Source organism: Cannabis sativa, chromosome 1, assembly GCF_029168945.1.
Source record: "Cannabis sativa cultivar Pink pepper isolate KNU-18-1 chromosome 1, ASM2916894v1, whole genome shotgun sequence".
Lineage (NCBI taxonomy): Eukaryota > Viridiplantae > Streptophyta > Magnoliopsida > Rosales > Cannabaceae > Cannabis > Cannabis sativa.
This window is the reverse complement of record NC_083601.1, coordinates 42,371,431-42,505,521: the sequence shown is the minus strand read 5'-3', so window position 1 is coordinate 42,505,521 and position 134,091 is coordinate 42,371,431. Positions and strand designations below refer to the sequence as shown.

General features: G+C 33.2%; 17 protein-coding genes, 2 long non-coding RNA genes and 1 pseudogene across 22 annotated transcripts; 10 read left to right on the top strand and 10 right to left on the bottom strand.

The window, feature by feature from the left end:
• Positions 1 to 9,685: 9,685 nt before the first annotated feature.
• LOC115707097 (trimethyltridecatetraene synthase) lies at positions 9,686 to 12,839 on the top strand. The gene is made up of 2 exons (XM_030634943.2): positions 9,686 to 10,687; positions 11,890 to 12,839. Exons 1-2 carry the CDS (start codon positions 9,749 to 9,751, stop codon positions 12,523 to 12,525), a joined length of 1,575 nt encoding a protein of 524 aa, XP_030490803.2. The 5' UTR covers positions 9,686 to 9,748; the 3' UTR covers positions 12,526 to 12,839.
• Positions 12,840 to 14,854: 2,015 nt separating this feature from the next.
• LOC115707098 (putative receptor-like protein kinase At1g72540) lies at positions 14,855 to 17,616 on the bottom strand. Its single transcript, XM_030634944.2, has 5 exons — positions 16,686 to 17,616; positions 16,437 to 16,572; positions 16,196 to 16,332; positions 15,909 to 16,032; positions 14,855 to 15,786 (listed from the first exon to the last, which is right to left on the bottom strand). The coding sequence occupies exons 1-5, from the start codon at positions 17,076 to 17,078 to the stop codon at positions 15,182 to 15,184; spliced, it is 1,395 nt and encodes a 464-aa protein (XP_030490804.2). The 5' UTR covers positions 17,079 to 17,616; the 3' UTR covers positions 14,855 to 15,181.
• A 4,010-nt stretch (positions 17,617 to 21,626) lies between these two features.
• LOC115707096 (exportin-T) lies at positions 21,627 to 29,577 on the bottom strand. The gene is made up of 15 exons (XM_030634942.2): positions 27,409 to 29,577; positions 27,193 to 27,282; positions 27,010 to 27,099; positions 26,797 to 26,901; positions 26,342 to 26,401; positions 25,880 to 25,942; positions 25,691 to 25,786; positions 24,780 to 24,944; positions 24,257 to 24,430; positions 24,079 to 24,144; positions 23,899 to 23,997; positions 23,384 to 23,530; positions 22,183 to 22,360; positions 22,052 to 22,103; positions 21,627 to 21,942 (listed from the first exon to the last, which is right to left on the bottom strand). Exons 1-13 carry the CDS (start codon positions 29,128 to 29,130, stop codon positions 22,271 to 22,273), a joined length of 2,967 nt encoding a protein of 988 aa, XP_030490802.2. The 5' UTR covers positions 29,131 to 29,577; the 3' UTR covers positions 21,627 to 21,942; positions 22,052 to 22,103; positions 22,183 to 22,270.
• Positions 29,578 to 33,098: 3,521 nt separating this feature from the next.
• Positions 33,099 to 36,056, bottom strand: LOC133029281 (uncharacterized). Its single transcript, XR_009683434.1, has 3 exons — positions 33,972 to 36,056; positions 33,765 to 33,874; positions 33,099 to 33,517 (listed from the first exon to the last, which is right to left on the bottom strand). It is a non-coding gene; the product is annotated as an uncharacterized LOC133029281 (long non-coding RNA).
• A 6,547-nt stretch (positions 36,057 to 42,603) lies between these two features.
• Positions 42,604 to 44,027, bottom strand: LOC115704539 (ethylene-response factor C3-like). Its single transcript, XM_061109984.1, has one exon. It carries the CDS (start codon positions 44,025 to 44,027, stop codon positions 43,329 to 43,331), a length of 699 nt encoding a protein of 232 aa, XP_060965967.1. The 3' UTR covers positions 42,604 to 43,328.
• A 3,918-nt stretch (positions 44,028 to 47,945) lies between these two features.
• LOC115707094 (uncharacterized) lies at positions 47,946 to 49,535 on the top strand. Its single transcript, XM_030634937.2, has 4 exons — positions 47,946 to 48,728; positions 48,805 to 48,894; positions 48,975 to 49,042; positions 49,131 to 49,535. Exons 1-4 carry the CDS (start codon positions 48,012 to 48,014, stop codon positions 49,246 to 49,248), a joined length of 993 nt encoding a protein of 330 aa, XP_030490797.2. The 5' UTR covers positions 47,946 to 48,011; the 3' UTR covers positions 49,249 to 49,535.
• A 1,101-nt stretch (positions 49,536 to 50,636) lies between these two features.
• LOC115707095 (COMPASS-like H3K4 histone methylase component WDR5B) lies at positions 50,637 to 53,614 on the top strand. Of its 3 annotated transcripts, none has more exons than XM_030634938.2 (3): positions 50,637 to 50,840; positions 51,416 to 52,109; positions 53,046 to 53,614. In XM_030634938.2, the coding sequence occupies exons 2-3, from the start codon at positions 51,453 to 51,455 to the stop codon at positions 53,334 to 53,336; spliced, it is 948 nt and encodes a 315-aa protein (XP_030490798.1). In that variant the 5' UTR covers positions 50,637 to 50,840; positions 51,416 to 51,452; the 3' UTR covers positions 53,337 to 53,614. The 3 variants fall into 3 exon arrangements, with proteins under 3 accessions (XP_030490798.1, XP_030490800.1, XP_030490799.1); XM_030634940.2 differs by having other exon boundaries at positions 50,667 to 50,840; positions 51,425 to 52,109; XM_030634939.2 differs by having other exon boundaries at positions 50,667 to 50,840; positions 51,411 to 52,109.
• A 13,051-nt stretch (positions 53,615 to 66,665) lies between these two features.
• On the top strand, positions 66,666 to 67,480 carry LOC133038057 (uncharacterized). The gene is made up of 2 exons (XR_009688015.1): positions 66,666 to 66,903; positions 66,999 to 67,480. It is a non-coding gene; the product is annotated as an uncharacterized LOC133038057 (long non-coding RNA).
• A 9,580-nt stretch (positions 67,481 to 77,060) lies between these two features.
• On the top strand, positions 77,061 to 80,663 carry LOC115704538 (putative disease resistance protein At1g50180). Its single transcript, XM_030631739.2, has one exon. The coding sequence runs from the start codon at positions 77,061 to 77,063 to the stop codon at positions 80,661 to 80,663; it is 3,603 nt and encodes a 1,200-aa protein (XP_030487599.2).
• A 2,692-nt stretch (positions 80,664 to 83,355) lies between these two features.
• Positions 83,356 to 85,365, top strand: LOC115704537 (uncharacterized). Its single transcript, XM_030631738.2, has one exon. It carries the CDS (start codon positions 83,356 to 83,358, stop codon positions 85,363 to 85,365), a length of 2,010 nt encoding a protein of 669 aa, XP_030487598.2.
• Positions 85,366 to 85,620: 255 nt separating this feature from the next.
• Positions 85,621 to 87,890, top strand: LOC115707092 (COMPASS-like H3K4 histone methylase component WDR5B; annotated as a pseudogene).
• Positions 87,891 to 88,948: 1,058 nt separating this feature from the next.
• On the bottom strand, positions 88,949 to 92,983 carry LOC115704536 (probable disease resistance RPP8-like protein 2). The gene has a single exon (XM_030631737.2). The coding sequence runs from the start codon at positions 92,981 to 92,983 to the stop codon at positions 88,949 to 88,951; it is 4,035 nt and encodes a 1,344-aa protein (XP_030487597.2).
• Positions 92,984 to 93,591: 608 nt separating this feature from the next.
• On the bottom strand, positions 93,592 to 96,196 carry LOC115707090 (uncharacterized). The gene is made up of 2 exons (XM_030634934.2): positions 96,000 to 96,196; positions 93,592 to 95,860 (listed from the first exon to the last, which is right to left on the bottom strand). Exons 1-2 carry the CDS (start codon positions 96,010 to 96,012, stop codon positions 93,783 to 93,785), a joined length of 2,091 nt encoding a protein of 696 aa, XP_030490794.2. The 5' UTR covers positions 96,013 to 96,196; the 3' UTR covers positions 93,592 to 93,782.
• On the top strand, positions 96,123 to 100,972 carry LOC115704535 (probable disease resistance RPP8-like protein 2). The gene has a single exon (XM_030631736.2). The coding sequence runs from the start codon at positions 97,115 to 97,117 to the stop codon at positions 100,679 to 100,681; it is 3,567 nt and encodes a 1,188-aa protein (XP_030487596.2). The 5' UTR covers positions 96,123 to 97,114; the 3' UTR covers positions 100,682 to 100,972.
• A 276-nt stretch (positions 100,973 to 101,248) lies between these two features.
• LOC115707088 (uncharacterized) lies at positions 101,249 to 106,811 on the top strand. Of its 2 annotated transcripts, none has more exons than XR_009688011.1 (2): positions 101,249 to 104,450; positions 104,507 to 106,811. XR_009688011.1 is itself a non-coding variant. In XM_030634931.2 (2 exons), the coding sequence occupies exon 2, from the start codon at positions 101,963 to 101,965 to the stop codon at positions 104,069 to 104,071; it is 2,109 nt and encodes a 702-aa protein (XP_030490791.2). In that variant the 5' UTR covers positions 101,249 to 101,831; positions 101,933 to 101,962; the 3' UTR covers positions 104,072 to 106,811. The 2 variants fall into 2 exon arrangements, 1 of the variants encoding a protein (XP_030490791.2); XM_030634931.2 differs by having other exon boundaries at positions 101,249 to 101,831; positions 101,933 to 106,811.
• On the bottom strand, positions 104,525 to 106,666 carry LOC115707091 (uncharacterized). The gene has a single exon (XM_030634936.2). It carries the CDS (start codon positions 106,664 to 106,666, stop codon positions 104,594 to 104,596), a length of 2,073 nt encoding a protein of 690 aa, XP_030490796.2. The 3' UTR covers positions 104,525 to 104,593.
• A 2,008-nt stretch (positions 106,812 to 108,819) lies between the features above and the next one.
• LOC115704534 (disease resistance protein RPM1) lies at positions 108,820 to 112,557 on the bottom strand. The gene has a single exon (XM_030631735.2). It carries the CDS (start codon positions 112,555 to 112,557, stop codon positions 108,820 to 108,822), a length of 3,738 nt encoding a protein of 1,245 aa, XP_030487595.2.
• Positions 112,558 to 115,818: 3,261 nt separating this feature from the next.
• On the bottom strand, positions 115,819 to 117,156 carry LOC115708243 (germin-like protein subfamily 3 member 1). Its single transcript, XM_030636463.2, has one exon. It carries the CDS (start codon positions 116,700 to 116,702, stop codon positions 116,064 to 116,066), a length of 639 nt encoding a protein of 212 aa, XP_030492323.1. The 5' UTR covers positions 116,703 to 117,156; the 3' UTR covers positions 115,819 to 116,063.
• A 3,339-nt stretch (positions 117,157 to 120,495) lies between these two features.
• On the top strand, positions 120,496 to 122,802 carry LOC115704837 (growth-regulating factor 5). Its single transcript, XM_030632048.2, has 4 exons — positions 120,496 to 121,231; positions 121,409 to 121,901; positions 122,025 to 122,389; positions 122,487 to 122,802. The coding sequence occupies exons 1-4, from the start codon at positions 121,036 to 121,038 to the stop codon at positions 122,492 to 122,494; spliced, it is 1,062 nt and encodes a 353-aa protein (XP_030487908.2). The 5' UTR covers positions 120,496 to 121,035; the 3' UTR covers positions 122,495 to 122,802.
• A 9,434-nt stretch (positions 122,803 to 132,236) lies between these two features.
• Positions 132,237 to 133,869, bottom strand: LOC115707086 (leucine-rich repeat extensin-like protein 3). The gene has a single exon (XM_030634926.2). It carries the CDS (start codon positions 133,270 to 133,272, stop codon positions 132,721 to 132,723), a length of 552 nt encoding a protein of 183 aa, XP_030490786.2. The 5' UTR covers positions 133,273 to 133,869; the 3' UTR covers positions 132,237 to 132,720.
• Positions 133,870 to 134,091: the final 222 nt, after the last annotated feature.

Sequence of the window (134,091 nt, the reverse complement as noted above, 5' to 3'; positions counted from 1 at the left end):
CATTATTTGAGCTTGTTAACAGCTGATGCTTGTGTTTCAAGCTCTTGAAATATGAAAAATAATATTTGTGGAATAAGTTTGATTATTGGATAGTTTAAAGCTTTAATTTTTTTTGTGTGCTAATTGGAGCATGAAGATAACTACTATATTTTATGTGAGCATTATACTCTTTTTGGGCTTAGAAACTATGCATAACAAATTTAATTGAGTGAGATTGATATTGTATTTTGGGTGTTGAGTTTGGTACTTTTTCGGAGCTCAAAATCTGGTTTATTGGATTTTTAATTTAGGAGCCGCAACCCAATACGTTTAGCAATGCCAAAATTTTATGAAACTTGCTTTGGCCATAATTTTGACTCCGAACTCTATTTTAGACATTTTTATACAGTTATTTATTTTAACTAATAAATGTTGAAATCCAATAGTGTGATACAATTATAATCACTGATATGTTTTTCTTGTACACCTGATTAATTAAGTACCACAAAATTAACACTGGGGTCCCAATTCAGGACCGATCGAGACCGAGGCCTGAAACTTGGGCCAGAGCTGACTCCGAGTCCAAATGTAGGGTCCGTGGTCAAGGCTTGGTTTTAAGTCCGTGTTGAGGGCTGGGTCTAAAATATTGATGAAATAAAATGCAAGCATATCATAAATCAAAAAATATATATAACTTATGGCGACTAAAAAACCTCCCAACTATCATTCTACATTCATTTTACCTTCTAAGTTTATTAGAATTACTATAATTTAAATATTTTACTAATAATTTATGAAAATATTGTTGAAGCTGCGATATATATATATATATATATATATATTAGTAGTTAGCTCATTAATTGTGAAAATAAATATGAAAAAAAAATAAAAATGAATTTGAGCTCGAATATTAAAACGGGCTAGAATGAGTAAAGTACTACATGAACTTGAGCACGGCTCGAAAACACTAGGCCTACGAATTGTGCCAAGCTTACTCTTTAGAATGTTAGCACAGCATGAAAGGACTTATATTTTTTTATAGTACGGTACGACATGATTCATATTTTAAAAATTACAGTATAATATGAATTGGGATATTATGGCATGCACAAATTTATATCACTAACCTAAAGTGAACAAAATATAAGTATTTAGAGCACGTACATTAAATGTTCTATTATATTCTTTAAAGTACATCAATAAATTTTTTTTTATATATAATATATTAAATTTTTGTATTATATTATACACCAGTTATTTTATTTTTATTATTTAAATATTATTATTTTTAATAATATCAAACTATTGTTATATCTAGAGACATAGAAATATAAAAATATGTGATAAATAATTAAAAGGGAATCACTTCATATATTATTTTTTTAAATTTATAATTTGAGTTGTTCCAGTAATTTTTATGTGAGTTGTTATATGAATTTTGATTGTAATTTAAATTACTCTGCAAGTTATTATTAAAGTTTACATATAAAATTCTATAAAAATGTAAAAAAATAAAAAAAAAATAAAGTATAAAAAAAAATATCATAATTAAATATACTTAATATTCTATGGTATATAAAAAAAATGTGTAAAATAAAGCACTTATTTTTTTTTTCACTTTTTTTTCACTCTATAAAAGAATACGTGTACGTGAGTGCTTTTAGCTCTATATCCAATCTAATTAAAAAGAGTGGTCCCTTTGCAGCAATAATTGAATATAATTTTGACCAATTGACCAAGGTGTAATTTGATTATTTAATTGAAGGAAAATAGTACTATTGTACTTTTAATACATTTTATATAATTTAATATAATAATTTTTATAAAATATTATTAATTAACTGTGAACTTATATTAGTTAAATACTAATAAAATTTATTAGTACTTTATAATAATATTATTTCATAGGGGTGTTCATTGGATCACATTCAATGAATTTGTATCCATCCGATCCAATCCAATTATTTATTGGATATCGGATTTTTCCATTCGATCCAATCTAATTGAATTGAGTCATCTGATCCGATCCGATTGAATAGATGTATTGGATTGGATCGGTTTCATCCATTAGATGTTTTAATTGGTTTTTTATTAGATTAGAATGTATCCATCCAATGGATCAAATGGATGAATCCAATCCATTTTAGCCACTATATATTTAATTAGGCTGATTTCATCAAAAAAATATATATATGAAAAAATATAATTTAAAACCTATTAATCCAACATAGATAATAAAATAATATATAAAATATTAGATAAAATAATTAAATATATAAAATTATAAATATTAATTATGAGTGGATGGACATTGGATGATATTAGATTGGATCAGTTCGGTTATTCATTAGATCGAATGTCTCATCCAACATCCGATCCGATCCAATTAGATTTTTAAAATTTACATCCGATCTGATCCAATTATAATTGAATATTCGATTCTATTTGATCGACTGGAATTGGATCGGATGACTTTCTGCACCCCTTAATTATTTCGATAAGTTTGATAAGATAAATCATTTGCATGATATATTTTAATCAATAATATAGCTAGTTGTTTGCAAATAATAATAATAATAATAATAATAATAATAATAATAATAATAATATAGCTTGTTGTTGTGTAAAAAAATCATTATTAAAGTATGTAGAAATAATTTTTAAGAGTTTTAGGTTATTATATTTACACAACAAAAGATTACGAAAATAATTTTATAGTTTTAATCATAATTTTTTAATAATAAAAACTTTCTTTCACATTCTTTTATGTTACATATTAATATAATTTTTATTTTATTTTTTTTTTTAAAAAAAGTATCTCTTATTTTATTTTTACACTACATAGATAATTTGATTTAAGAGGTCTTTCCAAAAGGCATGAATGTAAATATAAAATATTTTCGGGATATAAGCTTCGCGGACCTTATTTTTCTTTATTTTAATATTTAAAATATATTTCATTTTATATATGTACCTTTTTTTAAATGTGATAAGGAATAAAATAAAATATTAATTAAAATATATATTTTATATAAAATATTAATAATTACGATACTTTTATATATATATATATTAAATAAAATAAATTTCTATTTATAATTAATTATTTATTTTGATGTTAAGTATTAATACAACAAAATTGTGGCTTTTGTCCTTACAAAAAAAAAGGGGCTTTTGTAACGTTTTTTTCTCTCTTTTGACTTTATTCATATTCAATGGCGAGCTAGCTTAAAAAGTAATGGGGACTAATACAATGAATAAAATAAATACACAGTCAGAAATAAAATAAATTACTTTTGTTAAATTATGTGCAACTCCATTAGTATATTGTTTAGCATAAACTCAAATCAGATGACAAAATATTTTGAATATCAAAAGAAATATCATTCCCTATAAAAATATAGGGTCAAAAATAAAATGAGATACGTTTACTATAAATTATGTGCAACCATATTGGCATACTATTTAACGAAAAACAAATACACATTAAATAGATATTCGAACAACATCTTACAATCTTCAACTAACCACCACAATAAAAGGACATTCGACCCTACTCTCCTGTAGACGGTTGGTGTCGAAGTGCTTGCACCACTAAAAGATAGTCCATCTTGACAACTATTCTTTGTGGTAGCCTCTACTTAATCCAACTCAAAGCTTCCTTAAACCTAATGGTACTTTTCAAAACTTTTAATCTAACAACTCCATGCTTACATCCTGTCTGAACCTCAACTAACTTCCCCAAAGAATCTTTGATAATGAAAGTAAAATTGTCTCTCCAATCTAGCAAATAACACAATATTAATATTTACTTTGAAGGTTTCTTCAACTAGTAGCGTTCACTTCTCAAGACCATTCTTCACCCGACACAAAGGAGTTTATAGAGATAACATGTCGATCTTGAGCTTTTATCCATTGGTCAAGAGTAATTGTTACTATCATTATAACTTGCTGACAAGGTGGTATTCTAAAACGAAATTTGAAATAGGGCTTTTGTCTTTTATAAAAATTTAAAATAAATATTGTTTAAATGTTGACACAATATTAATTTCAACTTTTTTATTCCCATATAATAATTTTTTATTTTCATTTAAAAGTTATAATATTCTTATAAGTTATTTTTTGAACTATTTGATTTATTTATTATTATCATGATAGTTTTTTTTATCACCAATATACATTCCAACTTATTAATTATATTACAACTCTTTTATGCAATTGAACTAAGATTTATATATATCATATTTTATTTTTATATATATATATAATATATATAAATTTTAATTTTTAGGGCCTCTAAAATTGTGGCTGCCCCATCCTCTTCCGGTAAATTGTGACCCCTAAATTGCTCAACAAAGCATAACCATCTTAGCTCTTCTATCTTAATAAACTGTTGGAAAATTTTTTGTATCAAGCTGAAATTTTTGAGATTTATGCTTGCAAATGTTTCCTTTTAGAATTTTTCAAAACCTTTACAGTGTCCTAACTAACTACATCTTAACTTAACATGGAAAAAAAGTTAGAAATATGCTCATTCGTGAATCACGATTGTCTTTATTAATACCCTTAATTTTTGGAACCATGCTATAATTAATTTATTAATAATCAAATCAGTTTTGTTCCAAATTTGTGGTTGTTGTGGTATATATAGATAAAATAACATGACCTTCTGAATGGTTCTTGAAACTCCTATAATTATAATATGTTTTCAGTATGTTAAGAATAATAAATAAATAAATAAAAAACTAATGTATGTGTATAGTGAAAGCAACAAATTATATATATAATCCATGATTAATTATTTCTTGCTTCGTTGAATAGTAGTCTTCAAAATTATTTGTTTTTTTAAAAACAATAATTTAAAAGAATGCAAGTGGTAAATAAATATTTAAAATAGATACACTCATACTATGTAATTTAAAAGATTTTATTGTATAAGACTTGATTTGCGATATTAATTTGTAGAATTTGTATTACATTTATAATTACATAAAATATGTGAGTGAATTGTGGGATTTTATAAAGTGTATGAATATCTTTAAAAAAAATATATTTTCTGAATATATAAAGAATTATAAACATTAGCACTCTCTAAATCAGTGTTTCAATAGACCTTTTATCTATTTTAGTATCTAGGAGAGAATTTTAGTTCAAATTTTTTATTATCATATATATTATAACTATAGTAAATTTTATAGTTATTTAGTATTTAATAGTAGTACTAGTAAGTAGTACGATATAACTTTCTTCTATTAAGGAAGGAGAAAATAAAATTTGGGGGCAAAATGTATGAGAATTAATTTAGGGTGGATAAAATAGAATAACTATATATAATTTTCTTTTTCCATAGTAATTGTATATTAAAATAACATAAAATAAAAAAAAAAAATTGGGGGCCTGTGTTACAATGTGGCTCCGTCAGTTCCTTCCACATCTATCACAAATATGAACTGTAATGTATATGACATTGTTAAAAGTCTTACAAACTACAGAAATTAATTAAAATTAAAATAAAATCAGTATAATCTATCTATTAATTAGAGGGCGGTTTTCAATCACTAGTGTTCTGCTTAGCAAGATGTCTAATAAAAAAAAGTAATCATACTCAGACCCCATTAACGTACGATCCACACGTTCAATTATTAAAATTGAGCATTGCTATTAAGTACTAGTGGTGTCTAGCACCTTCTCGGATATGTCACGTTGCGATTGGCTAGTGATACTCCTTAAAATTTATTATATTAAATTATAGAGGACCCGATACTTAGTTGGACCAATAACGATACTACCACATAGGAAGATGTTAGAGAACACCGATACCCTTTACCATTTAATTGGACACATACTTAAAGTATCTCTCAATGATAGAGTTGCTTTATTATTGAAGTGGAGCTAGCATTTATGTATGGTATTGGTAATAATGGTGCTTCTTCCTTTGAAAAAGATAGTGTCTTAGTCTCCGGCTGCTTACGTTTACTCAAGTCAAGTCAATTCAATCTTCAAAAAATAAATAAATAAAAATGACCTCGTCATACTTCTTGGTTTGTGGAATTTTCATTTTTCTTTCCTTGGACTTTCCAAGAAACTTAGAAGAAAGTGCACGGATTAGTATGCACTGTAATAAGTAAATTAAGGAGCAAGCTAAATTAAAATTGGTACCTAAAATTCTGTGTTATTAAATCAGAAATTGGATGGAAAAGTATCATTTCAATCTTCATGGTTAGATTTGAAATGAGAGTTTCATGGAATTGTAGAACTTCTATTTTAGGAAAAAACGATCTAAGCGACAATCCACTTCCATGAAGAAAAAGAAAAAGTGGGTCCATGAAATTGACTATTCAGGGAAAGTACAATAGTATCAGTAAATTAATTAAGTGTACTTGGAGAATAAATGCTGGCAGTAAAGATACATATTCTTAATAGTTACAATATTTTAATTCAAAATAATATTAAGTTACATATTTTTTATTTAATAAAATTTTTAACTTTTTTTTAGAAAAAAATTTAAAAACTTTCTTTCCACATGTTTTAAAAAAAAAAAAGAATTATTTTTAAAAAGTGCGTAAATATCTCACTATATCACTATTGTGTACTTTATTTGTGCTCGCCAAGCAGCCAAGCAGTCTTGCTTGATGAGCCGAATCCTGTGTAATAAATTTATCTACACTTATTTTTCTTATAATTTTTAACACTCATAATTTACAAAAGTAAAATAAATAAAATAAAATAAATACATATTCACATAAAAATAACAATAGACGATAGGTTATTTTCTTTTTTTTTTTGTTTAAAAAAACCATGAATTCATCGTAAAAAGCTAAACTAAAATATATTTGATTTTTATTTGTTAAAAGTATATACTAATTATAAGAAAATTAACGTTTAACGTTTGTAGTTGATTTTATACTTGTTATAAAGTTTAGTAACCACTAGTAAAGTAGTAAGGATATATAGGTTGAATGTGTCTGTGTAATAATAGGATGCACATTTTCATTACGGGGATAGATCTTGTGGGGATCTGCCCTTAATAGGACTGAGATACTCCATCTAAATGGAGAACGGGAGGAGGACGAGAATTATATTTTGTCCTCTATTGTTAAACAAGACAGTGACGGAGATTACACTCCTCGACCTGACAGGGATGGGATTACATTCCCCGCCCTAATAGGACCAGTTTAGTACGTATTTAATTTTATATTTCTAATATTATTTTATAATTTATAATTTATGTTTACATTTTTATAGTATATTAGTATTAGTATTTATTTTATAACTTTTAAGTTGTGTTTTGGTAATAATTAGTAATTGAATAATAATAATTGTGTAATATTTAAATTTTTATCTGTCTAAACGAGTCCTTAAAGTAAGAAAATAAAATAATACAATTGAGAGAATTAAGTAATTAAAAAAAATTGAGAAAAACATATTGCATATGGTATAACATCAATATGAGATAATGATGATAGAACTTTAATACTATTTTGTTCAATTGATAAAATTCTTTTTTATTTTTTATTTTTTTTTTAGGGTTTGAAGATACCCAATTTTAACTACCTAATAAATTTTAGTAAGGTAATTAAGTGTGTTTATTAAAAAAAAATAATTAATTTTATAATATAATTTAATTTTTTAAGTTTGTTTATTTTAATCATTTCACAAAAGGATAAAAATGTATTTAAATATTTGAAGTGCACTTAATAATACTAAGAGTGTGAATATATATAACTCTCCTTTATAAATATATAATTAATTTGAGATGTGCTCATTGACCAACTAATTAAAATATTCAATTAATTTACAAGTGCTTTACAGTTAAATCATTTATAATAATAATAATAATAATAATAATAATAATAATAATAATAGTTTATACAAGTTTTTAAGCGTTTATAATATTAATAAAATAAACTAATTAATATATATAGTTTTCTAATATATCACATATGCTTTATATATAAGAAAGATGGTATAATATTCCGTCTTGGAAACCAATAATTTGATCACCTTGCAATGTAAGAAAAAGTCTCAAATTGTGATAGTGAAACTTTTTATAATGAAAGGATATTAACAATATACTATTATAAGATTATGAACTCCTCATAAACTCTTCTAGCAGTTATAAAATAATTTATATATTTGTTATTTTTTATAATTAATTATAATTAATTAATAAAAAAAATATAAGATGCCACTTGAACTTTTTTGGACTTTTTTTTAATGTGTTAATGTTTTAAATTTGTAGTTCATTAAGTCAGTAATTTGTTTTTTAATTAACTGAATATTTAATTATACAGTATCACATATTAATAGAGTAAAAAATAAAATTAAAATAATGATTATAAACTAAATAAATGAGAAAATTGGAAAAATAGAGAATTGGGAAAGAAAAAAAAACTCATATAATGCGATGTCATCATGTTTAGCAATAAGATTATGGATAGATAGATAGAAATAATGTATTGTATATTATTTATTAAATTATATTATATATATCATATTAAAATAGTATATTAAATTTTAATTAAAATTAAAAGTTAGATATTTATATGTTCATATAAATAATTAATATTAAATTTTTATTTCATCATATGATAAAAATATAAAATATTATACATCAGTTTAATATAATACTATATGATACAATTTTACCTTAATAAATAGAACATAAAATCTTTAAATACATAGACATATATATATTATATTACTATTTGTATAATTAAGTATGGAATCCTACAATTAAATATATTAATTTTTTATAAAATATTACTAATTATATTTGAGATGCTACCTCCTAACAATGCTTTTTTATATAATAAACTAAAATATAATTTATTAAAAAATAAAAAATATTATTTTTTATAATATGGACAAATATTTTGATTATTTGTTTAAAAAAAATAAAAAGTTGAAACAAGTTGATGATTTGCTCGAGGTGCTTATCTATAAACAATTTTGTCCTTAAATACATAATTAAAACAATTTAGAACACTTTCAACAATTTTGCTACTCTGTTTTTTAAAATACTTAATTAAAAATCGAATTTTTTTTTATTTTACCTCACACAAATTTATATTATACCATACATTAGTTGTTTTATAATTTCTCTAAACTATTTAAAAAATATATATAGTACACATAAACAATAAATCATTATGTATTAAATAATATTCATTTATTTTTTGCACTTATCATTAAACAAAATACATTATAAAAATTATATAAAAAAAATTATAGTTAACTCTTAACTACATTTAGTTAAGCATTATTCATAAGTTAAATTTTTAAGTTATTTTAGCTTATCTATTAAATGTGCATTTTTGACTTTTTTTTTATAACTTTTATAACTATTTTACATTAACTATTATTATGAGTGTTCTTAGATAAATTTACAGCAAAATTAATTAAAAATATAATTAAGATTAAATAATTATTAGGCTGTGTGAAAAAAACACAAAAGTGGGGGCTCTCATTAATCTACCCAACCAAACCACACTAGTACCTTTGGCTTCTAGCATATTTTCCAATTTCCATCAAGTGTCTACACACTAATCTTTTTTTATTTTTTTTAACAACACACTAATCTTATTGGCCATCAAAAATTACAAAAGCAAGTTCTTTCTTACCATTACTGTCCCCGAAACTACGATATATTAAAAAGAAAAAAGAAAAAGAAAAGTCAGTAAGATGACAAATTTCCACTTACTTTACTAAATAAATGTCCACAATCTAATAAATAATAATAAAAAAAAGTCTATAAATATCCCCAAATATGACTCTTTCACTACATCTGATCTTACCCACAACCAACATGAAAGACCTAACTTGGGTTTCCTACACGGCCATTTGGCTCGCCACGGTGGCACTCATCCTCCTCTCCAAACGTCTCCGCCGCCGTAAACTAAACTTACCACCCGGCCCAAAACCCTGGCCCATAATCGGAAACCTCAACTTAATAGGCCCATTACCACACCGCTCCATTCACGAGATCTCCAAGAAGTACGGCCCAATCATGCAACTCCAATTTGGGTCACACCCAGTGGTAGTTGGTTCCTCAGTCGAGATGGCCAAAGTAATCCTCAAAACCCATGACGTAATCTTCGCCGGGCGTCCCAAAACAGCGGCCGGAAAGTACACAACTTACAACTACTCCGACATCACATGGTCCCCTTACGGGCCATACTGGAGACAGGCCCGAAAAATGTGTCTGATGGAGCTGTTCAGTGTTCGAAGACTAGACTCGTACGAGTACATAAGGAAGGAAGAAATGAATTCCTTGCTTAAGGGCCTGAACGAGTCCGCAGAGAAGCCGATCACCCTAAAAGAGCACCTATCTAATGTGAGCCTTAACGTGATTAGCCGAATGGTGCTTGGGAAAAAGTACACGGACGAGTCTGAAAACGCCATCGTTTCACCTGAGGAATTCAAAAAAATGCTTGATGAGCTTTTCTTGCTTAGTGGAGTACTTAACATCGGTGATTCGATACCTTGGATCGATTTCTTGGACCTTCAGGGGTACATCAAGAGAATGAAGGCCCTGAGTAAAAAGTTTGATAGGTTTTTGGAACATGTGCTGGATGAACATAACGAACGAAGAAAGGGTGTCAAGGATTACGTAGCCCAAGATATGGTCGATGTGCTTTTACAGCTCGCTGAAGATCCAAATCTTGAGGTTAAGCTTGAAAGACATGGCGTCAAGGCTTTTACCCAGGTAACCACTTTTCTTTAAATATCACTTTCGATTTCTTCACTTATTTCTATGTAAATTTTTATACAGATTTTGTTTGTTATTTAAGTTACTAGTTTAATTGTTATAAGAGTTTTAAGTCAAATTCCCTAAAAATACAAAAAAAAATTTAAAAGAATTTTAAAAAACTCTTATATAATTATAATATATTCTCAAATATTTTAATTTAATAAATAAAATTATATAAACTTAATATTTAATTACACTAATAAAATCGCGTGAAGGTTGTTAAGCATATATTGTGCTAACATTTCACTTTATATTTTTATATGCTGACTACAAGATTAATTATTTGGGTCAATCGAGTGTCTTGAGAGATAGGGGAGCTGACTAATTGTTTATTTATATTATTATTATCATTAATTTTTAATATTCAGTTAAAAAAATTAAGTTTTGAAAGAAAATTAATTATCTTTTAATATTTTAAAAATAAATATTAAAAGATCAATGAAGAGCTGCCACGTAGATTCCTGATAAAACTTGTACAAAATATTATTATTGCATATTAATGATGCCAAACTAAAACTATGTTCCAATTGAGAAAAAAAAAAGTCTTATTTTAATTTATACTGCATAAATACCATTTATTTTTTGAAAAGCATTCTTATTCAGTATTAGGGGTGCCTAACATCTCATGTTAAACCAATAATAATATTAACACATAAATAACTGTTAGGACCCCTACTAACTTTTAGTATTTCTCTTTTTTAAACGACACCCAATATTTATTTTATTAAACTAAACTCTGAAAATGAGCATCAACACTAAGCTAGTGTTAATTGGGCACTTATAAGCTAGTGTCAATCAATGTCAGTTAATTGGTACGTAAGCTAGTGTTTTTGGGCAATTGTGAAGGGTAAGTGATTCAGGATCCCTGTCAAATAATTCTAATGGTAAGAGGATGGATGGTAAATTAAATTAAATTTTTATTTTTGACATAACTCTTCTTTAAAAAACAGTATAGGACTGTTGTTTCTAATTAGTTGAAGGTCATATCATATGTCTGTTTGTTTGATATGTAAGCTTGAATACCCCCACGACATTTAATGTGACATTCAAAGGAGATTTCAGTATCAAATTATTAAAGAGAAAGTGATTTAGAGCCACAAAAATAAAATAAGTTACTAAAGATGAACTTCTACTTTGTGCATTAAAAATGTATGCAGGATCTAATAGCGGGTGGAACAGAGAGCTCGACAGTGACAGTGGAATGGGCAATCTCAGAGATGTTAAAGAAGCCAGATATTTTCGAAAAAGCAACCGAAGAATTAGACAGAGTGATTGGAAGAGAGAGATGGGTTGAAGAGAAAGACATAGATAAGCTACCCTACATTAATTCCATCGTTAAAGAGACCATGAGATTGCACCCTGTGGCTCCCATGTTGGTCCCAAGATTTACCAGAGAGGATTGTCAAGTGGCGGGCTATGACATTCCCAAGGATACTAGAGTCCTAGTCAATGTGTTTACCATAGGGAGGGACCCTAGCTTATGGGATCAACCAGAGGAGTTTATGCCCGAAAGGTTTCTTGATAAGTCGATTGATGTGAAAGGCCATGATTTTGAGCTCCTTCCATTCGGTGCTGGCAGGCGTATGTGCCCTGGTTACAGTCTTGGTCTAAAGGTGATTCAGTCCAGTTTGGCTAATCTCTTGCACGGTTTCACATGGACCTTACCACCCAACATGAAGAAAGAGGATTTGGACATGACTGAAATTTTTGGGCTTTCAACACCCAAGAAGTTTCCTCTTGTTGTAATTTCTAAGCCTCGACTTTCACCTCATCTTTATGGTCATGGCCTGTAATAAGGTTCATTAATAATAATGGGCTTAGTTGGTTTAGGCTGATTTAAGTTAAGAATGAATAAGTCTTTGTGTTTGGGATTAAGTTCAAAAAAAAAAAGAAAAAGAGTTACCATTCCATTAGAAAAGAAAGAAAAAAAGTGTGCATCGTATATTTTGATATTATGATCATCGAGGCCAGTAGTGTATACTATATCAGAATAAGTTCAATAGTATTGAGAGTTGTTTGTTTGATGCACTTAATAAGTAAATTGTATGTTTAAGGTTTTGTCCAACCTTAAAAGAGATATTACTTAAACAAGAGATATCACGTATCAGTATAGATTGTTTATTTAGATAACTTGCTTTCAATAGTTTTCACAATAGAACTTGTCTTAATAAAACTAATTGTTCGGTAAGTTCACTAATAAATAAATAAAACAATGAAATCAATTAATTTATTCTTTAATTCTATTTGATGAATAAAAATTGTTAAGAAAAATAAAATAAAATAAAATAATAATTAATTTTTAGAGAGAATAATAATAAAAACAACTCATTTATTTTATTTCTTAATGCAATTAACTAAGTTCTCTTCTTTCTATTCAATTGATAAGTTGAGCTATGAAGATTATAATTTTGTTAAGGCTTATAAGCTCAATTTATATGAAAATTTTCTATATTCCTATGGTAAGTTTAATCACAAAGATAGCATTAAGCATAACAACTAATAAAATTATACAAACAACCTATGTATTTTTGTCCTAAATCAAGTTGCATCCATAACAATCAAAGCATATACAAATTTCACATTCAAGAATTTTAATTTAAATTCATGGACAAGAATTATAGATGACTAATAAATAATTACAATCAAAACAAATTATATGGAATTGAACTAAAAGAAGAAGAAGAAATTGACTAATTACATTAATCCATAAAATAAACCAACAAATTGTATGCCTATTAATTTATTATATTGTTGGCGCTAGGTTTATTTATATGATTTTTTAGAGTAATTTAGAGTGTGTTTTAGTATTTTTATTCCATAAAATCAAAAAAATTATAAAAATATATTTAAAATTCCGTGAAATTGTATTTTTGTAATTTTTTTTATTATTTTTGTGTATTTGTGAAATAAACCCTATAATTATCGGAGGCCCAATTGGGTCATTAAGATATATAAGCCCAATAATCATTTGAAAATTGAATTAGTGTATTTGTATTTGGCCGATTATGATTTATGATGATTAATATTTGTTCTTTTTCTGCTTCAGTTGACCATTCTGAGATTGCAAACATAATAGAGGAAGCTGACGTACGCGATATTTTAATGAACACTAGGAAGAAAATCTAATCCATCAAAGTACGGAAAAACACATCGCATTTTTGAATGATCAATACTTATTATAGTTCTTAACTATTAATTTATATATATGAATTATGTTTACTTTTGTCTCTTATTGTCTAAATACGCCAATCAAGTTTATTATTAATTTCATTTTATTATTTTCTGAGGAATGATATAAATAACACCCAAAATTGTGCATTATCATGTACTTTTCTCAAAAATAAAAATAAAATGAGATTGCCTTGTACTTGCCGCAACAAATATGTATTTATTTATTTTTATAAGACCTGGACAAATATGTATAAGGTTCAATTTTAGGCACTGAGTGGGGTTTGGTACAAGTTCGGAAATGAAGCAGGAGGTTGGCCCATAACCATTTAAGACTACAATTTTCTACTATGGATTTTCAAGAATTGGAGTGGACTCTATCTCTAATATTGGGTTGTTCAGACTTTGAATGGACCATTCCTCAGTTAATCTTTGGAATATTGACTTAGAAAAATCCAGATAAGGACCAACTTAATAAATTCATCTTTAATGCGGATAGCTAGCCTAGCAAACCACAATATTTTAAGCGAAACATTCCTCATCATGATTTAGGACTACTAACGATCTTTATATGGAATATACAATAAGCTCATCCACAACTTTCTTTTTTTTTTTTTTGAAAGATTCTTCTTCTTATTAGTTTAGATTAAAATAAAAAAATAAAGACCCTTTTTAATTAATTAATACCAACTAATTTCTAACAATAATTTGACTACTAATATTTTACAAATTTATTGATCGTATGCATAATTCACGAAAATCCAGTTTGAACCAATGAAAGGGTGTGTACATATTTTTCTACATACACACATATGGGAATGCATAGAATTATTTGAAACGATGTGGACTTTTGAACCGAGAAAATGACAGAAATTAATGACAGAAGAAGAATATATCCATTAAAATTTAAGTATAATAATTTGGTACAAGGATATATATATATATATATACTAATTAACAACATACACACTTGGCTGTATAATTATATCTATATATTTCGGTTACAAGGGTAGGTATAGGCTTAATGAAGCTATACGCTACAATAATACGTACGTCCTAACTGAGATACTGACCAATATTATCATCTCAAATCTTACTGAACAACAAAATTTAAAAGAAAAAATAAATAAATTAAAAAACTACTCTAATGTACACAACATGATACAACAAACACACAAGTAGTATAGCTATATGTATTTTTTTTTTTTTGTATGTGTGTGTAATTAATTCTTTAATTATGTAATAATCTAATATAATCTTAATTATTTTAACTTCTGATCATCACCTAGCTAGTACTTGTCCTTTTGGGGAGTAAAGACTAGTTCCAAGAGTTTTATACAAAGTAGTATCAGAATATACTGCGTTGGATCTTGATGACCTAATCCTGTATTTATGCCTATAACCTTTTCGGCCACGACGTCGACTCTGGCTCTTTTCCTCTCTTTGGTAACTATTATTATCTCCATTATTATTACTTCTACTACTCATAAGTACCACATCTTCATCATCATGATCAACTTTTTCCTCTCTTAATTCAGTGGGAACAACATAAACAAAAGGTACTGAAATGTCACGAGTCAAGCCCAAAAGTGGCTCCAACGATTTGACCACACTACTCATTGTGGGTCGAGATTTGGGGTTGTGGCTCAAACATTGATGAGCCAAAGCAGCTGCTTTCCTAGCCCCTTCGATCGAGTACTGACCCTCGAGCCTTGGGTCCATTATTCGGTCCACTTTATGGGCATCTTTTAAAAAAGGCTTAGCCCAATCAACAAGGTTCTGTTCCCTACTCAGTCTTCGGCTCTTGTCCAAGCATCGCCTACCTGTTAATAGTTCCAACAGAACCACTCCATAACTAAATACATCGCTCATAGCTGTCACATGACCTGAAATTTTGTCACCAATATACACCCATTATTAATTTATGAATCATGAGATCGATAATAATAATAATAATAATAATGTGTATAGTACTATAATAAAAATCATCAATTATTGATTTTATTACCTGTCATTATGTACTCCGGAGCAGCATAGCCTTCGGTGCCCATTACGCGCGTTGAAATGTGCGTTTCATCTCCTTGTGGACCATCTATGGCTAAGCCAAAATCAGAAAGCTTAGCAGTAAAATCCTGTAATAAAATAATAATAAAAGTAAATTATTTATTTGTATACATCAATTATATACATAAAAAAGAATTTATTTATTATTAATATATATATATATATATGTTTGGTACATGATAAGACAAGGATAAGAGAAAAAATAAGACAAAAGTAAAATAAGTTACGTACAGAATCTAGTAAGATATTTGAAGCTTTGAAATCTCGATATATGACTGGCTTTTCTTCCTCGTGTAGGAAACTCAGGCCTTTCGCAGCTCCAATTGCAATTTTTATTCTCGTTAACCACGGTAAGGCTCCAGAGTAACCTATAAATATAAATAATACGTACGTATATATGTGTGAGAATATTATATAAAAAAAAAAGGTAAATAAAAATACGAAAGAGAGAAAAAGGAAAAAGATTTTTCACCTTTGAAAATATGGTTCTCTAAGCTTCCCCGAGGCATGAATTCATAGACAATAAGCCTATGTTCATCTTCGCAACAATAACCGATCAAGTTTACAAGATGAGGGTGCTTTAATTGCCCAAGAAAAATTACTTCCGCCTGCCCCAAAACAAAAACAAAACATCTATATATATAAGCAATTTTGAATCACATAAAATAAACAATTGAATTGAATATTTTGGTGCATGATTTTATTACTAATTAGTAATTACCAGCCACTCCCGATGGCCTTGTTTGCCATCCAAATCGAGAACTTTAACCGCTACAGATTGAGCTTTCAAACCAGGCCTGACCTTATCATCAATGAACCCTTTATACACTTGTCCAAAACCACCTTCGCCAAGAAAGTTAGTCTTAGAGAAGTTGTATGTGATGTTCTTGAGCTCTTTATGTGTAAAAATATGAATATTTGACCCAAAAAGTGTACTCGATAGATCACTCATGAGAGATACCATAGATGAGTTACTTAAATCGGAAAGTGACAATCTCTGAGAACTTGTATCTTTTGAAGAAGCTGGAAATCTGGTCTCTGTTGGGACTGTAACCTTCTGAGGCTTCATACATGAAGGCAAAAGCGACTTGATTATGATCTTCTTAAGAATCATATTTTGTTTTCTTAATCTTAATTATCTATGCTTTGAACTATGATTATGTATGTAGTGTGTGGCTAGCTAGTTAATTATATAGGGAGCTGATAAAATATGTATATAAAATTAAGGGATTTTGGAATCATGAATAAAATGAGGGTGTGTGGTGTGGGGGGTAGAAATAGGTTTGAGTTTAGAAGACTTGATAATGAAGTCAATGACTCAATGATAAATCTATAAAGCAAACTCTTTGATAATTATATATTAATTAATACATCTATGTGTCTTCACAATTATATATTCTCATACCATTAGTACCTAATATATAATATATAATATATATATATATGGCCAGCTCTACTATTTACAAATATATGCAATTAATAAATTGTAGTAGTTCTGTTGTTTGATCGAATAGATGTAAAAGGAGTACACCAAGTCTAATGTTTGGAAAAGTAGAGAGAAAAAAATTCAATGGTATCCATAGACTTTGATCAATATCGACCCAACATGCTTTATTAACTAAAGTGTTTTGTGTTTTGCAAATTTTGTGTTGATGTCACAAAACTATACTTTCTAGGTAATTTCTTTTGTTGTTCCGACTTTTGGAGACCTTCGACAACAACAACCTAGCCAAGGTGAACTAATATAATACCACAGGCCAGTTTCTAGAATAATAATAATTAATTGATTTTTAACTGTTTATTTTATTATTAAAGTAATAATAATTTCTTGTTTCCTTAACCTATACGTATAAGGTTTAACTTATTCCATTTGGGTTATTGATGGTAATCTCTATGTATTATTAAATTGAAAATCAATATTGTATGTGATTTTTGTAGTTCCTCCAATTAAAATGTATGTATATATCCATGATAAAATTGCATCACACGTGAAAATAATGATCATAATATATAATACGAAAAATTATTCACGATTTAATACACTAATTCACTTATAGGTTAATAATTTTTTAAGCAAGTATAATAATTAAACATTTCCATCAGAAAATAGTTAAACATGGTTAACCTACTCCAATTAATTATTGATGGTAATTTAACTAATAACTATTCATTAATATATAATTAAAAAAGTTCCAAGTTCCAAAAGGAAAAATTATATGTATCTCTCCATCATGAAAATCACGTTACATATAATTAATATATTTATATATATATTAACGATCTAATGTTACATTTAATCTAAGGTTTTGTAACTAGATAATATATTAACCGAAATTTTAAATAAGGTAGAAGTGTTGGATCAATCAATAGAGGAGATCTTATTATATATTAGGGTCGTCTTTAAGCATAAAGAGGTTACTTTTTAAGGTCCCAAAATAAAAATGAAAAGGCTTCATTCTGTTTTTATTTAATTAAACTTAAGTGTACTTTGAACCAAAATTGTCTACAATTGGATTGATTAAGGCATATGACACATTATAAGTGATGTGGGTTCAAATCTTGTGTGGCAGTACCCTTTTGAATTTGTTTTAATGTTTTGCTACAGCCAATCCAATTATATATATACTTAAAGATTTATTTAAATTAATTTTTCATTCTACTTTTTCTTTTGAAAATTTTCACTTTTATTAATTTAAACTCTATTTTTTTTTAACAACTTTTCATTTTGTAAGCTCTTTTCGATATTTTTTTTTTTCCATGGTCCACCCTCCACAATCACACATATTTAGTATTGTGGGAAAAAAAATCATTAATTTAATCATCAAAGTATATTCATAACAACATATATTGTACTTTCTGTAAATATTATTAATTTGATTTGATTGAAAAGTTTGGTTAAAATCTTAAAAATAGTCTTCTGCTTTGGTTTTTTTTTTAATATAGGTAAAAATGAATTTTGTGTTAGGGCTCCAAAGTTTAAATCACTTTATGCCATAATATATTTAGGGCAATCCTGCCTATTACAGCACTAAGTATTAATTCGTCCTTTCTTAAATCTATTTGATCTAATTATAACGGACTGATCATCCAATTATAATTGACCGAAAAATATTAAATATCCAATTGTAATTGGATTGACGCTAATTTTGAATATCCAATTAAATCGGATCAGACGTTAGATGGGAAATCCAAAAATTCAGTTAAACATCCAATATTTTCATTTAATTTAGAATCTTTAGATGAATAATTAAATCTTATGATGTCATACTTAAAATATATACGTATATATGAAAATTAAAATTATATTTACGTGGCATAATCCCAATATTTTAAGTTTGTAAGTAGCATAATTCTAATGTTTAAATTTACGGTTTGAGTTGCTACAATAATTTTAATGTGGGTTGTTATGTAGATTTTGATTGCGATTAAAGTCGATCCATTAGTTACTATATGAGTTTTTATGCATCCGTGAAAATAAAAAAAAATTAAAAAAAAAAAAACAAAACTATTTTAAGGTGTAAAAATAAAAAATTCTATAAATTATTCAAAAAATTTCTAAAATTTACAAAAATATCTTACTTAACTATATCATATATCCATCAACAATAAATAGCTAACAAATAGTATATAATTGAACTTTTTTTAATATATATTTATATTATACGAAATGACTGATCATCGCGGGTCAAGCAGGGAGCTGCAATTTGCAAACACAAAATCAACCTTTCTTACGTGACCAATATTTATTAATTATTTACGGCCAAAGAAAATAAAAATTATGTACGTGACCTTAAATTTTCCAAAGTAAATTATAAATATTAGAAGTCTTTGTTAAATGGATTTCGAGTGACATCTTTTCTGCTGACGACTGTTGAAACTTATAGCATAAAATGAGGTCTATAATTTTAACCTATTATTTCAAATTGTTTCTTTGCCAATTTTTGTTTTTGCTCGGCATTTTTTATATTATTAATTATTTTGTGGAAGTTTTTTCTCGGAATTAATTATTGTTACTTTGTCTGTTATGAATTTGTTTGTTAGCTTTGTCAATATTCTATGGAAATTGTTTTATGGACGAAATGTTCCATGTAATAATGCAACTAAACCAATGTATTATTTATTTTTCTAGGAAAGAAAATGAAAATAAAGTTTAGTAATTGTGACGTTTTATATTTGTTTTTGGGCGACAAATGAGAGTCTGCTATGCCACTAGCTTCGAATTTAAACTAGTTTTTCTTCCAAGGAAATGATGAGTCTACAAACAAATCTATATATTAGTTCATTATATTTAGTAAAAGGAGGCAAGCCGATAAAAGCCTTCACATTTAAGGTAATCATTTCAGGGTTGCACCAACCCATTTTTGTTTTTTATTTCCTTTCAAATGACAAAAAAGTCAGTTGAGAGATTTTCTTTTTTTGATGGAACAGTCAGGAGATTTTTTTATAATGTTAGTATAAATAATAATTGAAGTGAACATTTTCAATTATATAGGTTCGATTAGTAAACTCCAATAGAGAAACTCGATCAAGTGATTATAACTAATGGTGGTGCTGTCATAGTAGAAAACGTTTGTGAGGAGACTAGATCAAGTTGATGTGTGGTCAATTTTTAGCTGCCTCTTTAATGGGAATCGGAGGAAAATAAATTAAAATGTAAATACAGTTTCAGGGCTAAATAAGAGACTACTCATTATCATCATTAAAAAAGATTTATTTGGAAGATTTTACTTGACGATGTCAATTAATAGATTAGTGCGCTTAAATTTTCTTGTCTATTTTTCATTATAGCCAGTTTGTTTAGAATGATTTAGGCCTAAAATGGGCGAAATTTTCACACGTGGTATAGCTTCAATTTGCACAATACTACTAATTAATTTATAATCCTAGAAAGTAACAAAATTTCCCTTTTTTTATTTATATTAAATGTACAATTTTTGAATGAAAAATATAAAACATCACAAAAAGGCAGAAATTATGAATAGAAATGATTTGACATCATGAATTGAATGGTTTGAAATATTAGTGCAGTCTGTTATAGCTTTATAATAAGTTCATTTCGATGCTTTAGAAGTCGTTAAGGTCTTCACGTTAATTGACAAAATTTATATTGCAAACGACTGAAATCTTATTTGATTTTCTAAAAAAAAGATAGCCAAGATACATTGATTTTTGTAATTTGCACCAAACGATACAAAAAAAATCCATTAGTGATGGGTCCAATGAGAAACATATTTGGCTACAGTAGAAATTTCAAAGCACATTTTTTTTTTAGAAATTAATTTCAAAACACATTCTAACTATTAATTTTAATGGTCAGAAAACAAGGACAGAGAAATATTTGGTCATTTCTTTGTGATGCTGAAATTCACCAACCCAATTTCGATTAGATTCCTTAAATTCCTAAAGAGAAAAACCAAAAAAGAAATGTTTATGGCTTACAGCTAAGTTGAAAGTTTAAAAGTATGCTTCACCTGTCTAATAATATAATTATCTGATCGGTCAAAATTAACGTGTCCACTTCATAATCTTCAAATAAAAACAAATAGTGAGTAAAAGCTGCAGAAAAATTCGAGCAAGGATGACTTCTGTTCATACCATTACTATAAATTTTTCTCAACTATTTTCAGTTTAGACAATAAACATATAAGAAGAAGAAAAACAATGATAACAATTGAGGAAAACTTGTATAAGTTACCTGATTTTTATTTTCACAAGGGAACAATAATAATAAAAATTAATAGACTACAGGAGCTTCAAACTGTGAAGCATAATTTATAACTGAATTAGAACAATTCACTCTATAAATCCCAAAAAAGAAAATTAAAAAATAAATTAAAATTAAAGACTCAAAATTATAGAGGGGAAAATGAACAATATTGACAAAATCCATGAGGCTTGAATACAGACCAAGCAGCTCCAATTGGGGGTGATGGTGAAGCAAAATTTTAATAGGCAAAATTTCCTCCTCAAATTTACAACTGCGTGCGTTACAAACAAAAAGGCAGAGAATGAGCAACCGTGCAAAAATATTTATGTAAGGGGAAATAAAATTGATCTCTTTAAATATAATAGGAGTGTTTTTTATACCTCATTCAAAAGACAGCCGAAAGAAAGAAAAAAATATGTACACACAAAATCCCTGCAAGTTTTACTGGAAAATGTTATAAAAGAAGAGTAAGAAGTTTAACAGAGACATTTGCATAATGGTTTATGGTTACCTTTGGCAAACAAAAACGCATTGCCATGATACAGGACAGAATGATGTTATGTGGAGAGCAAGCAATTTCGACCAACAACTTTACGATGCTATCTGAAAACAAGGCTGCCATTCTGGTGAACCCTTAAGTTTTCAATGAAGGACTGATAGAATGATTTCAATGCCTTTATATCACAACCCTGAGAGAAATTAATAAATAGATCAGTATCAGAATCAGAGATGAAATTAAGTGAATATGTGATCTCAATACTTGAAAAAATTAATTAAAAAAGAAACTCTTATCAGTAAGTTGCTACTGATATTTCCCAATAAAGCTTTGGTTGCATTTCACTAAATCATAGTTGAAACTTGAAAGAATTTCTACACTTAAGAGTGGCAAAATAGGTTTCGACACGACACGTAAACACAAACACGAATTTTACAGGATAGGGTCGAAAAAATTAGACGCAAATTGACACGACTTGACACGAAATAAAAACGAATCAAACACAACACGACCTCTTTACACAAATTTGATACGTTTGACATGGTTTTTTCAAAAAACATAATATAAAATAATTAATGAATAATATAATTATATAAAAATAAATACTTAGTGATTCAATGTTAAAGTTAAAAAATATTAAGTTTAATTTTCTTTAAAATGAAATTGAAAATATTTTAAAAAATCTTAATTTGTAATATATATATATATAGAAAAACAATATATACATAAATGTAAATTTTTTAATGGAACCTAAATCTATCATTTTTCTCTACAACTCCAGTTTCAATAATAGCAAAGCGAACACAACGCAATTTTTTACGGATCGAATTAGGGTTGAGAAAATTAGACACGAGTCAAAAAACAGGTCGACATGCCTAACACGAAATATAAAAACGGGTCATATAATATATGATATGAAGTACACAACCCAATGACACGTTTTTCCACCCCTACCTACACACTTACCATAAATGCTTTTTAACCCTAAGGAACACTTCACTAGTCACTACAACATAATGTTTGTGGTTGTCCGAAGAATTTATTTTAATTATCTGGTATGGAAATTTGTAATACACACACACAAATCGGAAGATGAATATCAATAAGGATGATTTAAATATTTCAAAATAACTATGTAAATACCGTGAGTCAATGTTAACTATTCATAGACATCAAAATATAAATGGTTAGCTCAAACGAAAGATTAAAACACAACCTGCAACTTCTGGCAATACTGCTCTGCCATATCCTGTGGGCAATGTGCTGGTGGGAGGCCTTTTGAAACAACATGAACTAGAAAATCATCCCCAAACTTCTCGTACATAACCTTCTGAGCTAATACAATTTCTCCGAACAAAGCAATCTGCATACGGTAGTATTCAAAGTAAAACAACAAGACAAGTCCCCAAAGGCTTGAAAAAGGTTCTAATACAAACACCAAATATAATATATGACACCAGTGCTTAAATTTTTGCACAAATGGTGGTGTTGCCAAATCCAAAAATAAAAATTATTGATTTTCAGAAATTGTTATTAATAATACTCAATTGGACAGTCCCAATAAAGAAATGGCTCTTTTGATATTGTAACATTATAATAGATCTTATTTTCTCAATTATTTTGCCTACAGCTTTTGTTTTTAAAATAGTAATAATAAAAGATATGTGGGGAGAATTATGAGTTGATAATATGGAAAATGAGAAATTAAAAACAGTATTCAATTAAACTTACAGTATTTGCATCACGAAATTCAAAGGACTTTTCAAGCACGCTGTACAAACAACAATGCATTGCAAAGTTTTCTATTATGAAGCTTTGGAAACCAGGTAACTGGAAAAAGAAAAATGTTAGTGCCATTGAGGAATGTCAATTTAATCAACAGAAATAACCCTATCTGAAGTATGAACTTACCATTTCTTCTGTTTGAGGCCTGCCGCACCAATCTTTGATTAATCTAATAAATATCTGAACACATGCCTAAGTCACAGGAAATGCATAAATGAAAGAAATCAGATCCGACCGCCCAATAGGTTCGTCACCCTTTTGTTATTGAAGTAAACAAACAAGAGAGCCAAAGAATGTATCAAACCTTTCTAACAGTGATATCCTTGTGCTTACAAGCAGTAAACAATAGCAACTGCATTATAGGATGTAAGTACTCCCTGCTTTTAGGAGATAAGAAAACAGAAGAAAGGTCGTGTGTGGCTATCACATGAAGAAAAGTATAGAAAGTCCGCTGAAGTTCTTGCAATTCGCGAATTTCCTGCAATAAAAACCAATAAGCCTTAATATTCTTCAACGAAACCCGATTCATTATCACTTTTAACTACACTAAATGGCATAAATACAAGTACATAAATGAACAGAAATACACAAAACTTGCTTCGAACTAAGGTCATACCCACACAACTTTGTAAAAAAATCTTATTTTAAACTTCACGTACACGTTGCTATTGATATATACATATATATAATTAAAAAGAGAGAGAGAGGGAGAGAGAGAGAGAGAGAGAGTTATCAGAAAACAGTAACTATAAGAGGCATGAAATCATCAAACAGTTATTTTATGAAGTGTAACAGATAATCTTTTTACAGAAGTAGCATCTCTATACCTCATTATTAGTTCCAGGCCCTGATGGAAATACATCTCTTGGAATAACACTCAATATCCTACCAGCAATGGCAGGAAATACTTCATCCAAGATGCTATGGACTAATGTGCTGAATTTGCATATAAGTTGGTTCAGCAACACAAGCAAACCAACCATCTCCTTTGGCTGCAGGTCACAATAACGAATTAAACTTACAGAAGTAATGAAGTGCAAGAGCAAGCATAAATGTTGGAATTCAACTCAGTGACCTGTATATGGCAACAAGGATATGTTCCCACATCACAAATAACTGGAATTCAATTTATATCTTCACAGTTTCAACACCATATCGATTCATAGAAAACCAAGCAGAAGTAACCCAAGAGAAAGTGATAAGTATATTTTATTCTAAGTCATATATGAACAAAAATGTAGCAAAAGAAGTCAAGAGTTGATAAAGGTTACTGTCAACCTTCTGGACTGTTTAAATTGTTGTAGACCTCCTAACTTTTCCAAAAAAGGCAATAAAAATATTCGCCTTATGTGAAGTTTTCCTAGTGTATTATTATTAAGTATAGGTACCACTCTTTACAAGGTACATGTACAGGGACATGAAGAATGGACCACTTACACAAACTCAAAACCCAATGACTAAGCAAGTATATTTATGTTTTATTCAGTAACAAATATGATATTTTATTCACCCACTTCTACCATGTTACTAATAACCACTTATATTAGAATTATGATTCTTATTTATCATAGAAAAATTACGTTCACACGATCAAGAATACTTGAGAATTTTAAGAATTTTTTCGACATTTTTTCTTCTGTATTTCTATAGACAAGTTCTGTAGACATTTGCTTACGAGCATAAAAATATCGAACATTCCTAAAAGTGATACTTATATGTAACTGTAACTGTATTGTACCTCACTTTCTGCCAGCAATTGCTCCAATGCCTTTGGAAGGTATGGAAAGACAGAGGCTCCCAATGTTTCCACCATGCGGTGCAAAAATGATGTCACCTGAATAGCATGTAGAGTAACATCAAATAAATAGGTGAGTGAAGTACAAGTTAACTGTTAAAGGACATCCACAATCCTCTTTTCAACTCTTACCTTGCTTCGCAAGGGATCTATCTTTGGAAACGCAATAAGGACTTGGAGGAGAACATCTAATGTCTTGATGACAAAGAAAAAGATAAGCAGACTGTTAGTATAAAGTAAATAATGACAGTTCTACAAGAATTCCCCATAAATACAAGTTTCCATAAATTCTATCATTTCTGAAAAGAAAAGAAATAAACTAATGATCAATCATCAACTGGGTGTAGAAACAAGTGAACCTAGCCAAAGAACTAATCTAAAACAGGATAGAGAATCTTCATTAAGCATTTAATTAACAAAAGCATATATGTTTTCTTTTGCGAGAAAACCATGGCCCCAGGAGCACACTAGATTTATTTTGCCACCGAGTGTGTGTGTATGTTTTGGTGGTGGGGGTTTCAAAAAAAAAAAAACCTAGATTGATTTAATCACAAGAAAATGAATTTGAGTAAACTTCTTAGATTAAACACCAACCTGCTTAAACATGATCCCAATTGCAGGACGGCTGGTAGTGACAAGACGCTCACTGAAACCCTGCATTGCATGTAAAATAAGACAAAAATAGGAAGGCAGTCCAAGTTACTAAAAAAAGAGGATATCGATTTACTTTCACTATGCTATGTGCACCTAAATGAATATCAATGGCTGCCTATGAAAGGTTGAAGAATGACAGCAAGAAAGCAACAGTAATGTCTTAATAAAAGTATAGCTAAGGGGCATCATATATTGCCTAGCAACTCTTGATGCAGCATTCTAATTTAAAATATTAAAACTATTAAATTTAACTATTTAAAGGATACCACACCAAATGTTGTTGGACACCACATAGCAATACTATTTAATAATATACTGGTGAATACACTCCACCAAAACTATCTTAGAGAAGATATCTATTAACCAGAAGAATATTGAATGAGGAAAAAAAAAACCTTGCTGAGAGAATTAATTGCGATGATTATCTGCTGTATGCTTGCAACTTTTACAGGCGTCTCTTCTGGAGTCAATACTTTGGCATTAATAAGCAATGCCTCTACCTGAATCAACCAAAAGGTTGTGTAAATTTAAGTTTAACAAATTTGTGATAACTAGAAGACTCACAAAAATTTATTTTTATAAATTTTTGCACTACAAATAACCATAACCTGATGGCAAAGAGGAGTGAGCAAAGAAGAAAGATAATCTGCTTGTTTTGCTGGTGGCACATCTTCCATACCGATTAATATACCAATAGCCTGTCAATTGATGACTCACAAATTAGTAAATAACCATTAGCATTAAAAACTACAAAAGCATGTACTTAATGCATACATATATAAAATGAATACCTCAAAAATGTGACTGCCATCTTCAGATCCCGTAAGCTCTTTTGATGTGCAATTCAAACTAGTAAAGCGAGCAACTGTATCTTGTAAGCTCTGACAACACCATATGAAAATGTCAAGAGTATAAATAAGTAGGGAAATGAAGAATACAAACCAAGTTTTAACGATAGGACACCAGACAAATGTATGTGAAGCCCAAGGCTAGTTTATTTTAACTACCTGCAAAATTTTCTCTATGTAGGGAACAAGTTTCACTTTCAGCAATTTCACAACCCTCATGAACAGATAGCTAGCCCTACGACTCACGTAGATACTGGGGTGGTGCATACCCCTTTCATCAAGAAAAGCATTCAACACCATGGGAATATATTCTGCATTTTCCTGAACAAACTTCAAATATCTTGTTATTGTTTCCAAATACACAAGAGCCACCAGCCTGTTAGAGTGGCAAGGAAACGTTGTAGACAGCAGCTGGGGCACCAACTCACTCAAGAGTCCACTCCCAGTTCTCATAGCCTCATCACTTAAAGATTCACCAAATGCATAGAGAAGAGAGAGTGCAGCCTCCACCTCTTCTACATTTCTCTCTCGTGGAGATTCAGCAGCACTAGCTAATGAATTTCTGATGAATAAGTGAGTAACATTAGGCGCTACACGACCAACAGTACGAAGCAGAACAAATAAATCTTTTCTAAACTCTACCATCCTATCTTCTTCCTCTTGCCCAGTCTTATCTAATTTATCAAGACTTTCACGGTAGATAGGATTGTATCGTATCTGAGAACGAATTACTTCCAATATCTGACCCACATGAAGCAGCTGTTTCTCTCTCAAAGGAGAAAGACTCTTCATTGTGGCAACATAGCATGAAAGAAACTGAACTATACTAAATGTCGAATCCAATTCGCAATGCTGCATTACATAAAAAACAGAGGGCAAAACTTCATCTAGAAGCTCCATGGAGATACTCTTAGCATCCTCAGAATTCAATCGTTTAAAGCACTCTAAAACCTCCACAGCATACCCTGTAAGAAGTTGAGCTAAGCTAGAAATCAATTCTGAATCCCCATCCTTGTTTACCAACCCAAAAACCCGATTGATGCGGAGATTTTGCAAGAGAGACAGTTTTGTTTGATGATCCATTCGCTTAGAAACAACTGCCAACAAACATCCGGCTGCAGCACAACGAAGTGGCTCTGATAGCCGATCAACCAAAACCAACTCAAACAACAATGGGATAAAAGCATCATTCACAATTAAGCCAATGTCAATCCAAGAGACGTATCTCTTCATAGATTCTAATACGCTAGAACAAAGTACTTCATCCGAATTTCTATACAAAGATATTATATCATACCAAGCTCTAACTATTTGAGATACACAATGCTGCCTCATTTCATCCTTCACCCGCCCTCCAACAGTCATTTCTTCAGGTGTTCGAGGATAGTCCAAGCTAATTAATTCAACATCCAACGCATTCAAAACCCGACAGAACATATCTATTACTGCTGCCCCTTTGCTCAAATGAGGCAAAAAGTCTACAAATAAAGACCACCATATCAATGGATATTCCGAATATATAAGAGTCACCAAAATTTGAGCAAGTTTGTTCTTAATAAATGCAGGACCCTCCAATATCCTAACATTGTGATCATCCAATCCCTCGAAACAGGCAATAGAGAACACAGATTTTCTAATTAAATACCTCTCGTCTGGACTAATCGCTGAATACCCAACTCGAATAACATCGTGAAGGGTCTGTAAACACCAAAACTGTATCTGAACCAAGTTAGAAAAGCACAACTTTTCTATGCAAAGTCTACAGATTGCCGGTTCTTCCTTTATTTTATCACAATATTCCTTTGCCTTTAATTTCAACTCCGAATCAACTGCGCCCGATTCATCAAAAAGTATCAGTATTGCCTTCTCAAGATCAGCCATGAGGCCCCAAAAAAAAAAATCCAACCCAAAATCCCACAAAACTAGAATACCCTTTGTTTTCTACAACTCTTTTTCTCTATTATTTATTGTTTTCGAAGAAATTTAAGATTTTTCTTTTCCCTCTGTATCTGAGATGTCCAGGCGGAGTGTCAAAAGGTTGAACCGAATCGGAAGTGAGCGATAAATTGAGAGAGATGGTTGTGAGAAATGAGGCCTTACCGATTTGGGATCAGATCAAACTGGGACATCTTTATCAATGCCCAGTTATATAGAAAATGTGAATTAGCTTCTTTTGAAACTAGGAACTTGAAGCTAGGGTTTTTGTAGTTTAAGGAGAAACCACTATTAGGGTTTGCTTGGAATTGGAGTCGGTCTAATTTATTATCTAGTACGAGTAGTAATGTAAACGTTATTTGTGATGGTGAAACCCATAGAGTAGACGATAATAATGTGGAAAAACATGTATCACGATTAATTTTGGCTCTTAAAAAAACCAAATAAAGATATCTATATAAAAAAGAATGTACATTAAGAAAAATATATATAATTTTTTTTTATTTAATGATATTTATGTACATTGACCTGATAAAATAATAATAAAAAAATTTATTTTTATTTATGTTCATTAAAAAATCTCCATAAAATAATAATAAAAAAAATAAAAAAAAATTCTCCATCAACTAATTATCGCATTCAAATTTTACTCCCTGAACTTTTATTATTAGTAAAAATTCCCCACAAACTATTCTCCTTAATGAATTTTGCCCTCTCAATCACATGTGGGCAAAAGATTTTCTATGTAGTATTTTTAGAGCTTAAGTGTCAGTCTCACCTCAACACCACACTTATAATTATATGAATTGAAAGAGAAATGCTAAAGGGCACCAGTGGTGCCTAGCACCTTCCTATGTGTCAATATCGATATTGGTACAACTAAGTATCGGGTCCCATATAATTTAATATAATAGGATTTAGGGAGTATCGCTAGCCAATCGCAACGCGACATGTCGCAAAGGTGCTAGGCACCACTGGTGCCTAATAGCAATGCTCGAATTGAAAATACATATTTATTAAATTTATAATATTAAACATTTATTTTTAAAAATAAAATTATAAAAAAATATTAATATTATTTAATATAAACAAAAGGTTCTAGTGTTGATTAAATTTAAAATATTAAAAAATTATATTTAAAAAATAATCAAAGAACAAATATACATACATTAATTATTATAAGAATGATTACGCAATGGTTACATTTATATTGTAACCATGATGGTTACATTTTTGTTGACTTATAATAACAAGTTACTAACACGTAAATTTTTTATTTTAGAATTAAATTAATTATAATTAATAAAATAATTAATTTTTAATTTAAATATTTAATAAGACCCTTTTTAGAAATTAATATTAATAATTTTATTTTTATATTTAAGTCTCCATATTTGATGTAACCATTAAAATCTCCTCTATTGCTATATATACAACTCTAATCTAACAAATAATTAAAAGAGACTGAATAATACAATTTATAAAATATATATTAAATGATTTTTAAATATATATATATATATTAAACTCTAAAATATATTGCTAAGATATAATTTAATTTCGTATTAGTGAGAATTTAGTTTTTGTTAGAGTTTAATATATGTTTTTCTTAAATCATTTAATAAATAATTTTTTAATTTTATTTAGTTAGACGCGTGGCTGGTATGTCACCTAAGCTCCAAAAATGCCACATAAGCTTTCTTTTGGCCACTTGTGACTGAAGGGGCAAAATTTTATAAGGGAAATAGTTTAGGGAGATTTTTAGCAATAGAAAAAATTTGAGGAGGCAAGATTTAAATGTGGTGATAATTGAAGGAGCAAAATTCTATTTCTAATAATTATTGAAGAAAAAAATCATTTTGAATTAAATTTTTTTTTTATAAAAGGTAAATGAAAATTTCTATTGATAGTTAAATCAGACATAATTTATTACATGTAGATATAGTTCATCGTGCATAATCAACAATAATAGACAAATTAAGTCGTTTATAATAAATAAAAAAAAAATACTTATTCTATTTTCAACTAAATAACCCATAAATCGTGTGAAGTATCAAAAGAATGTAAAAAATATATTAGATTTTCATCTTAAATAAACATGTGACAAATTATACTTATTAATAACAATAGTCTTCCAATAAAAATTCAGCAGAGTTATCTTTTTTCTGAAAACACCCCATTTATTCAAATTAAAATAAACGAGAATAATAAAACCAACTTCACTCAAAATAAGAACTATAACTTCTATTGATCCAATAGAAGGGTGACAAATTACCATTATTAATAGCATAAAATAGTAGAATAGATAACCATTCAAAAATAAAACAGGGAATTAAAAACAACAAACAAAATTAATAGGATCACCAAACACATCTATTTTGAATTCAAATTAGCGCATGCATTCTTGAATTCCAATTGAGGACAATGGGGACACTAAAATTGGGTTAATTTTCTTTGGAGCATTGTCTGTATAGCCATCATTATTATATTAATTATGTTTTCTATTTCTATATAAAATAAGCTCACCCCATTTTGTCTAAAGCACTTGTTGCTGTTAACTTGGATTTCGCCCCACTTCTAGATTAGTTTCATACATTACATTGAATAAATATCATATTCATATAATACAATTCAAATCTTTTAAAATCATAATATCAAATAATGATCAGATTCTTTTAAAAAAAATTATTAAATTTTGCGAACCTTATTATATAAAATTACACAAAAACAAAGTTAATAAATAAACTTTTTATCTTAATTTGGGCTCGGACGTGAACCTTAAATCTGAACTTGAATTTAAACCTGGACCTGGAGCGGAGGTTGGGGACTCGACCCTTGATTAGAACCTTGACTCTGGACCTGAACCTTGACCCGGACTCAAACCCAGTCTGAGATCTAAGACCCGTACCCAAACCCTGACTTGAACTTAGAATTGGGGTCTCAACCCCGAATTCAAACCAAACTTAAATCTCGAACCCAAGATTCTGGCCGAGGTCAGGATTAAGATTGGAGTCAAATTTATAGTAAAGATAATATAATTTTATACAATCTATTAAGACAAATTAATATTAAACATAATATTTATATTAAATATATAACTAATATAGTACAATCCAATGTAATATTTATACAATATACTAGATGAGAGTTACGTGGCGAGCCACGTAAATATTAGTTTTATTTAAGTTATAGTGGTTTTTATTTAAGAATTCGGCAACTAATTGTAAATTATTTTTTAAACGATATGTTTTATAAAAATAAACTTGTTAAGAATGTCATAATTGTATATATAAACTTATAATATCTCACTTTTAACATTTACTCTTGGTTTCAGAAAAATTAAAAGGATCAATATATTTGTTTTGAAAAATTTAAAAGAAATATTATGTAACGAAAATAAATAAAAAAATGTCCTTAAAATAGGGGAAGAGAATTATTAGTTAAAGTTTTAACCTATAAATTTTCAATGAATACAAACCCTCAAGTACGATTTCACAAGAGGCAATAATATTGAGTGATAATCAGCCAACCACAACTCAATTGTACTTAAGTCATTACTTTTCATGTAACTACTACTTCAACCAAACTTTAACAAAGTTAAAATATGTGAGAATTGGGTCTTGACGTTTTATTTGTGAAATCACTGGCAACATGAAGTAAGGGGAGAAAAAAAAAAACAGATTTTGCAATGCAAGCAAACCTCTTTGCAAATTTCTTGATGTGAAATGGAAAGTTGGTTGAATAAACCTGTCACAATGAAAAACAGCCACATTAAATACTCACACAACCATCTCACCAAGTAAGAAAATCAAAGTAAGAAAAATCCTAAACTCATATTAAAAACGGGGCCTGCAATTCATAGGAAAAAACTTACTCGAGAGCATCATCACTGCTGATTAATGTGCTCTAACAACTTTAGATGTAAAATAATAATATTAAATAAAGTTTAATATACACGAATAAAGTTTAATATACACGAATACTTAATAATCATATACTCTTCAACAATAATTTATATTAATCATTTTATTTTTCACTTTTTACCATAAAAAAGAATAAATAAATAATGAGTTAATTATCTCCTCTCAAAATTGAATGCCTTAAGGGAAAGGACAAAGATGAAGGCGAAGGTGACAGTGAAAGCCACATTGACGATAGCAACCACAGGAAGAAATTCTCGATCATACCCATAGTAACGTCTCACAAATTCTTCTACACTCTCACCATTGTCCATTTCTTCCTTTACATCACCATACTGCGATACCACCAATCCGTACAAGCTCCACGCTATCGGACACCCCCAGTAGTACCATCTCCACCATATCGGAATCCTCTGTTCAAAAATTCAATGTCAACAGCGGTGATTAATTAGTATAAAATTTGAGTGTTTTCTCTGATATGAGATTACAAACCCAAAAACAAGAATCAACCCAGAACATTAACAACATTAACAACACACTCTACATGGAAAATTAATTGATGAGACTCTGAAATTTTTTTTCGAACAGTTGGCGCCCAACTTTTGATTGAACGTGACAGCCTTGATTTAAGAAACATAACCCAACAAGTAGGAAACTTACATGAAAAATTTTACATCTCCAAAGAGCACCCATTTAGCTTTTTGAAATATTTTACATCTTCAAAGAGCATCCATTTAAGCTTTTTCAAAAAAAAAACATTGGCTTCTTCTCTGACTCAAGGACAGTAACCAACAGATCAACACCAAAAGAATCAATATCATAGGAGAGAAGAGAATTAGAGACATGTGAAAATAAGGATCAACTTACCTTGCCATGGATGTTTCAAGCGGTGATTTCTTGTGACGCTGGTGCCGTTTTCTCGTTGCTAGGCTACAAAAATTCAAAAAGGATGTAGCTACTTTATATAATACTTAATTACTTTCCAAGTTTTTAGGCTATACCTAAATTGTATAATATTTTTTTCATTTTGTCAGTTAACGATTGAAAAAATATCAATAATTTTATTTATTTTATTAGAATAATTTATAAAATAATATAAAATTAATTATGAATATTCTGTTAAAGAAGGGTATATTCTGTTAAAATAAACAGATAAACCAAAAACAATCGTTAAACCAAGAATTGGCGTTAGATAGGCACTTTTAATATATAAAGATAATGGTGAACCAAACAAGCTTCTTACACTGTTATTGTTCTATAATATGACTAGAAATTGAAGAACGACAAGCTCGTGACTCGTGAGTGACAGTTGATGAAGGACAACTTGGATGTAGGGATAACACGAATTGCATAGTTATTTTTAGGCTAAAATTGAAATTTGTATTTGGACAAATTTTTGAAAATGCACATTTTAGTCCATGATTTGTGTAGGGGCCATATGTTTTGCATTTTCAAGATCATAAAATCATTTCCAATTAAATTGAAAACCAAATCACATCGGCCGGCTTCCCCTTCTCTGTTAACAAACTCTGTTTAACGACCAAAGCCAAACGATTATTTTTTTTTCTTTTTTGTCTATTGACTGTTCCATTGTTTTTGTCTTTTAACGTTAATTGCTCATTATTTTTCAGCTATGTTGAAATTTGCCTTACAACTTGAAATTGGCTTAAGCAAAAGTACAAGCTAGCTTGTCCAAGTTATGCACTTATTAATCAATAATTCTTAATCTAAATAAGTAAAAAAACAATATATACGTCTATATTTATCCATTCCCAATTATGGTATCATTTTACGTAACAAGGTACTAAAATTATGAGATTAATACAAATCACCATGAATAATGATTTGATAGTCAAATTCACAAGTACGAGCTAATTATTCATCTCTAGAAGAACTCTTGAACAGAGTTGCCACGAAAGCACAAGCATGAGCATGATTAAGACTTAAGAGCCCAGCGATCCCCATTATGAGCTCCCAATTCTAAGTACCATAACGGATCAAGAGAGAATGAATTAACTATTGAAGATTATAAGATTCTATCTTAAAATTAATTGGTCATAAGTGGAATTGTCCATATTCTTATATATAATTCAATACTCTACCACATATTTTATTTAGGACAATGTGAGAAAATGATGAAAGTGATGGTGAAATTGTTCTAATGGCAATAATAAGCCATGCTAGAGCCATGGGCAGAACAAACCCTGAACTCCATTTCGTTTCATAATATGGAGTGGTCTCTTTCTTCCAATTAACGCTGTATAAAGGAGAAAGCACTACTGCACCAATTACATCAGCTAGTATCATGGCCACTGATCTATGAGATGATGTTGATGCTGATGATGATGAGTTTTGGTATGTATAAGAATTGTAGGCACTAGCCATTGATTATACCACAGAAATTTTCAGACCCTTTTTTTTTCTTAATTTTTGGATTGAATGATTTAAGTTGAAAGCCAAGAATGTGGTGTTGTGGGAGATTTAAGTTGAAAGGAATTAGATGGTTAAGGAATCTAGTAGTTGGAAATTAAGCTGCTTTTTATTAGAATATTAGGAAAACTGAGAGGATAGAGTCATCTGTAGATAAACACTCAAATTGCACACTTAAAACGAACACACAATAAATGAAGTCCTTATTAGTTGTGAATCACTTATTTAATTAATTAGCAAAAATATAAATTGAAACATATAATAGAGGCATATATATATACTGATTTCTCTTCCTTAAAACAAACACATAATAAAAAAAAAAAATTCAGTTAATTTCAACCATATACTCATCTACCCTTCAAAGTTTAAACATTAGTGGCTTCTCAACGGTACTTCAAGACAGGGACTCTACAAAGGAACCAAGTTAATGTTAATTACGTAAAGAAGCACCAATTCACAGAACAATAACAACATATAGATATTTGCAGAGAGATATAATTAATTACAGGGGTCCTATCTACTTAAAAAAAAAAAAATTAAAAAATTTAAGGACCACTAACTTATTAGGATCAATTTTCATGAGTTACCATATGACTGAAATATTATCTAGTTATTATTTTAGGTTCCCTTAACTTGGAGGAAACTTAATAAAATTAATATAATATCCGTCCAAGGCCAAAAAAGACACCATATTTTTTTTTTTTCAATTATAACAAACTTTGTAACTAAAAAAGTAAAAAAATCATGATTAAAAATTATCATTGACTAAAGTTATCACTAAAAATTTACGATTAAATTATAATTTATTAGTGACTAAATGTACTTGTTGTTAGTTAAAATTAAAATAGTGATAATTTAGACTATATGAAATGTAAAAATTGTGCTACATTTGACTCAAAAATGATTTTATGATATATTTACATCAATTTTTATGGTTCAATACACAATTATAAAATTTGATGCAAAATTTAATTTAATTAATATTTTTATTAAAAATATAAAAAGAAATAAATACAACTTTATATATTTTATTATGTATAATAATAGAAAAAATAAATATTAGTCCATAATTTAATATTGTCATCACCAAATATACTGTAAAATAATAAAAATAACATAAAAGCAAATAAATAAAAAATTTTGCATTTACGTTGATGTACAAATTTTGTAATATAACAAATGTTGTGTCAAATTCAGTACAATATTTACTATGTGCTAAATCTACATCATATTTTGGCACACCATTATTATTAAGTGTCGTATATTTAACTTTGAATCACTTATGCATCTCTATTAGATATGTTCTTCACTAAAATTTTAACAAGATACTCACTTAGATATAAAGTATTTAAAACGAATTGAGAAAAGTTGAAGAGAAGATACAAAACAATATTTTTATAAAAATAAATGGTAAAAAAATAAAAAAATCATTATTACTTTTCATAAAGATAAAAATAGTGAAAAAAATTACATACAAACTTAACATATACTCGATAAATACAAAATTTATTATCAATACATTTAGTAACACTTTTTTAATCAGTATTGTAACTTTTTAATTAGAAAAGTAAAAATATTTTCAAAAAACATATTCTATAAACCTCTTCTTCACCTTTCAATTTTTTAAGTGAGAATCAAAATTTTAATAATTTTGAAAAAAAAATTAATTTTAAAATTTTTTTAAATATTTTTTTTTTCTTAATCAATATCTTGGACTCCGACCTCAACTTAGATCTTAGGACTCAGACTTCGGCCTTGACCCCAGTCTCGGACTAGGACCACGGCCCCAGCCCAAACCCGTACTTGAACTCGACTACTTAAAAAAAATGAAAATGAAAGTTATAGAACATACTTTTAATTTCTATTTTTAAAATTAAAAAACAAAAGAGCTAGAACACATTTTTATTTTTTAAAGACATAAAATTTAATTTCTTTTTTGCAATTAAATTAAAAAAATTAAAAAATAAAATGTTACTAATACGAAAATACATTTGGGTAAAAATGAATTCTTATTGAATAGAGAAGAAGGTTACAGAGGTATATATACAAAACTCAAAACAGAGCAGGAAACTAATCAACGACTCAGCCTGTAAGGACTAAACTGCCCTTAACTAAAATAACCACCTAACTAACTTAATAACAGAACAGACTTCAACTGAATATAAAACTAAATCTTGTTACCCCCCCTTCAAGGTGGACTGTATAGGTTCTGTACAGCCATCTTGCTAGTGTGAGTCAAGAGTGTTGAAGCAGGTAAGGGCTTTGTGAAAGCATCAGCAAGTTGGAGAGTGCTTGGAACAGGTATGAGCCTAATGGTGGATTGGTTGATTTTGTCACGAACAAAGTGGCAATCTAACTCGATATGCTTGGTTCGTTCGTGGAATGTCGGGTTGTTGGCAATGTGAATGGCCGACTGATTGTCGCAGTAGATGAAGGCAGGGTTTGGTTGCTGAATGTGTAGGTCGCGAAGAAGGTATTGCAGCCAAGTTACCTCACTGGCTGTAGCAGCAAGTGCCCTGTATTCAGCCTCTGCTGAACTTCGTGATATCGTTGGCTGTTTCTTGGTTTTCCAGGAGATGAGACAATCTCCCAAGAAGATGCAGAACCCTGTCGTGGAACGTCTCGTGATGGGGCAAGATGCCCAATCTGAATCCGAAAAACCTCTGAGATGAAGGGAGGAGTTTGCAGTGTATAAAATACCTTGACCGGGGCTGCCTTTGAGATATCGAATGAGATGTTGGAGAGCTTGTAAGTGAGGAGTTCGTGGAGAGGCCATGAATTGACTTAGAACATTGACAGCATATGTTATATCTGGCCTTGACAGTGTTAAATAAAGCAGTTTGCCTATGAGTTGTCTGTAGGTTGATGGATTGGTCAATGGCTCACCTTGTTGATCATCAAGCTTATTTCTAGGATCCATGGGAGCCTTGGCAGGCTTGCTGCCTATGTAACCACTATCCTCAAGTAACTGTAATGTGTATTTGCGTTGTGAAATAAATAGGCTGTCTTTTGTTCTTGCGATCTCAAAGCCAAGGAAATATCTTAGTTTACCAAGGGCTTTGAGTTTAAATTTGTCATGTAGAGAAGCTTGAATTTGTTGGAGAATGGCAATGTTGGGACCAGTAATGACGATATCGTCCACATAAACAAGTAAAGCTATGAAGTTGTCATCTTTTCCTCTAGTGAATAACGTGTAGTCTGCTTGTGATTGATGAAAGCCTTCTTGAATGAGAGCTTCAGTAAGTTTCTTGTACCACTGCCTGGAAGATTGCCGCAAGCCATATATAGATTTTTGAAGTTTGCATACTAGGTTGGTACCTGTGGAATCAGAAGCAGATAAAGTTAGACCAGGAGGTAAAGTCATGTAGACCTCTTCATTGAGGTCTCCGTTTAGGAAGGCATTATTAATGTCGATTTGAAGCATATGCCATTGCTTGATGGTAGAAATGGCAAGTAACAATTTAAATGTGACCATTTTGGCCACCGGAGAGAAAGTATCGAAGAAATCAAGGCCTTCTTGTTGTGTGTATCCTTGAGCCACTAATCTCGCTTTGAACCTTTCCACAGAGCCGTCACTATTTAATTTTATCTTATAGACCCAACGACATCCAATGGCTCGTTTGTTGGGGGGAAGAGGTACGACAATCCAAGTTTTGTTATTGCGTAAAGCTGCCAATTCAGAGTTCATAGCATCCAACCAATGCTGAAATTGTATGGCTTGTTGGTATGTTTGTGGTTCCTTAAGAGAAGTGACTGCAAGAATAAAAGATTTGTATGATTCAGTTAATTTATGATAAGACATGTATTTATCAAGAGAATGGGGAGTGGTATGTTTATCCTTTAATATCGAGTAACATTCAAAGTCCCTGAGGTAGGCAGGGGGCTTTGTAATTCTGCTAGTTCTTCTAGGTGCTACGGTTGGTGCATTGTTGGGAATTTCTGGTGCTACGGTTGGTTCAGCAGGTTCCATTTCTTGATCTGGTACATCAGAATTCTCTTCCTGTAATGGAATATTATCACTAGGAACGACATTGTTAGCAGGAGGATAATCATTTATGGGAGTATTGGAAACATCAGCAGTAGGTAGGATAGTAGTAATGAAGGGATCAATGTGACTATTGTCCTCATTTAGTTTTGAAAATGGGAAAATATGTTCATGAAATACCACGTTTCTAGACAGAAAAATCTGTTTAGTGTTTATATCATATAATCTATATCCCTTTACACCTTGTGGATAGCCAAGAAAAACACAAGCCTTAGCTCTTGGGGCAAATTTAGTTCTATTTGCAGTAAGAGTAGTAGCAAAGGCAAGACACCCAAATGTTTTAAGATGAGTGTAATCTGGCTCTTTTTGAAACAATAATTCATAAGGTGTTTTATTGTTCAAGTTAAAAGAGGGAACACGATTGACAAGGTAAGTAGCTGTCATAATGCATTCAGACCAATACTTGAGAGGTGTGTGGGCTTGAAAACAAAGAGCACGAGCAACATTCAATAAATGTTGGTGTTTTCTTTCAGCTATAGCGTTTTGCTCAGGTGTTTCAACGCAAGTAAAATCATGCAATATTCCATAATTTGAGAAGAGATCTTTAAAGAAAAGCTCAGGTGCATTATCGGATCTAAATCTTTTGATCTTGCAATTGAATTGAGTCTTTACATAAGCCAAGAACTGAGGAATAACAGTATGAACATCAGACTTATGTTTCAAGAGATATATCCAAGTAAACCTAGATTTGTCATCAACAATAGTAAGAAAGAATCTAAAACCCGAGTGGGATTGAACATGATAGGGTCCCCATATGTCACAATGAATCAAATCAAAAATATTATCAGCAAAAGTAATGTTGTTTTTGAAAGGTAATTTCCTTTGTTTAGCCAAAGGACAAATATAGCAAGGAGTATCTTTATGTAATTTTGAGGAATTACAATTTATTTTGCTATCTAAGAGTTTTAAACACTTATTTGAGGGATGTCCAAGCCTTGAGTGCCAGACATCAGCTTTGACAGCAAGAATAGGAGATGCATGAGGGTGAGAATCCAAAATGTACAGCCCATTGTTGGACTCACCTCTGCCAATCTTCTTCTTGTTGGCAAGATCCTGTATAACAAACTGATTAGAAGTAAATAATATATCAAGATTGCTGTCATCAGTGAGGCAGCTTACTGATATTATATTGTACCTAAACTTGGGCACATATAAAACATTATTCAAGATTAGATCTTTGGAAAGAGCTATAGTGCCACTATGATTAACAGTGAGGCTTTCATTATTAGGTAGAATCAACCTAGTTGGACCAACATAACATATGCTTTGAAAAAGGTTTTTATCATAACATATATGTCGAGTTGCCCCAGAATCGAGTATCCAAGATTCTTTTAGATGAAAATTAGACATACTCGAAAGTACTATACCTGGTTTACCTGTATTATTGCCAGCCTCAGAATTAGTGTTAATTGATTGTTGTCCAGCCAAAAGATTCAATAACTGTTGATATTGGGCTGCTGTCAGTTGAGGCAATATAGCTTGTCCCTCGTTTCCAGTTGCAGGTTCAACAGCAGTCTGAATTTGGTTTGCAGATGCCTCTTTCCCTTTGTCATTTTTGTGAAAACCAGGAGGGTATCCGTGAATTTTATAACACTTCTCAACAGTGTGTCCGAGGATGTTGCAGTGAGTACAAAAAGGTCGGTTTCTTTTAGATTGATTAGACTTGTTCCCTTGAGAGTTGTTCTTGTTGCTGTTGCTTTTGTCTCCTTGGAAGGCAAATGCCATGTTCGAATTCGGATCAGCAGTGGAATCAATGTTCCCTTTCTGATTTTCTTCTTGTGTGACCAAGTGAAATACTCTATTTACTTCAGGCAGGGGGTCCATGATGAGAATGTTGCTTCGAACCTGTGAAAAAGAATCTGACAAACCCATCAAGAATGACATTATGTATTCCATATGATGGTGTTCTTGTAATTTCTTAACACCCCCACATGTACAACCATTGCAGACACAATTTGGTCTGTAATTAGACAATTGTTCCCAAACTGTTTTGAGCTTAGTGAAGTACATGCTCACAGTTTGGTTTTCCTGTTTCAAGTTCATCAGATTTCTTCTTAAGTTGTATATGTGTGGCCCATTTTTCTGGTGAAATCTCACCTTAAGGTCAGTCCAGATAGCAGCTGCAGATTCATCATATAAAAGACTAGAAGAAATTTCTTTAGATACTGAGTTTAGAATCCAAGAAATAACAATGTTATTGTTTCTATACCAAGCATTGTACATAATCGAATTAGAAGATTGAGGCTTAGGAATGGTACCATCCAAGAATCCAATCTTGTTCTTGACAGAAATGGCCAATCGCATGGCTCTACTCCAAGACATATAGTTGTCTTGCCCAGTAAGAGGTTGAGACACGAGTATGTTACCTGGGTTGTCTCCATGGTGCAAATAGTATGGATTCGAAGGATCTTCTAATGGATTCCTTTGCTGCGTATGATTGCTTTGATTGTGCGGTCCAGTAACTTCTTCGATGGTCGCGGAAACACCATCGTTATCAGCTCCTTGGATCTCTGCTTGATTATGAGTTTCCATGGCAGAAACGAAACAGATCAGGAAGAAACACTGATCGAAGAATAGAGGTGAAATTCAGAACAGAATTTCAGGAAAGAAGACAGAACTCTTTGCTGGAGAAGACGACACAGCGAAGAGAAAGACGATTCAAGATCGAGGGGAAGCTTCTCTTCCCCGCTCTGATACCATAATACGAAAATACATTTGGGTAAAAATGAATTCTTATTGAATAGAGAAGAAGGTTACAGAGGTATATATACAAAACTCAAAACAGAGCAGGAAACTAATCAACGACTCAGCCTGTAAGGACTAAACTGCCCTTAACTAAAATAACCACCTAACTAACTTAATAACAGAACAGACTTCAACTGAATATAAAACTAAATCTTGTTAGTTACCAAACACCCCTATATACTATTATTATTATTATTATTATTATTATTATTATTTCCTTATTCAATGAATAATATACGTGTAATGAAGCCAGACTTATTTTGGATTGAGTGATCTTGACTCTTGAGTGTGCTTTTAGGACTCAAGCACCTTTAAGTTTAATTTATTTGAAATTTTTGCACCTAAATTCTCTCCATTATTATATCACTTGCACTTAACTTAATTTTTTAAATTTAAATTTTAAGTGTAAAATTCTTCAAACTAGTAAATTATTAATAAATATAAAGTATTATCTATTTTTCACAATTAACTGTAGACTACACACCTTTATACACATCACATGTACTTATATTAGTATAGTACTTAATATTATTATTATTGAGATAATATTGTCTAATATTCCCTTCATCATCATTGTCTCACATCGATTAAATGAGAATATTGTGCGCACTATATAAGCATAATATTAATTTTGATATGATGGTTAATTAAATTATCTAATACATATTATAACAAAAATATTTTTATTTTTAATATTTAATTCACTTTTTCTCACCTAAAAAAAGGCTCTCTTCACTTTAGTTGGTCACCTTAATTAAGTTGCCTAATAACAATGTTTATGTATATAAATATAAATTGAAAGAAGAAAAGAAAGCATTTATTATCTCCAAACTTATATAATTAAAGACAATCTTAATAAGGTGCTACGTACATTACTATATAGCTAATAATTATCAGCAAACTATGGCGCTAGAGATGATCACGTATACCTATATTAAGCACGAAAAACATCATCATCAGCACTTATAAAACTATATACGTAGCTATACTCTGGATGGATCGTGTCAGGTGTCACAATACTTACTTAGAAGCTCTTCCAAGTATTCTGGTCCCAAATCTTCAAGCACCACCAAATGATTTTCTGTTGATATCTTATTATTCTTATTACTATCATTATTCTCATTCATGGAAGTAGTATTAATGTTGTTGTTGGTGTCTTTTATTTGCACCTTCTTTTGGGACCTTTCAGCAGCAGGGCCATTATTATGTCTGAGCATGGAGTACTTTCTTTTGAGAGCTAAGACCGGAGACCAACCTCGGGTATCAAATCCGTACTCGATATCCTTTAGCGACTGCCCAACCTTGTCCGCTGGAAAATTAAGGACTGCCAGCGACCCACGCGTTGTGAATGCAGCTTGATCATAAGCCAAAGCAGCCTCAGCCGCTGTGCCAAAGGTCCCAAGCCACACTCTTGCGCCATTTCTCGTCGAGTCTCTTATCTCCGCAGCGAATTTTCCCCAAGGCCGCTTTCGGACTCCTCTATAGGACACCTCATCATGATCACGATCTTTATCTTTATTATCTTCTTTGGGCTTGGAAATAATCACGTACGACTCTTTGTCCTCTTTTTTATTATAATTAGTACTACTTTTCTTCTCGCTCAATGGTTGGTTGAACAAGCTATCATGATGTTGATGCCCCGACAGAGATTCGATGGAGTACTTGAATGAAGAGTACTTTTGATCATGAGGATCAGAAGACATATTATTATTATTATCAGCTATGTACTATAGACTATATATAAGGGTGGTATATAGGAGGTTTAGTTATTTTTATTTATCAACTAACATTCATATATAATATATTGCTTATTAAAAATTAACTGTACATGTATTATGTTATTATCCAATACCGAGAGTGAGAGTCACAATAATTAAGATTTTAATATTTTAGAGAAAAAATATATACATATATATCCTTTGTGTTTAAGCGAATATTATTAATAACACGAGAACTCTTGCATGGCCAAAAAACAAACTCACAACTCATCACATGCAACTCACTGACTAAATCAGTCGGTCGACTTTTTTCTTTTACAGACTTACTGAAAACAGTTTCCCTGATCAGAGTCGTCCATTAAGTTCTCCAATAATTAGAAGGAGAAGAAAAATAAAATATGGGGTCGATTTTGTACTTATTATTGATTGGCTAATAATACGAGAACTGCTTGAGATCATAGAAGCTTTAATTACATTTACAATATATACTAGCTAGCTAGCTAGATCTGTGAATCTTGATTTGAGTAATAATATTATCTAATGTTATGTCCACAGATCATTCAGACGGAGACATGCACATTATAATTGCTATATATATCACACACTTTTCAGTTTTCACTATTGATATTACCAATAATTCAATAAAATGACTGTTCTGAGCTCAAAACTCCACGTGAATAGGGAAGGTACTTTTAATCATTTTGAAAGGCGCCCGATCTAAATTAAATGAAGCTGTACATATATGATTGTAGTATCAAATAATTACAGCGCAGAGTGTTCTATTATGGGACATATTGCACGAATTGCTCTTAATTATTTTAAGATGTACAATATCACAAGGGTTGCATCTTTAATATTAATAATTTATATGTCATATACTATCGTGTGTTGTGTGTTGTTTTTATGTTATTTATTAAAGAGAAATATTTTCTAGCACCCTTTTACATGTCATTATCATTATTGGTGCAATTAAGTATTGAGTCTCATATAATTTAATACAATGTATCGCTATCCAATCTCAAGACAATATGTCTAAAGGTGCTTGACATCACGGATGCCCAATAATAATATTATTTGTTAAACCAAAATGTGTAAAACCCAATATCTCTTATAGTACTTGTCACCCCATCTCTAGTCGTAACATTATTTAAATGGGTCGACTACTACACATCATAGTTACTTTTATTTTTTTACTAGCATGCAAGTATAATCTTAGCTAGATTTATAAAAATTAGAACATATAGTTGTCATATATATAACTATTGAGAAAATTTATATGTAAAATTGATATATTTTAAATTTGATTAGATATATAATTATATCTATATCTTGACTACCAATGTAGGAGAAAATTTAAAAAATGTTTTTTTTTTCTTCTGAAATCAGTTATTACAGTAGTTCTTAACAAACAACCGTCATTAACCTATCTCGTGGGTTCTTAATCGCCGAGATAGGGTATCCTAACCGCCGTCATTAACATATCTCACGAGTTCTCAATCGCCGAGATAGGGTACTCTATCTCGGCTAAGATAGATCAACAACTCTATGTCGACGGTCAGATCCTCGACAATTGTTAACTGCCGAGATAGGTCTATGTCGTGAGTTTTTAACCGCCGACATAGGGTAATTTTCTTGTAGTGAAAATTATCAAAAATCTACATCATCTAAAAATCTACTTATTAATTTGATGAGCATAATGTTTTGTAAATTTCCCATTTTATTTGGGAAACTTATAAAAATACTGGAATTTAGGTTAATTTTTACAAAAATACTGTCACACGAATTTTTTTTTCAAAAATACTGTATTTTTATAAAACACCAATAGAACACAAAATAGAACAATTCAAAACAACAGTAGAATAATTAAAAAATACCAGTAGAACAATAGTGAAAACTTAGCACAATATACTGTAGTATGAAATTTATAAAAAAACACAGTAAAAAAATAGAAAATACCGTCTGGCAGTATTTTGCATTAATGGACCTTGGGCCAATGAAGAAATAAAGCCCAAAGCTTAGAATGATATTCCTTTGTATGATATATTGAAACCTTTGTAAGTTTGTAACATTATGGCTTTGGGCCTGATGAAAAAACGGATTCATCTTGGGCCGTCCAATTTTGAAAATTTTATTTTCAATAGAGCAAAATAGTCGTAGCCAGAAATTAGAATATCACACTATTACACACTTTTTATTTTATTTGTGCACGCATCATTACTCGTCTAATTTAATGGTACTTTTCCTCTCAGTGTCAAATGAAATTAAGTAACTAACCTATATTAATATTAATGTATTAGAAAGTTATTAATAGTTTTTTCTAAATATATATATATAAATTGCATAATTTTTTAATAAAAAAAATATGCAATTTAAAGATAAAAGTCAATTTGGAATAAATACACGACAACCATGTATCCTTGAACATTACGCTTTCGTTTTCGTTATCGTTGTTCGTTGAGATTTGGACATGTCTTTAATTTTTGCCTTGGATAAGTAGTCCATATTTTTATGTCAGCAAAGTATATTGTAAAAAGAAAATCCACAATCGATTTTTAGAAATCTTATTCCGTTAAGTTCCACTCCTTTAATTAATATTAGTTATTGGCATACAGTACAGTTGGTTTGTTATAACAACTTGTCATTATATAAACCCTAGATAATTACTCAAAGCTTTTTTTAGCTGGCTTACATTTTCTCAAGACACTCATCAAATCCTTAATTATTTATATATGATCTCTATATAACCTTTCTAATTATTTGTTGTGACTTGCGTTGCGATGCTAATTGTTTCTACGTAGTCATCTATGTGTAGGTTAATAAAATAATAATAAGGTGTTATCCCTTAATTAGCTAATGTTCTTTTTATTAAAGTCCAATTCCATTACATCACAAATCTTGTAACAGCAGTCAAGAAAACCAATAAACAATTATTATATGTATATATATGGTAAAACGTCAGTATCTGTTCTTTCTTGTAAATTTTATTATAAGCAAAAACATTAATTTTACAAACGTGACTGAGGGTAAAGATCTATTAAGAAAGTAAATGAATAATTGGTGATAATCACTATTGGTTGGTTGAAAATATATTAATTATTTCCTACTATATATAGTCTATAGAAATGTGGGTATATACTTGTAGATGTCTTATTCGAGATTCCCTTTTTATACTTTCATGTTTATCTATGCTAAACCGAAAAAAATTATTTTCTTATTACTTTGAAAATCATGATTATTTGGTTGGACATTATTAAGGATACATTATTAGGGAGATTACTTTATATATTGTTTTTTAATTTACGGTTTTTGCTTCGATAATTTTTTTAATAATTTTTATGTGATTTATTATACGAATTTTAGTTATAATTTAAATTGCTCCGTTAATTAGTAGTTATTACTATAAGAATTTTTGTATTAAATTCTATAAATATATATATAAAAAAAAAACTGTTTTGAAATACAAAAATAATTTTTTTTTTTTTATTAATAACTCATTCTAAGATTTTCTAATAAAAACTTAAGACAATGCATTCATTTTGTTCTTTTGAAAAAATTTACAGAGAATTTTAGACTACTATCAATGAATAGTGAATAAAATGGTATGCTTTTCTTTATTTTAAACAAAATTATTACACATTTTATACAAATTAATAAATAAATTACTCAAGGTAATTGGGTGCTCTCATTGTAATAGAATATCATTCCTCATAATTTAGCTAATATATATGACCTTATCCTCATAATTTAGCTAATAGGCAGTCCTCTTATTGAAATCTCTTTCTTCCAAAATAACTATAAATAATAAATATTTACAGCAGATGCCACGTATCTACCGTCAAAAGATATGTGTCGTCCACTAATCACGAGTATAAATATAGATTTAACAATACATTCATTCATATATAAACATATAATAGTGTATATATATATATACCACTATAAGAACAAGGGGAAGCACATAATTTATTTATGGCTAGGTTAAAGTTTTTGAATCTCTTATCCTTATATCTTTCTTCCATATGGGCAATCTACAAACACCTTTTATCTAGTTTACTAAACACAAATGGGGTTCCATTCATAGTCAAACTGATTGAGATTTGCTTAGGACTATACTTCTGGTTCTGTGGTCTATCACCATGTACCGTTGATTTAGATGACCAAACCACCATGCATTTCTGGACCGTTAATCACCGCCGAAACAACAAGCCAGATCTAGTTATGATTCATGGCTATGGTGGCAATTCAATCTGGCAGTTTCTGGGCCAAGTGGGTCCTCTGTCTCGAGACTTCAACTTGTACCTTCCAGACTTGTTATTCTTCGGAAAGTCCTATACCAAACGCTCCGACCGGTCTGAGGTTTTCCAAGCCAAATGTGTTGTTGAAGGTTTGAGAAAACTGGGCTTAAAACGTTTCTCGCTTTACGGTATAAGCTATGGTGGTTACGTGGCTTATCAGATGGCCCAGATGTGTCCTGACGAGGTTGAAAGGGTTGTGATTGTGAGTAGTGGGATTGTTTGGACAGAGGATCAAAAACAAGAGCTTCTCCATAAGAAGCATGGGAGATATGGTTTGGAGATTCTTTTGCCACAAAATCCTTGTGATCTACGGCTGTTAGTGAGTCTATCAGTCTACAAATTTAATCCTCTTAAATGGGTACCCGAGTTTGTTGTTAGAAACTTCGTAAAGGTTACAACTTTTCTTGGTTTTTATTATTTGATACATACCATTATTTTGCTCTGTTTTTTAAATTAACTTTTTTTAGGCAACAATGGTATATCGAAAGGAAAAGATAGAAATGGTAGAAGAATTGCGCACCGGAACACTAGATTCTAATTTTCCAGTCCTGACTCAGGTACATAATTATTAGCTTGGTTAATATTTTTCTTGTTTTATCACACTGAGATTGATTTTGCTATTTGTTTTTGGTTCAAGGAAACGCTAATAATCTGGGGTGACAAAGATCATGTATTCCCTTTAAATTTGGCTTATCAGTTACATAGGTATGGGAAAAAATTTAATGTACTAAATATTTAGTATATAGTAGTCTTTTTTTATTGTATGTATTTGAGTTCCATACTTTGATTGCAGACATTTGGGACCCAAGTCGAAGTTGGAGATTATCAAGGACACAGGTCATGCTGCAAATCTCGATTCACCAGAAATCGTCAATGCACTGACCAAGTCATTCATTTCGACCCTTCTCTAGTCCCTAGCTAGCAACAGTACGTAGGCACTTAATGCTAAATTGCACTAATAGCACGTACGCTATAGGAGCAATGTTATTAGGCCATTCAAGGGATCTAATATTATATCAATGTCAAGCATTATAATTTGTTAAAAGGAGTTTTTATATTATTCATTAAATTAAAATATATAGGATCGATATTAAATTGGGTAAGTTTATCCCCTCTTCTAGTGGTTCACCTTAAAATGCATCTTAACAATGTATTTTCCCTTATAGAAATAACATGATGATATACATAAACTCATTTAGTAGTGTAAATGGATCGGGTCGAATTTCATTTGATTATGATTTTGATTATTAATTAAAAAATTAAAAAAATGAAAATAATTTTATAGAACATTATTTTGAAAAATATTTTCACTTTTTTAATTTTAAAAACAAAAAACTAATTAAAAAAGTATTATCAAACGTATCTTTAATTTTAAAATGAATTTTAAAAATAAATTTTGAATAATAATATTAAATATAATAATATAAATGTGACACGTATACAAAAGTATACACATAATTATTAAATAGATAACACTTTAAATTTATTACTAGTTTATTAATTTTAAGAATTTTACCGTTAAAATTTAAATTTAAAAAATTAAATACAAATGAAGTTAAAATGAAAATTTAACCACCAAAAATACTTAAAATATATACGAGCACATATTTAATTACACATTTTAAAAAAAAAATATTTAATTACACTAATACAAAAAATAGTCACGGATTTCGAACTCACTTTTTAGCATGATTTTTTTGGGGTTTTTTTTTTATTTTTTATTTTTACACTATAAAACGAGTTTTTTTGTATTTTTACCGAATTATACATGAAAACTCATGTTGCAACTAGAACAAAAAAAAAAAATAGTATAATAACCCAGGTAAAAAAAATCACTAAAGAAACTACCTTATAAACTCAAACCGTAAATTTAGAAAAAAAAATTAGGCTAATTAGTAATTTTTCCCCCGAACTTTGACATGTACTAAATCGTCCCCTGAACTTTTTTGGCCGTTAAAAATTCTCCCTGAACTATTGAGATTGTTAAATTTAAGGACTTTTGTCTAATTTTAGTAAAAAAATTTTTAACATAGATGAAAATTCAAAGAGCATGATATAGTACATATCAAAGTTTGAGGGGTATAATTTGATAGATATCAAAGTCTGGACAGCATGGTTTAGTACATAAACACTGAAACAGTAAAATTGAATGAAATTAGACAAAAGTCCTTAAATTTAACAATCTCAATAGTTCGGGAAATTTCTAACAGCCAAAAAAATTTAGGGGCACGATTTAGTTCATGTCAAAGTTGAGAGGAAAAATAACTAATTAGCCCAAAAAAAAAATTAAATAGAGATAATTCCCCTTCGGATTTCCCTTTTTTTCATCTATGTAAAACACTCCCTTTTTTAGCTTTCCCCTTTGCACCTTTTCTCTCCGTCTTTTCGAACTCACTGCTCTTCCTCGACGATTCACTCTCTCCGTCATCAACGTTAGCTGGTGTTTCGATTTCCCGGCGTTCTCCAGCCATTTCTTCCCTTCGCTATTCGGTTTCACATTCAGGTTAGTACTCTCGGTCCCTTTTATGTTGCATTATGGAAATACATTTGAAAATCCTCTCGAAAATACACTAGGATTTCATAATCTTAACTCAATCTCAAAAGCGATTTTTGTGAATTTTGGGTCAAATAAATACGTTAATGTATCATTCCATACTTAATTGAGTACCTAAAGTATATCTTAATCATAATCGATTATCATGGTGTTTGGAATTGATCTTTGAGTTGGCGAATGGTAAATTTTTTTTTTTTGAAATAATTCACTCTTGGATTTATTGAAGAGATGGTAGAGTCTCTTGTAACAACCATAAATTTAGTGCATCAAATTAGGGTTTCATTGATATGCAATACTAATTGCCTTGAGATAGTCGTGAGGTGTTATATATGTTTCTTTTTTAATTGATCTCTGTGTGTTTGCAAATATTCCTTGGTGGGATTTTTCTTTCAGTTGTTAAAATTGGGACATTCAAGATCAAGAATCAAACTCACACAAAAAAACTCACCTCAGCCAAAAAAAAAAAACTCACACACAATCTTTTTTGATGAATTTTTCTCCCAATTGATTTCGTTTTAGCGTAGTTATATTAGGTGTAAATCCTGAACAAGACGCACAAGAATGGCGAGCAGCGGGCAAGAGGCGGCGCCTTACACGCCTTACCGGTACCTGAAGACGCTTCGAGCCCACGAACGCTCCATCTCATGTGTCAAATTCTCAAACGACGGCACCCTCTTAGCCTCCGCCTCCCTTGACAAAACCATTGCTATTTGGTCCTCCTCCGCCCTCACTCTCCTCCACCGCCTCGTCGGCCACTCCGAGGGAATCTCCGACCTTTCCTGGTCCTCCGATTCTCACTACATCTGTTCCGCTTCCGACGACCGCACTCTTCGCATCTGGGACGCACGCTCTGCCAAAGGGGAATGCGTCAAGACCCTCCGTGGCCACTCCGACCTAGTCTTCTGCGTTAACTTCAACCCTCAGTCTAACCTCATCGTCTCTGGCTCCTTCGACGAAACGATTAGGATATGGGAAGTCAAAACTGGTAAGTGCCTTCACTCGATTAAGGCTCACTCTATGCCTGTTACCTCCGTACACTTTAATCGTGATGGTTCGCTCATTGTCTCCGGTAGTCATGATGGGTCCTGCAAGATTTGGGACTCTGCCACTGGTGCTTGCTTGAAGACTCTTATTGATGATAAGGTCCCTGCTGTGTCTTTCGCTAAGTTTTCCCCCAATGGCAAGTTCATACTAGTTGCCACTCTCAATGACACACTGGTAAATCCCTTTCCATTTTGTTCTTGTATATCGCTACAAATGTCTATAAATGATTTGGCCTTTTTTTTGTTTGAGCAAATCGTGCTGTCATTCTTTGATCACTAAATTGCGTATTGTACTATCAATAGCTAAAAAATTTCCAGCTAAAAATTACTATACAATGTTTTAGGACGTCTCAGAGAGTAACAAGTAAATGTTTTATTGTTATGTTTAGTTTGTAAGCTACATTTGCTAATCACTGAATCTTGAAATGAATAATAAGGAGTAACAAGTAACCCATCTAGTTGTTATAAGCTTGTATGCTATAATTACTAATTACCGAATCTTAAAATGAATGATAAGAGTAATAACAAGTAAGCATCTTGTTGTTGTTGCCTACCTGTTTGAGACTCAAATTTCCAAAATAATTCTTTAGTTATTGAGAAAAGGGTTAACAATTTTTTTTGTTTAAGATTGTTTCTATTTAGGATTGATTTCTTTTTTTTGAATTAAGTATATCTTTTAAGCAGTAAAAGCACAAACACAATTATAGTTCAATTGTATTAAGCTTCATTCTATGTAGGATTAGTTAACATGCTCATAGTTGTATATCGGGTGTTGGCAGTTCTATTTTCTGATAACTTGTTTTATTGCTTTTCTGATTTATTATAATTTTATCTTTTGTTGTTTTTTATGTGCTTAGCTACCAAATGATTGCTTGTGGTTTGAAAGAATAGCTCAGGCTAAGAGCTATTTAGAGTGAATTTAGAAAACTTCTGCTGTCGTAAGATTATTTACAGAACTTAACTAAATGTCTATACACTAACTGACTGTTAAAACAACTAACAGAATGAAAACAGTTTGCATAACTAAGTCAGTTGTGTGCTTCATGGTTGAAATGCTTATCATGTTGGGGTCTTGTTAATCTTAACTGGTGATCCCTTTCCCTGTTTGCAGAAGCTGTGGAACTACTCAACTGGTAAGTTTTTGAAAATTTACAGTGGGCATGTGAACAAAACATACTGCATAACATCTACATTTTCCGTGACAAATGGTAAATACATTGTGAGTGGATCAGAGGATAAATGTGTTTACTTATGGGATCTCCAACATAAGAATATGGTTCAAAGACTAGAAGGCCATACTGATACAGTCATCTCTGTTTCATGTCACCCTACTGAGAACAAAATTGCCTCTGCTGGCCTTGAAGGTGATAAAACTGTTAGGATTTGGGTTCAAGATGCCTGAGTGGTATGACATTGTAGAAACCGAGAATTCTTCCTATGAAAGAAACTTGTATTCTCTATGGGCTCTGTATATCAATGTAGTTTGTGTTGTTTTGAAAATGGATAGATGCTCTGAGCTACAGGTTCTTGCAAATCGGTTTCCTACCTGATAAATATAAGATAATTATACATGTAAATGGTCATTCTATTTATGCCTTGAGTTGAATCCCTTTGTCAAAGACAGGGCATCTCTAGCTTTTTCAAGTAAAAAATTTGGATGAATAATTCCATTCAACATAACATATTTTTGCTCAGGTCTGTAGAGTCGATTAATAGGAGATATTTTTATTTATCATTTGTCCCCTTAGAAATTCTTCTAGTTAGATGGCTATTTTAATTATTTATTTAACTTTAATGAGACCTAATATATTTAAGTATATTAATGTGTAATTTTTGTTTTCTTTCCCAGACACTTTTGTACAGTATATTCTTTTTTCGAATGTAGGGTTAGTACTGTTGCAAATAACTTTCGGCTTCGATTATTCGGAAGGAATTTGTGGTTGGATTTGCATTCCCCTATGACTTCTTTAACATATCATTCAATTACTCTCTTGCCGTTTTTCCCTCCAAGTTTTTCGTGAGGTACCATCATTTTTCTTCTTCATTTGTTAAAAAAATAAATACAAAAGTTAATTAAATAAAGATACCTTGGCATGTTTACTTTGTTGTAGTGAGTATCTTAATAGAATCAAATTACCCATATATAAATTATGGGACAGGATTTGGTCCCGTTATGCCAAAACAGGGAATACAATCCGTGATTGTACTGTAGCCGTTGGATTAAATTGGGGCATGATCTAATGGCTGGGGTTAAAGTAGGGGTATTTAGGGGGGGAAAAATGGTAACCGGTTGGTTTTTTGTATTTTAAATTAATTAATTTTTGAAAAACTGACACCGATTGGCGATTGACGTGTGAGGTGTGACGTTTGATGTACGGGTGACAGTTAGCAATTTTGAAAAGTCACTAAATAGTGGGTTCGTGGGGTATTTAGGGCACATTTGGTTCTTCTTCACACTTCTTCAGATTTCGTTCTTCTTCTTCTTCTTCTTCTTCTTCTTCTTCTTCTTCTTCTTCTTCACATTTCCTTGTTCTTCTTCTTCTTCTTCTTCTTCTTCACATTTCCTTCTTCTTCTTCTTCACAGTTCCTTCTTCTTGTTCTTCACATTTTCTTGTAGTGATTAAAATTATTTTCAAATTTGGGGGAGGAAACTGCAGTACGTTCGGAGTTACTGTATTTCGTTTTCTGGTTCTCCGTCTCCGACCTCGGTGTACAAGTAAGTTTCTCCGAATGTACCAACTTTATTCTTCTTTTGCATGTTTGTTCGTTCTTTAGTTTGGGGATGTGAAAAATTGTCTAACATTGTTAAAGAAAGATTTAAACTTTTGTAAAGAGAAGTGTTGTTCTTCAACCGTGTATGTGCATTTTATTTTGTTTTTGTGTTCTATTGTACGAAACTTGTTTGAAGATGTATTGGGAATATTCTATTATCAATTAATCTCCTATATAATCATAGCCCACTACCAGAAGCCCAATTAAAAACCAAAGTCATATTTAGGGTTTCATCCGAAAGCATAGCAAAACTTGTTGGCACTATTTCCCTTGCCCAATCTCCGCTCAATCTCTCTATCGGTAGGAGGAATTCCTTTCGAGTATAGTCTGTTGGATTTAATTTTTTTTGGTTATGGTGTGTAATGAATATATAAAGTACTCTTCTATTGTACTCTGGATATATGCAATAATAGTGAATATATTCAGTTATTGAAGATTGGATTTCGTTCTCTGTTTTCACCATTGTCACTGCCATGATTCTTGAATCATGAACGGTAAGGATTAACAATCCTAATACAGTGAAACAATTTTAAGAAAATAATGTAATGGAAGAAAGAAAAGCAATGTAAACATTGGTATGTATAGTGTTGGTGGAAAATAATTATTTTTGAAAATCAATTTTGATTGGTAATTTGGTAATTTTATTGTGAAAGTGTTTTGGATTCACGTGTATGGTCATTTTGGTGTGTATTTTTTTTACCCAAATATTTTACCGTGGGCTGCCCTATATTGACCGAAAAAAATTTTTTGAAAGTAAGGAAAACAATGGAATGGTTAGTTAGGTAAAGAAACTATGGTATTAAATTTTTTAGTTCAGATTGTTACTTACCAAATGTGATGTTTTTTGTTATCTGTTGTGAGTGATTGTTGTACTTTAATTAGAAGTTGTAGTTTAGATTTGACTATTGTTATGAATTTGTTTTGAAAAATTGGATGGTTTAGACACAAGATTCATGAGTTAATGAGATACAGTATTGATAAAAACTATGGCAGTTTGGATTTTTTGTGTATATGAATTATTGGAGAAGTTATTGAAATTGGTTACGACAGTTAGTAGTGAAGCATTGTTTTGTTAATTCTGATATTAAATGTTTTCCAACTGGTTTTGTACTCTGTTCATTATGAATTAAGAGGTACAAGGTACCCAGATTGGTTAAGTTTGGGGGAATTTTGTCTATTCATGTGTGTGCTTTATGTTCTTGGTTCTCACGGATTGTACCAACTCGTTTGTACCACTTTTTAGTTATGGGAGTTAGTAGTTAAGGTTTGTTTTGTTCATTGTTTTGGTTGTGGAAATCATTTAGTTGAAAAGAGTTTCACATCATTTTAATGTACTTTAATGTGTAACATGGAAGAAGCATGAAATGTGTGTTTGAAATCTGAATTTTTCCAATGCCAAATGGTTAAGTTGATTTGATGTGATTTTGGGTGATTACAATGCACGATTTTCATTGTGTTTTGGTCAATTTTTTTTTTTTATGTAGTGTATTTGTTGAAATATGTAGTCCTTATAGTTTAAATTTGTTTATCTTTAATTTGGTTAGGTTCATCATACATGGCTGGGAAACGCAAAAGGAAAGGGGGAAATGAACCCGTAAAGAAGGATGTCACCCCCGAGCCGAACGATAATGCGGTTGGTTGGAGAAATTTCTTGTAAGTTTTGAATGATGGATAGTTGTTTACTCGTGTGATTGATGGTTAACATTTATTTTATTATATATTTGATTGAAATTATGTCCATATGTAGCAATGCGAACTACAAAGCCCTTCGAGCAAACTCGAGAAGGGATTAACTGAGAAAGAGGTTTGATGTCGACTGTTACTTAATTTTTTTATATCAATTGTCTGTAATTGACGTAGGGTTGTTTGACGTACTTTACGATTCTTTCCATGTACTCTGTAGTTGATGTAAGTTTGCCTCATATTACAGGCTACCGACAAATTAAAAGTGCAATATAAAGGTTTCACCGACGAGGAGAAGTCTGAGTGGAGAAGCTATGACCCTAACCCTAATCCCGCTAAGAAGGCTGTGCAAACAAGGGGAGGAAACCAAAGGCACTCGATGCCAAGGGGAAGAAAGTGGAGGTGGATGAGGAAGAGGGTGCTCCCGATAGTGAAGAAGCATACGTGTACGGCCGATGCTCCTTCAACCGTTTAATGAGGATTTGCAAGAACCTGAACCTGGAGCAGAAAGATGTGATCCAAAATGCTGGATTTGGATCATTCATCAGAGAGGATGCACCATACGTTGACACCCGACTAGTGAGTTGGTTAATCAAACATGTTGACCCAACCACTAGCATACTGGATTTGTATGGGAGGAAAATTCACTTATCCGCCGCGATGTTCCGAGATGTTATGGGGGTGGACGACGGAGGGGATCCTGTAGTCACCGTGGGTGATAGTGACACTCGATATCCGGAGGAGATATTGAACGTTGTCGAGTACACCGTGTCCTTGACAATGTTGGAGAAATCTTTGTTGGAGTGCGTTGAGTGCGGACAGCCTATTTCTCATTAAATTTTCTTTGGTGGTCATAGGGACAGTCCTTGCGCCGAAAACGGGGGTCGATATCACTTCGGGGTACTTGCACTCCCTTAGGGTTACCAGGGACATTCGCCACAAGAACTGGGCGACTGCGGGGTTCGTGTATCCGATGAACTCAATTTTCGCATTCCGAAATAAGGCGACGAAGAATGTATCCGTCGCACCTTATTCCTCCGGTACATTGATTTTGTTATCTTTCAATTATGTAAATGTGTTTATTCGATTTATAATATAATATTGTCATTTATTAGTCGAATGTATTACCAATACATTGTTTGTTTGTGACAAGCTTGGTGTACTTGACTCACGTGGAGTGGAACTTTGGATATGTCGACCGAACAAGTTGCTCCCCGTTGATTTTTGGGGTAGTAAACAATGTAAGTCAGCTTACAAATTTGTGAAAGACAATGGGGGTCCCAATGGCGACAAGGTACATCGAATTTTGGTTACAATGTGGTAAAGTGATTTCGCTGATATTAATTATTTTGGGTTTGAAAAATTAAATTTGTTATGTTTCGTATAACGCTCACTTCGAATCCCGTAATACCGCCCAACTACTACTCGGACTCGGAAGGAAGAAAGAGCGGTGACCACTTTGTCGGCTCTATCAACGAGTTGAAGGAGTACATCTCGAATGAGTTAAAGTCTCGCTGAGATCATTTTCTTTGAAATTTATGGACAAAGGAGAAGGTGTAGGTGGTATTGACCGAGAGTTGGAGGAGGATGCCGCTGCGGAAACGGGAAGAAGGCGGAGTGCGGCCGGGCCGTGGAGGAGTCCCCGTTGAAGTCCCCCGTCCGTTCGAAGACTAATGTTGTTGGTCTATCCGACGAAAATGTGGTGGATTCGTAAGTACGCCTTCACTATTTGTTACAAAATCTCGTTGAAGATGAAGGTGCCGCACATAAGACCTTCGACGATGAGGACTTTGATATACTCGAAGTGGCATCTTTACGGGAATAAAGGCAAAGCCCTCGTCAAATCAAAGAAGTCACACGGTCGGAGAATGTGCCTTTAATTGAGGATGACTTCAACGATAAGGCGTACGAGCAATTCATTGAGTCGGGCAGAACTGTTGTCGGGCCATTCAAGACGAAGGAAGCGATCCCCCGTAACCAATATGGGTTTTACAAGTTTATTTTTAGCAACACGTTAGATCCGGGTAAGTAAATGTTATTTTCGTATTTCTCATTATGATATACTTGTAGAAATTTTTAATAACAGTTACATTGATTACAATTGAATCAGATATGTGCTTGCGAAATTTCGAAAGTTTGAAGTGGATAGGAGGTGCATGGCATCGTTGCGACCGTTGCGAGAAGTTGAGGGATCCGTAAGTGTCAAAGTATTAACTAAATATGTATCATTTATTGTACATGTGTAAATCATATTTCATTTTGTTGCAGATCATTGATCGTTTTTCTATACTAATGAACAAGTACGAACGTGATAGTCGATTACACGACCAACCTCGTGTTTGGTACATGCCCACTCGCATCTCGGTAATTGCTTTCTTTGTACAGACTTATTTTAAATTTTGTAATTCAGTTTGGTTGTAATTTCTGTTACTTGAGAAGATGAACAATGCTTTTGCGGCAAAAAACTCTCGGTTCGTTTAATGTGAAGAGGATTGCGAAAGACCGGAGTGGTCAAAACTGTTTTACGAAGACAACTTCGAAAAATGCGTCAAGGTACTTCATCATATACACATGGTCGTTCTTAATTGTAATTTTGAAAAGTGAGATATGTTAGCGATGCATATTGGTCATTGTAGTGTCGAATATCTATATGGTCTGTAATTTCAATTTATTTTTGACTTTATTGTTCCTCTATTCAATTGTAGATGTTTGTGCCGGTGTTGACTCTAGAAGGTGCACCACATTGGTTTGGTGCCGAAGTAAATATGAAGTCGAAGGTTGTCTCATTTATGGACTCCCTACACACCGCAATGAATGAGAAGTATCGTGTGGAGGCTACGAAAGAAATGGTAAACTTGCAAAGTTTCATTGTTTGATGTGAATAACTCATTCTTCATTGAATCTAACTAATTGTATACCTTTGCAGTTGTCGACGTTGGACCTTTTGTTTGAGGAGAATAGGTCGAAGAATGTGACTTTCGTGGATTTCAGAATTGACAGGAAAGATCGCGGGCTTCCTCAACAAGACAATGACCGAGATTGCGGAGTATACGTCATGAAGTACATGGACGCTGTGGCCAATGAGGAAGAAGTAGTTGATGAGGTATACCACTTTTTAAATATTTCAGAATGTATTACGCAAGTTTGATTGAGATTAACGTTGTGTAATTTAAATTTTATTCGGTGTTTTACTGTGAAGTTGATTAGAGTTAATTACATTTTCTAAGTTTTTGTTTTTGTTTCTGTATTGTGGCACAGTTTCACCCGGTTGAGGCACGTTTGGAAATCGCTGCGAGGATCATAACTGATGAACAAAATGAAATTCGTACCAAAGTGGTTGAAGATCGTAGGGCTGCACAAGGCAGCTCATTTGCATCGTCCTCGGCCCCTTTGCGTAGTCCGTCAAAGTCTCCACGCGATCATCGGTTCAGTACAGCGAAGTCTCGCAATGCAAACATGTTTCCCCCGTCAAGAGCCTCCCCTAGGCTTCAGTCTACCAAGACTAAGATTTCATATGGTGAATAGTGTGTGAAAAACACTTGTGTTATTAATAGGTTGTGTTATTAATAGGTCGTGTTATTAGTGTGTTGTGTAGTTTGGATTTGGGAGCATAGGTTGTGTTATTTGTGTGTTGTTTAGTTTGGATTTCGGAGCATTTGGATTTAGACATCTGTTTTTATTAGTTCACGTTTGGAACTGGTTATTATGTTGACAGACTTGTGTTTATTTTAGTTTTGACAATATATTAAACCATACTTAGCAAATCTTTGTACTCATACCATAACAACTCTTACAATGTACCCATACTTCAAAGTAGTTGACTGTACTTCACAGAAATTATTTAACCAGAAAACAAAGGTGACTTCTTAATTTTCTTTATTTGTTTTTTTGGTGAAGAGGTGACTTCTTCTTAATTATTTGAAGGAAATCATGTTACTTGCCTAATCTTACCAAATCTTTGTAGTCATTAAACTTTAAACCGATTTTTCCTTAAACCGTATTTTCAAAACACATGTACTATGACATTACAAATAACGACAAAGGTCACTTGTTAATTGTTTGATGTTAGTTACCAAATCTTTGTAGTCATTCAACTTTAAACTGAGTTTTGAGAACATTTAAAAAAAAAAGATTGAAACCATACCATATCAACTCCCATTACTCTAACCAAATGTACCATTACTCTAACCAAATGTAAATAAACAATAGCCCCCTTAAATTTGGTTTTTCATAACATAGTAATGAGGAAAAATATGGAATATAGAACATTCTCATTGCGCTACTTCACATAACAAATACGAAGATGTGAATAATATATAATTTTGCAACTTCACATTGAACCCATTGACGAAATTTGCTACAGAAATTAGAAATGTAGAAAACATAAAATTTTGAGAACGTAGTGGGTACTTCATACCAAATGAAATTTTCGTCATCATCCACACGGTTCTATTAAGTTCTACACAATTAAGTTAAACAAGTTTTGAGAACATAAGACATACAAAACATTTGCATTTTGGGACAACCCATATCTTCAACGCAATATAAGTTGGACAATGATGAGAAGGCAAATAAAAATGATAAAAATTAATTTTCTAATAACATTCTCATTGCGTTTCTTATCTTCTTCGAAAATCTTGATTTGGTTTCGCAATCCAGGTGTAGCATCTGTACTTCTCTTACCATGTGATTTATCGATCCAACAAAAGTAATCACATCCTCGACTTTCATCGTTCTCCTGAGTTGAAAATAACCCTATTAGTTTATCATGGCTGCCTAAGTACAGAAAACATAAATGAGAAGTACTTTTGAATCTAAAAAGACAAAACTCTTACATAGTGTGGACATCCGAAGAATCGACGACCAGGATTTGCTCTACTACTAGAAGTCCAAACATAAGCTAGATCACCACAGTAGCAATGGGGGTGTCCCTGAAGTGAATTTCTCCAAGGCGGACCACCCCCATCGAACCCGCATGAGTCTTCTCCACCACCAGCCACCATGTGCGATGTACTATAATTTCTGAGTGAGGTGTACAAATTTTTTTTTTTTTTTCTAACTATGGTGGAGATAATGTGTGTCACTCACAAGTAAAGGGGGCACCTGTTTATATATAGGCTGTTCCAAATGAGTTAGTGGTGGGAAAATGAATTTTTTTAAAAAGTTTTCTAACATTATCAATCTTGGTGCCAAAATAAACCCCAATTTCAAAACCTAATTCGTACAACATAATAGGGCATGGCTGATTGTTTCGTTGGGAAGCGTATCATGTCATGTCTCAACCGGTCCTTTCTTTTAAAATAATATTTTAGTGTTGTGTGAATTGACAAGGTCCATCAAGTGAACAGTGTACGTCCCATATTACATTACTAAATATTTGTTAAATCCATTAAATAATAGAGTAATTAGCGGCTAAACCCTCCCAACTCTTATTTTACTTGCAATTAACCATCTAAATTTAAATTTTGGTGGGAAAACCTACCAAACTCATATTCTGTTTGCATTTTTAAGGTGCCGTCCCATAATCTCTGTTAATTTGTCATTTTGTCTACGTGGCTAGTGACACATCACCACTAATTCCAACGTGGCTGCCAATGTAAATGGTACATATTTACACAAATGTACAATTGATTTAATTAATTTATATTATTTTAAATTTAAAAATAAATTAAAACTAAAAAACATTTCTATTAACTCTTAATAATAATAATAAAACTTAATTTATCTTTCTCTCTCCTCTCTCTCTCTCTCTCTCTCTCTCTCTCTCTCTCTCTCTCTCTCTCTCTCTCTCTCTCTCTCTCTCTCTCTCTCTCTCTCTCTCTCTCTCTCTCTCTCTCTCTCTCTCTCTTCTTTCCTTGTTTCTGTCGACACCAGACCACCATAACCACCATACCCATTACCACCACAATACCACATTCCTCCCAACACCACCATTTTTGCCACCACCCACCACCACTACACCTCTAATCACAAAATAAAACGCAAATAATAATTACAAACTCTTATTTTTTCAACATTAATCGAACGCAGCGCACCAAAACTTAGATCTCAGATTTGAGATCTCCACAACCCCGAACACAGAGAGAAACATGAAAAACTACAGATCTGAGCATAAGCCGCCATGTACGACCTGCACATTCCAGGGAGACTCCAAACGGCAACAAGGAAGAGGAGGAATCAGTGTCGCACTTGCCCAGATTTGTTCATCTCAGAACCAATGTGTGCCCGAATCCGAGTGCCTAGATCACCGAACTCCAACCGCAATGAAACAATAACCCACCCATTGAAGAGCCAAGATCCAAAGTTGGGGAGCCCAATCCCACCGTGTCACACCGCGATCTGAAACCCCGGTGGAGTTATGTCTGAACCCGATTTCTCTTCACAATGGACCCAAATAAACGTCAACCCAGATTTCTCTATCCCAAAAGCTAACTCATGCATTAATTCTTGACTCATAATCAACTCCGAACCAAGAATTGATGCATGAGTCAAGAATTGAGCATGACTGTCTTCCCATCTAGCCACTGTCTTTGAGCATGGCTGCTTGTTGAAGAAGAAGACACGAGAGTGAAAGAGAAAGAGAGACAACTTAAGTTTTTTCTTAGTTTTTTTAATTATTAATTAATTGTTTTTGTTTTAATTTTTTTTATAAGGATTTGATTTTTTTGTAAAGAATAAGAATCTGAAATAATTTTTATTTTTTAAACTTTAGTTTTTATTTTTCAATTTTAGATAATATAAATTAATTAGACCAATCTAAATGCGACACGTGTATATTTGTATACATGTACAATCTATGTTGGCAGCCACGTTAGATTCTAATAGTGATGTGTCACTAGCCACATAAGCAAAATAACAAATTAACAGAATTTGTTAGACGACACCTTAAAAATACAAACAGAATTATAGTTTGGTAGGTTTTCCCACCAAAATTTGAGTTTGGATGGTTAAGTGCAAGTAAAATAAGAGTTGGGATGGTTTAGCCGCCAATTACTCTAAATAATATTAGTAGGGATGCCAATATTAGTAAACATTAAATATTTTAATTTACGTTGATTGAAATTTAATTTTTCACAAATGTTGCTCAAGTTTTGTTGTATTTGTGATAGTTTAATTATTGGTAATAGTCCAAATCGAAAAAACAGTACCGCATCGCACCATTTTCCGCAGTGCGAGTTCTGCGATTTTTAGTTTCGCGGTGCGACTGCGGTTTGAGAAATTGGAAAAACCGCATGTATGGATTGGTTAAAAAAAAAAGGGTTAAAAACTACACTACCGACACTGCAAACACCCGAATATATTATTACCACACTTAAGGATATAAAAATACAAACAAATACATTTATAAAAGTCTTGATTAATATTTCTTTATAATTATTTAGTTTTTTTTAATATTATATAATTATTATATATAAAAAAAAAATAGTGTTGTCTACAGTGAACATCCTGTTACTATCAGTATCTCTGTCATGAAGCCGAAAATTACATGTTGGAATATTTTTTACAAATTTACAATTCTTCACGGGGGGTTCGTTATGGTAACAATGAACATCCTGTTACTATCAGTATCTCTGACACACAGTAAGTACTCAGGTTAGCATTGGTGTAGCAGAGTCACTATCCTCAGGAGGAACTCACTGAACGTCCTCTCGGGCTAGGGTTCTAATGAGCGGCAGTCAACCTTTCGTAGCACTCACACTTATTCTTGGGGTGTTTTCTGGTTAATGCGAGTCACAGTAAGTACTCAGGTTAGCATTGGTGTAGCGGAGTCACTATCCTCAGGAGGAACTCACTGAACGTCCTCTCGGGCTAGGGTTCTAATGAGCGGCGATCAACCTTTCGTAGCACTCACACTCGTTATTCTTGGGGTGTTTTCTGGTTAATGCGACTCACAGTAAGTACTCAGGTTAGCATTGGTGTAGCAGAGTCACTATCCTCAGGAGGAACTCACTGAACGTCCTCTCGGGCTAGGGTTCTAATGAGCGGCAGTCAACCTTTCGTAGCACTCACACTGTTACTGGGGTGTTTTCTGGTTAATGCGACTCACAGTAAGTACTCAGGTTAGCATTGGTGTAGCAGAGTCACTATCCTCAGGATCAACTCACTGAACGTCCTCTCGGGCTAGGGTTCTAATGAGCGGCAGTCAACCTTTCACAGCACGCACACTGCTACAGGCGGTGTTTTTTGGTTAAGGTGACACACAGTATGTAGTCAAGTTAGCTTTGGTGTACCGGAGTCACTATCCTCCTAAAAAACTCACTGAATCCAGTTCGAGCTAGGGTTGTACGACGCGACAGTCAACCATTCGTAGTACTGACGTTGTCACTCGCGGTGTTTACATGCGCGGTGACACAGTATGTAGTGAAGTTTGCTGTTGGGTACCGGAGTCACTCCTCTTCTAACGAACTCACCAAATGAAGTTCGACCTAGGGTTGTACATAGTGACACCGATGCAGTATGGCAGAAGTCGCACTATGAATTTAGGTTGTTTGGGCTGAGTGTGTACTCAGTTCATCATGAAGCGTACCGGATTCACTATTCTCCTGATTTTATTACTAGAGTCACTTCTTGTCTTAAACTACTATTGTATTCATAACATTATACAGTTTTGTTATTAAATATCTATATTTATATAGTATTCAAAAAATTATTGTAATCAATGGCGGTACTATGTTGCTGGGGCCATGGCCCCTCCTCACATTTTGATTTTTAAATGTATATCTATATTAATTGCTTTTTTTTAAATATATATTTCTTGATAGAAAATTGACTATTTCAAAACTCAAAAGCTCATAAATGGGCCAATGATTATTTATGCTTTTATACTAAAACAATTTTGTTTAGAATTGTATCAATATCGTTCTGGTAGACGTGCTATCTATTTCGGCATCTAAAAAAGTTTTGGAAAATTTTACAATACACCACTCCTTTTTAAATGAATATATTGATGCACCATATTTGTTTTAGAATCTAAATAATTTTCTAGTCAAATTTTTTCTTATGGTCGTGTACGTTATTTCTATTTAAGATATCCTATAAAATTTTAAGAAATTTGAAAAAATTTAACACGCCGAAAAATAGGATTCAAAAAGTGTGTTGCACACGTGACTATTTTATTTTATAAGCGTGTGAAATAGATTGTTTGAACACTACTTTCTATATTGTAAATTATTCCGAATTTGTCACAATTTTATAGAATATCTTAATTAACTATAACGTAAACGAATATGAATATGAAAAAAAATTACACTTCAAATTTTTTCTCAATGTCGAAATAGGTAAGGGTGCATTCTTTGCACCCACTTTGAAGGGGGTGCATTGTAGAATCACCCAAAAATTTTTGGTCTTTTTTTTTTTTCATAATCGCATACGATGTACTTATTTAGGACCATATATAAAATTTTCAAAAAATTTTTAATAGTTTACAGTACCGAAAATAAAGCTCAAATAGTTATTTACCACACGTATAAGAAAAAACAGTCGTATATTCAACTAAATATTTAAACCTTATTTTTTACACTATATACTATTCGAAATTTTCTAAAAATTTTCAATAATTGTAATGTACGCAATTATGGAAAAATAGTTGACTAAAAGTTGTCCTGAATGCTAAAACAAATACAACCCCTTAAGGGGTATACTATAAATTTACCCTATGCTCTCAATGTACTAAATTCTTCATATTTGTCCTACAAAAGAACAAAAAATCTTTATCCTTATGCTAAAAAAAATCAACATACTTAGGCCCCTCCTAAGACTAAGTGCTGGTTCCGCCACTGATTGTAATCTTGATTCCAACGATTGATACGTTAATGTAATCTTACAAAAAATATTGCAATATTTACTCCAACGAATAATATTTTAATGAAATATTAAAATCGTATTTAAATAAATATTGAGTTTTCATTATTAGTAAACATCCTAATTTAATTTCTTATTCATTTGGCCACACATGTTTAATTGGACATAATATTAGGATATTTGTTGCTACATGTGATAACAATGGGAGCAACATTTACCTTATTTAAATACATAATTTTTGTTTAGCACAGTGAACCAATTCAATGTTGTCACCGAGCATGCATATTGGTTCCAATTACGTCTTCCAAGGAAAAGTTAGTAGGGGGTTGGGTTTGTTGATACTACGTTTTTCAAGGGATTGAAAAAGTCAAATAAATAGCTTTAGGTTATTTGTAGCCGTACCTAGGGTTATATTATTAATTATTATTTTTAAATTTTTGTCAAGACTACACTCAACAATCACATCCACAAGTACTATATATACCCCTCTACCTCTCCTTACTCCTTCACAATTTCGTAGTGTTTTCTACCCTACAGAACTCACTCCCTATATGTAGACGTGTGTATAATATATTAAAAAAATAAATTATGTATTGTTGTTGCACCAAAGTGAAGATGTGCAAACAGAAGGATTGGTATGCACTGCAACCGTGTGTTGTAGGTGCATCAAGGGAATTTCAGCAATTCAATAAATCATCTCATAACAAATTTTGGTAATAACTCAACTCTTTATGTCTATTTATTTCAATATTATATTATTACAAATTGTTTCTTAAAAATTTTATGTATGTGGTACATGTGTATTCAGGAAATGTTGACGAAGGTTTGGGATGGGTGGACTAGGGTGGCGGGAACTACTTCCAAAACGGCCACCCAAATATGTCATCCTACCGAACCTTAACCTCCCGAGTGCACAAGGCGACCGAGGAATGAGTGTTATAATATTTGACACAACGGTGCGCCAGACTCTTGAAGAAAAGATATGCGGGAGGCGAATGTCAGCGTTTTTTACAGTCTTAGGTCAAATTGCTTCCTCATGTACAACCTACTGATTTGACCGTATATGGATTGATGGGAAAATATTATTAAAATGTTTATTATTTTAAAATACAAAAAAGGTCTTCCTCATTTATTTAAAATTGTTTTTTAGGGTTTTGAAGGATTTGTTGTTTACTTTAAGTGTTGAAATTATTATTTTATTGTAAAAACGTACTTAGCTGAGTTTTACATAGTTATATGTCACATCATATGTACTGTTTGAGATTCTATTAACATTAAGTTTCTTTGATATTAACCCCAGATGAAAATTCAAAATGTATATTTAAATGACACACATTATTTTCATTCATATTGACTTCAAAGGTTTGTATATTTAAATAAGTATTTTTTATTTTATTAAAGAAGGTAATACATCCTACACATGTCAACTGATTATTGGAAATTAGAATTCAAATACAAACTAATAACAACTTTTTCTCTCACAAATTGTACTAATTTCTTACACGTACAAACTGAACCAAACCATAACAAAACCGGTCAATAGGTTGGTTCAAATTACGTCTTCTAAGGAAAATTTATTAGTTGGTTGGGTATGTTGAAGTAACGGTTTTCAATGCATTGACAAAATCGTGTTTGTATTGGTGTCATATCACCCCATCTTTAGCCGTACTAGTTTCTATTAATTATTATTTTTTAATTTTTGAAAAGACTACACAACACAATCACATCCACAAGTACTATATATACCCCTCTACCTGTCCTTACTCCTTCACACCTCAATTTAGTATTGTTCTCTTTCCTAGAGAACTCACTCCCTTCCTGTACACATATGTGTAGGGATAATATATGAAAAAAATAAATTATGTATTGTTGTTGCACCGAAGTGAAGATGTGTAAACAGAAGGATTGGTATGCAATACAACCGTGTGTTGTAGATGCATTAAGGAAATTTCAAAGAATTCAATCAATCATCTCATAATAAATCTTGGTAAAAACTCAACTAATTTTGTATATTTTTTTCAATATTATATTATTACAAATTGATTCTTAGAAATTTTATGTACGCGCTACATGTATATTCGAGTAATGTTGACGAAGGGTTCGGACTGGTGGATTAGGCTGGAGGGAACTACTTGAGACGCCGCCAAATCTCCCACCCAACCGAACCTACCCAACCTCCCGTAGTCCACAAGGCCATCGGGGGATGAGTGTTATCATATTTGATACAGCCGTCGGTGCGCCAAACACTGGACCAAAATCGACACGCGGGGTGGAAAACTAAAGTCTTGAGTCAGATAAAGCATCATGTGATAATAGTACCGATATTATAGTATATCTCAATACAACCTACATTTTTCAAAGGTAAAAAACATCCTAATTAATTTATTTTGGGATACAACTAAGTTATGTACAAATTTCGTTCTATTGTGTATGTCTTTGTAACTGTAAACTTAAATTTTATTTGGAATGGAAATATGTTCACTCAATATGTGCCATTGAGTTTCACTATTTCCAATAAGTTACGAACAACACTTGCAATGTCAGATTTTAAAAAATAATTCCAAAATAAAATAAGTGGATGAGCTAGGGTTTTCAAAGTAGATGGTACACCCTAATGTTGTGACCTTATACGGATTAATGGTACAAAATTAGTGAAATAATGACATATAATTACTATCAAGTAATTAGTAATACCTTTGAAATTATTAATTATTATTTTTAAATATTATTTAATTTGAAATTTGAACTCACTTCACAATTTGGGTTGGATTTTCCAAATGTCTTTTTCCAATGCATTGACAAAGTCATCTTGATTGATAGGGTGTACAGTCTAGTCAAATCAGGTTTTAAATGAAAATATTTAATATTAATTTTACCAACACGGATTCATAACATCTTAATGGTAATGGTAGTTGGGTGTTCACTTTTAATATTGGAAATTTGTAATGTTTAAATAAATATGTGAAAAATTGTAATGTGGTTCCCAAAAATTAATTAGCAAATATATTTGTGACGTATTTCAATGTACGGCAGAAGATGGATCTCCCATATCTCAATAAGTTCAAGTTTGAAAATAACGTACATCAATATCTCTTGCACGTACGTACGTCACACCGTAAATACAGTATGGTGCAATTATGTTTACTCAATATTTGAATTTAATGAGATAATTAGAAGTTGTTGTCAAATGTAAACTATAATTTCGTACATATTTATTCGTAAAATACTTATTTTAATACGATTTCAACCATTTCCTATTTACGAGTTGTACTAAATTTGGACTACTACCCATTCTTAATAGTCCACATTCTTATATTGTTGGGAATTATTTCAAAATTGTCCAAATATTGTAATCTTCTTACCCAAGTATGGACTATTAATTTCCTCTAATTTTAATTTCTGCATACTCACTAAAAAAACCAATTGTTGTCTTATCAATATTTAATTTTCTGTCTACGTCCTACAGTGTACTCACTGACGTTAAATGGAATATTTCATATGCTTTAAATAACGTACGTCAGAGATGTCACAGTGTAACGTCAAATCAAATTCAGTACATGCAGATCTCATGGGATTCCCTGATTTGAGTTAATTAAGATACTATATGCAAACACGAAACCTAGGTATATTACTTAAGGAGATTTAATATTTGTTGGGCTGTAATATACTAATATCACATTTTTGTTATTAAAATTTGGACAAGTGAAATGTTAATAAATTATTGACTACTGAAATGAGTGGATGTCATATCACATTTTTTATTTCACCATTTAAACCATGTACTTATTATTTCAAGATGGTGATGTGACATTTTTTTTTTACTTCAAATCTGGAAATTATTATTTAAATCAAAAAACCGTACGTACTATTCTTTTTAATAGAAAAATGTCACATCACATAGTACTTTTTTTATATTACTTAGATTTTGTTTGGATTTGATTCACTCTATTAACATTGGTTAACTAAATGGGTAAATTGGGATTTTTTAGATTGTCGTAAGTGGATATTACCATTGTCAAAATTTATTAACTATTAAATGGTTTAATTGGGAAAAAAAAAATCCATTATTAAATTACATGAACCGAATTACGTGTACATCAACCCACCAAACCACTATATAAGTAAAGGTTAGGTTTTACAAACTAAGCATTTATTTTGAAACCCCGTTTTACTATTTCCTAAATCAAATGGACCCTTACCAAAACTTCAACCCTTTTGAAACAAGTCCTCCAAAATCCCCACCGCATCCTTTCTCTTCCACAAGACCCGTAGGTACACCGTCACGGAGTCCAAGACTCCGTTCAGCCTCCATGTCAGGATGTCCAAACTGTGCAAGGCTGGAGTCTCGTTCTCCACGAACACGAAAAGCCGACAAGGAAGGCTCATTCACGAGCCACGGAGGCCAAGCAGAGTCGTACAACCGGCGAACACCCGTACCATACAGCCCACTTCATGCAAGAAGCCAAGACTTCAAGACAAAAATTAGAGGGTATCATGGATGACATTCTCGACTACACCGAGGTGTCCATACCCCACTACCCACTTCATGTAAAACAAGAATCACCAATCACTACTCCAAGAGAAACTCCTTCACGACCAAAGTCCCCGTTCGCAGACAATAGCCCTCCGTCTCAACGGAAGTTCCCTCAAGTTATAGAACTTGATTGAACATCCGTTCGGTTTCAATCGTGGTATTTTATATATATGTAGTGTACTTTTGTTACAACTCATCTCATATGGCCGTTCTATCAACTTTTTGTTAGGCCATTTAATGAGATTGAAGAACTTACCTCCATTATATATATAGTTGTGTGTAACTCTACTATATTATTTTAAGTCTATTTTCTTTCCGTTTGCAAGTTGTGATTTCACAATGATTCACTTCACTTTTAATTCCACAATTAATTAATGAGGAAAGTGACATTAATACCGCAAAATAAACCGAAGTACAGATTTCATAACAAATACTGATAGTACATTATCGCATCAAAATATAAAATAACATAACTTGGACACTAACAGAAAGCATCATTTACTGTTTTTTGGAGAAGTATCCACTCCTTCTTTGTCCCCAACTTCTACATCATCTCCATTTCGGTCCTCACCTTTGTCAGTCGAATCTTTCATGTTGTCCTGTTCGGGTGATTTATTTGCACCAGAGCATTCACCCTCATCAAACGGTGAGGAAACGAATTAAGGATAGCCTCTTCATCATTATCATCATCAGAATCCCACATGCAGGGAAACTCATTAACACAACAAAGTTCTCTAACTTGCTGCCCATTGAAGCATTGTCCCGTCTCTCCATGTAGACATAAAGCAGAGAAAGCTTCTATGAAAGATTCATAACGAATTATTTTTATGGACGCATCAGAATTAGTGTTTTTGCTTACAGCGTCTTCGTACCTACTATAGATACCTTCATTTGGTCCATTGAAAATAACCCAGTGTGGACCTGAACTCATACTTGATATATGTAATGCTAATAACTAAATTACAAGTTAATTTCTCTATAAACTTGAAGGCCGGATTGGAAAACGTCTCAAGTGTGTTATATAAGTCGTGGAGAATAACCCTACAAGACGTTTTTTAGTTATTTGTACTCTCGGGATGTACTCCATTGGGCACATCCGATGTGTCAAAAGAGGGGTGGTTAAATTTCCTGAATTACACGCTTAAATACACGTGTAGGCGTACGTAGTATGGTCAAATGTCAACATTATTCATCAATCCCGTTTTCCCGTAAAACCTAATGTACTACGCATCGTTCTAACGTACAACGACGGTTTAATTCATAAGAAGATGTAGGTGAAGGGCCCATTAATATCAGCCCAACATATATAAATGCCCAACATATATAAATGGGAGAAACTACCCATTCTACTAAAAAATGTCATCAATTCATACAAAAAAAAAACATCCTTACTTTTCAATCTTTATTCTCCAGAAATACAAAAATGTACTATTACTTTTATCCTGACGTACGAAGTGGTTTAATTCATTAAAAAAGGTTGGTAAAGGCCCATTCATATAAGCCCAACAATTTTAAATGTTACCACCAACCCATACAACTCAACAAAATATCTAAACCCAAAAATCATACAATAACATTATTTTCCAATTAATTTATTCAAAAGTAAATGTAATTGTACTATTTTACTGTTCAAAAGTACGAAGAGAGTGGAATAGAGTTTCCAATATTTGAAAGGCCCATTAATATCAGCCCAACACACTTAAATGTGATCACCAACCCATATTACTCTACAATCTGAGGCATTCAATCTCATAAAATCTAATTTAAATCGACTCACCACTATCTTTCCCTTACTCTTCATCTCTAATTCTTCGATATCAATAACAATCGAACACTGTAACTCCACTCCAGTACATTAACGTCGAAGGAACAATTGGTTACTTATCAGTAAGTCCTTTTTTTTTTATCTTTCTCGAAAACCATTCCTTACCTATTAACTTTATCATTTAATTTGTTAATTCAAACAGATACAATATGGAGGCCGAGTCTCGGGCGAGAGAACATGAATGAGGAACAAACCTACGAATGGGAAAGCATAACAACGAGCTAAACATCACAAAACCAAGGAATGAGATTCAAATATGTGACGTCCTAGGCAAGAGTCTCGACAACCGGGAAAATGGGAAGCATTCTACGAAATGTATGCGAAACGGATGGGTTTCGGCACAAGAAAAGATGATGTACGACGTTCTCACGGAGTCATCGTAATGCGCAGGTGGGTTTGTTGTTCCGAGGGTTACAAAAGAATCACAATAACGGAAACACAAAGAAAAAAGAGACCTCATGATGTCACTAGAACCGGATGTCAGGCAGCATTACGTATTTTACTCACACAACCATCTAACACTTGGAAATGCAAAGAGTTCAGCACAATACACAATCACGACCTCGCTTCATCAAGTGAGGTACAATTTTTGAGATCATACCGAGTAGTGTCCGATGGCTTGCTTGCCCAAGTTAGGTCGATGAACTCAGTTGGAATTAAAACTGCCAACATAATGTCTCATGTTGCTTTGCAAAGTGGAGGTTACGAGAGAATGCCATGTCAACTTCGAGATGTCTACAACAGGGTTGCTGGTGCCAAGCGAGAAGAAAAGATAGAGACGGACTCGGAAGGAGCGTTGGGATTTCTTGATTGTCTCGCAGAGAGGGATCCAAATTTCTTCGTTGTATATCGGTGGACGAGGAGAATCGATTGGCTAACTTATTTTGGGCGATGGAAACTCACGTGTCGACTATGTGGCTTTTGGGGATGTACTAGGGTTTGATACCACCTACATGACAAATGAGTACAATAAGCCTCTCACCGTTCTCATTGGCGTAAACCACCATTTCAACACATGCATCTTCGGGTTCGCTCTACTCCTCCACGAGAAGCTTCCATCCTATCGTTGGCTACTTCAAAAATTTCTCGAATGCCATGGAGATAAGAAGCCAAATGTTGTAGTTATCGACCAAGATGTGGCCATGAAACAAAGGCCATCATGGAACACATGCCTGATGTGACACACCGTCTATGTGCTTGGCATCTCAATACAAATGCTTCCAAAAAGGTTAAAGATCCGATCTTCTTGAAAATGTTTAAAGATCTAATGTACAACTACTACGAGGAGGAGGATTTCGAAGCAAGATGGTTAGACGTCGTCGAAACCCAACAACTAACGTATAATGAATGGTGCCAAACAACATTCGACACAAGAAAACGATGGGCGAGAAACTTATTTAAGGGGTTCATTCGTTGCGGGAATGAGAACCACACAACGTTGCGAATCGATCAACTCGGCCTAAAAAAATTTTTAGAGAAGAATTATTGCGCGCGAGTTCGTAACAACCATAGATATGACAAGCCTCAAAGCTCGGTACACAACGAGACCGCAAATGACTTCAAAAGCGGATGCACTCGACCTCACCCACCTAATCCTACATGCTTCGACCACGTACTACAACCAATGTGCCGAATTCTACACAAGAACTATGTACCACAAGGTTGCCGAGCGGCTTGATTTAGAGAATAATTATTTTGTCATAAGTGAGGAGCAAGAAGGAGAGTGGCGGTATATACACCATTGGAAAGTTTCAGCATCCGGAAGTCCGATACCGAGTTCATTACTGTGAAGGCCAACGAGCACTACACTGTAGTTGCATGCTATATGAAAGTCAGGGGTACCCTTGTAGACATTTATGGGCTACAATGAAAAGATTAAACATCAGAAGAATACCTAATACTCTTCTCATGAAGCGATGGAGCAAATCCGCGAAGACAAATCTCCACCTACATTTTAACCCCCGCCCAAGAACAACAACACATTTATGAGATGGCTAGGTTTGGATCTCTCGGCTCATTAACTTATAACTTGACTTTCTATGCAAGAAAAACGAGAGGATTCGTACACGCGTGCAAAGGAAGAGATTGAACGGCTAACTCTAATGTTCAAGGAAGAATTTGAGATGAGTTCCAATCCAGAAGGACAGACGCCACAACCTGGAAGATATCGTAACAACCCCAACATTATTAAAGACCCTGAAGTTGTGAGAACAAAGGGTACGGGAAATCCAAGGGAAGGACCGAACGGGGAGCAGATCCCAAGAAACTCAAGACATTGTCGCATTTGTCGCTCATCAGGCCATGATTATCGGCGGTGCCCAAACCGTCAACAGAATACTGGATCTCAGGGGCAACAGTCAGCACACATCAACCAACAAACTGACTCATTCAATGAACACTCCAACGCGTATTTCCCTGAACCGCCTTCCACCACACAAGAATCATACTATGGTCATTCATATATATAACTAGCTATTTTTAACCGTTGATGTTTTAAGGTTTATGACTCTAGTTATTGCTTCAAAAACTCTACATTTATATACTTCATGTTATGTTTGCCGTGTTTAAGGTATTTATCTCAACAAATCTCAAATTTATAATTAATGAACAAATAAATTATTTTACCCAAGAAAATTCAATCTTATAAGGTCAAAAATTTCCATAGTAATTAATTTTTTTTATACACAATAATAAAAATAAAAATAATACACCAACGTAAAACTCAATATATACCAACACATAATTTCATAATTTATAACAAATTATTCTTAACAATGTACTACGAAACAAATATGAATGTACTCTGTACGTGATATTTTGTACTCGGTACGTGATATTTTGTACACTAATTTTACTAAACAGCATGCATAAACAATTAATGTACTCGGTACGTGATATTATGTACTCAACTACAATTCCAAAATTACATACATGATGTAAAATACCAAAATAACCCCACTCCGACAACATGGACCCACTGCCTACAGTATATTTGTACAATTAACTGCCACGAACAGTAAAGCTGTTGTACTTTTTTTTACTTTAACTGACGTGAACAGTAATTAAATTGTACCTTTTTATTTTTTAATTAAATATACAAATTTACAACCGGTTACCAAACCTAGAATAACCGGTTGCCAACTTAAATAAATAATTAAAAATTATAACTATTCTAACGTGGGACCTACCTGCCGTACACGGATTCCAATCCGTGTTTTGCACATTTGGGCACAAAATCGGCTGCCTATAAATTATAATCATGTTATGTAAATTATAATCATGGTTACATAACATGATGGAGTCAGACAATTGATTTTAATACTCTTCCTTTTTATAAATATAATAATCAAAGTGAGGTACAATTCTTATAAGTAGTGTATAAGGGGAGTTAATATAGTGTATACGAGCAGGGATCAATAGGTTTGAAGGATTTTACTACAAAAATATCGGTTTATGTGAATAAGTGTCACTAAGAATTTAGGTAGTTTTGTCGTTAATATTTTTCACTAAAAATTTATCATGTGTATACTGTGGTATATTTATTATGGCACTTAATAAAGTTTTTTGAACGAGAGTGGTAAATAGTTAACAAAAGTAAAGTTTAGAGAATTTTATTACCAAAAAATCGATTTACGTGGTTAAGTGTAACTAATCAATAAATATAAATACAATAATAAATATATATAAAAATACATTATATATAAATTTATGTGAATGGTGTACATAAATGACATTAGAACAAAAATAAATGATATAGTGATAAAATGTATGAAAATATTCATTTTAATTAATAAAAAAAAATACAACAAAATTAAATATTTACTAATTAATAAATATATTTTTTTATTTAATATATAATAAAAATATATATTTTTTAATTTTTTAAAATAATATACAAGATTTTTATTTAAATATACAATATAATTCAATTAATTATATATTACTCTATATAGCTAAAGATAATTTACATATTTTATTACAATTATATTTTTCTTTATAATATTCTCTATAATTAAATTATGTTGAACAACCAAACAGACACCAAATTTTTTTAGATTGAAGAAATTTCTTTACTTTTACCTTTCGAATTTTTTTTCCTTAAACCTATAACAGGTACTTTAACAAAAAAAGAAAAATGATTTGCATGAGTAGTTACGCGGCAGAGAATATCTTATCATTTCTCTCTTGTTTACTGTGTATGCATAAGTGGCCGAGAATAACTGAATTTCTCTCTAGTTTTAGTTTAGACCCTTTCACGTCAATTTTGTCTAATGTTGACTAGATAGTACTTGTCGTTTCCACTGGTAAGATAGATGTGTTTTTCCTGATATAAAAAGAAAAAAAAAAAGAGAAAATTGTCTTTGACTTGATGTGAGCGTAGAGAAACATAAATAGGTGGATGCTGTTTTGGATCTTTAAAACCGAACTGTGTAATTTTTCACCACTAAAAGAGAGAATAAAAGATTGAAAGAGCTATTGCTAATATTTGAGAATTGAGAGTGAAGTGTGAGATGTTGGCGGCATACATACCCTTTTTCTCGAATACCGATGAAGACCCTGTCGAGGAAGACATTGCTGAAATAACTATTGGGGTGGTTTTTGCGTTTTCCATTGTCTTCATCTTTCTTAACTACAAAATTGTGCAGTATTTAGATGACTACAGGTGGATTAAAAGAGAACGAAGCTTATTGGATGCTCTTACAAAAGATTTCCAGACGGCTAACAAGTCAGTGGAAGAAATAAAGCTGAGAGCTAATCAAGCGTGGGAGTCAGAGCTCAACCTGAGAGGAATGACTCAAACATTGAGTGAAATCGAGAAGAAGTGGTTGATGAAAGAAGCAAAGGTGATCTCAGATGTTCAACGCTATGTTGATGATTATGAGAAACTCATACCCACCAATGAAGCTAGTACTAATTTGTTCAAATGGTACGCCGTTGTTTTGCTAGCCCTCAAAAATCCCATTGCAATAGTTGAGCTCGCCCTCGGAATACATCGAATCACAAAAGAGATAAAAAGCCAGCTTCAGCAGAAGAAAGAATATACAAACTCCATTGTTAAGGAACTAGAGGAGTCGAGAATGAAAGTGAGAAGTTTGCAAGACAGGCCCATTCAGGAGGCAGAGCAGAGCTCTGTTCTTCGTCCAAAGCCGCTGTTTCGTTCTGCAGTTGCTTTGGTCTTAGAGCGCCTGGTTACTGTGGAACCGGGCATGGGTCGAGGGCTAACACATAAAGTTTCTTCTTTTGTAATACAGCTGAGACTACTGCGAGCTTTCATAAAAGACTTACAAAAGCTTAGATTTGACAGCGAACTTGAGAAGGCTTGGGCAGAGGAAGCACAGGAGATCAGTGCTCGATCACTGAACGACGTTAATACTATCTTGAAAGACGCAGCAGATCATCGTAGGTGGTTTAGCAAGCTTTCCATCGTCCCTAATTATTTTCTTCTAAGGCCCAAGTTAGAGACGATTATTACTAATGTTCGAAGAGAGATGTCTCATCTTCTTGAAACAAAACAAAGGTATGGTTTTAGTTTTATCAAGAGAGAGCGAGACTCTTTCCGTGATGTGGTGATTACGCCTACTGTGATTCCTGACCAACTTAATGATGAGGAGCAGCTTGATGATGAAGCCGTTAACAATCTGCGAGTCGAATTGCAGAATACTCGGAGACATTTGAACGAAGAAGAGGCAACTAACGTTGCCATTCATACAAGAAAAGCTTGCCTTGAGTTTTTGACGGAAACGTTTCATGAAGTCAAGCCTATCATGAAGATCAAACGTATTCGGCAAATTGAGGAAACGCTTGAACATCTTAAATTATGCAAAGAAGTGTACAAGATTAAGGTGATGGAGGATTCATGCTTTACGGTCGGTTTGGAGGTTGACATCCTGAAACTTTTGAAAATGATCAGTGATACTAATAAATTCGGCTCAGTTATTTCTGTTGTTGGTATGAAAGGAGTTGGTAAGACAACTATCGTTAAAGAACTCTTCAACCATGATTCTATCATCGACAAATTTCATACTCGTCGTCACTTTGTTTCTGTTCCGGAAGAGATGAGTAATGTTTCTTTGCTCCGCAATGTTGGGAATCAGATCCTTCGGCCCCAAGATGAAAAGAGTGATCAAGAAGATTGGATCAAAGAGTTGCAAGGTTTCTTAAAACGTGATGCGAAGCCCCACCTCATAGTTCTTGACAATTTGTTGTCCAAAAAAGCTTGGGATATACTCAAACCTGCAGTGGTCTCAGATGGAACAACTAGAAACATTATTTTGATTACCACTCGTGATAAAGCTGTAGCTTCTCAGGCGAATTCGAATCCATTAAGTACCCACTCGCTTCGGCTAAGAACCACAGAAGAGAGCTGGGAATTTTTCACCCAAATAGTTTCGTGTCCTTCTAATGAGGAAGATATTGAGCTTGCCAAAAAGGTGGTGTTAAAGGCTGGAGGTCTTCCCCTTGCTATCTTACGTATTGGTTATTTATTGTCAGGGAAGGAAGTCACTAAGGAGGAGTTGTCTGTGGTGCTGCAGCGTGTAACTCAAGGTCAGAATCAAACACCATGGGTGGCCGTTAGGGACATCATTAAAGAAGACTTGCCATTTCGACCAGATCTTGAGCATTGTCTCTCTGACTTTGAATTGTTTCCGAGGGACTTTGAAATTTCAGCAAGGAGGCTAGTTGCTTTATGGGTGGCACGAGGTTTAACACAGAGGAGTGATGGGATGAATGCGAAAACTCAGGAAGCGATAGCCCATGAATATCTGATGGAGTTAATTGGCCGTAATATCATTCAAATAGTCGAAAAAAAGCTCAATGGGAAAGTTTTGACATGCCGGTTTCCTGGCATTCTAAGAGAACTCTGGTTGGCGGACAGAGCAAATAACACAGCAGCTCGTTCCTGGTCTTTGTGTGGAACTACTGAACAAAAACTTGCTTATCGATTCGATGATGAAGACACTGGTTTCAGTCGGAGAATTCATCGTCTCGATCACTCAAATCTTTTGCCTGAGGAAAGTTGTCCCCTCTCTATTACGTTCTTTGATACCCGCGAAGGAGATCAGCCTGGTTTAGATATACAAAACTTCCTATGCAAAGCCATTAAAACAGGGCGCCTACTTGACTTAGTTGTTCTTGATCTCGAACATGTCTACAAGCCTCAGTTGCCCGACGTCATAGCAAATCTAACGAAGCTGACATATCTAGGCCTAAGATGGACTAAAATAGAGAAGCTCCCCAAAACTATAGGTAAATTGTTGGATCTCCAAACTCTGGACCTAAAGCATACTCAAGTGCAAAAGCTTCCTAGTTCCATATGGAAACTGAAGAAGCTTCGAAACCTGCATTTGAATGGGAGCTGTCGAATCAAATGTATGCCTCCACCAAACAATCTTCACAAGTTGTCTGGCGTACTTGTGGATCAAGAAGGCGGGGCTTTGGTTAAAGGGCTACCCAAGTTGCATAACCTTCAAAAGCTGAGGCTAACAATCCAATTGATACCAAGGCTGCAAGAGGATTTGGCAAGGCACATTCAAGAACTGACCAACTTACGATCTCTAAGCTTGAAATCCATTAATGAAAGCGGTAACCTCCAGGAGCTGTATGTGCCACATTTGAATAGGTTTACGCAGCTTTCAAGCCTAAGTTTGTCAGGAAAGATAAGAAGATCTTCCATCATTTTTGATCTACCCGGAAGCCTAACCGAACTTACTTTATCAAGTTCAGAACTATTGACAGGCAGCCTAATAATGCCAATGCTAGGGAATCATCTTCCAGAACTCAAGTTTCTCTATTTTCTTGCCGATTCTTATAGCGAAAAAGAAATGGTTTGTTCAGTGGGATTTCCTAAGCTTCTTGTTTTGAAACTTTGGAATCTTCCTAATCTGGAAAAACTGGAGGTGAAGGAAGGAGTGATGTCTAGCCTAAGAACGTTTGAAATCAGGTGCTGTTTGCAGTTGACAGCAACTAACACTGAGTTACCCAAGTTAGCCACTCTCACAGAATTGAAGCTGAGTAACATGCCTGATGAATACACAGCTGAGTTGAAAAGGAAGTTGACAAAGCTAAAGCGCAATTTGCCGATTAAAACCTTCACTTTCGATCCTGATGAGTGATGACAATTTTGTCAGCTTTGTACTATTGTTAGCCTTGTTTGTTATATTTAGTTACAGAGATTCAATACAGAAATCTCTCTCAAATTTTCTCTACTTTCTTTGGTATAAGTTGATTGCATTTGCTTGGTGATTTTTGATCCTTGTAACGACATACATTAAACAAGTTATTAAATCTCGACCTCTACTACTGTACTTGGTTGGTTGTTTTATGACTTATTAACACAAAGTAATGTTCGATTCGACTGTGTCGTTATTTTTATTAATATTAATAGTTACAACATTTTTGAAGTCCAAAAGTTCCTAACATTTCAAAAAGAAAATGTCCCTACTTCTAATGCTTCTGAAGTGCAAAAACGTCTGAAATTTTGATATTTTAAAAAAAAGGTCTTTTGTCTCTTCTTTGCTTAACATATGATTTAATGAAAATGTTCCTTTAAAAAAAATTGTTTTTTTTTTTTTTATTATTATTTGGTTGACGAATACACAATGACCATGTAGCCACCAAGAGGATTCAAATTATTTTCATTTATTTATTTATTTTAAGACTTCTCGACAGCCATGGTCGTTAGAAGTACAATTTAATACTGTATTCCACATGCTTTAAATTAAATAAATTCTATATAAAACTATAGTAATAACTATGTATTGACACGGTCTTATAACAATATCATTGTATAGATGCTCATATTTTGTGTTCACAATTCTCTTTCCATGCATGTTATTAAGTATTTTGGGTCTTTTATTATTTTCGTCCACCTAGATGAATGGATGAAAAAAATAAAGGAAAAAAGGAACATTTTCAACTCAGTAGGTGGTACCATGCATGATGCATCATGCATGGAATCTGAAAGCTGGAACCTTTGTATTTTAGCACTTATAAATTAGCAAGTCTGTTAGTTAGGAAGACTGACTGAAGGTACTCAAATTAATATATAAATAGTATATATATTATATAAAGACTTGTGCTAACGACTAATATAAAGTAGAAAATTGGAAGTAGACTAACCACCATTTTACATAATCAAAAATGCTAAAAGATATTATTGGTGCTTAGTATCTTCCTCAGTGTTATATTGTTATTGGTGTAATTAAATATCGAGTTTCATATAACTTAAAATAAATTTTAATGAATATCGCTAACTAATTATAAGGCGCTGTTGACGATAAGAACTCGCCAACAAATTGTTAAGACAAAGTTGAATATAAAGAACTTTAGATTAAAAGTGATTAAATAAAACTTCTTCCAATCTTTTAAGAAAATTATTGTTTTATTAATATTCCAAAGAATCTCCCTTTTACAATGTTTTAATGAGCTATGTATAATGATGCTTCTATAATTTTGAATTACATGTGCCCTTCAAGTTTAAAAGGACAAAATTCCTTTTATACTATGAAGATGAGCGTATCAAGTGACTTAGTGTCCTCTGTACTTTTAACAGGACAAACATTGTCTATATCATGTGTACTTCGAGTGAGGTAAACTTTGTCTCCATTACTCGTAGTTGTGGTACAATCGCTATCTATCTGAGGTGTGTTTGCTCCAACAATCTCATTCTCAGTCATTAATTTTTTTGACTTGCCATCCTCCTATGACTTAGGAAGACACTCAATAAATTCAGACTAAGTATCCCCCTTTACATTTGTTTCCACCCATAGAGTTCATGCACCTGGCCAATTAGGAGAATGAGGTAGAGGGGGGAAGGAGAGAGGAGCAGGGTGAAGGGGAGCGAGGAGCAGGGGTGAGGCAGAACGGGGAGCAGGGGTGAGAGCACGGGGAGGTGAGGGGAGCGTACGACCGGGGACAAGGGTGGCCCACCATTTTTACTTTCATTGGACTTTTTAATTTAGCTTGAGAATATTTTTTCTTTTTCTTGTTGTCTTTGAAAATATACATTTGATAAATTTTCGCAATCAACAGGTGTTGAACACCACTAACTAGTGCCCAACATCAATATTATTACATAATGCACTATGCTGATTAAACATTTGTAACTATGAGATATAATTTTTTTTTTATATAAAACATTTAGATAATGATTAATAATTATTATGCTTGTGAGTTCATATTAATTAGGAACGTTAATTGACATCAATTATGAATGAATTAATTGGCAAGCTTTAATTCATTCAATAATAATTGCTAAAATTTCACTGTGCCAGCTTTAATATTCTATCTACCAGTTGAAAACTTTTTTTTTTTATTCCTCTTCTTATTTAATTTCATAAAACCAGAACACATAGGTGGCATTTACGGAAATTTACCCCATACAATTATAATAATTCACAGCAAACTAAACAAAAACACAATAATAGGCCACCACTACAGCCAAATTTTGCATCAAAACATATTTTATTTTACTTTATTATTTAGTTTCCATCAATTTAAATGGGAAGAACACGAAGAAACAGAAGAACACCAAAAAAAGAAAAACAGAGATGAGAAACTGAGGAGTAAAAGAAAACCAGAGAAACAGCTTAAACACATTGTTCTTTTATTTGGCTGCAGCACTATCTAACCATTCATTCCAAAAGAAAAGGAATATAGTACGTTGCTTTTTTACTTCTCTGTTACAAGTGGCTGCAGCTGAACTGAATGAGCTGAATAAGAAAGTAGAGAAGCTCAAAAAAAGAAATGCCCCCAGTTTTTTCTGAAAGTTTTACTAAACATTTGTTGGAATGGAGGATCGAATCAATGGTTGTCCTTAGCCTTATCATTCAAACCATATTGACCATAGCCGGAAGAAGAAGAATGTATTGGACTAGTAGCATAGTCAGATGCTGTATATGGATGGCCTATCTATCAGCCGACTGGGTTGCAGTACTCTCTCTCACCTTAATTTCCAATACCAAAAGAACCGATGCAGGTGCAGCAGAGGATCCTAGCCCAGACTACGTTATAAAAGCCTTTTGGTCTTCTCTTCTACTTCTTCACCTCGGCGGCCCTGACACCATGACAGCTTATTCCTTGGAAGATAACGAATTATGGTTGCGAAACTTTGTTGTTCTCTCCACACGATTCGTATTCTCTCTCTACATCTTCCTCAACGCTTGGTCTGAAGATTTGCTCAACTATCTCTCCCTTCCAATACTTGTGGCTGCCATCATCAAGCTTGGACTTAGGATTTGGGTTATGATGAGTGCAAGTAGTGAATATTTTAGAAAATCATTGTTTCCTGATCCTGATCCGGGTCCTGAGTATGCCAGATACATGGATGAGTATAGTTTAAAGAGAGAAGAGGGGTTTCAAGTGTCTTCAAGAAGAATAATTGACATGCCTAAAGTAGGCCATCATCTTAATTCTGCTCCAGCAAACTTTACAGTTCCCAATTCGAAAAGCTTGTTAGACGCATACACCTTCTTTAACATGTTCAAGCCGCTTTTCGCTGACCTGATCTTAAACATCCACAACATTGTCAATAGCCAATCCTTTTTTCAAAACAGATCATGTGAAGAAGTGTTCAGGGTGATCGAGATCGAGCTTGGATTCATGTACGATGTGTTCTACACGAAAGTGTTTACGTTCTACTCTAAACTAGGCGTCTTTCTCCATTTCTTGAGTTTGTCATGTGTTATTTCTGTATTTGTGGCCTTTGTCGTGGCTAACAAGGAAGCTCACTCCACCATTCATGTCATCATCACCTACATACTGCTCACTGGTTCCACCATTCTTCAGATATATACCTTTTTTGTTCTACTCTGTTCTAACTGGACAATGCTATGGGTAAGCAAGCGTAAGAAAATTATTGCTGATTTCTTGTACCAGCCTATTTCCTATATTCCAAATATGTTGATACCCAAAAACAAGACATGGTCCAATAAAATTGGACAATACAACCTCATAAAATTTTGCCTTAGATATAGGCCTGGCATAGGCGCTAAATATCTGAAACCCTGGATAAGTTTTTATGATGAGTTAGTATATGGGTACTATTTCAAGAGCCGTAGCATTACTAAGGAGCTGAAAGAGGAGATCTGTAAGCAGCTTCAAAAGAAATCTAGAGATACCTCAGATAAATTTAGGGATTGTAAAGAATTATGTGATCATAGAGGTGAAACTGCTCTTAAAAATGAGAAATGTGATGAAAAACTTGGCTGGAGTGTTATGGGAGAATTTGATGAAAGCATTCTTCTTTGGCATATTGCAACAAATTTGTTCTACAACACTGATGTGGATGAAGGCTTGAACGATTGTAAAGAGATCAGTAAGTACTTATCAGAGTATATGATGTATATTCTGCTCACGCGGCCATTCATGCTGCCCAATGGGATTGGACAAATCCGGTTTCAAGACACTTGTGCTGAGGCGGTCAAGTTTTTGGAAGAGAGAAAATCTATAGTAAACAATGAGAAGACGGCTTGTGATGCATTACTCAAAGTGAGCACCAAAATTCTCCCATCAGAAGTGAAAGGAGATAGATGCAAGTCGGTGTTATTCGACGCATGCCGCCTTGTCCATGGCCTAAAAACTCTAGAAACAGATCGAAAATGGGAGAAGACAAAGAAGTGGGAATTGATATGCAATGTTTGGGTGGAGATACTGTCATATGCAGCTAGCCAATGTCAGAAAAACCAACATGTTCAGCAGTTAAGGCGAGGTGGCGAGCTACTCACTCATGTCTGGCTTCTTATGGCTCATCTTGGCATAACCAAACAGTTTCAAGTTACAGATGGTCATGCTAGGACTAGGTTGATTGTGCAGTGAAAAAGATATATGTGATGAGCTAGCTAGTCCAGCTACAACACTTGCACATCAACAATAAAGCCACTTATTTCAAAGATGGCTTGAAAAAGAGAAGAATAATATGTTTCTATAGGCAGGGTAGGTATCCTTGTAACGTAGTTTTCATAATATGTGAAATATTTCTTTTGCTTATCATCCGGTCTCTTATTTTTTTTTCTTTTCACAAATGTACTTTTTAAAGTAATATAAATGAATGGAATCTTAATTTACTTAGGTTACAACCAGCGTCACAATAAAGAGAACATGGGCATGAACCAATATATTTAGCAGATGAGGAAGTCTTGAAGGCTACTATTGATTCCTGGAAGAATAACATTGGCAAAATATGAGACATAATTTCTAAAAGAATTTTCCTATATAAAAAATTAAAATAAAACAGTTTCTAAAAACAGTTAAACCGATAGCAGTTTCAAAATTTTCAGTCTCTATTTTATTTCAGTATCACATTCACACCTCCTTAAAATGAAGACATTCAAGATCATGAATCAAACTCGTGCACGATCTTTTTTGACGAGATTTTTTCTCCCTTGTTTTCGTTTTAGCGTATCTATATTAAGTCCCTTAATTCTTTGTTTATTTCTTATTCGTGCACAAAAATGGAGGCGGCGCCTTACACGCCTTACCGGTACCTGAAGACGCTTGGAGCCCACGAACGCTCCATCTCATGTGTCAAATTCTCAAACGACGGCACCCTCTCCGACCTTTCCTGGTCCTCCGACTCCCATTAGGTCTCTTCCGTCGACCGCACTCTTCGCATCTGGGACGCTCGCTCCTCCAAAGGGGAACGCGTCAAGATCCTTCGTGGCCACTCCGACCTAGTCTTCTGCGTTAACTTCAAGTCTCAGTCTAACCTCATCGTCTCTGGCTCCTTCGACGAAACGTTTAGGATATGGGAAGTCAAAACTGGTAAGTGCCTTCACTCCATTATGGCTCACTCTATGCCCGTTATTTCCGTACACTTTAATCCCGATGGTTCGCTCATTGTCTCCGGTATGGATCCTGCAAGATTTGGGACTCTGCCACTGGTGCTTGCTTGAAGACTCTTATTGATGATAAGGTCCTTGCTGTGTCTTTCGCTAAGTTTCCCCCAATGGCAAGTTCATACTAGTTGCCACTTCTAATGACACACTGGTAAATCCCTTCTCAATTTGATCTTGTATATTGCTTCAAATGATTTTAAATAATTGAATTATACTAGCTGAGTCATCAATTGGTATTCATCGTATAATGGTATTATACTATTACAGTATTACTAGCAAAAAATTACTGCACAATATTTTAGGACGACTCATAGAGTAACAAGTAGTGTTTAGCTATTTTTTTTTTTTTGAAACATATTGATATTGTTATGTTTAGCTTGTAAGCTACATTTGCTAATCACTGAATTTTGAAATGAATGATCTGAGTAATAAGTAGCCCATTCTAATCTTGTATGCTACAGTTACTTATGACTGAATCTGAAAATGAATGATAAGATTAACAAGTAAAACATCTCGTTGTTATGACTAACTTGTAAGGTACATTTAAATTTAAAATCATGATAATAAGGTAAATGTTTTCCCTTCTTATATGTTGATGTGTTTGTTTACCTATTTGAGACTCTAATTTCCGAAAAAGTTTTATAATATTGAGAAAAGGATGACAGTTTTTTAGTCATCTTATCCCACTCATCATTTTTGTTTAAGATTGATTCTATTTAGGATTAGTTAACATGCTCATAGTAGTATATTGGGTGTTGTTAGTTCTGTTTTTTTTGATATCTTTAATTGCTTAGCTACTAAATAGAAGGCCAGATAAAACTTGATTTCTTTACATGGCTTTGCAATGTTATTGCTTGTGGTTGAAATGCTTATCTTGTTGGGTTCTTTTTAATCTTAACTGGGTTTTTTTATTCCTGGGTGCAGAAGGTGTGGAACTACTCAACCAGTAAGTTTTTGAGAATTTACAGTGGGCATGTGAACAAAACATACTGCATAACATCTACAATTTTCCGTGACAAATGGGAAATACATTGTGAGTGGGTCAGAGGATAAATGTGTTTACATATGGGATGTCGCTCGTAAGAATGTGGTTCAGAGACTTGAAGGTCACACTGATACTGTCATCTCTGTTTCATGTCACCCTATTGAGAACAAAATTGCCTCTGCTGACCTCGAAGGTGATAAAACTGTTAAGATTTGGGTTCAAGATGCCTGAGTCGTAATGGCATTGTACGGGCAGGAGTTCTTCCTATGACAGAAAGTGGTATTCTCTGTTGGCTGTGTCTATTATTATTATTATTTTTTTTTTTGCTGAAATGCTGTCTATTATTATTATGTAGTTTTGGGATCGGTTTCCTACTTTAGAATGTAGAATTAGAGTACATGTAAGTGGTTCATTCTCTTTTTCCTTGAGTTGAATCCTGTGTTTGTTAAAGAAATAAATTAACATTTTTGGTTGTATAGTGTCTTTTAATATAGACAGTACAAAGTGAGTTTGGAGTTCAATAGATGATTATATTTTTTTTTTGTTGGTGAAAATAAATACTATATGATGTTTCTTTTTTGACGAAACTATGAATATGATGAGTTGGTGAATGTAATTTTGTTTCTCGTAGGATGTGAACAAGGGAAGGTGCGGCTGGTGATGCTTCTCCCTTCCATCTCCCCAAAATCTCCCAGTTATGGTCACTTAAGTGGATGCGGAGAATCCCTAAATAGGTGATTTTTTTTTTTTCTTTTTAATTTATAAAATAAAAAATTTTCTAACTTCATAACACGTCTCTTTCCCGAAAATTTTGATGTAAAACGACAATTTTGGTTTAAAAACGACAACTTTTTATGTGAAAATGGGAAACGACAAAATTTGAGAACGATACAGTTTTTTTTTTTCTTCAATAAATAACTTTACTGTAAAACGACAACATAAAAACGAACGACAATTAGGGGCAAACGATAGTTCAGTAGAAAAACGGTACATAATTTATAAATATGAAATGCAACCCAATTCGTGGGTTGTAAAATTTATGGGTCACATATTTTGTAAGATAAATATAGGTAATTAGGAATTAATTTTACTCGAAATGCATAAGCAACTATAACATTAAACATTTTGGATCATGGATCCCACAAAGAGCTTCAAGAAACAGTTTTTATGTAGACAGTATAATTAAAATAGATCACTTAGTTTTCATTTGCAACGTAGTATTGTATTGTATTATATTGAATTTGATTATATATATATATATTATATTTTTATATAATACTATGTTAAACTTTAACTTATACTAAAGTATTATATATTTAGGTGTCCATATAAGTTAATCACACAAATAATTTTACATAAAATATAATTTAATATAATATTATACAATACAATACAGTCTAATACGGCGTAGCAAACGAACCCTTAATGTTCTGATGGAAACAAGCCAAATAAACAGCAGGATTACAAACTCTCACTCAAAGATGAAAGCATACGTATCAAAATAAAATAAACAAATTGCTACAAGTCATAGCTAAACACCAGAAAAGGAATGAAGGCCACATAGCATACTAAAACTCAATCAACTGTCCTTGTCAAGGATATTGATCAATGGAGACTGAGTAATGTCACCCCAAATTAGCATCTTGTCACGTACAATCTTTCTTGAAAATTCCTCTGGCATGTCAGTTAGCTTCAATTCAGCTAGTGTCTTCAAGTTCTTCAATCCATCTGGGACTTGCAATCTCTCACAACCCCTTATCTCCAAGTCCCGAAGTTTTTGCAGTGCTTTTTCTTCAATAATCAACTCTTTCAAATCGTTTATCTTCCATATCTTTAAGACTAGAAGCTGAGGAAATCCGTCACTCTTGCAAACCATGCTTGCTTCCTTGTAAGAGTCAGAATATAAGTATAGTTGTTTAAGGTTGGGGAGTTTTCCTAGCTTAGGCATTGGATCATCTGTAAGAGCTGAGGCTGATAAGGTAATCTCGGTAAGTTTGTGAATGTGAGTGAGTTCGTCTATAAGGAGAGGATTCACTATCCTCCCAAATAACTCTATCCTAGAGAGATTGGTAAGGCTCGAAGGGCTCAAGAATAGGCTATTGGGCTTACCTGTTTCATCAATCGATCTTAGTCTTAGAGTTTGAAGGCGCTTCAGTTTAGACATTCGCGATGACAATCTCATTTGCTCAAATCCATCCAAGTGGAACACCATTGCTAACTTCCTCAGATCGTTTGACTTGTCTAGGCAATCCTTGAGAGGGCTATCTTTATCAACAAACACACCCCACAAAGTTTGAAGCTTCTTCAGGAAATTGCCTCTTGGATGATGCATAAATTTGCATCGGTTGCTGTGATGCAAGTACAGATTTCGAAGTCTCTGCAGTTTCCAGATGGAACTGGGGAGAGAGCGGACATAAGTATGCTTCACATCCAAGGTTTCAAGGTGCACTAAGTCACCTATGCACGATGCGATTCTCTGCGAGTAAGTCCACCTTAAGCCTAGATACTTCAACCTTCTAAGCTTTCCTATGCTGTTGGGCAATTCAGGTTTGAAAACGCCTTCAAGATCAAGAACCTCCAATTGTTGAAAATGACCAAGTTGAATTCCCTTGCAAAGAAAGTTTCCTATTGTTTCTCCAGGTTCTTCTCCTTCTCGAGGGTCAAAAGTTAGAAAGGAGTGAAGGTTTTTGTAGTCTAGTTCAAAAGTACATTTTGCAAAGCCACCTTCTAGAAATTCATTGCCTGCGCGAAGAAAGCAACCAATGTCATCTCTAGGTTCATCGTCCTGTTGAGGATCGAAAGGTAGAAAAGAGTGAAGTCTATTATGGTCTCCCATATCATCAAGTTTTGAGTCAATATCACTGTGGATGAGACAAAGGCTGAGACCGTTTCTGTTAAAATGATGAGCGAGCCTTTGAAGGTGCATGAGCTTTTGTGGTGAATCATGAGAAAACTGGAGATATCGTGGTTGTTTTGTACATGGAAAGCGGCATGTCTTCACTTTCCCGCTGGTATTTTTCTTAACTATCTGCACAATTCCATGATCAATCAGCTCATAAAGCTGCTTCTCTGCAATTTCTTCAAGAGTTTCGTTATCATCTCCACTTTGTTCTACTAATCCTTCTGAGACCCACAACGTCAATAATCTCCTAACAGGGATATCAAAGTCCTTGGGAAAGATTTCAAAGTTCTCTAGTAGTTTTTGTATATGTGAAGGAAACTTCCTCTGTCCAGTTTCTGTGAAACTACTTTTTAACAATGGTAATGTGGCAAGAGCCTCAGAAGCGGTGGCGTTCTGCTTCAACATCATATATCCAACACGCATGATGTTAAGCGGTAAGCCCAAACATCTTCTAGCAATATCATGTGCAATTGTTTCTTCTTGTGGAGAAATGTACACCATCTGTTTGAGCAAGCTTAAACTTTCATCTGTGGTTCGTAGACGAAGTTTTAGAGTGCTGTAACTACTGTGATTTGGGTCAGCTACTGAAGCCACATTCTCATTTTGTGACGTGATTAGAATTCTGCTCCCTTCTGTTTTCCCAAAGGACATTCTTTCCATTATTTTATCAAAAACATTATTTGTTGAGATATTGTCCAGAAAGAGAAAGAACATGTCCTTCATTAGAATATGGCCTATCTTCTGCTTGTAGTGTTCGAGTTTCTCTTCCAAAATAAGACCATGCTGACCCATAACCTGTACCATTACATCATCGAGAAATGAAATTTGATCGTCGTAATCTTGAGGTATAGAAAGCCACAGACGTATAGGGAAATGGGCCACAACAGTTCTATGACCATAAATCTTTTTGGCCAAGGTTGTCTTACCTATGCCCTCCATCCCTACTATTGAAAAAACGCCAACGGTGTTGCAATCTTGATGTTCAGTATCAGTAATGCTGGCAGTCAATTGTGAAACAACTGCTTCTACATCTTCTTCTAGACCAATTACTAAGCTTGAATCTTCTCTTAACTCGCCGCTGTATGCTGTTATGCTTCTTTGGAGAACACACATATGATGCTTGGTTTGGTCGATTTCTTGGGAAAGCTGAAGGCTAGCTCGTGTAATCAACAATGTATTGTTGCTCTTTGCATATGTCACAAATGTTGTTGTAGAGTTGATAACTGCGTTTACAATATTTTCCATTTGCTTCGACCAAGCTTCTCTGATATTTTGAATTGCAGCAGTTGAGTTTGCATTATTCAAGAGATTAAGCATTTTCTCCATCTGGTCACATATCAACCTAAGCTTATCGAAGACCCAGCCTAGTCGTGGCCCCTCCGTCTTGAGGTAAGAGCGAAACTTGTGTAAAAGGGATGGAAAGTTAATTTCAAAATCTGTCTCATGAAAATAACGGTGTTTGGATTTTGATGGATCTCGTATGATGAACTGGAAACCATACTTTTCCTTCCTTTCGAAAAGGTCAGAGAAGCTGGCATCAATGTACTTCATGTCTGCCTTAAACTTTCGCCTTGCTCTGCAAAATCTGAGAATATATAGAGCTCTAAGCCACTTACATCGAAGTGAAGAAGATACTTTTGAAAAGGTGTCGATAGCAGCCCTGGCTTTGCTCACGATTTCATATAAATCCATCAACCATGCCCTTTCAATTTGGCTCTCCAGGCGAAGATTTTTGATGTGTTGCAAGAAAGGACAGAGTAGCATCAGTTGCATCTCAACTGTTTGGCCTTTAATGCTGTCTAAACTTTTTCGATCGATCATTTTGATAGCAGCTTCTACTTCCTTTAAAACAGAAGATATCAGCCCTCCTGCCCCAGTTTGTAGTATAGAGTTGACCAACTTGTTCTCGTGTTCTTCAATAGGCCTCTCCAGAAGCGTTCTTATAACAGACCATGATTTCTCCAGTGACTCGCAGATGTGTAATTTAAGTGCTTTCTTCACCGTAAAACTGCTGTTTATACGATCCTTGACCTGCGTGGTATTAAGAAATAGCTCGTTTATATCTGTTAAGTACTTGATCATTGTTGAGAAAGACAAAGATATTCTGTTGAACTTTAATTTATTATTTCTTCCATCCTCAAAGGTTTTGATCAGCTTATCTGCCTTGACAACAACTTCACTCGCATCGTTTACCCAAGATACCTCGAATCCAGTTAGCCCAACAGCTTCTGCTGTACTAGAACTGTAGTCTAGTCCAGTATCCCATAGTTGATGCCCTTTATTCTTCACTTGGTTACTCAAAGAAGAAATTGCAGCTTCATCATCCACAATGGCACGCAACAGCGCCGACTCTTTCCTAATCCACTTGATGTCATTGTCCAGGAGTTGAAATGCTATGAAGTTTACAAAAATGAAAATGCCTGCTGTGATGAGAGAAAGACACAACAGGACTCGGCACAATGTTATATGCTTTACGTAAAGCCAAAACAAAGTCAAACAAAATATCAAACACAAGTGGGCATCAAACTGGTTAAAATCAAAGAATGCGTTTGTCTTCTTGGTTGCTGTATTATCCTTTTGGTGTTCCAGAAAATATGTCAGCAGAACCAAACCAAAGTTTGGAGAACCGGCGGAGATGGCATTCTCATCCAGCGGCGAAACCCCAAATAGGTTGGCACCAGCTGCTACATCCGTCAGGACCGCCCATTCCATCGTGTCCCACTCTTATCTTTCTAGCTACTATGAAATTGGGTAAGAACGAAGCAAAAACATTGAATCACAGACCGAAGTCAGTCACACTTTTTTTTTTTATTTTATGTCAGTCACACACATTACTTTTTTAAAAAGAAAATATCTACACATTACTGTGTGGAGGCATAGTCCTAACCACAACCAAAAACTTACACTTGTCTCGAAATTCTTACATTCATCCCCTCATGTTGGGTTCCATTAATAATTTAGAAATATGATTATGAAAGTGAATTTATCACTAAAGAATGATGTCGATAGCTGTGAAGAAAACAAAATTGTGGGCACCCTTTACTAGAGTAAGAAAATTACTGTTTTTTAATAAAGTACTAATACAAACTTAAAATATCTTGGACGCAATAATTCTAAGAGACTATTATATTTTTACATAGTTAGAACTTTTTTTCGCACACCATCTCACTTCTATTTATAAACTACAAAGAATGTATTTAAATATTTTTGAATTTTTCTAATTTATTAACTAATTAATTATTTCTTATTATTTTCTAAATAACTCTAGAACTATCTAATCTTAGTTCAAGTGATTCTAAATTTTCCCTAAAACTTTCTAAAGTATTCTTAATTTCTCATACAAATTTCTTAGAATATTTTAAAACATTCGTTACATATTTTAGATTTGATAATAACTCTTCACATTAGCAAAAAGAGAAGCATAAAACCATCAATAGGAAATGGACATATTAGTATTACTTTTGCTATTATCCGAAAACTTAATTTATGTACAATTTGTAAATCAGTCCTCCTAGTGCAGAATCAACTTGGCCCTTGTATGACCCTTGGAAATTTGAAACTGCTCTGTTATGCCAAGATGGGCCATAAGAAGCCAAACATGAGTGAGGAGCTCCCCACCTCGCCTAAGTTGCTGAGCATGTTGACTCCACCTACACTGGTTAGCCGCGTACGATAGTATTTCGACCCACAAACAACTGATCAGTTTCCAGCGTTCCTCTGTTTCAAGTGATTCCAAAGTTTTTGCAAGAATGCATGCCTCAAACAGCACTGATTTACTTCTGTCTCCTTTCACTTCAGATGGATGAACTTCAGTATTCACCTCCATCAACATCCGACAAGCTTCCTTGGGATCTTTCTTATGTTTCCTTTGGTTGAAAAACTCCAAAACCTCTGCACACGTATCTTGAAACCTTATCTGTCCAATCCCATTTGGCAGCATGAAAGGGCAAACAACGACGAGATACAACATGTAGTCAGAGAACAATTTACTCACGTCTCGGTTTGGATCAGCACTGGTTTCTCTTCTTGGATTACTCGAATAGTAACATAGGTCAGTTGCAATGTGCCATAAAAGAATGCTTTGGTCGAATTCTAACTCAATGGTTGAACCAAATTCATCGTATAAGTTCTCTCTTTTGAGGACATGGTCACCTCTGCTCCGACATAATTCCTTGCAGCCCCTGAAATCATTATTGTCACCACTAGATTTCTCTTTCAGCTGCTTAAATATTAGTTCCTTTAAATGCTTGGGCACATCTGTCACGTACATGTGTATGTATTTCTCAAGCCATTTATCAATGCTTAAGAGCTTTGCAAGAACCATAAGCTTTGGTGGCTCACTTTTGAGACATATACCAATCAAGTTGTACTGTCTCAACTTATTTGACCACCTATGCCTGGAAATGAATTTGTATCGATGGACTGCCGCAATAATTTTCTTGTGCTTACTTAGCCACAGCATTGTCCAGTCTGAAGTAATCATTACAATTACTGCGTAAACCTCTAGGGTTATTGCTCCAACCAACAATATGTAAGAGATATTTACATCAGTTCTCGTGTATGCTTCTTTATTGGTGAACTTGAATGCAAAAAGTACTGAAATTGTGGAAGAAAAACTGATGCAACGAAGAAATGCACCAGTCCATGAGTGGATCAAGGCTGCCTTTGTGTAAAAGGTATCGTACATGAATCCCAGCTCCACCTCAATCACTTCAAAAGCCTTATCAGAAGATATGTGTTGGAAGAAGGATCTGCTTTTGGTGATCTCATGATAACTGAGGATAAGATCAGCACAAAGCCGTCTGAAAGTTAAGAAGAAACTGTGAGCTTTGCGAACCAAATCCGTGCTTGAATTAGTACTTCTCCTGATTTCGCGATGAGTACCCCTTGCTTCGCTAGCTTCGATGACTGTCGACTTAACATGAAAACCCTCTTCTTTTCTCAGACACAGCTCCTCCATGTATCTGGCATAATTAGGACCAGGGTCAGGTTGTGGAAGCATGGACTCTCTGAAATGCTCGTTGCTGGCTGATCTCAGTGCCCAAGTCCTCTCTCCAAATTTGATAATACCAGCTACGAACATTGGAATCGCTAAGAAATTCAGCATATTGGAGTTCCAGGCCCGGAGGAAGACATAAAAAGCTACTCCCACTTGAACAAAGAGCCCAAGCAAGTGCCTGAGCCACAATTCATTGTCTTCCAATGCGTAAGCAGTGATGGTGTCTGGTCCACCAAGGTGGAGGAGGAGAAATGGAGCCCAAAATGCCATAATTATGTAGTTTGGGTCTGTGGAATCTTGTCCTGAGCCTGTGCCCGAGTTAGTAGAATTATCTTCTTGGTTGTTTGAGAGTATCCCAAGTGAAACTGTGGCGACTGAGTCCGCCGATAAGTAGGCAAGCCATAGAGCCATCCTGATTTTGTTGCTGGTGGAATGTTTTCTCCAATTTCCGATCAAAATGAGGATGATCTGTAGACTAAGGCTAGTTAAAACCAGGGCCCGGAGCTCGCATTTGTTCCACAATTCTCTGGCCTTTTCCGGAAAAATTTGCATTGTGTTCCTTTTCTTGGCCAATATTAAACTGGTGATGCCTGCAAATTTCATGAACTCGAATTAAGATTATTGAAAGTTGGTTAGTTCTTGTATTATTGTTATTATTCATTATCAAATATTTGAATTAAAAATCAATGGCAGAGGAAAGATTTTATAAATTGACAAAGTAAATCATACTTCTGACCAACATCAGCAGGAAACTAGGATAACAGTCACAGCAAAGCTCTTTTAAAGTCTATGGAGAATTTTGTAGCTACTGTTTGTGCTTAAAACAGGGGAACCACTACTAAGATGATAAAGGTACTCGTTACAGTTCTCCATTTAAGTGATTAGTATAGACTGTTTTTTATTTATTTATTTATTTATTTTCCTCAGCGAAATAACAGATAGGAAAAACCAAAAGAAAGAAAAGAACAGGTGGGGTCCTTTGAAAAAGCAACATAATGAAAAAAACAAACAATGAACTTCATTTAAGTTTTAACACAGACTTCTCACATGTCACTTGTTAAGTTAAGATTCCAATTCAAAATTTGAATCTGTTTTGTTTCAAATATTCTAATCTATGTTCATGATTTTTTGTTTTGTTTTAGTTGATGCATGGGATTTTTACCATTTAACTTCGGTATAATTCTGGGATGGGATTAGTCTCTTCTTTACGTTTTTCTTCTTGATATCATAATGCGGTGAAGAAGGTAAGCTAATTTGAACTTCATATATCACCTGAGTTCTGCTATTTACTTTGTTAAAGGCTTACAGCTTTCCCAACCTACTGTTACAAACAAGGTGCTCTACTTTTACAATTGCAACTATTTACATGTCAATATTAATAATTTATGTATTAACATCACTTAAAAAATTGTTAATTTAACAGGCTAAGACATTAAGCTTCAGCATGCCAAATTAATATTTTTTTAAAAAAAAAAATTTGCTAAATCAGTTATATATTATTGGATTCAGTTTTCTAATTGGTCCAGCGGGAATATTGTGATGCATGCATATAGATCATGGCCGAGAATAACTCATCATATCTCTCTAGTTTGGACTTTTTGAAGTCATTCCATCCACTTGTAAGTTGTGTTTCTCTGATTATGAGCTGTTCAAAAAAGAAAAAAAGAACGAAATCTGTTGACTTCCTGTGAGCGTCATGAATCAGATGTTGAGATACATACCCTTTTAACTATGTTTGAGATAAACCCACAATGTGTACTCTTCTCCACGACAAGAGGAAAAAAACACAAGAAAACTTTCTAAGCTAGCGTGTTAAATTTCTATGCTAACTATATTTGAGAGTCATGAATCAGACGTTGAGATATATACCCTTTTGCTCGAATAACGACCAAGATCCCGTGCATGAAGACCTTGTTGAAATATCTTTGGGGATTTTCTTTGTGTTTTCCATTGGCTTCATCTATCTAAACTACAAAATTGTGCAGTATTTAGATGACTACAGGTGGATTAAAAGAGAATGGAGGTTGCTGGATGCTCTTACAAAAGATTTCCAGACGGCTAACAAATCAGTGGAAGAAATAAAGCAGAGAGCTAATCAAGCGTGGGAGACAGAGCTCAATCTGAGAGGAATGACTCAAACATTGAGTGAAATAGAGAAGAAGTGGTTGATGAAAGAGGCAAAGGTGATCTCAGATGTGCAGCGCTATGTTGATGATTATGAGAAACTCATAACCACAAAAGGAGCTAGAACTAATTTGATCAAATGGTATGTTTCACTAGTCTTCAAAAAGTCCATACCAATAGTTGAGCTAGCCCTTGGAATTTATAGAATCAAGAAGGAGATAACAAGCCAGCTTAAGCAGAAGAAAGAATATACAAACTCCATTGTTAAGGAACTAGAGGAGTCGAGAATGAAAGTCCGAAGTTTGCAAGACAGGCCTATTCAGGAGGCAGAGCAGAGCTCTGTTATCCGTCCAGTGCCTCTGTCTCGCTCGGCGGTTGCTTTGGTCCTAGAACGCCTGGTTACTGTGGAATCACAATCAGGCATGTTTCGAGGGGTAGAAGATAAAGTTTCTTCCTTGGTAATGCAGCTGCAACTACTGAGAGCTTTCATTAAAGATTTACAAAAGCTCAGATTTGATAGCGAACTTGAAAAGGCTTGGGTGGAGGAGGCACAACTGATCAATGCTCGATCACTGAACGACGTCAATACATTCTTGCAAGATGCAGCAGATCAGCAGAGATGGCTCGCTATCGTCACTGATTATCGATTTCTGAGACGCAAGTTGGATAAGATTATTACTAATGTTGACAAAGAGATCTCTCATCTCCTTGAAACAAAACAAAGGTATGGTTTTAGTTTTATCAAGAGAGAAAGAGATTCCTTCCTAGATGTGGTGACTGCGCCTTCTGTGATTCGTACCCAGGACAATGATCTGTCTGTTGAATTGGAGAATACATGTAAACAATTGGAAGAAGAAGAGGCAACTAATGTTGCCATTAATATGAGAAAAACTTGCCTTGAGTTTTTGAGGAAATTAGCTTCTGAAGTCATGCCTTCCATGAAGACAGAAAGGAGAATTAAGGAAGCGTTTGAACATCTCAAATTATGCAAAGAAGTGTACACGATTAAGGTGATGAAAGAATCATGCTTTGCAGTTGGTTTGGAAGATGACATACTGAAACTTTTGAAAATGATCAGTGATACTAATCAATACGGCTCAGTCATTTCTGTTGTTGGTATGAAAGGAGTTGGTAAGACAACTATCGTCAAAGAACTCTTAAACCATAATTCTACTATCAAAAAATTTCATGCTCGTCACTTTGTTTATGTTCCGGAAGAGACGAGTAATGTTTCACTACTCCGCAATGTTGGAAATCAGATCCTCCATACCCAAAATGAAAGGAGTGATAACGAATACTGGATCAATAAGTTGCAAGGTTACTTAAATCGTGATGAGAAGCCACACCTCCTAGTTCTCGACAACTTGGGGTCCAAAGAAGCTTGGGATATACTCAAACCTGCGGTGGTCTCAGTTGGAAACGCTAGACCTATTATTTTGATCACCACTCGTCACAAAGTCGTAGCTTCTCATGTGAATTCGAATTTGAGCAGTATCCGCCAGCTTCGGCTAAGAACCAGAGAAGAGAGCTGGGATTTTTTTACACAAATAGTCTCGTGTCCTTCTAATGATGAAGATGGTGAAGATGTCAAGCTTGCGAAAAAGGTGGTGTTGAAGGCTGGAGGTCTTCCCCTTGCTATCTTACGTCTTGGATATTTATTGTCAGGGAAGGAAGTCACTAAGGAGGAGTTGTCTGTGGTGCTGCAGCGTGTAACTCAAGGTCAGAATCAAACACCATGGATGGCCGTTAAGGACACCATTAAAGAAGACTTGCCATTTCAACCAGATCTTGAAAATTGTCTCTCCTACTTTGAACTGTTCCCAAGGGACTTTGAAATTTCAGCAAGGAGACTAGTTGCTTTATGGGTGGCTCGAGGATTGACACAAAGTGATAACACCAGTGGAGTGAGAACTCAGGAAAAAGATGCCTACAATTATCTTCTGGAGTTAATTGGCCGTAACATCATTCAAATAGTCGAAAAAAAGCTCAATGGGAAAGTTTTGACATGCCGATTTCCTGGCATTTTAAGAGAACTCTGGCTGGCCAGCAGAACAAACAACACTGCAGCTCACTCCTGGTCCTTGTGTGGAACTATGGAGCAGAAACTTGCCTATCGATTCGATGATGAAGACACTGGTTTCAGTCGGAGAATTCATCGTCTGGACCACTCAAATCTTTTGCCGGAGGAAAGTTCTCCTCTCTCTATTATGTTCTTTGATACCCGCGAAGGAGATCAGCCTGGTTTAGATATACGAAACTTCCTATGCAAAGCCATTAAAACAGGGCGCTTACTTGACTTAGTTGTTCTTGATCTCGAACATGTCTACAAGCCTCAATTGCCCGACATCATAGCAAATCTAAAGAAGCTTACATATCTAGGCCTAAGATGGACTGAAGTAGAGAAGCTCCCCAAAACCATAGGCCAATTGTCGAATCTCCAAACTCTGGACCTAAAGCATACTCAAGTGCAAAAGCTTCCTAGCTCCATATGGAAACTGAAGAAGCTTCGAAATCTGCATTTGAACGGGAGTTGTCGAATCAAATACATGCCTCCACCAAACAATCTTCATAAGTTATCTGGCGTACTTGTGGATCATGAAGGTGGGGCATTGATGGATGGTCTTCCAAAGTTAGTTAACCTTCGAAAGCTGCGGCTAACGATCCAATCGACACTGCAAGAAGGTTTGTCAAGACACATTGAACAACTGACTAACTTAAGATCTTTGAGTCTGAGATCCATTAATGAAAGCAGCCAACTCCAGGAGCTATACGTGCCACATTTGAATAATCTTACACATCTTTCAAGCCTAACATTGGCAGGAAAGATACGAAGATCATCTGTCATGTTTGATCTACCACGAAGCCTCACTGAACTTACCTTATCAAGTTCGGAACTTGAAATAGGGAACCAAATAATACAAATGCTAGGGAATAACCTTCCAGAACTCAAATTTCTCTGTTTGCTTGCCAATTCTTACAGCGAAAAAGAAATGATTTGCTCAGTGGGATTTCCCAAGCTTCTTGTTTTGAAACTTTGGAATCTTCCTAATCTGGAAAAACTGGAGGTGAAGGAAGGAGTGATGTCGAGCCTGAGAACGTTTGAAATCAGGTGCTGTTTGCAGTTGACAGCAACTAACACTGAGTTACCCAAGTTAGCCACTCTCTCAGAATTGAAACTAACTAACATGCCTGATGAATACACAGCCGAGTTGAAAAAGAAGTTAACGAAGCTAAAACGCAATCTGCCGATTAAAATCTTCACTTTCAACCCTGATGAGCCAAAGTAATTTAATTATTATTCACGTCTTTTATCTTTATTGGTGTAATTAACCGATACATAAATCTAATATTATTGCTTGTGCACGGTGATTTTTGTTTCACAACAGATTATGAAAAAGTTATTAAGCATCACTTTCACTCCTACTGTACTATTACTAAATTCACTGGCTATTCAATTGAGGTCATCTTTTTCTTTGTCATGTTTCTATTGTTTTGTTTTATGTGACTTGTTATTACTTGGTTAATTTATTCACTGTACAGTCTGTACTGTTATTTTTATTCTTGATTAATTGTTACAATATTTTAATTATTTTAAGATTCCATTAATGGATTTACATTTACTCACGATCCCAAAGATTTGACTATTTTATAGCCAGCTAAAGTCCACGGACTAATTTATTTGGAAGAAAAAAATAGTCAATCGACCACGAAATGTAGAAATTAATGGCCATGTTCAGGATCCTATTTCTTATGATTATTATTTAAAGTAAGGTCCTTTTTCTTAGAACGTGGTATAATGCATGCAATACACCGTTTCTACTTCTACAATATTACAATTTTATATATTTGTTTTCACTATAGTGAAAGTTCCTTTTAAAAAAGAAAATATTGCATGTAATTTTGTTGAAAGTTGATCATTATATGCGAATTGTTTTATTTTATTAGGATAGATAGTTAATTCATTGAAAATTCAACGAAATTTTGCTGATTAATGCCTTCACTAGAAAAGAATCTTTTAACGTATGATTTAACTGTTATCCTAGTGAGTAATAATTTCATATTAGCTATATAGTTTTAGACACATTAATTGTTAAGCTATGCCTTCATTAACGTTTGTCTGTGCATTGGTTTTCTCAGCAAATTTTTCTTTGTTCATCGAATGATAAGTTGTGACAACCTGACATGAGTAGCCCATGAGAAGAAGTTAATTATTTTAAAGAGGAAAAAAAACATGCATATGAGTTGCTTATTTAAAAGTGCCAAACCAAGTCTGTGCCAGCTTTAAGATTCGAATTACAAGTTGAGAACTAAAACTAATTATAATTTACAATATAATCATTCTCAGCAAACAAAATACCCAAAAACCATGGTAAGGAAAATGAGGAGAAAATAAAAAAACTCAAATACTTATTTGGCGTCTTGGAGGCAGTATTGAAAGTACGTTGCACTTTTATAGCTCTGTTACTTTTACTCTCTAATTAGTACAAGTGGCTGAAGCTGTTACTAGTATTGACGACATTGTGTTTTTCTTCATATAGCTCAGCCCAGAAAGTAACTAGAGAAACAGAATGGCCCAAGTTCTTTCTGAAAGCCTTACTAAAGATTTGACAGAATGGAGGATCGAAGCAATGGTTCTCCTTAGTCTCCTCATTCAAACCATATTGATCGTAGCCGGAAGCAGGAGAAAGTACTGGACTAGCAGCTCACTCGGATTCTTTCTATGGATGGCCTATCTATCAGCAGACTGGGTTGCAACACTCTCCCTCGGCTTAGTTTCCAATACCACAAGAACTGATGCAAGTGCAGCAGAGGATCCTAGCCCGGGCTACCTTATAAAAGCCTTTTGGTCTTCTCTTCTACTTCTTCATCTTGGTGGCCCTGACACCATTACAGCTTATTCCTTGGAAGATACTGAATTATGGTTGCGAAACTTTGTTGTTCTCTCCGGACAATTGATAGTCTCTCTCTTCATCTTCCTCAACGCCTGGTCTGCAGATTGGCTTAACTATCTCTCCCTTCCAATACTTGTGGCTGCAATGATCAAGCTTGGACAGAGGGTTTTGGTTATGATGCGTGCCAGTAGCGAACATTTTAGAAAATCATTGTTTCCTGATCCTGATCCGGGTCCAGACTATGCCAGATACATGGATGAGTTTAGTTTGAAGAGAGAAGAGGGATTCAAGGTGTCTTCAAGAAGAATAATTGACATGCCTAAAGTAGGTCATCATCTTAATTCTGCTTCAGCAAACGTCACAATTCCCAATGCACAAACATTGTTAGACGCATACACTTTCTTTAATATGTTCAAGCCACTTTTCGCTGACCTGATCTTAAACATCCACAACATTTTCAATAGCCAATCTTTCTTTCAAAACAGATCATGTGATGAAGTGTTCAGGGTGATTGAGATTGAGCTTGGATTTATCTACGATGTGTTCTACACGAAAATGGTTACGTTCTACTCTAAACTAGGTGTCTTTCTCCATTTCTTGAGTTTGTCATGTGTTATTTCTGTGTTTGTGGCCTTCGTCGTGGCTAAGAAGGAAGCTCACTCCACCATTCATGTCATCATCACCTACATACTGCTCACTGGTTCTACCATTCTTCAGATATATACCTTTCTTGTTCTACTCTGTTCTGACTGGACAATGCTATGGCTAAGCAAGCGTAAGAAATCTATAGCTGATTTCTTTTACCAGCCCATTTCCTATATTCCAAAGTTTCTGACACCCAGAAACAAAAGATGGTCCAATAGCATTGGGCAATACAACCTAATAGGATTTTGCTTTGCTCATAGGCCTGGGAAATGCGCTAAATATCTGAAGGACTGGATAAGCTTTTATGATAAGCTGGTGTATGGGTACTATTTCAAGAGGTGTAACATTCCCAAGGAATTGAAAGAGGAGATCTTTAAGCAACTTCAGAAGAAATCTAGAGGTACTTCAGAGCTTAGTGATTGTAAGGAATTATGTGATCATAGAGGTGAAACTGCTCTTAAGAATGAGGAATGTGATGGCACACTTGACTGGAGTGTTAAGAGAGAATTTGATGAAAGCATTCTTATCTGGCATATTGCAACAAATTTGTGTTATAATACTGATGTGGATGAAGGCTTGAACGATTCTCAACCGAACCAAGGCTTGAACACAGTTCGGCCTGTAAATTTTAAAGAGATCAGTAAGCTCATATCAGAATATATGTTGTATATTTTGGTCATGCGGCCATTCATGCTGCCTAATGGGATTGGACAAATCCGGTTTCAAGACACATGCGCCGAGGCGGTCAAGTTTTTGGAAGAGAGAAAATCCATAGCAATAAATGAGGAGACAGCTTGTGAAGCACTGCTCAAAGTGAGCACCAAAATTTCTCCATCAGAAGTGAAAGGAGACAGATGCAAGTCGGTGTTATTCGAGGCTTGCCGCCTTGTGAAAAGCCTACAAACCCTTGAAACAGACCGAAAGTGGGAAAAGGAAAAGAAGTGGGAATTGATATGCAATGTTTGGGTGGAGATACTGTCATATGCAGCTAGTCAATGCCAGAAAAACCAGCATGTTCAGCAGCTAAGGCGAGGCGGCGAGCTACTCACTCATGTCTGGCTTCTTATGGCTCATCTTGGCATAACCAAACAGTTTCAAGTTACACGTGGCCATGCAAGGACTAGGCTGGTTGTGCAGTGATGAACTAGACTAGTCATGTTTGCATAATATATTAAATATAAACATATGTTTTGCTTATAATCTGGTGTCTTAATTTTAGCCTTTTTCTTGACACTAATGTACTTTATAATGTTTTAGTATAAATACATGGAACCTTAATTTACTTAAGTTACAACTTACAAGCATTCACAATATAGAGCACATGGCCTGATGGACCAGAAATGTAACAAAATGTTGTTAAAAGAAATAGGTTTATGTGGATTTCAAGTGACTTGACCTGTTATTGTAGCCTACGTTTAAATGTAAGTTTATTTATTTATTTTTCTGTATTGACTTTTTTTTTTTCTCATGATATCACTATTATAATTTTTTACCTCTGCCAGTTTCTACACAGCCAAAGGTCTTTGCTAATAAATGGTTTATATTTTCTCAAATGACCAAATTATTTGTCAGAAGATATTGGGATTTAATGACTAAAAAGAAAATACAAATAATAATCTGTCACTAAGAAAATCAAGTTGTTTCACCATGACAAGTTCTGTTTCAATAAAAACTCATCTTAACACCCTTTTCATGATCATCTGCAATTTGAAAATGTTTGGTGATACCAAGATGCGCCATAAGAAGCCATACATGAGTGAGCAGCTCTCCACCTCGTCTTAGCTGTTGAGCATGATGATTCCCTTGGCATTGATTAGCTGCATAACATAATATTTCCACCCAAACATTGTTTATCAGACTCCACTTCTTCTCAGTACTCTCCCATTTCTGCAGCTCTTTCGCAAGCCTACAGGCCTCAAACAACACCGTGTTGCTTCTACCTCTTTTCACTTTGGAAGGAGAAATTTCAGTGCTAACTCTTAACAATCCTCCTCGAGCCCTACCTTCATTAGCTATGGATCTTCTTTCTTTAAAGAATTCAGTGGCCTCAGCACATGTGTCTTGGAACCTGATTTGCCCAATTCCATTAGGCAGCATAAAAGGTCTCAAGTCTAGAATATACAACATATATTCTGACATCAACTTGCTCAGCTCCCCTAAAGGACACTTCCCACGAGAATCACCATTTAAGCTCTCACTATCTTCATCATAACAAAGATCTGTTGCAATATGCCAAAGAAGGATACTCTTGTCAAATTCTCCTTTAACGCTCCATCCAAATATGTTGTCACATTTCTCATTCTTGAGAACCCATTCACCCCTTTGATCACATAATTCTTTGCAGTCAGCACTGTCTCTCTTTGATTTAGTCAGAAGCTGCTCAAAGATGAGTTCTTTCAACTTATTATTTTTTGCAATACTAGGTCTATCATACCAGTACTTGAACATCAACTTGTCATAATAGCTGGAAAACCAATACTTATCAGCTGACTTTTTGAGGCAAAAACTTATAAGGTTGTGCTGTCCAACTTTATTAGACCACCTCTTGCTCTGTTTTGTAGATGATGAAATGAAAGAAATTGCTTGGTATAAATAAGTCACAACAGCACCGCTGCTGAGCTTGCTCAGCCAAAGCATTGTCCAATCAGAGCAGAGTTTTAAAACAACAGCATATATCTCAAGAACAATTGCTCCAATCAGCAATATATAGGTGATGACTATATCTACTGTATAGTAATGTCGTTTGTCAATGTACAAGAAAAACACTGACACAGAAACCACACAACCACATGTGACTAAACATGTAAAACAACCAAGACCAGAGTTAAATTTAAGAGCTTTGGTGTAGAACAAGTCGTACATGAACCCCAGCTCGATCTCTATCACTCTAAAAACTTCATCACAAGATGTTTCTTGGAAGAAAGATTGACTGTGTACTATGTCATGGATGCTGAGGATAAGGTCTGCAAAAAGGGGTTTGAACATGGTGAAGAATTTATGCGCGTGTTGAAGGTTATGCGCATTTGGGACTATGCTGTTTGGGCGGATGACAGTGCGGAGATGATGATGATGAGTGTGACCAATCGTGGGAACTTCAAATGTTGTCTCGATAGAGACCTTAAAGCCCTCATCTTTCTTAGACAAATATTCATCCATGTGCCTTGCGTAACTTGGCCCTGCTTCAGCAGAAGGGAACATGGATTTTCTAAAGCATTCACTACTTGCACACCTCAGAGCCCAAATACGCTCACCAAACTTGATTAGCCCAGCTATAAGAATCGGAATAGAAAGTAAGTTGAGAATATTATTGGACCAAGCATTCAGGAATATGTAGAGAACAGCTACTAGCTGTCCCCCAAGCGTAACAAAGTTTCTCCACCATAGCTCATTGTCTTCTAAGGAATAAGCCGTAATGGTGTCCGGGCCACCCAAGTGAAGAAGAAGAAAAGGAGCCCAAAATGATGTTACAGTGTAAATTTGCCTCGTGGAAGAGTCATCCTCTGATTCGTTCCCTTGTAAATTTGATAGTACACCAATAGATAGCGTTGCTACCCAGTCGGCTAACAAATATGACAACCATAGAATGAATCTAAGCCATATTTTTGTTGTATACTTCCTCTTGTTTCCCATAAGTACCAGAATGATTTGTAAGACCAGACTAAATAGAACCGACACACGAATCTCGGACCGATTCCAGAATTTCCGGAAGCCTTTGGAAATGAACTCATGAGCCATGATTATGTGTATAAATACAAGGCTAAGTTATGTTGGTGCTGTTACCTCTTTAGTGTCTGCCAGAATATTACTTGAGATCAACTTCTACTTTTCAAAAGGAGGAGAGTGTAGTTGTTGTGTTGTAGAGCTAGCTAGAAATTAATATACAAGAAAATTAGAATTAGAGAAAGAAAATAAAACTAAAGAAAACGAGTAACATCATACGTACATTAGGTGGTGGTGAGTGGTGACTGCAGTAGCTTTGCTTGGCATTGACTTATTACCTGTGTCTTTTTATCAATTAATCTTGATATTTGTTTGTTTAGTTTTGTTTGCAACTGATAACACTAGAAGAAATAAAATAAAACAAAACAAAACTTAATTTGCTAAGAGAAAGTCGTGTAATGTGTATGACTCCATCCGTGTCATTGAAATTATTTTAATGCTGCTGTACCTGTACTGAGACTAAATGATCCCATAGATGCCTATGCATAATGCATGGGTAATAATCAATTACTTTACAATTACCATTATACCCATACGTTACTTCTTCTTTTTTGAATTTGTTTTATTTTAGTATTTCATATGAGTAGTAAATTTATTAACAAAGATAATCATAAATTTCTAAATTTTTTTAATATAATGTATTTTTAATATAAAAAAAATCAGATAATTTTTTATGTGATGTAATTCTATGTACATTTTTATGTCTTCTCATTTTTTTTCTTGTTTTTCCTTAGCTTATATTTATTTTAATTTTAATTATATGAAACTAAGGTTATTAGTAAAAGACTTTTAATTATTTATATATTTAGTACGTATTTCTTTATTAATTTATAATATGCTTGTTTTATTTTAATGTCTAAGTACGTATTTTTGCAAGATTAGTATATTGTTTTGGTTGTTTTGTACCCTTTTTGCGATGTGCCAATTTTTGTTAGTTTTTATGTCTTTGGTTTGAAATAATGTCTTTTCCACATATCTCACTTTAAAGTCTATTATCAAAAAATCACATAAAATTCTAGATATGACTTTCTTTAAAAGTATAATTTAAGTTTTTTTAGTAATATAGTTTATAATATTTTTTAAGTTATTCCCAATAATTATGTGTTAGAATGTAGTTATTATACTTTGGCAGGGGTGAATTTTTGATTGAGAGTTAGTATAAGTTTAATTTACTAAAAATTTGAGCTACTTAATTTTATTGTTAAATATTTTAACTTTATCTCTATCAATTTTAGTGTGTTAATTCTCATTTAGCATTGACATTTTTGTAGTTGTAAGCGTTTTCTCGCTTAATATTTTTCTATCTTAGAAGATAGATCCAAAAATTATACTAAACTTATTAGTTTCGATATAGAGTGATACTATTTTATTAAGAAGTTTTCAAAAGATAAGTTTTATTTACTAATTTTTATTTCTTGTCAAAAAAGTAAGATAGTTGGACATTTTTTTTTATATATATTTCTTAACATTATATGTTTGTTTACTTAGATTAAGTGTGTTTTTTTTCTTTTTTGTTTGAATGGTCTCAAGTTGTTTGTCTAACTTTTTAAAGTAATTTGGTTTTATATAAGTCTTTGTTTTGTATCTATTCATATTCTGTTTGGCTAAATAATTAGTAGCTTGTTAGTTGATGTTATCTTTTTGTGATCACTCTTTAAAACAAAAAAAAAAAAGTTGACGGATGAGATTTCACAATTTATTTAATTAAACTTGACCAAACGGGTTTAATTTTATGAGAAAAAATCGAGTTAATTAATAAGTAAGATCAGCAAAGACTTTTCTTGAGTAGGTACACATGTGAAAACAGTGGGAAAGAGTATTTATTTAATTCGTTGTATACAATGCATAATATTTAATTCGTGGGACAAAAATTAAATAAACTTGCAGAGTCGACTCTTTCGCTTTAAGATCTAGATAGGACTTATCTTCTTCAATTATTTATCAATATCATCATACGATAAATCGTGCAGATATATCATATTATAAAAGTTGGGTATAGAAGCAATAAATATAAATGGTAGGTTCAAACACATTGTTCTGCCTTGAAAATACAAAATATTATATTGTGAACATTAATTTATCAAATACATAATAAAGAAACGTATAGTAAGTAATTCCCACTACTACACATAACAACTAACAAGTAACAACATTAATAATGAACTACATCAAATTAAATTGCTACTTGTGTGAATTAATCTAATTATGCTCGTAAAATAAATAATGTTATTAGCTGCTAAAAAATCATTTTCGATGGCTTGTACGAGTTCTTCACCAATGTCTGTTAACTTCAATTCTTGAAGATTTTTTAAGTGCGTCAATCCAATGGTCTTTTCCAACTTCCCGCATCTAATCTCTAACTCTCGGAGTTTTTGCATTGTGTCTTCCTCTACTTTAAGTTCAACCAGCTGATCTAGATCCCATAATTTCATAACCAGAAGCTGGGGAAACCCCTTTTTAGGGAAGGCCATTTTTGGTACACAACAAACGTTAGACCTAAAATGAAGAAGATTAAGCAGTGGAAGTTTTGCTAACTTCCTCATTAGTACCAAGCTTTCTGGTCCTGAGAGTTGAGATTTTGCCAACGTAACTTCAACAAGGCTTTTTGGTAGTTCAGTGACGTTACTATTCAGCTTTATTAACTTTCCTGACAAATATAGTTTAGAAAGATTGGTAAGATCTTTCAAACAATTTCCCAACACTAGTTCTTGAGGCGACATGTTCTCGTCAACTGATTTCAAACTCAAAGAGATTAGGTGAGTCAATTTTCCAAGGCATGTCGCTAATTGCTGTTGTTGTGGCTCTGTCCATTGGATTAGTGTTAATCGCAATTTTCTAAGGTTGCTCAACTTGTGTAGCTCGTTCATTAAAGCAATATTCTTGCCTTGACCATGATCCAAAAAGGCAGATAAGATCTGCAGATTTGGCATGAAAATACCTTTAAAGTGAAGTCTACAACTCCTGTCCAAGTACAAACGTTGAAGTTTCTTCAGTTTCCAAATTGAAGATGGAACTTTTTCGAGATGAGTATGTTTCAAATCTAGAGTCTCGAGATGCACCAACTGGCTTATTGATGATGGAAGAGTCTTTAGCTCAGTCCGTCTAAGGCCTAGATATTTGAGCTTCTTGAGTTTTTTTAAGGCGCGAGACAAGTTAGGTCCACATACACCTTCAAGATCAAGAACCACCAAGCCTTGGAAGCGTCCACTTTGAATGCCCTTGATCAAAAAGCTACGTATATCTTTACCAGGATATGATCCTTGTCGATTATCAAAGACCACAATGGAGAAAGGATATCCATCATGTTTTGAAACAGTCTCCGAGTCTAGACCATGAGTTCCGCCATCATGGCTGGCTTCTTTATCGTCAAAATGATAAGCAACTTGCCTATCGAAACTGGTATACAATGACCAAGACAGAGAATTCTTGTCCTGTCGTCTGTTTTGCAACCAAACTTCTCTTAAGATACTAGGAAAGCGACACGTCTTAACTTTCCCATTATTCTTTTTCTTCACAATTTGGATCATATTTCGATCAATGAGCTCATAAACAAATTCGTAGGCCCTCTCATCATGAATTGTCTCTCCCACTAATCCTTCTGCAACCCACAAAGCAACCAATCTTCTTACTGGGATTTCAAAATCCCAAGGGAACAACTCGAAGTAAGAAAGACATTTATCAAAATCAGTACTTGGTTGCCCCCGCAAGTACTGGGATTTATTCACATCTCTGATCTCAATCCATGGTGCTTTGTTTTGATCTCCTTGAGATACACGAACAAGCACTCTTGACAAAACATCACAGCTCACTTTTTTTCCTGACAAGAGATATCCCAGGCGTAAAATAGCCAGTGGCAAACCACCAGTCCTCGCTACCACTTTCTCTGCTAGAGACTTAACTTCAGGATCAGCAGGACATTGGATCATTTGGGTGAAAAGCTCCCAACTTTCTTCTTTAGTTCTCAATCGAAGATTGTGGATGCTAGTACTAAGTACAGCTACATCTTTGCTACGTGTAGTGAGCACAATCTTGCTTCCTTTTTTTGCCATTTCTCTGCATTCAAAGACTTCTTTAAGTAAATAATCCGAAGCTTCCACGGAAGAAAGATCATCAAGAACTATAAGGCAGCGCTTGACCCTTAAGAAATTTCTTATCTTTTCAATCCAATATTGACTTTCAGAGCTTTCTTCGTTTGTCCCCATGATCTGGTTTGCAACGCCTTTGAGAAGTAGATTGTGGTCAGAGTAGTACTCCTTGCGCATGGAAACCAGAACACGCTCTTCGAATCGGTTGATAATGTATCTATGATTATAGATAATCTTAGCTAGAGTAGTCTTACCTATGCCTCTCATACCAACTATGGAAATGATCAGTGCATTATCATTGTTGTTAGTGTCAGTTAGCTTCAAAACAAGTTTGTGTATGTCTTCTTCAAGGCCGAAAACAGAGCATGATTCATCCATCACCTTGATTTTATATGAGTGTATGCATTTATTAAGAAGCTTGGCAGTGTCCATCAATTGCTTTGTCTGTCGTGATTCTTCCGAATAAGGAGCCATTAACTTCAACAGCTTTAAACTAGCTATTCCCCTTGACACATTCGTTGCTTCTCGATCATCTTCCAATAATTGTTGCGTATTCACCAGCATTTTCTTCAATATTTCGAAGCAAGCCATCCTCGTATTGGTCGCACCTTCATTTGCTTCTAGATTGCTCAACTTGCTCCAAACTGAACCAAATTCATCACACAAACCTTCTCTTAATCCTTTTGATATCTGGCTACGTTCATTGACCATGCGCAGCTGGCTCTGAATGTCATCCATAAGAACCTTAATGCCCCTTTGTTGTGTGGAAAGCGGCCTGATCATGCGGGCATAGCCCTTCGACGGGACTCTTCTGATGAAATTAAAACCATATGTCTCTTTCAACTGAAGAAGATGAGTTAACTCTTTATCTACACGCTTCACAATCTGCTTGAGCTTATGCCTCATAATCCAATCGCTGAAAAAGTTCTGTTTTTGACTTGAGGCCTCTTGTAAGAAAACATTTATCTCATTGCGTACTTGGATATTCATTTCCATAGCTTCCTCCACCCAAACCTTTTCAATGTTACTTTCCATTGTCATCCCTCGCAAGTCTCTCATGTAAGGCTCAAGTAGTTGCATTTGTAGGAGAATGGATCTTGTTTTTTTCACCATATTTTTCCCACGTATCAAATGATTTGGAGTCTCATCAATCATGCGCTCCAAGACAAAAGGAACCACTGGACCAACATGCAGCATTGCAGGGACATAACCCAGATGCTCTGTCTCCTCAATGGGCCGATCTTGCAGTCTGCTAAGTTTAGTCCTGGATTCCTCAACTGATTTTATGATGTGATTAGTGAAGTTTATTTTTTTCACAACCTCCTGCAACTCAGCTTTGATTGTCTTCTCTCCCTTTGTTCTGAAAATTCCATTGGAAATTTTAGTCTTGATCGTGATCTCTCCCTTCGTTCTGAAAATCCCATAAGCAAGCTCGAAAATATCTCCTACGTTTCGGATGACCAAAACAAAGCTTTTTGCAACACCCCCATCTCTTTTCAACTTTAGTAGTTTCTCCAAATCCTGAGCCCATTTTTTGGCACAAAGGCCTACTTTTCCTGCTTTTTTAAGCCAACGCGTCTCGGCCTCACTCAAAGTTAGAGTTATTCCTCCAATATTGAGCTCGGAGTCCCACACTTGCTTGGCCTTTTCTTTGATCTGATTCACTGTACGATATGCTTTGCGGAAATCTTCTGAAAGAGCATCAAGTAACCTCCACTCTCTTTTAATCCACAAATTCTTCTCAAAATACTTGAAAGTTATACACCTAAGGGCGAATACGAACAGAAGGGAAAAGCCAACAACGAGAAAGAGCATAGGCATTATGGTATCGGTATACATCTAGAGTACTGTAAGCTAAAGGTGTATACGAGCTATTATTGATTGAGCAGCTGTAATTGTTACCCAGCTTTAAGCTTATATGTATATATTATTTTCTGTGTAAAAATGATATATTATTTAGTTTGTTAGCCACTTATTGACAATGATCCGTTGACCAATTGCTAATTAAGAATTAATGATCATCACCTAGTGAGGAGGTTTGATTAAATAGATATATGACATGCACGTGATTCTCTTCAACTTAATATAATCTGTTCTGATCATTTAATACGTTCATTATTATTATTATTATTATTATTATTATTATTATTATTATTATTATTATTATTATCATTATCATTATTGTTGTTGTTTGTTATTATTTTATTGTTTTAGGTAGACCACGTAGGCACGTACTCTGTACTCACTCGGACAACTACCCTATTATATATGAGACCAACATCATGTGGTATTTATTACAAGGATTGCTATTAATCTCCTGTGATTTCTTTCTACCCATGAGATTAGAGCCTTAACACAAGTACTTGGTATTTTTTTACCCTAGTTTTAAATTTAAAGTATGTAATATAGGATATTAAATTGTATTAATAAGACTTGATAATGTTTAATACAGCAACAATAATGACTGAGAATGACTAAAGGTCATCATAATATTAATATTGGTACAATTCAATATCGGTTCTATTTATTTTACTTTAATAAAAATTATAAAAATTCTCAACTAATTATAGGGTGTTATCTTATAGTGGTGTTAGGTGAAAAACGCTAATCAATTATAGAAGGCTAATTAGTAATTTTTCCTCCTGAACTTTGACATGCAGTAAATCGTGCCCCCTGAACTTTTTTGGCCGTTAAAAATTCTCCCCAAACTATTGAGATTGTTAAATTTAAGGACTTTTGTTTAATTTCATTCAATTTTACTGTTTCAGTGATTGTTTATGTACTAAAACATGCTCCCCAGACTTTAATATCTACCAAATCATGCATCTCAAACTTTGATATGTATTAAATCATGTCCCTTGAACTTTCGTTATGTTAGAATTTTTTTACTAAAATTAGACAAAAGTCCTTAAATTTAACAATCTCAATAGTTGAGGGGAAATTTTTAACGGCTAAAAAAGTTCAGGGGGCACGATTTAATACATGTCAAAGTTCAAAAGGAAATAATTACTAATTAGCCATTATAGAATATCATCTCATAATAATACTAAACATCTTGGTGTCTCATAACAATGCTCATAATAATTATCAAAAAATAACATTAAATAAGCACTAAAAATATGCATTGCCCAAATAAACAAATTAATTAATAATAAACTAAATACATATTACTGAAAAAAAATTAAATACATTACATTTAAAGTTTGGTAGGTATAAAAATTAGGGAATATTTCACAAATACACAAAAATGATAAAAAAATTATTAAAATACAGTTGTACGGAATTTTAAATATTTTTATAATTTTTAAAATTTATTTACAGAAAATATAAAAAAATAATATTTTATATAATTGTGACCGTGAGGTCTAACTTATTTTATTAATGGAATACGTTTTTCTTCAAAAAAAAAATGTTTTATGTAATTATCTTAATTTTTTTTTTTTTTGAGATGGAAAAATTATCTAATTAATTATGTGTAATATTCGGCTGTGTGGAAAAATTATCAAATTATGTGTAATATTCGGCTGTGTGTGGTACGTGTATTATGGTATATATTGTGATGAAAAAAATGTTTATTTTTTTTTAATATTGAGTAAAAATAAAAATGTGAAACCAATTAAGAATTTCTTTTCCCTAAATTTTGTATTTTTTGAAAGAATTCCTAAAATTAGTTACTGCCAACTTTCTAGTAGTTAATCAAGGAGAGCCCAAAATAGACGAAAGAGAATTTTAATTTTAATTAATTTTAAACACATCCACTTTTTTTTTTTTTGCTGAAAATTAAACACATCCACTTGTTTTACTATACCAAAGTACCATTCTTTCTCTTTCTCCAAGCCAATTATTTCACTCTCAATACCCAAATTGGCGTGAAGTTATGCAAGCACTAGGCATGCAGCGCTTGTATATGTTTGTCAGTTTCTTATTAAAAAGCTTAAAATTATAACATATTCCCTTGCTCAACTTGTCAAGTAGAAAAACTAAAACTTGCTCTGAGATTCACGGCCTTTCACTCCCAATCAATCAGCCCAAACAGCTTCGATCGAGTCCATTCATAAAAAAGAAAGAAAGATAAACTTCGCCATCCATATATCAAATGGGCTCACTATAGTTTACGTCCAAGTACTTAAATCATTTTAGTTGCCCTCTTCGCAATATCAGACAAAAAAAAGCCCATTTCTAAATTCCATCTTATGGAATCCATGTAATAATGGCTCATTTATTGCTGCAAACAAGATTGAATAATACCCAACACACAAAAGTTGCACTACACTTTTTTTAGTGTTTTAATCATAGATAGATATATATTAGATATTTTTAATAAAAAAATTATTAAAAAATATTATTAGTGTTTAGCACCCTTTCGGAGTAATATTGTTATTGGTGTTTTAATCATTAGAGCGTCATCTTTTTTTTTGTACAGATCGAGTTTTCAAAGAGAGTGATATTCCTATTGAGTTAGAGTTGTACGTATGGGCTAATTTGGTGATTTAATAAAATTCAAGATTAAAAAAAATATATAAAATTTAATATAACTTAAGAAAATATTGTTAACTAATGATAATGGGTGACTTATATAGAAAGTGTTAAGCCCCATTCTCTTTGTATGACTATATAGCAATTAATGTATGTGTAATAATTTAAGTTAATTAATTTCAATCATTAATATATCATGGCCGATTTATTGTGGATTATAATTTCACAGTTTTATTTTTTATTTTTTGCGAAATGAATGCTGTTTTAATTATTAATTGTTTGTATGACTAGCAATGTATGTGTAATTTAAGTTAATTAATTTCAATCATTAATATATCATGGCTGATTTATTTGTGGATTACAATTTCACAGTTTTATTTTATATTTTTGTGAAATGAAAATTGTCTAACAGAAGTTTTGTATGGATTTTTTATTTTTTTTTAAATGAAAGAAAATATATAATATATATACCCGTCATTATTTATAGCACTCTTTTTCTCTGACCGTGTTGGCATCCTCACACACAAAAAGTAACTTAACAACCACGGCATTTCCAGAACTTAAAATGGAACATAATCATTAATTGAAAAGAAAGAAAAAAGAAACTGATGAATAAAAAAATCCATAAACAATCATTCATGATAATAAATACCACGAATCATAATTGGGCGCATACATGGAACAGCTCATCAAACAGATTATTATTACTCGTAAACCAAAACGATTTACAATCAATCGAACTAGCTACGTAAGTACGTATAAAAACGTACGTACGTAACGTACTAGACATAAAAATCAATGCACTTAATTAAAACAAACAAACAAAAATTAAAAAAAATCAATAAGCTTAATTAGCCGGACCCACCAAGAACAGACTTGAGCTTCTTGATTTGAGCAAGGTCGAGGAAAGTGGTAGCCCCCACCAAAGAAGATGGCAAATTATTGGCAAACAAAGCAAAATCAAGGATTTGAAGACCAGGGTTAGGGCTGTTAAAGCTAACAAAAGCATTAGCATGAGTTTTACCAGTATTCAACTGAAAATGGAGTAACCCTTGTGGGAAAACCATGATATCTCCTTTCCTAAGTGTCTTCACGTAAACCGTGTTGGCCGATGATGACACGAAGCCAGCCGTGATAGCGCCTCTCAACACCACAAGTATCTCCGAAGCAGCAGGGTGAGTGTGGAACGGGATGACTCCTTTGGGAGCCAAGTCGAGCCTAGCCATGGACAAGCCGAGACCGTTCAGACCAGGGAACTGAGCCACGAATGCTGGTGTTACTGCGGCGCTGATAATGTTGGTTGTGTTTCCGGACATTTTGAGGCCATCGAACACGAAATCGTCGACTGTGACATCAGCGGCGTTCTTGCATGGAAAGCCTGCTGGGGTGTCTGAGGCTTTCACGTCAGCCACGCAAAAGTCCTGAGTCAGAGCGTTTGAGGTGGAGAATAAGATAGAAACTACAAGGAAGATAATGTGAATCATCTTCATAATATAACTAGATATGCTATATTAATGATGATTCTGATCAGCTTTTGTTGGTATGAGTAATAAGCTAGGTGTGGTGTGTGTATATATATAATAATTATATGCATTATTTGGGCAACTTGATGATGATGAGGCCATTCGATCGATCCACAATGGAATGAAAGATAGCCACAAGTATATAATTAGAAAGATATAGCAAGAGCATATTATTTTGGTGCCCCATGCTAGTTTGGATCCTCGTGATCATTTAAGAGGAAGTTTCTAATCATGATCACGACATGCAAAGGTCCCAAAGGACGATCATTATTACATATATAATCAAGCTTATTGCATGTTTTAATTAAATGATCATAGCCCAACTGTATGAGGAAAACGAAAGATAAACATATTATACGGTGTGAAATTATATATATGGTGTATTAATGAATAATACATCGAGGATATGGAAATTGTGGTCCAATATGGTCACATGGGAAGAGATTTGAGACTTATATAAGCAGACAAAGTGACAGCTAAAATCATAGTGGGAACCATTTCCTTGCTTTTTTTAGTCACTTTCAAAGTATTTCGATGGATTTCGTATGTGTGGACTATAGAGGTTCCCTTCCGGTAAGGTTTGATAAAAATGGAATATTAGAGCGCATGCCACGTACGTGGTGGCATATATATTTATATATCGTATATATTACATGTCATAAAAGACCTTAGCTAGCATATTAAATATATACAATTCAGATTTAACTTGGGAAATGTTCATATGAATTAATAAATATATCACAATATAGATATCGTCACGCACGTACAAACATATATTATATGGCTTTATAATTAATCGCATTAATCGTTACACTGTTTCTGGAATAAGACAGGCTGAGAGCGTTAATAATAAAATGTTACTATTGACACATTTCAATATATGTCTGTGAGTTTTTGTTTTGAAATTTATAATTAATATAGTAGATAACTTATAGTACCTTATTAACTATGAGTCTAGCTAGCTAAAAAATCAGGGGCATTCGTACTTTCTTCTGAGTGAAGTTTTTCTTTGTTATAAGATAATTATAACTTGACTCCATTAATTGGAATATGTCCTAGTACTGAAATATGCCAGTCCATTTGTGGGTTGGTTCCCTTTCAAAGCTGCACCCTAAGATTCCAGAACCAAAGTAGTCATTAACTTGTAGCCAAATAATCCCTTTACTCTCAAATGGATCAGTCCACTTTTTCTGTGGATCGAGTTTCCCTTTAATATATTAGCTGCAAGGAGTTTATATAATTAATCAACATATGTAATCAGAATGATATATATATAAATGATGGTGAGCTTAATTAAAATGATTCACCATATCATCTGGTAATTTTTTACTCGTTTTATTCATTTCTAATAACTTGTGTATTATATATATGCTTTTTAACTTGAGCAACAAAAAGAAAGAAAAAAACGTTTAAAACTCATTGATAAAAATTAGTTATCATATATATATCTTCAAATTAATATGGTTAGTATAAATTAGCCAAAAAAAATGGTATAAATGTGTATTAATGTAAATGATCATTATTAATTAGAAGGACGAAATGGGGTATGAGAAAGGAGAAAGAATCTTATCTAAATAATATTAATTAATTAATCCCAAGTCCACATTTTAAACCAAGATGTTTTGTCCATAAGGTTCTATCTTTACCCTGGATTGGTGAAGAAATAGACTATTAGTACAGATATTTTTTTTTATGTGGGGTTTGTTCCTAGTTCTGTAGCGCATTGGAGTTAAAAACAATAAAGCTGAATGATCAATTAACCAGAGTCAGTCAACTGGTAGGTCCAGGTTTCAAAAAATTTTATTGCAAAAAGTGAGTAAATTTTTTAGTTTTATTTTTAAGGGTAGAAAAAGCATTTAAAGAAAAGAACCCCACACCAGTAGAAAGGAAGAGGCGCTGAGTTTAAGTCTTAAGTAATAGTTTCAAGCTTATCATGATTACTTTTTTTCAGAACATATTTGTGTAATGAGACATTTGAACAAACTAATAATTAATGTATAAAATCAATAGGATAAGAGATAGATATAACAAATTAACCAATAGGATCTCAGAATGACAGTAAATATCCCTAACTTGTATTTTACAAGAGTAGCTGGATCTCGTCCAAAACCAAAAGAAGGAAAGTAAAAGAAAAAAGAAGATAACTTTTTACATCATTTTTGGAAAAAGCCACAGCACTATAATACAAGATTGTGTTTCACACAGTCAAGAAAAGAAGTCTTTGGTATAGTCAAAGAAGCATCCTCAGGTGAGCTTTAGACAGTGTGCACTTCAACTATTAATTGTTTTAAGAAAAAGAAAATAAAAATAAAAAATTTACAAATATATACATTAAAAAAAAAAAAAAGGAAGTTTTGCTTAACATGGGTAGATGAGTGTGACACTACTAATATTGGAAATAGGTGTGTTGAAGGGGTGAAATGAAGCTAAGATGAGATATTTGATATGGATTCATGAACATAAGGGTAAAGGGTGAGTGAGTTAGTTGAGGCACATTAAAGGAGAAGGGAAGGGGCATGTGTTTTGGGGCAGGGTATACAGAGGTCCAAACAGTCCTCACCTCAGTGCACTTGTCTGACACTTTGCTGCCAATTGACATCCTTCAAGAAAAAAATAAAGGAAAAAGAAAAGAAAGGAAAAAGAAAAAAGTGCTTTCAAGTGCAACCAAACAAATCCATACCTCCTTGTAACCAATAGTTTTTCCTTTGCCTCCTGTCCTGACATCATCACTTACACTTATCTTAATGCCTCCTTACTACCACCCCCTTAGCCCAACCCAGCCAACTCCCCTTTCATTCAATACCATTTTCTTCCTTGGAATATTTATTTATTTATAATAGAAATTAAAGGGAAAGAGAAAGAGAAAATAGGGATATGTTTTGTTTTGTTTTGTTTCATTTAATACAAATTCTTTCTTCCAAGAAAAATAATGAGCTTGGCCCTATATAAAAGTGTTGTGTAGTAATAAAGTTTGTATCAGTAAAAACAATGTTCATAAATATTAAAACAAGTCCTAACTATCTGTAATACGTGTAAGATAACCATATTACAAGCTCTAAATTTTATTCCACCTGCGACCAATTAATTTCAAGCTAAACTAAATGTCATTCTAACCTTAACTACTTTCTAAGCTAATAGTTTTCTTGTAGAGAGATTTCAAGTCGGTTATATAGATTTGACAGCAGACTCTATATATACCTGCTGTCAAGTGTGGTTTAAATTCTCTATAGTAATTGTAGAAGTGGTTCTATAACTTCTTAGTCTTGACCTCCAATGGAATCTTCAATCTGATCAAACAATGATATATAATATAATATATATATATATGTATCTCTGTGTACTGCTACAGCTACAGTAGTCAAATATATTTGTCTAGTTAGCCTATTTTTTTTTTTTAACAGTTTCACTCAAATTGTTATATTCACAAAGTAAAACATTTTCGATGAATTGTGTGATGGTAAAAATAGCATAAAAAGTAAGGTAAAAAAGAAAAAGAGAAGAAAAGCATCAATCCGTACCACAAAACAGTGGTGAGCTGCTTTCATTGGCCTCTTGTGTCTCTCAATAAGAGCAAGACATGTACAGACTCTATTACTGACTCACGTTAAGCATTAGTACCCTTTAAACATCACAAACAAAACAGATTTGCTAAACCCACTACTACTACTACTACCACATTATTATTCATATTGTTAAGTGATATTTTTTTTCTTTTCTTTTTTTAACTATATATATATATTTGTTTTTGTTTTTGTGGGACTATTTGATTTTGATGTGTATACATCAAAATATTAAGGGGTGCATAGAAGTACCCATATTTGAGATTTAAAATCTTTATTCTTGCTTTCCACATTTGTTTATGAATTTTCGTAAAATTTTCAGAGACAAAGGCAGCAACACAGGGCTCTGCAGAAAAGAAGCAGTAGCATCAGAGATGCAGTCATAATAAGAGCAGTACTCAGAAGAAGAGAGAGAAAGAGAAAGAGAGTGAGTGTGAGAGAGAAATAGAGAGAGGTTGTGGCAGCGGTGTCATCAGGGCTATAAGTTTTTATTTATTCAAAGAAGAATCTGCAAACATTTGTTTTTGCAAAAATACCCCTCAATAACAAAACAATGACCCAAAACAATAACAAAGCCGCTTACTCACTCTGTCGTCTCTGAGATATTTATAAAGCTCATCTTTCTTCTTTCTTCTTACTTTTCCTCTTCTTCTTTATTAGTTTTTTTTTATATATTTCTTTTATTTGTTTGAATATTAGTATCCTGTATCCTTTGTTTCTTTTCTTCCACACTTCAGAAAATGATAAGTCCAAACTCAAGTGCAGCAGCAAGAAATAGGTCTCCTTTCACAGCAACACAGTGGCAAGAGCTTGAACACCAAGCCCTTATCTTCAAGTACATGGTTTCAGGAGTACCCATTCCATCTGATCTCATATACTCAGTCAAAAGAAGCTTGGACTCCACATTCTCTTCAAGACTTTTCTCCCAACATCCTAGTAAGCATAATAATAATAAACACTACTACAAGTCTCATTTTATGCGACTACCTATACTTTAACTAATTAATGTTTTATTCCTTGGTTTTCAACAAAAGAGTAATCTTGTTTTTTAAAAACTTTTAAGACAAAAAATCAAAACTTGGGATCTATAATATCATGACCTTGGATTTGCAGCTGGGTGGGGATGTTTTGAAATGGGCTTTGGCCGAAAAGTAGACCCTGAGCCTGGAAGATGCAGAAGAACAGATGGGAAAAAATGGAGATGCTCAAAAGAAGCATACCCAGACTCAAAATACTGTGAAAGACATATGCATAGAGGCAGAAATCGTTCAAGAAAGCCTGTGGAAGTTTCTTCAAATACTACAACCATGTTATCACCATCATCAACAACACCTATGCAAACCCCATCTCCTTCCATTTCATCTGTCAACCGAAATCTTCCCGGAACAGGTCCCACAATCTCTTCCTACTCTCAACTCTCTTCCTCATCAATAATGTGTGAACCCCTCTCCGGTGCCCATAACAATCCTCACAATAACCCTTCAGCTTATCCCTTTGTGTACTCTCATTCCTCCTCTTCTAGACCTCCTGACTATGGCTTGTCACCACAGAACAATACTAGTTCTCCTTACTTCTGCCTCAAACCAGAGCCTGATAAAGATTACAGGTGTTTTAGAATCAAACTGGTTCCCTTTTTTTATATATGTAGTTTTCCTTAATTATATTTCTTGTTTTAGTTGTGATTGAGTAAGTTTTGGTTTTGTTTTCGTTTTTGTGTGGTTACAAATAGGTATTTCCAAGGGAGTAAGGAAAGCATGGACGAACTAGCTTTCTTTCCTGAATCATCAGGAAACGCAAGAAGCTTTCCTGACTCATGTCATTCTCTATTGAATTCTTACAGAGGCTACTCTCATCCTCAGTTTCAGGGTCTTACAGACGAGTCCAAAGAAGCCATAAAACAATCAGCTGATCAAGACCAGCAACATTGTTTCATATTGGGTACTGATTTCAAATCAGAAAGGGGAATAAATAAAACTGGTAAAGAATCAGAAACCCAAAAGCCACTCCACCATTTCTTTGGGGAATGGCCACCAAAGAACACAGCTGCAGCAGACTCTTGGCTAGACCTTGCATCAAATTCAAGGGTACCTAATGGTAAACAAAATGAACTTGCATCAAATTTCAATAATAACAAAAGGGTATATCATATAATTAAAAATTAAATACTTTTTTTTTTCTTTTTTGTGTGCAGATGGTTAAAAGTCTCAAAGTCTCAATAATGGCTTTTCTCGATCAAAGGCCAAAAGAGTACTTGGCCTTGGCCCCCCCTCGTGGGTCAGTATACTTTTTCCATGTTTGAAATTGTGGCTAGGGAGGCGTTCTTAGGATTTTGATTGAATAATGTAGGGCCACCGGAGGATCTTGTCCTTCTTGCTATTATATATACTTAATATCTTCTTCCCTCGTAAGAAACATGTCTGATATTTTGAGACTTGCTTGTTTGACCGGAGACATAATATATTCTATATGGGACTATTTGCTTTCGGAGCCTCTAGGCTCCATCTTAACTCTGCATATTTTCATTCCTTTTTTTTTTTATATATACTAATACAACAACAATATATGTTAATTACAACTAATTGTCTGATTCATGCTCTTCTTAAATACACTTTTTTTTTTTGAGGAAATTAAATAGACGAAATAGTTACACTTAGATAGGATGGAATCAGGAACCTTATTTCTTCTGCAAAAGGTGTTGTTAGTTATTTTTTGTTCACCAAATTTCAGGACCCCATGACAGTTAAGGTTTTGCTGTTAGATTTTATATGTCAGAATTCAAGAGCACATATATATATACACCAGATTTTTTTTTTTTTTTGTCGGAATATAAGCACACTGAATCACCAAACTATATGTTTCAGTTATCACATTAAATGTCCAACAACAATAGTGCCTGAATAATAATAAATTTGGAACTGGGGAATCGTTGAAACAAGTATATACTTACATACATATATGCCAGAATCCTAAGAACACGTGAATGTTGTCAATTCCTACAAAGCCAATTTAATTAGTTTTACTTTTACTTTAAACAAATATATATATATATATATATAATCTTTTTCTCACCGTGCTTTCCGCTAGGAAGATTTGTACACGTTACACTAAGCTTCTTTACTCTTTGGGAAATTTTTAACAGAATCTATTCTACGACGTGAGATTTAGTATAGGATATTATTCTCTCCAATGGAACGTAGATCATTTAATTATTGATCGGTTCAATGTTGGAACATATATATATATATCTTTCTTGTTATTGTAGTCTTTAAGGAACGGCACCTAGCATACGTGATCCGATGAGGTGTAGTACTGAAGATTAATACAGAAGTCCAAATGGTCCAAATCACACAAGAATTAAAGATTTCTTCAGATTTATTGTCACCAAGTTACACGTGCTTGTTATACAAATGTTTTTCTCATGACACAACACATGCATGAACGAACACGAATCTTTTTTCTCATAACATAACTACTACGTCTACGTATACATTCATTTATAGGTTTTCTCTATATACAACTCTTGCCCAATAGTATAATTAAGCCAGCTCATTATTAATTAGTTTTGTTCTTTTTCTTAATTAATTAAAATTGATAAAGGGTACATAGTATTTATTAAACATTGCCACCTTGTAAGCACTACAAGGTATATGGTGTTAGACACTTGAGTGTCCAATAACAACGCTCATTTTCTCTCTACACACTTAATTTAATTGGTCTTACAGATTAAAATTCATGCCATAGTCATTTATAAAATATCAACTCATTGTGGTGTTGATGGGATAACTTAACTTTATAAGGTGCTATATATATATCAAGGGCTTTATAATTTGTCGTTCTAAGTATCTATATATAACCATACTACGTTATTTTAATGCAAGAAAACCCTGGCTCAAAATCTTATAATCGACTCACCAAGATCTCTTCTTCCAAAGTGACGCGTATAAATAGTCTTTACAACGCTCCCAGCTGGATGCTGTCTATGTTTATCACTTCAAAAAGACATGGGCACATGCATGCACATTATATTAATATATTCATAATAAAAGTTTAATATTGGAACTCCATGCATCTAATAGATAACTATAATACACCTCGTGTGTATCGTGGTATGTTTTCTTTCACCCACTTGTATAGCTCGCTTTCGATTTTGTTATCTAGCTATATATATATAGTTACTTTAAATGAAGCATATTCAATTGAAAATGTATTTCTTATGTAGCTTAAATTTATATATATATATATATATATATATATATATTTATACATTTCCATTTATAAGGTAACAGTTGTTATTTGTTTGATCATGATTCTTGTCCTCAATAAAATTCTTCATCTAATTATGTACCTTCATTTGGCTAAACTGATCACTGTAATTATAGGAATATGAACTTATTATACTCTTGATTAAAAAGCTAGCTTAATTAACATGCGCAAAATTATAAGAAAAATAAAAATAAAAATGGAAGAGGATTAGGTACTGCTTCAAATTACTTTTTCAATTGTCGCAAGTTTAGTCACAATACGATTCTTTAAAATGTATTAAGTTATTAGTAGCGAAACACTTTTATATATTTTACTTCTGTCTATTAATTAACTCTTTCTTCTTTACTACTAGAAAAATAGTGTATTTTTTTCAGTTTTTTACAGGAGGAAAAAATTAAACCCGAAGATAAAAGTAAAGAGAAAAATGAATAAAAATTGCGGACCTACATCTTTGGTTATCAAAAAGCTAGGTCTGTAAAATCGTATTCTCGAATTTAATCTCATTTCTTCTTTCTTCTTCAACTTTTTTTCAACAAAATAACGTTGACGACTCATAAATCTCCATTTTCTCCATAAACTACCATTTTTCTTTTAAATCTTCTAGTTTTCTCACCCAAAAATATCTATATTCTACAAAAATAAATTTATTTTAGGATTTGAGAATAAATGTAGGAGTTTAGGTGTTAGTCTAATTTTAGTCTTATAAGTTTCGGGTCGTATTTTCGAGTAGTTTTTGACTTTTATTTCTAGTTTTAGGACTATTTTACGCTTGATTCTTTTGTTTTAGGTCCCTAAATATTTAAAGGAAGTATTCACAAGAATTGAGGACAAGAGATGAAAAAGTTGAGAAAAAAATGTACAAAGTTCTTTCTGCCAAAGCCCGTCGCGACGGGCAGAATTCTTCGTCGCAGCGGGGAAAAAGCTTCGCCGCGATGGGACTTGGCAGAAAATTTTTTAAGTTGAGAATGCTCTAGCCGTCGTAACGGGGAATAAGCTTCGTAATTTCACAAATTTTAAAGAGAAAACTTGGCTCATTTAAAAGGAAACTCGTGATTTTTTATCATTATTCAGAATTGGAGCCCTAGAAACAAAGGAGAATATTTCAAGAGCGGCTAGTGGTGATCCGAATCGATTTCTTCAACCAGTTCTTTCTTCTCTCTTAATTTTTCTATGTTATTTTCTGTTTCAATTTTAATTAGAGATTTGACTATGGAGATTATGAACTAAACTCCTAATTTAGAGATGATGAATGTTGATTGACATTATTTCTTAAGTTAATGATAATTGTTATTTCTCCTTTCTTGATTGTGAATTTATTCATATTTTTGTTTAATTACATGTTTAAGATTGATCACCCTTTGCATGCTTTATGATTCTAATTCAAAATCTGAAAAGTGAGTTTTGGGAATGCTAAAATTGGATAATTAGGTTTTGATGTGAAACGAAAGTATTTGCATAGCCTTTGTGACATTGAGATTATTGCTTAATGCCGATTATATGTTAGTCTAATTCAGATATGATTAGATAACATGTGATTTAGTGCCTAAAAGATCTGAAAAGAGTTAGGTTAATTCTTATAATCTGTCAATCACATTAAGAAAGAGAGTAGTAATTAGGATTAACAATTGAGTAATTAAATCAACATGATTCTTTTCCCTAATTTGTCATCTTTAATTAAATCTTTTTATTGCTGAATTTTATTTTATTGTATTTCTTAATTTTATTTTATTGGTTTGCCAAATAAAAACACAAGTTTAATTTAGTGGTATTGATCAATTCAATTCCTTGTGGGATTGACCTCACCTGTGTGAGTACTACCACTTGCGTAATTAAATATATTTTTTCTAATATTAGGCCAACGATTTCTTAAAATTTTTAGAGAATGGCGGTCGGCTAATAGAAGCAACTTTGAGGGTTTTATATTGTCTTTTTTGCTTACATTGAAGTATATATTACTTTAATATATGTCTTTTAGCTTTAATTACATTTTTTTTTTTGTGTATTTTTTTAAGCGTGTGTGTGATAGGGTTAGGATACCCGCGATGGAGATAAGAAAATCCACGTTTGTTATTGGAAAATCAATATCGGTACTAAAAAATTTGGTGGTTGTTATTTAAAAATCAAGTATATTTCTAACCTTTAATTTAAATCGAAAATAATGTTATTGATTGATTTTTTTTTTTTGTTGAACCCTATTAATATTATATATAAATGTAGGATTAAGTGAGTTTAATGTTCAAAAAATAATAGTTTGATTTTAGGGTGTTGTGGGATTTAGGGCTCGGCAGTGTCGATGTTAAACGGTGGCTTTGATCTTAGGATTAAAATATCAATTTTTTTAGAAAACAAACACCTATGTCTTAACTGAAGACATACGGGTCGAAAGACCTATGTCTTCATAAAGACATGGGGTGCTAATGCCTTCGGTGAAATTCGATACCTACGTCTGTGACTCTTCACCTTAATAGTCTTTGGTACAGAATTTTTTTTATAACGGAGGACTAAACTCTAAAAATTGAAGATAAAGGTCATTTTTGTAGTTGTGTTTTTTTTTTTTTTTTTTTTGTGGCAATACTCACTTAACTTCACTTTTAAAAACCGAAGATTAAGGCTACTTGAAATCCGTTGTTAAATGCCAACTGAATTGCCAACATGAACACCTTTTGTATACGTGACAGGTTTCATTTGTTTTGAGGTTTTAGTACTACGTGTACATAGGGGCTATGCCAATTAATATTTAAAAATTTAATCATTTAGTGTCTCAAATTTATAAACAGAAATAAAATTAAGAGAGCCATCGTAAAAAAACTGGTGAAATGTGATTAACAACCATTATTTATATTTTTTCTCCAACAATAGTTATCCCCCTTTCTTTGCTTTTATTATTATAACGGCTTTTGGTCGTGATATAATACTAAAATAACTGATCGGATCGGAGTAACAGTATCATGTTGCGACTTGTATCACAAACTAAGATATTTTTCTTTGAAAAAAAAAACAAACAAACATGACGTGAGTAAGCAGTGATGAACTTGGAATTTTATTTTAGTAGGCCTTAAAATAAAAGTTGTACATATATTAGTAAGTATAAAAATTATTTTTTCCTTATTCTAAAAAAAATACATTAGTTGGATGCGTTGGTCCTGGATGTGTCAACATAAGCATATGGATGGTTTTGTAACCTTTGAGATTTTAATCTTACTTTGTTGGGTAAGCAGTGGTGGAGGTTACTCAAAAATCTTTCTTGGTGAGAAGAATTTTCTAGGTGTGTTATTACCCTATTGGTTCATTTCTTGATGCTCCAGTTGAAGCCAATCCAAGCTATATATTTGGCGCAGTATGATAGAAGCAAAACAACTAGCTCTTGCTGGTGCTAGAAGAACTTTGGTGATGGGTCTAATATTAGTATTTTGCCTTGTGAAGATAATATACATTTATTATTTGTGATCATCATGCTATCATAAGAACCTCTGTTAGTAATTTTATGAGAACAGATACACGTGATTGGAACTTGGATATTGTTTCAAATCTTCTCATCCCAAGAGATCAGGAGCTTATTTTGTCAACACAATTTAGTTCTTCTTTGGTGAATTATAGGTTGTCTTGGAAGTTTGATAAATGGGGTTTATATACTGTAAAAAATACTTATCATTATCTAGCAGAGATTAGAGGTGAGTAGTCTGAAAATAATGCTACTGACTTTTGGAGAAAATTGTAGAATTTAAAAATTCCTCCCAAAGTTAGTAATCTGGTTCGGCGAGTATATATAGTTTCAAGTGTATTGCCAACATGTTTTGAATTGTCCAAGACCATGTCACTGTGAATACCTTTTGTCAAATTTGTTGTACACATGATGAAACTTTTTCATGCTCTCGTCAATTTTTCTGTGGTGGATGGCCATAATTAGCCCAGTACTAATTTTGGTACATGGTTTATGGAGTTCACGACTAGGCATATGGTAATAAAGTTTTAGAGCAAGTAATGATGGTAGTGTAAATATTATGGTGTGAACTGTGAACGGAATGATGTCATTTGGCAACAGAAGTTATTAACAAGATGTTTTATTGTTCTTTAAGCTAGATCTCTACTTGATGAATTTTTATATGCACAATCAAGGAGCTTTATTTGAATCAATAATTTTTGAAGGGTTTCTTAGTGCGTGATAATGGTAGCCAATTCCATGAAACTTTTACCGTGGGCAAGAGGGGCCACGTTAAACCAGAAATAGACACCGATGGGAACAACTTAGTTTGTGTCCAAACTATTATGAGTAATTTTCATATGCTTTTAGAATTTAGTGTGTTGGTTCATGACTCTAAGAGTTTTTTGAATAATCTTAATAATATTTTTTTATATTTTGTTGAACAATTTGAACAATCCTCCTATTGTAAAATTTTATTTTAAATGACTTTTTGTGAAGTTATAAAAAATTAAAAAGAGTTTATAATATACATTTATCTCTCTTTTTTTCTTTTTGAGTTTATACTATAATCACATTTGAGGTTTTGTGTGACTGGGTTTCTGCCTTTTAACTTCTCAAGGAACTTTAAAAGCCCAAAAACAACTTTTAAAAGCCATGCCAAAGTGTCATTTTACTTTCATGAAAAAAAAAAATAGAAAAATTTACATAAATTGCTATTTTTAATTAAATATTTACACGTTTAAAAAAAAATTTATATATATTTTTATAATATTTTAAGAATACAACAAAAAAAAAACTATATAAAAATAATATCAAAACAACAATAAAATAATATCAAAACAGCATCAAAATAACATAAAAATAATATACAAATAACAAAAAAAAAACAACAACAAAATAACATGAAAACAACTTAAAAATGTATCAAAAGAACATATTTTATGTAAATAAAATCTTAAAAACCGTAAAATTATTTAAAATTTTATTTTTGTTATTTTATGTTTTTTTAAATTACAAAAATAAATAAATAAATAATAAAAAGGAGGAAAACTGCAATATTGAAATAAGCCGAATTGTTATGGAACATGTAAATGTGTTTGAATATTGAAATATACCGAATGGTATTTCTCTAATAACACTTTCAAAATAGGTAAGATCTCTATCCTTTGTCAATACATAACATAGACTTGATCCAATTATGTAATATTTTAAAAACACTATAAATCAATGGGTTAATTTCACAAATGCACAAAAACAACAAAAAAAAAATAACAAAAATACGGTTTCACAGAATTTTAAACATTTTTACGATTTTTTTAATTTTATTTACATAAAATACGGTCTTTTTATGTTGAAATTTTGTTCATTTGTTGTTAATTTTTTGTTATATATATGTTATTTTTTGTTGTTTTTTTGTTGTTATTTTGATGTTACTTTTATGTTGTTTCTTGTTGATTTTATGTTGTTTTCGTATTATTTTTTGAAAAACCGTAAAAATGTAAAAAAAAAAACAGTCTTTGAACGTAAAAATGTAAATATTTTACAAAAAATGGTACCTTATGTAATTATTCCTAAATCAATTGTGCACCTCCGCTAATTAAGATTTTTGCTCCTGAACTTTGACATGTAATAAATTATACCTTTGAATTTTTTTAGCCGTTAAAAATTACTTCTGAACTATTGAGATTGTTGAATTTAAGGATTATTTTCTAATTTTACTAATTTAGTGATTGTTCGTGTACTAAACCATGCTCCCCAAATTTGGATATCTACCAAATTATGCCCCTTAAACTTTGACATGTGTCAAATCATGCTCCTAAACTTTCATCCATATTAGATTTTTCTTACTAAAATTAGACAAAAGTCCTTAAATCCAAAATCTCAATAACTTAAGGAGAAAATTTAACAGTCTTCAAAATTTAAAGGAAAGGGTTTGGACATATCAAAATTCGAGAGACGAAAATCCTTATTAGCCTTATTGATATAACAAATTAAAAGAGTTTGATAAAATTTAGTGTTTTTTATATTTTCTCGAATTTTTTTCCTTAAAGACTATTGTTCACACGTTCTTAAAAAAACTGTTATTTACACGTGATAAAAATATAGTATAAAATATTGTAATAATATTAATTAAAACAAAACAAAATAAAACTATTAAAATTTAAGTAAATTGTTTTAAAAAGATAATAAAAATTAAAAAAAAAATGGTTTGAGATGTATTACGTAAATTTCCCATTTGGTATAGCAAAAATTCTATTTTTATTTTTTTTTGGGTTAAATTATTAAGAAATTCATTTTTTTTTTTATTTAGCAAGAAATTCTATATATTCTAGCTAACCTATAATAAATATACTGTGATGCTCCACATCAATACTTTTTTTTTGTTGGAACTCTTGGATCAATAATCTGCCTAACTACAATGAACAGAACAGTCTATGATATGAATGTTGCAATTAAATTTTTTCTTTCAAAAAGTATATCACCTAACAAATGTTCAAAATAAACTAAAACTCTATAATAACACATATATGTTATCAGTTATTTTGATAAAAATTCAATGTGTTTATATATTTCTTTTCAAGAATGAAAAACAGAAAAAAGTATTTCCGTTAAAAATATCTCAAAACATAAAGACAAGAATTGAAAAGTTGGCCTAATGGGTGGATCCTTCCTAGACCATCCTCCATAATTCGTACAATTTTTTCTTAAATTCAGTTCTTCAGTCCCATCAGCCAACTCAGCAATTTGACCACCCCCAAAAATAAGATTACACCAAAGCTTTCTCAATCCTCAGAGAACAGAGCCAATCCCCAGCCAGTCAGTCATCTCATGATGTTAGGGGGCCAGAGTGAGTGTAATCCATTAACAGGTCACTGAGGTCATCATATACTTTACAATTTACAAGATTCATGATTCACTAATCACATGTATACAATTTACGAAAATGCAGTAAAATGCCTAGCAGTTAAGTTGAAATTAGGGGCAATGTGATTCTACCCCACAAAACATCAAATCCAAGTTGCTTGGTCCATATACAAATTAAACATAGTAAATATGGCTCGCAATGTTAATAAATTCCAGACCATATCAGACCCTAGTAATGTGATCACAACTCATATGCAAGTCAATCAACCACACTAAATTGTTGACCCAATAGTGAGTTATGACTAGTCAATTCGAACCCATGTAATATGATATATGATAAATCGACCTAGTAATGTGATCAAAACTCATGTAAGTCAATCGACCTGTTGACTAAGTAATGTGGTCATAATTTGCAGGAAAGTGAATTCAAAGTCCAAATAATAAGATATAAATTGAAGCAGAACTGCCATTAGCCGAGAGCAATTGAAAGAAAACGTGTCCTGAAAGGCAAGAAATGATCGGAAAGGTGCAGCATCAATAGTAGGCTAGTGGTCAAAAAGTGGGTCATAAACGTACGTATTCAACTTTCTAAGCACATTATAACATCCTTATTACGGAACATCACTTAATAAAGGTCAGGTCAGGATTAATGATGAACACAAACAAAGAATTTGAGACAGCAATCAGATGCTTAAACAAGCATTTAAGCTAACATAAACTTAAGCTAAGTATCAGTTCTTATTAATATGCAATAAAAACATGAAAAGGAAAAAAGATTAAATTTCTTCCCTCACTGCAACGCAAAGTAACTTCTCAATACTTTACAACAACAAAGAACCAATCTTCAAAACAATAATTAGTATGAAACAAAATAAAGTACGCACCTTTACGGAACATAATGCGAAAAAAGCTTAATCAATTGCAATTCTTTCCATGATATCTAACATTGTTACAAACTCGAACTAGAAAAAGGTTAGCAAGGAAGAAACAAAAAAGAAAGCATAAACCTTTTCTTTTTTTTCTCTTCATTTCAGATCGTAGGACGTATTCTAAGTAAGTTAATGAATCAAAGGGAAAAGGAAAATCAACATACAAACTAGATGAAGAAAAAGCCAATTAACAATTACCCATTTACAGAACAAACCCGAGGAACAAGAAGGCTTCAACATCACCAATGATATATCAGTCGCTTGATAATTCACAACACTCATTCCCTTCGTTAAAGAATCGGAATCCAATCACATCCGCCACAATAACGCTCTCCATTCAAAGAATAATCTCAACCCAACAACAAGATTAGGCCCAACTATAAAGAATTGATGAGAAATCTGATACACACAAAAACAGAATAAACACAAAAAAAAAAAATCAAGTTTCATGAACAAGCTTCGTATCTGTCATTGACCTTTAAAAGCTGTCGCCTCTTGAATACCAAGAAGCTTATAACCCCAATCTGAAGAATGGCGGCGATTCCAGAGAACAACAACCCGATCTTCTTCCCTGCATTGATCTTGTGTTCGTGTGGCGGCGGTGGGGGTGGTGGTTTACGCTTGTGGCTAAAGGGATGTCTATGAGGCGAATTGATCGGTGGCGGTGGTGATTTATTCGATTCGATATTGGATGGCAGCTGCGGAGATGCAGGAGGTGGTGGTGACTTAGGCGGAGAAGGAGGAGGAGGAGATTGTACAGGTGGTGGTGGAGAGCTGGGAGGAGGAACAGACGGAGGCGGGGGTGATGGTGAAGGAGGTGGTGGTGACCCAGGAGGAGGAGGAGGAGAGGAGCGTGGGGACGGAGGTGGTGGTGGAGCTAAAGGCAGTGGCGGTGGAGGGTTACTCGATCCACCTGCTAATTGGGTCCCTGACTCGACACGAAGGACGAAAACGAAAATCAAGAACCCAAAAACCAAGGTCGAGAATTGCGGTTCCATGAAACAGCAACCACAAGATTCGAAACCTCAAGAAAAATCAGGACCCTGATCAGGGTTTACGGAGTTTTCTCGCATCTGGGTTTCAACCCCCTTTTGACATCCGCCTTCTCAGCTCAAAATTCCAAGAGAAACCTCGTTATCTACGGATATTAGGACCACAAAACTAGGGTTTGAGAATCGTTGTTTCTTTTTCCGTGAATCTGGGCCTCTCTAGTATCTCCAAAGGAATCAACGAAAAGGGTCTACCATTTCAGTCTCAAAACGATTAATTTCTGGGCGAATGAAGGGAAATAAAATAAGAAGTTGGTGTTGTCAAGAAAGTGTTTGAATGTGGGTCAATGAGATTATGGTATGCTTTTTTCGTAAGAAGATGAAAAAATAATATAAGAAATTGGTCAAACGAGGGATTGGAGGAAAGCAATGATGGGAACGTGTATTCGGTGCGAGCATATGACCAGCACACCTTCTCAGAAATGGAGAAAGAAGAAGATGAATCAGATACAGAGAGATAGAGAAAAAAAAAAAGAATTGAATAGAGAAATGGGTAAACGCGGGCTTGGGCTTATTTTTGGGTAAATTTGATTTTGATTGATTATCCATATTGTTCAAATTGCCACTTCATCTTTATCTCTCCAATGTTAGATCATCATGTTGGCCCATTCCATGGCATCATGGCTTCGGCCTTCTCACGATGTTGACAGGGCCTTAGGCCCAATCCTGACATCCAAGAGATTTTATATTAAACGAAGTTTTTGTATAAATACCAATTATTAGTCAGTTGACAAACTTCCAACTTGTTAGTCAAAACATTTAACTACT

Excerpts from the sequence above, each read along its gene's own strand:
- LOC115704837 (XM_030632048.2), top strand. The coding sequence starts at position 121,036 with ATGATAAGTCCAAACTCAAGTGCAGCAGCAAGAAATAGGTCTCCTTTC. Across the intron at positions 121,232-121,408 it reads ACTTTTCTCCCAACATCCTA|CTGGGTGGGGATGTTTTGAA; the intron begins GTAAGCATAATA and ends TTGGATTTGCAG. Across the intron at positions 121,902-122,024 it reads GAGCCTGATAAAGATTACAG|GTATTTCCAAGGGAGTAAGG; the intron begins GTGTTTTAGAAT and ends GGTTACAAATAG.
- LOC115704535 (XM_030631736.2), top strand. The coding sequence starts at position 97,115 with ATGAATCAGACGTTGAGATATATACCCTTTTGCTCGAATAACGACCAA.
- LOC115707098 (XM_030634944.2), bottom strand. The coding sequence starts at position 17,078 with ATGATTCTTAAGAAGATCATAATCAAGTCGCTTTTGCCTTCATGTATG. Across the intron at positions 16,033-16,195 it reads CAAATATCTTACTAGATTCT|GATTTTACTGCTAAGCTTTC; the intron begins GTACGTAACTTA and ends ATTTTATTACAG. Across the intron at positions 15,787-15,908 it reads TCCGGAGTACATAATGACAG|GTCATGTGACAGCTATGAGC; the intron begins GTAATAAAATCA and ends ACAAAATTTCAG.
- LOC115708243 (XM_030636463.2), bottom strand. The coding sequence starts at position 116,702 with ATGAAGATGATTCACATTATCTTCCTTGTAGTTTCTATCTTATTCTCC.
- LOC115707095 (XM_030634938.2), top strand. The coding sequence starts at position 51,453 with ATGGCGAGCAGCGGGCAAGAGGCGGCGCCTTACACGCCTTACCGGTAC. Across the intron at positions 52,110-53,045 it reads CCACTCTCAATGACACACTG|AAGCTGTGGAACTACTCAAC; the intron begins GTAAATCCCTTT and ends CCCTGTTTGCAG.
- LOC115707097 (XM_030634943.2), top strand. The coding sequence starts at position 9,749 with ATGACTCTTTCACTACATCTGATCTTACCCACAACCAACATGAAAGAC. Across the intron at positions 10,688-11,889 it reads GCGTCAAGGCTTTTACCCAG|GATCTAATAGCGGGTGGAAC; the intron begins GTAACCACTTTT and ends AAATGTATGCAG.
- LOC115704534 (XM_030631735.2), bottom strand. The coding sequence starts at position 112,557 with ATGCCTATGCTCTTTCTCGTTGTTGGCTTTTCCCTTCTGTTCGTATTC.
- LOC115707088 (XM_030634931.2), top strand. The coding sequence starts at position 101,963 with ATGGCCCAAGTTCTTTCTGAAAGCCTTACTAAAGATTTGACAGAATGG.
- LOC115704536 (XM_030631737.2), bottom strand. The coding sequence starts at position 92,983 with ATGGAATGGGCGGTCCTGACGGATGTAGCAGCTGGTGCCAACCTATTT.
- LOC115704538 (XM_030631739.2), top strand. The coding sequence starts at position 77,061 with ATGTTGGCGGCATACATACCCTTTTTCTCGAATACCGATGAAGACCCT.
- LOC115707096 (XM_030634942.2), bottom strand. The coding sequence starts at position 29,130 with ATGGCTGATCTTGAGAAGGCAATACTGATACTTTTTGATGAATCGGGC. Across the intron at positions 27,283-27,408 it reads ACATAGAGAAAATTTTGCAG|AGCTTACAAGATACAGTTGC; the intron begins GTAGTTAAAATA and ends TGGTGTTGTCAG. Across the intron at positions 26,402-26,796 it reads CAATTAATTCTCTCAGCAAG|GGTTTCAGTGAGCGTCTTGT; the intron begins GTTTTTTTTTTC and ends CATGCAATGCAG.
- LOC115707094 (XM_030634937.2), top strand. The coding sequence starts at position 48,012 with ATGGCTAGGTTAAAGTTTTTGAATCTCTTATCCTTATATCTTTCTTCC. Across the intron at positions 48,729-48,804 it reads TTGTTAGAAACTTCGTAAAG|GCAACAATGGTATATCGAAA; the intron begins GTTACAACTTTT and ends AACTTTTTTTAG. Across the intron at positions 49,043-49,130 it reads TTGGCTTATCAGTTACATAG|ACATTTGGGACCCAAGTCGA; the intron begins GTATGGGAAAAA and ends CTTTGATTGCAG.
- LOC115704539 (XM_061109984.1), bottom strand. The coding sequence starts at position 44,027 with ATGTCTTCTGATCCTCATGATCAAAAGTACTCTTCATTCAAGTACTCC.
- LOC115704537 (XM_030631738.2), top strand. The coding sequence starts at position 83,356 with ATGGTTGTCCTTAGCCTTATCATTCAAACCATATTGACCATAGCCGGA.
- LOC115707091 (XM_030634936.2), bottom strand. The coding sequence starts at position 106,666 with ATGGCTCATGAGTTCATTTCCAAAGGCTTCCGGAAATTCTGGAATCGG.
- LOC115707086 (XM_030634926.2), bottom strand. The coding sequence starts at position 133,272 with ATGGAACCGCAATTCTCGACCTTGGTTTTTGGGTTCTTGATTTTCGTT.